The sequence below is a fragment of the Barbus barbus genome (genome assembly GCF_936440315.1).
Source record: "Barbus barbus genome assembly, chromosome: 47".
NCBI classification, from domain to species: domain Eukaryota; kingdom Metazoa; phylum Chordata; class Actinopteri; order Cypriniformes; family Cyprinidae; genus Barbus; species Barbus barbus.
In genome coordinates this window covers 17,382,843-17,498,797 of record NC_136725.1, presented here as the reverse complement: position 1 = coordinate 17,498,797, position 115,955 = coordinate 17,382,843, and the positions used below count along the sequence as shown (strand labels likewise).

Sequence of the window (115,955 nt, the reverse complement as noted above, 5' to 3'; positions counted from 1 at the left end):
GTTTGTTGCGATTACTATATATATATATATTTTTTTTTAACATGAAGCTGCTTGAAACAAGGTACATTGTGAAAAGCCTGTGTAAATGAAATCAACTTTATTTTAAATGAGCAATAAGCCACTAGAGGCTGTGCAATATAGCAGTTTTTCCCCATCTAAGGTTTTTCCCCCATCTGAAGGCATTTTTCTGTATGAACACAAATAGCCATTAACTGTGGTAAAATCACTCTAACACATGTCTTGGTCTGGCCTCTTTAATCAGTGCTGTGTGCTGGAGATATTCTTTGTTTCCATTGTTTCACTCTCTCCCCTGTGCTGGATGCTGGTGAAGGTGAGCTTCTTGAAGTCTGTGCCAGAGCCTCAGGGGTTGTGACCTTTGTCTCTCTCTCTGACATCTTCAGCTCACTCACTGTGGTTGATCTGCAGTTGCCCTGCAGCTGTGACCCCCTTCCTCCTTCCCTCCCATTTCCCAGCAGCCCCCTCTTCAAAGGCCACCAGAAATGTGACAGCTGGCAGAAGAACTTCTCTTTCATTAAGAGAGCTCACTGAGCCCTGTTGTTGATCGCGGGCAACTGGTGGTGTGTTGACCTCGTGCCACAGAGCATAAAAGAGCTTAAAATTGATTCACACTTAACTTATGTTGGAGTTAACGTTTCATGGCTTAATGGCATGATACATGGACTGGTACTTCAAGTTCAGTGCTGGGACAGATGTGTCTTGTGACCTTTCATAATGTAAGGTTTTGTTCATGATATGAGAAAACCTTGAATATGCATGCAAGCTCAGTCAATCAAGTTTTAGTTTTCAGTTTTATCTTTTCATGGAAGATTTTTCAATTTACTTTAATAAATAGAACAATTATTAAGTCTGAGAGTAGATTGGAAATTAAATATTAATGTGAAAGTGGTTATTATATATTCAAATTATAATAATTAAAACTTAAACTAATAAATAAAGGAAGTATGATTTATTATATATCATTTTGTGAAAAATATTATATATTATACATTATTATACAGTATAGTGGTCTCAGTATTTTTTGACCCTGCTTTGTATAATATTAATAAATTAACCAAATAAATTTTTTTTATTCAAATTATAACAATTAAATATTTAATAAACTAATTAGTAAAGATATATTACATATTTCTCTTATTATGACTGCAGACATTGAAGAAACCTTTTTTTTTTAAATAATAATAATAATAAAATTGTAACATGAAAAACACATTTTTAAATTATATATTATACAATGTATAATTAACCCCACTTTGTATAATTTTAACAAATTAGTACAATTAAAATATATGAAAATATACAATATAAGGATATAATATAACATATTTTAGATATAAATTAGATTTTTCTCTTTTTGTGATGTATTTATTTTTATTCAGATTTTTAAGAAACTTTTATTTTTCTTTAAAGATGTTATGTATGACCAGCTCAAATTCAACTTCATGGGTCATGGACTTTCAGTGCAAACATTTCCACAAATCACTTTTAAATGTGAAAGGGTGCTTTAGTGTCAAGCAATCTCACTGAGGCTAGATTGAGATTAGAACTTTTGGTTCTGAGCGCAAAGGTCAGAGAGTGACCGCCGTAACCAAAGCATTTCTACAAAATATTGCAGAAGATTAATTTCCACTTTCAAAGTTGAGGAAATTCCCCAGACTGACCCACGAAACCTTGAATTAGGCTTCATAGACATGTTAAGAGAGCTGAGAGTTGATACAGAGGTGGAGGTCAGACTTATCTGATTTAGTTTGATTAAAAACATGAAGTCTTCACTATGACTTCTTTGTGAGTAGCATGCCAAGTGTACTTACTATGAATGTTATTTTTAATTTAACCTTACAGATTACAGCTGTGACATGAGCTCACTTAACTCACATAATTGCATTATGATTACATTTTAGTGACCTCGGACCTGTAAATAAAAATCGTATGTAACCAAGAGAGAGCTGTGCTTAATTACAGTACAGGAAACAGTTTTGATATTCCTCAGATTATTACTGTAGATACCATAGACTGTATGCAGTGAAATATCCCACACTATAAGGACCACGAGAGACCAAACTCCATATACAAAAATAAATAAATAAAAATCAGGAACAGGGCTACAAATTGACATTCAGTTAAGGTGTTAGTAAAACGATACCTGGTGATGCAGAAACTGCTGTTTAGGTCTTGTTCTCATTTATGTGACAGATTCAGTGCTTTGTGCTTCTCTTGTTCTTAAAGATAAGTGCATAGCTTCCATCAAACAAGGTCTAAAAAGCACAAACATCCCAACCTCTCATTAATGACTTCTCGAGTCTTCTTGGCCTTTACTCTGCTGCCTAGCTGGGTCAAAGCTTATGCAACGTTACATTGACTGAAAACATGTACATGAGCGCCACCTGCTGGCAGGAAATAGAGTTCTATCTATCTATCTATCTATCTATCTATCTATCTATCTATCTATCTATCTATCTATCTATCTATCTATCTATCTGTCTATCTATCTATCTATCTATCTATCTATCTATCTATCTATCATTTCGACATGTTATTAATAATCACATGGCTATATAATATTTCTAAAAATGACCTATTTGAATCCATTTTAAGAGGATTTGTCAGACTGCACGCTAATTAATTAATATTAATAGTCTGTGAAGGGTCATACTTACACTTTAATAATAATTAATACTAATATATACAGAATATATTTATATATTATATATAATTATATATTACACTTTTCTCTTTTGCAGAAGAAAAACTGATAAATGCATGGCTATTTCACATTCCGACCAATATGAAATTAATATTAAGACACATCAAACAGAGCACACACTTTATTTAATTAATTGCTTTAATATTCAGTCTATGAAGGGCTATATTTGCACTTTAAAAATCATAAATACTACTAAATAAAAATTAGTGCTGCGATTAATCGCATCCAAAATAAAAGTTTTTGTTTACACAATATATGTGTGTGTACTGTGTATATTTATTTTGTAGCCTATATATAAAGACACACACATCCAGTATATATTTTGAAAATATTTACATGTATTTACATGTTTACATTTATATTAATATAATTTATATTATATAGGATAAATGTATTTAATATATGAATATAACATATTTTTCTTAAATATATATATGCATGTGTGTGTGTGTGTGTGTGTGTGTGTGTATATATATATATGCATAGAATATATTGTCCTATATAACGTAGCCTATTACACTTTTCTCTTTTTGTGATCGACAGTGCTTTTAAAAAAAACATTATTAACACATCACACATAATTATCATTAACACATTTAATATTAATTTAAGAACCAATATGCATCCGTTTTAGATGTTCTATTGAATTAAACACCGTATTAATTGCTTTAATAGTCAGTCTTGTGAAGGGTCACACAATTTCCCTAAACAGAAACACCCCGTTTCTCCTGAGTGAGAACTTTCACTTTCGTTTCATGAATGTTACAGAACTCACAGTCAGCTGACATTGGCCTGTTTTTATGCAGCAGTGTTTAGCTGGGACAAATATCACATGTAGGCCTAGTAAATGTTTAAAAAGCATTACAATCACTACCATTTAATAATTATAGCCTAATGCTTGTTGGCCAAAGGCAATGTTTTTGGTTTGTTTTGTATATTTACTGTTACAGTTTCGTGAATTATTTTGTGTTTCATAATCGTTTCATAAAACAACTTATAATTTTACGGTTTCCACTGTGAAAATTTACCCCACACAGTGTGACAGTATATATTTGCGTGTAAAGACCATCGAGTTTGTATTGCTTTATGTGTGTAGTGTTTTGTTTATATTGTGCGTGTAGGGTGTGTTTACTCCATCGCTGTGACGTCGGCGCGGGCGCGTGTGGTTCAGACCCAGCTAATGGATGTCAGAGATGTTTGTACTGTTCGACTGTTGCAGCGCGGATGAGTACAGGGTTTTTCTTTTTTTAAACTCCCCCATTTTAAACTCCACTAATTCCTGTATGCTCCGTTTTTACTCTCGAACCTGAGTCCATTTCGTCTGGAACGGAACCGGCCATGACCGTGGAGCAGAATGTCCTGCAGCAGCACTCTCAGAAGGTAACGCGCGCTGTCCTAAAACGCACAGACCCGGTTCGGCCGGTCTCGGCTCGGTTCGGTTGGAGTCATAAGGAGGTTTATGGCGCGTTGAAAGTTCCAGTGGCTCAGTTTGATTGCTGAGGCCTAGCGTTAGCTTCACATTAGCCGCGCCTCACGTTTCTGTGTTTGCTTTTATTTGCTGGACTATTTCTGCTTACACACGTAACGTTATGAGTTTTAAATCACTAAAACAGTTTAAAACAATAAACAACTATACATAAAACCGCATAAGCCCGCTAAACTAAACGTTAACCAGGCGCGTTTGTGCTAACAGGGCTAAAGCTACTAAACTTCCCCTTCAAAACTCTCTTAAATCTCATTAAATACACCACACAGTCTCTGTTTGAGTGTTCAGAAGTGTTAGGATACCTCATGTTGAGTTTGTGTTTGGTAAGCGGGTTTGTTTATGTTCTGACACAAACACTGCTGCTTCGTAAAATAGATTCATACTTTTGCCCTTTTGTTTGTAAACATTAGGCATTTCTTGCTGATATGAGACCTATATTTGTGTCGCTGTCTGTTTTTAAACTTTACATCTGGTTGGTTTGTGGTATATTGATTTCAATTTCATCTGTTTGTAAACAGACTGTTGAGTATTTTTCTTCAGTTTTATTAGTTCATAAATCATTTGTGGCGTTATTTCATTTGTTTGTAAACATTAAGGCTTTCTTGTTCTTTGATTTAAAGTTAATCCCTAAAGATTACATTTAAATATCATATGTTTGTAAATTGGCTGTGGGATGTATATATTTTTTTGTTTATAAAAAAATAGCCTTTTCTTGTTAGTTTGTGTTATGTTTGTGTTTTTGTAGATTGTATGTAAATCTGTATGTAAACACGTCTGTTTTTTGTAGTGGTTGTTTAACATTATACATCTTAAGTGCTCATTGAGGGGTTGTTTTGGCTTTTAATAGTATAATGATCTATTTAGTTAAGTAGGCAGATCATTTATCAGAGTATTATGCAGTAACTGAAGAAGTGATCTTCATGAAACTGAATGAGTTAGAGCAGGTGGTGGGGAATATAAAACTATGTATTTCGCATAAACTGAAAGTGAACAGGCTGTAAGTTTCAGCAGCCCTGATTTGGCTATGAGCTTGTGTTGCTTTATCATGTTACTGTTGTGAAATGCGTGTTACATTGCCCATCTCAGGGAGGGGTGTGCCACCTTCAGAGGGTTGGGACGTGCACGCTCCGCACACACCATGTTTCATGTCATATCTTGAACGTAAAGCATGCAATGCATTACAAGGTCAGTGAAGCATCCGTTAGCAACATTAGCTTGTTATGTAATGTAACTCAGACTCGTGAGGCAAGCAGAAAAGCATTTGTAAAAGATTCGGTAGAGCCCAAATGAGTAGAAACAGATCAGTCATACTGCATTTTGGTCTAGGGAGGAGTACCGCTCCTCCCTCTTTGGCCTGGCACAGTCTGTGTTTGACTCATGCCGTCCCTGATCGCAGCCAGTACAATGTCTTTCCCAGCCAGAGGTGTGAGATGTTGTTTTGTTTGCTCCTGAGTGGTGTTGGTGACAGCAACCAGTTGGATCCTGGTCTTGCAGAGCCGGACTTTTAGTGTTTGATCCATTTGGCAGCATATTCTGCCGAAAACACCCACTTAGACAGGAAGAAACATGTAATATGACCAATACAGTTTGCCTTTTTTAAATATGACATTTAGAAGTGGGTGCATTTGAGAATAAACAGTTGTGCTCATGGATGATATATTTATTTTCCAGGGCTTGATAACACAAAGATCATAAACTTGAATACTTTCATGTTGCGACTGGTAAATAAAATAAAAAAAAGCAATAAAAATGAAATTTAAGCATCACAACATTATGCTGTACAGTGTAAAAAAAATTATATTTTTCTTCAGAGATTTATTACTAATTTATTAGTTACTAGTCTCTAATTTAGTGGTGTTATTGATTAAATTCACAAGCATTAGATAATTTAATGTAAAAAAGAAAATAAACATGTACAAATTATATAAAAAATATCCTTCAATATGGAGAAGTATAGACGGCATGTACAGTCACAGCAAAGTATCAGTTTGTTTTGATTTTGTCTGTTTGTTTAAAAATGTGTTTCTCCTGTGTTTTTTCTTACAGCACCAGCAGACATTATTGAACCAGCTGAGGGAAGTTACTGGAACTACAGATGTTCAGCTGTTACAGCAGGCACTGCAGGTGAACTATCGGTTTCATAAACTCAGTAACTCATATAGTATGGCTCGTATGCTTTATTTGCAACAGATTTGGTAGATGCGAATTTGATATTATTTGCTCCGAGACAAGTAGTTTTATAGTGCATGTAATGACAGGTGTTTGAACATCTGTATTTGTGTCCAGGTCAGTAATGGTGACCTAGCTGAGGCGGCGGCCTTTCTCACCGAGAAGAACGCCAAGGTCCCACAGCAAGATGAAGCCACCTATTACCAAACGGCCCAAATTACCAATGATAGATACATCAGTGTGGGCAGCCAGGCTGACACAAGTACGTATTTAAATCTCAGAACAATGATTGGCCGGAATCCAGGGGAAGGTTACACTGTTCTGTGATGCAGTGCAATCAAATGCCATGACGCAAATGAAAGCTGTAAATGCTCTGTTCCTGACAGCAAAAATTATTTCTTTAGATTTCAATCTGTGCCTGAATTTAAAGAGTGGGATTTACAAAAGTAGGATTGATTCATTAACTCAAAATTCATTAACAGTAAATTAGCACTGCTGTGTCGAACCAGAAAATTAATATTTATTCCACACGGCCTGCTAAAAGGAAAGAGATACTGAAATGAGATATCATGTAACTCATAACAGTGGGAGTTCTGGCAGTGCTCTTATAAATACAAGCACATCATCTCAGAGAGCCAGACCTTTAAAAAGCTAACCTGCCACTCCTCCCAGCTTGCTTCAAATGATGATGAAACAATCTCTAGTCCTACTGCTGAGAAAATGCTGACAGAGGTAATGTTAGTTTGGCATGTTGCCTCATGTTTTTATTTGAGCTCTCAACATGCGCTTAAGTGATATTCAGGTTTTTCTCCATTGCTGTGATAGTGTGTTATAACCTCTTGACCAGCCGTTTAATTGGGTGATATTTAACCATTTTGATGTTCTCGACAAAAGTTTTCAAAATCCAGTATCTGCCTCAATTTTTACAAATATTTCTTAGTGAATTTTGTGTAAATGCTATGTAAAATAAAAGATAATTTAACTGTGAAGCATGTAATATTTTGAATGTATTTTTCCTATCCCAATTTAATATGTGGAGAAAACTTATTCAAATCAAATTTATTTGTAGGCCTATAGCATAGCACTTTATACAATGTACTGTAATAAACAGAAAAAATCAGTGTTGTTTCTTTTTTTAAATGTATTTTTAGATTCAATGTTGTTAAGTTTAATCATTATCAGTGTTGTGGGTAATGCATTTCAAGTAACGCGAGTTACATAATCAGATTACTTTTTTCAAGTAACTAGTAAAGTAACGCATTACTTTTTAATTTACGAAAATAAGAAAATATCTGAGTTACTTTTTCAAATAAGTAACTCGTTACTTTTTTCCCCCATTTATTGATTGACAGCTCTCCTGTCTGTATGTTGAGAGGAATCAAGAGTAAGATGTTACTGTAGTTCTAGAGTAAATATGAACATGCATTAATTCATCTCACTGGCAAAAAAAAAAAAAGATTCAGTATTCCTTAAAATGAATAAAAACAGTGAAATGCAACTCAGAATATGATGCAAACCTGCAATAATTAAATGTTAAATAATACAAATATCCTTTATGTATTTAATCCCATTTTATTAACCAATGTCTTTTCTGCTGACCTTCGATGATCCACCATACTAATAAGCAAAAATTACTCTAGAAAAACATTTGTGCTTCCTTTTTTTTTACTGTTTAAGTGTGTTGAACTTTCTTCTTCTGCAGTCTACTGTACAGACAGTGAATTTACTTTTCCTTCAGGGTGAGGTTTATTGCTTTCACTTTTGGTATGATATGGCTTTTATGTTTGCTAAAAATAGAACTTTTTATATTAAAAACAAACAAGCAAGCCCTGCACCGATTTAAAAAGCAATGCAAACGTAATGTATCACTTTACTTTCCGTAAAAAGTAACTAAGCGACGTAATTAGTTACTTTTTTAGGGAGTAACGCAATATTGTAATGCATTACTTTTAAAAAGTAACTTTCCCCAACACTGATCATTATTAAATTTTATTATACACTAAAATTATAAATATTTGTATATTTTAATATCATATACAAGTATACATATGTTAGATGGGTAGATAAATATAAAAACACACACTCATCGTTTGCTAGTAATCCATTTTTGTTCCCTTTCAATGTTCCTTTGATTGTTTCAGATGTAATAGATCTCACTGGAGATGATAAAGATGACCTTCAGCGGGCCATCGCTCTCAGTCTGGAGGAGTCGAATAGGGCTTTCAGGGAGACGGGCATCACTGATGAAGAGCAGGCTATCAGCAGGTGGCGTTTTAACTGTGCTTTTAACTTTTAGCCTGCTGAATATTTTGTATTACTGTAGATTTTTGTACAAAAAAGTGTACCACATGAGTTATTTTATAACGGTTTTATATGTGGAGTAACCAGACAGGAGTAAAGTTTGGTGTCTTTGTGCTTCAGAGTCCTGGAGGCCAGCATCGCCGAGAACAAGGCGAGCCTGAAGCGCACGCACACAGAAGTTTGGAGTGATTCACCCAACCCTCACGACAGGAAGCGGCAGGACAACTGTCCCGTAGGGCTGAAGAACGTGGGGAACACTTGCTGGTTCAGTGCAGTTATACAGGTCAGTGTCAGCCGCTGTGATAGCTTTACAATTAGAAACACATTTGCTTATTTAATTAACTGAAAAACAACAAATGACAGTTTAATGAATTAATTTTAATTGTGTTTTATTGCTTGCATAATACTCCAGACGATTCAGTCTGAATCATCTCGAGTGGTCATGTATTGCAGTTATTAACGCAGAGATACTGCTGTATCAGTGCAGTTAATTGCATCGGTATATTTAATTAGGAGAAGATGAAATGAAATATGTGCAGATGGTGCTGGATCATGTTTAGAGCACTGGGGTAAATGAAATATTCCAAGAAGCTATATAATAAACAACCCTCGAATGATTGGGGTCAGAAATATATATGTATATTTTAAAGAAAATAAAACTTTGATTTACAAAGGATACATTAAATTGATCAAAAGTGACTATTATGACATTTACATTAACAAAAAAAATCCATTTCAACTTGAACTTTCTGTTCATCAATGAATGGAAAAAAAGAGATGTTAAGCAAATCAGCATATTAGAATGATTTCTGAAGGATCATGTAACACTGAAGACTAAATGAAGTGATGAATAAAAATTCGGCTTTGCATCACAGGAATAAGTTAAAATGTAGAATGTTATTTTAAGTTGTAATGTTATAATAATATTTTCTATGATTAATATCAGAACAATATTTAAATATTTTTAAATTCCTTTTTTTTCTAAAAAAACAAAAGAATCGAACCGACCTCAGAAGTTTGAACTGTATGTATATGGGTGTCTATAAAATATATATATATATATATATATATATATATATATATATATATATATATATATATATATATATATTTAGTATTGCTTATTAGCGTAATTGTAAGTTATTTACTATTTACAAGCATCTTAGCCCATTAATATAGCAATCATTTTTGTGTTTGAATGTCTGCTTTTTAAAACAACTTTGAAGGTGACTTCAGGTCCTACTAAGACCTGATTGTTTGTTATATGATGTCAGAACATGAACCATGTTGATATCGGAGTAATGATCGTTGAGTACTGTCACATGCTGTTTACCTCCTGTGTGTAACCTGACGCCTGAAGAAGCCCCCGCTCATGTTAGAAGCGCAGCCGCTCTGGCGCTCGCAACTCTGTGAATTTATAGGTCTGGACGAGGAGACACTAAATGTGCGAATCTGTCACCAAAAACAATCCATCAGTCATTCACACAATGAAACTGTAGTGACACTTCAACTAAGCCTGAGAAAAATGGCAAATGCGTTTGCGGGAAACACATGCAGTCTTTTTATTTTGTCAAGCCAACCTATCATAACAAGGTTGCGTTGACATTAGAGTTGTTGCACACTGTTATCAAATACTGATATTTATCTTTTTATCTATATATTTCAGTCTCTTTTTAACCTGCTGGAGTTCCAGAGGCTGGTGTTGCATTATTCCCCCCCTGCACGGATGCAGGACTTGCCCTGCAATCTGAAGGTGAGATTGCTGCCCGATAGCCAGCTCGCATGCCATAAGAGCTTCCATTTCTCACCAGCAACTGTGACCTTGCTTGACCTGGTTGGAAAGCTTCAGTTACATGCTATGACATTATCGTACTGTTGCAAGCACTGATTTTCACCTAACTGACTGGCCTGTGACCAGAGGAGCTGAAGTAGAGGAAGTGCTTTTTCAAGGTCCCTGTATTCTCGCTGTTAAACTGTCACGTCAGCTTCTGTGTTCGGCTCAGCAGGCTAGCTGCTGTCTGTGTGATTTCTTTCTTCAGTATGTTCCTCTGGGGCCCCCGAGCTTGTGAACAGGGTCAGCAGACATGGCCGCTAATCTGAGCTTAACCTCATCCACTGATAGAAGACCACAGAGCCCTGGATTCATCCTTTTCTCTCTCTTTATTGCTCGTTCTTTTCATCTGCTGGGTCAGTGGAGAAGCTCTAATTTTCTAGACTTTAATCTATTGTCAATTAAAAGTGTCCTCTGAAGAAAACAATCCAGATGATGTGATCTGGTGTAGGTTTCTGCCCCCTGTATGACATTGAGATTGTTGTAAGGCATAGATATCCTTACTTGAAAGCTGACAGACCTAACTAATCAACTCTAAACATCCAAATCCACTCAACTATTTGCCATCACACCCTATATCAATGTTAAGTTGATACCCATGACCTTGATGTTGCTGGTGCGACGCCTTGCTGTTTGAGCTGCAGGAACACTTCATGTGTTATTATTAAAGTTTTAATTTGTTCTCCATTTGCATTCCCATAGGAGCACAGGAACCTGCCTTTTATGCAGGAGCTGAGGCACCTTTTCTCTTTGTTGGTGGGTTCCAAGAGAAAGTATGTGGACCCATCCAGGGCCGTGGAGATCCTCAAGGATGCCTTTAAGTCCAGTGAATCTCAGCAGGTAGGTCTCTGTCATTTACATTCAGAATATAGTTTTAAAGGTACAGTACACCTTAAAGTCTTAGAGATCTTACAGTAATAACAAAAAGAGTGTTTAATTCCAAAAATCACTGAATGGGTGAAATTGTGAGGTAAAATTTAATTATGACTTTTTTGGTGCAATATAAAAAGTACACTCATAAGTGGGCTTCAGGGAAAAACAAAATGCTGCAAAAATAGGTGTACTTATTGACTTCTCAATCTGTTTTATACACTCTCAGCATCATAAATAAGCCCGACCTTTTGATTAATATGGTACATGTGACCACTTTTATTTTGGACACATTTTAGTGCCACATTTGTACTTAGTGAGAGCACAGACAAGGGCAAAATTGTTCTTTTCCAGGACCAATTGAGACCAGTTAAAACAAGAATACATTTGTTCAGGATTTGAATTGGTGTGTGTGTTTGTTTGTACAGCAGGATGTGAGCGAGTTCACCCATAAACTCTTGGACTGGCTAGAAGATGCGTTTCAGATAAAAGCAGAGGAGGACAGGTAAGACCATATACGTCCCACCAGAATATCTGATGACGCTTTCACAAGCTTTCCGCTGTATTTCTGTGTTCCTCTGTCATATCAGTCAGAATGATGTATGACCGCACCACAAATTCAGCTGGAACAGACATTAATGATGATTAATGTGGTACATTAACCTGTATGACTTCAATTAGCACCATTAAATACCCGCTGAAGACAGTCCTCATGTGACTCCTACAGCCAAAGGACACCGACTCCTCTAGTTCAGAACATTTCCAGCACCATGTGACTCCATGTTTGCTCTTGTTCTACACAGAGAGGGAGAGAAGCCAAAGAACCCGATGGTTGACCTGTTTTATGGACGTTTCCTGGCTGTGGGCGTCCTGGAAGGTGAGTATTCATCACCTGTATGAGTCCTCTCTCCTAGTTAATGAAAAGTGACCTTGCGTTAATGTGATGTGGAGAACCCAAGTTCTAAAACGATGTAATGGTTGTTGATATGTGAGTGGCGTTGGGCTTATTAAACATGACAGCACTGATCATAGCCGGTTACATACAGACAAGTTTAGTCAGTGAACATTTTACCTTGTCAAGATGTTAGAATCTTAAGATTTCCTGCGTGTGCAGACCAAATTGGCATGTTTGTTTGGGTATTTTTTCTTGTGCATGACACATTCACAGTGCCATATCCATATGGTGGCCGGCCGCTAAATAAAGAGATTACACTCGTAAGATTGTCATTATGCAGAGCACATTGCGGAGCATATTTAAAGACAGTGATGTGACCTTGTGTGATTTTACAGGAAAGAAATTTGAGAACACTGAGATGTTTGGGCAGTATCCTCTCCAGGTGAACGGCTTCAAAGATCTGCATGAGTGTTTAGAGGCAGCCATGATAGAGGGAGAGATTGAGTCTTTGCATTCTGCCGAGAACTCCGCCAAATCAGGGCAAGAGGTTTGTAGAGAGGTTGTCTCATTTTTTTCTATCCCAGAGCACCACAATATGCTCAGACATCTTAAACTGTTCCTTTTTCTAAGATATTCCTTCTGTTTGCTGTCCAATCAATCTTTGAGGTGAAGAAAAAGAAAACACGTGACCTCTGACCGAGATGTTACATAATGGCTTTTCAGTCATCACTGCTAATTACTTCAGCTGAGTGCAAATAAAGAAGGAGATTCTCTGGTGTACATTATTCTGGGCACCAACGGGCTGGGATGTTAATGAAAGCCCAGCACACTGTGTCTTTCTCAGGGTTTAGAATGTGATCAGGTCACCAGTGTTCATTCCAGCTGTCAGCATGGGAGGCGGAGCTGGGATGGGTCACATGGATGGGCTTTTCTTGGAACATGCTGGAGTTTTTCTGGTTTTAGTAAATGTCTAGAAAATTCTAGATTCAGAGAAAATGGAGTGTGAAAATTTGTATTAAATGAGTTAAATTCATTTAAAGACTTTAAAGTTATTTTCTCACTCATTGATGAAACATGGGCAAAAAGACATTCAGCTTTAGTATTCTTATATGCTAATTTTTGGTGTGTGTGTTATTTATTTTTTCTTTTTTTTCTTTCCAGCACTGGTTCACAGAACTCCCACCGGTTTTGACCTTTGAACTGTCAAGGTTTGAGTTTAATCAAACCTTAGGCCGACCTGAGAAGATTCACAACAAGCTAGAGTTTCCCCCCATGCTGTACATGGACAGGTTAGTGCTGTCTGTTTTTTAATCTTTATTCATTTTTTTAATTTCTAGATATTTTTAGTTTTTTATATGTATGTAAATGTTTAAAAAAAAAAAATAATAATAATAATAAATCTGTTTTTAAATATTTTGTAAGATGTGAAAAAATCTGACATCGTCTTGAATCATTCCCAGTGGTAAACCAACCAACATCAATGTGTCATTGTAATAGTTGTGTGTGTGTGGGGGGGGGGGGGGGGTTCTTCTATTTATTAGCATGCTGAATTTTGATTGGCCTTTTCATTCTTGCTTTTATTTTATTATTTTATTTTTCTGATAGTTTAACCTTGTCTGGTGCGCTTTGAGAGTCCAGAATTAAGAGCTCCAACTCATTTTCTGTGAACAGAGGAAAAAGTCTTTGCTTGTACCTGTACTTTAAAGGGGACTTGAACGTTTTTGGTTTTGGTCTGTTTCAAGTTGTTTCTTGATTCCTTTATCAAATACTAAGAATTCTGTGTACGCAATGCAAAATACAATGGAGATTTCAGTAAAACTGCATGTCTGCAATTGATTCCAGGTACATGGACAGGAACAGAGACATCACGCGGATAAAACGAGAGGAGATCAGAAGACTAAAGGAGCACCTGACTGTTCTCCAGCAGCGACTGGAGAGGTTTGTTCACTCTATTTAGCCTCTGCCCTGATCTAGAGAAGACTTGCTGTTAAGTTACATAGCAGGAAAATCTCAGCTTTCAACATGAAAGAGCTTTTAGATTAATGAAAATATGAAAGTCCCATGCTGAGTTGTCTGTATTTTTCATGAGTAACAGGATAGAGACAGATTAAATGTTTCATATTTTTCTGCTATCGGTTTATAGAAAACGAACCCTTTTGCTCATCTGTGATCCGTTTTTCTCTCTGTGACAGGTATCTGAGCTATGGCTCAGGGCCCAAGCGGTTTCCTCTGGCCGATGTTCTCCAGTACGCCATGGAGTTTGCGTCCAGCAAGCCTGTGTGTACATCGCCTGTGGAGGACATTGATACAACAGCACCACCTGGTGGCACGACTGCACTGCTGCCACCTCCAGCAAGGCAAGTTTTTTCACCCGTTTCAAAACTGATCTATTGCTTTTTGCTTTTTTTTTTTTTTTTTTTTTGCTAATGCATTTGAGATATTAAGGTGTTTTTGTGCATGGACTACAGCACAGGAGAGCAGCCGGATGCATCTGTCCCACCTGAGGGCTCCGGCTCTGGTCCACAGGCCCAACAGCAACAACAACAGCAAAGAGTTTCAATCCATAAACCGTTCACTCAGTCTCGTGTGCTGCCAGATCTACCCATGCACCCCGCCCCACGACACATCACAGAGGAGGAGCTGCAGGTGCTGGAGGGCTGTCTGCACCGCTGGAGGAGCGAGGTGGAGAACGACACCAGGGGTACAAACACGCATGCATGCAAGCATATGCTTACACTGATAGAGCCTGATTTCTGTTTCCTGTTGCTTTGGGCTTTGTACATTTACATGTTTCTGTCTGGTGTGTCAGATCTGCAGGCCAGTATATCTAGAATCCACAGGACCATTGAGCTTATGTATTCTGACAAGTCCATGATGCAGGTGAGAAGGTTTTTCAGATCATTTTAGAAATGACCCCAAAGCAAGTTCATATTGTTCATGATGATGCGTTTCAGGTGCCATACCGGCTGCATGCCGTTTTGGTCCACGAGGGTCAGGCTAACGCAGGTCACTACTGGGCGTACATCTTCGACCCACATCAACAACGATGGATGAAATACAATGACATTTCGGTGACAAAGTCTTCCTGGGAGGAGCTGGTGCGAGACTCGTTCGGTGGATATCGCAATGCCAGCGCGTACTGCCTCATGTACATCGATGACAAAAAACCCTTCCTTATTGAAGGTAACTTAATCTGCATATGCACATGTACTCATTAATTAGTCTTATGAGTTGTCAACAGCTAATGAGCGGAGTAGTTAAATCTAAAGGCTTCAGTTTCCTATTCAAAGATAAAATGGAATTGGTGATCAATTTATTAATTTAAAAATGAAAATGTAAATAAATTACTTTTCAGATTGCAAAATAAATGTTTGAAACTGTATATTTAATTAATCAACATTAATTTAAAAATTAAATATTAATGCAATTTAAAGCACAAAATGTTTTACAAATATGATTTTAAATATTTTAAGTATGTTTTTATTGGTCAGTTTGCAAAATAATTTGTTGTTTCATTTAACAATATTTTGAACAACTTTAAGGTGTGTATGTTTCTTTGGCAATTTGGCAAATGTATTTACATTTTTATTTTTTAATTAATAAATTGATTCATTATTTTCAAATGATACTCAAAGTGTCTACAGAATTGTCCTGTTGAGCGTGTTTTCAAAGAAGCATTTTTTTTTATTTTATTAAAGTGTCCTTTAATGTGTAGGAATTGGTTTCAAACTGTGTCAAAATAATATTTAGCTTAATTTTAAAAACATAACAGGTAAGATACGTTCTCATTGTGTGTGAAATGCTGACTCCATGCTTCCGTGTATCTCAGAGGAGTTTGATAAAGAGACAGGGCAGATGCTCAGCGGCTTGGACAAGCTCCCTCCTGATCTGAAGGAATATGTAGAGGCAGATAACAAGCTCTTTGAGAGGGAGATGGAGGAGTGGGATGCTCTACAAGCACGCAAACTCCAGCAGGAGAAACTGGCTCTGGCCGCTGCCAGTGTGGCCGCCCAGCCCATGAGCACCGAACCCTGCCCTCCAGACAACACAGGTGAGCCTTTCACATGTCTGAATCTGTGGCCATACCATCTGAAACAACTGTCCTGAACTCATACTCTGCTCCCTCAGCAGCCCCTCAGCATGACCCAGAGTACATGGAGCAGCAGTCACCCACCGGAGACTCCAAACACCTGCAGGAGGACACAGAGAGAGCCATCAGCAAAGCTGCAGCTGAGCATGATGAGAAGAGTCCAGAAGCCCTGCTCAACACAGTAAGTATACATAAATTCAAGATCTGAGTCCTTCAGACGGTTCTGGAGATATTTAGAAAGTTCTGCTGTTCTGTAGTTGGATGTAGGGCCACAATGACTCATGTCTACAAATGAGAAGAAATGCCAGTAGGTTTAAATTGTGTATATTTCTCTTGTAGGATGTGAAATTTGTGTTAGTTTTCATCTCATACTGTTCATGCTTTTTCCATCCGTCTTATAAACACACTGGACTTTGGGTATTTGGTTCTAATCACTCAAATATCCAAAAAAGAAAAAAGCTCTTTATTTACTCTTTATCTCATGTTGTGTTGCATTTGTGCTTTGCTTCATCCATTAGAATAGTGTGGAATTTTTAAAAAATAATTATGCACTCATTTTCTTATTATGCAAATAAGGTTCTTCATTCGTTATATTACTGTAGACAGAGAAGTGTCAGCTTTAGCTGATGAGGTTCTGTGGGTTTTGCTGACGATTAAGATTGCATTGACACCAGCCTCCGATATTTCAGAACTAATATTGATCAAGAAATTATGATCCGCACTCACGAGAACAGCCTTCTTTTTCAGTCAACAATCATCACCAATAGGGAAAGACACAAGCATTTCGGCTACCAAGCCTTCCTTAGTGTGTAAAGCAATTACATCCCTCCACCCACTTTTCAAATCACCAATTTTTCACAACGTTTGTGTCTTTCCCTATTGGTGATGATTGTTGAATTAAACAGAAAAAGAAGACTGTTCTCGTGAGTGCGGATCATAATTTCTTGCACAAAGTGACTTAATCAAGTAACGAAGGATCGTGGTGCAAATGACATTGTAGAACTAATATTGATGAAATGTCAGTGTATATATATAATTCAATGTCAGTAATTTGTAATATATTTTTTGTAGGTCATATACATTTAGTTTTTAAGGAGAAAAGAAATTATAAAATTATGTGTATTGTGTTTGGCAATTCATATGTAATTCTTCAACAATTAAAAGTGTTAATTAAAAAATATTTATATTCTTGTAGGTGACATTTAATTATGTTTAAGGAGAGAAAACATTAGTAATTTGTAAAACAATTTGTATGTGTAGAGTTTTGTAACTAATTTGGAATTAATCAGTAATTATAATAAAATGTTCATTAAAATTTTAATTAAATAGCCTATATTTAATAGTGTTTTTTGGTGAAACAGATTAAATTCTGTTTAAGGAATGAAAGCAAAATAGTATGTTGTACAGTAATTTGTATGTGTTGTGTTTGGCAACTAATTTGTAATTCATCAAAATATTATTTAAAACTTTACTGAAAATGTTTTATTGTTTTTCTTTAGGTGAAACATTCAGTTTTAAAGAGAGAAAACAGTAATTTGTCATAATTTTGTGTTGTGTTCGGCAATTCATTCGTAGTTCATCATCAATAATTATAATTAATATATATTTTAATTAAAAGAGCACATAGACATTTTACTCCCCACATAGTTTCTCCTATCCCAGTTTAATATAAAAAGACTAAGTCATTCATAAGATGTGTCTCAGAGGTTGCATTTGTCATCAGTCATCGAGCTTGTCTCATTTCAGAAAAGTCCAAATGAGAGCAGCAGTAGTTTGATTTCCCTAAAAAAGCAAAAAGGTTTGTTTGTTCAGCCAATCAGAAACATTATCCCAGTTGAAATTGGTGATGCTAGTGGTAGATAACACTTAACACACTTTAGCTTTAAAGTACCAAATATGGTTAATAAAAAACCAGGACAGCTTGTATCCATGTAAACTCATTGAGATTAATAATGGTGGTAAAAATAATAAATAAAAAAGAAACAAAAAAGATTATCACTGGATTAGATGCTCTCTCAGTTCTTCTGGCCCACTTTTTCTTTCGGAGAGCTTTTTTTTCTTCTCTCTTTCTGTCTCTCAGTCTCAGTCATCACATCCCGACAGCGAGGTGACCTCTGACCCCTGTCCTCCCCTTGACCCTGAGCAGGACGACTCTGCCTCCTCTCCGCCCGCACCTCAGCGGGTGGTGGAGGTGGCCATTCCTAATGTAGGAACCTTTGTCATTCAGTCGAAGGAGGGAGGTTATGATGATGAGGTAGAGTCCCAAAAAACGTTCGGTCATGAGCGTGCAGCCCTAAAACTCCCAGCATCCCTTTCACAACCTGCTCTGACATGCCAAACCCATTTCAGATTAACATTATATGCAAGTTACTCCCAGTGGACTCCCAAACTACTAACGTTGCCCCCGGTAAAACGTTACAAAATAGGAAACATCCTGTTTTGCCTGTCTTTTCCTTCATGAAGCATGTAGCGCAAGCTTCAGATCATTGTGTTGTTTATTTTCACTTTAATTTAGCGTCTACACAGCTCACTATGGTGTTCATTACTTTTTTAAAGAAGCAGAAGACACATTAACCTGCATGACGATCCTGTTTTGAATGTTTAATCCTCTTCAGTGCTTGACGTGGAATTAGCTTTTCTGTTCTAAGCCAATTCGTATACTTCAATGGGTTTGCTTGAGTTCGTTCACTGGTGGCTGAGCTGTGGTGTGATTGGCATGCGGACTGGCCAATGAGAGTTTTGGAGGCGTGGCCGGTGTAGTAATATCCTTCCCTCCTTGGGCAGGCAATGATGACCCCAAACATGCAGGGTGTCATAATGGCCATTGGCAAATCCAGGAGTGTTTATGACAAGTGTGGGCCTGAAGCAGCGTTCTTCAAGGTACATGACCTGCTGCATGCCACACCCCCTGTGCATCTCATTAGCTCTTTGATCACACCCCCTCCCCGAGCGTCTCATCTCTGTGAGCTCACTTTTTACACTGCAGGCTATGGAAATACCCTCTCCATCCTGTTTTGTTATGCTGATAGGGTTCTTTATTGATTATGATTATTCATTATCTACTGTGTGTAGGTTATGCTGACACCTAAGATTGGATCGATATCAGCCTCCAGTTCTTTGGTCTCAACAGTGATGAAATGAAATTAGTGCTGTCAATATAAAATTTAATGTCAGTTATTTGTCTTTATTTATTTATTGTCAGTTCTGTTTAAAGTGAAAAAAACGAAATGTGTTGGTAATTAAATTAAATATATTTGTGTAATGTTTCATATATATAATTCCCACTGTGCTGTACAGATCAGGTATTGAAACTGTTTAAAAATGACAATCTTGTAGTACCGCAGTAGTTTTTTAGTATTGGTTTACTTTGTCACCATCTACTGTCAGCTGAATGTAATTGCTCCTGTGTGTTATAAAAGGTTTCTTTATTTCTTTATTTTTTTTAACCAATATTGGTTTGGGTGTCTTTGGCTGTGCAGTATTGTGTACTTCACACAGCATAGCAAACAATGTTGAGTGTTAAATAAAACTTTAAAGACGACTCCATTTAAGACAGCAAGTCGTAAATGAGAATTGTCTGTTGTCTATTGGACAAAGGGTGAATTTTTAAGATTTTATCAAGGGTCTACAGATGAAAAATAGCCTTTTAGCTAATTGTGGCACTTTACGGTCATGTTAATGTACATTGGCCCTGTAAACAAATATATTTCAACTTTAGTTGTTTCATTTGCAGACTTCAATAGGCCTCAGATTTGTGTCTTCTCTTGTTGTCCAGCTGTGTATTTTCACTCTGCGCGCAGGCTGTTATTTCTACAACTAAAGAAGTTTGAGTCACATACATTACAACCACATGCACCAAATCAGTCATTACTTTTTTGTATCTTCTTGTGTAGATGCAAAGTTTATTTTCTTGCTCATGTGCATTGCTAAATAAACACATCCATCTCTGCATATCTCTAACTCTTTATTTCTTTCCCACTGTCTCTCGACTTCTTTCTATCTCTAACAGGCAATGAAAGTAGAGTACACTCGTTTACTGAGGTTCGCGCAGGAGGACACGCCCCCCGAGAGGGACTACCGACTGCAGCACATCATTGTTTACTTCATTCACAACCAGGCGGCCAAAAAAATTGTGGAGAGAACTCTGCTCATGCAGTTTGCTGACAGAAACCTTGGCTTTGATGAGAGGTACGACTCGTATGAATTTTTATTTTATTTCTACAAACTGCAAAGCATCTCTCTAAAAAGCAAGTGCTAGAAGTGCTTTGTAGTGTCTATTTATTTGATCAATATTTAATTTAATTTTTTCTGATCACAAGTTTTTACTTGATTCTACATCAGATCGTAAGGATTCTATACACAACACAGAACTTCAGTTTTCTTTTTTTTTTTTTTTTTTTACATTTTTAATAATTTGAAGACACTTGTATGAATATCATTATATAAGAGCTCAGTTGCATTCATTTTACAGGATTCCCATTATAGAAAGCCTGGAAACATTAGGTAATTAAAAAAAATAAAATAAAATATATATATATATATATTTCTAGGCCTGTAAAATTAATGGAAATAAATTAATTCACATTTTTTAAAAAAATCTTGAGATTTTTCAATGACTTGAGGTTTTTTTTTCTAGTTGTGCTCCACTCTAAAACATTTCATCAGCTAGAAATTGCTCTTCAGTCTTTATAAAATGTGTTTAAAAAGTACAGTAAAACATCTTCAGAAATCATGAAATTCAGTGGTCAAAAGCTGTGGGAACCTTTTTTTTTTTAACATGTATATTGATATTTTTTGTAAAAGATCTATTTTAAGTGTCTTATAATACTTGGAACCACTATGTTTAACAAGCTTTCTTATTCCTTATAAGTTTAACTCTGAAATGCTCTTTAACTGCACTTATGAATGGCAATTGTATTATAGTTAGTTGAGCCTCAAATTGACAAATATTTGACAAAGACAAGCATTAGCCACACACAATGCTGTAGCTTGACAGGACCGCCTCACTGATAACTGATTAATTTTAGAAGTGAACCCTCTTCCAAAGGCTGTTCCGTCTCGAGCCTCCCAGGCTGACACAGACAGTGATTATCAGCTCGTCACAGCAGTCGCTGTTGTTTCTGATCATTGTGTTACCAAACAGCTTCCTGTCTGCGTGCCCGAAAGGCTTTTGTCTCGCTACGCAGTCTCGTGTGTCTCCAGAGCAGACTGCACGCGCCGGTGAGGAACGTGATCCATATTCATAAGCAAATTGATTTCTTTCTCCTCTATTTTGAGCGAGGTAATTAGATTGATGTGTGCACGGCCCCAGATGCGACGCTCTCTTTCCATTTTGTTTTGGGTAATAAAGTATGATTCATGGCCAGAGGACGCAGCTCGTTCCTGAGAGCATCTCATGAGTCATGCCTGAGCTCTAATGTGGCGGCCCTGTTCTTCTCTGCAGGTGTAAGAGCATCATGAAGGTGGCACGTGCTAAACTGGAGCTCATTAAGCCTGATGAGGTGAACATGGAGGAATACGAGGTGAGCGAAGTGTTTCTTACTCAGGTTTGACTGCTGTTTGAAATAGAAGTTCAGAAGCTGATTTTTCATTCACAATTCAAAGATTGGAAACAGGATGCCGAATCCCCATTTGAATTATTTGGGTTTTGTTGCAATATAAGTATGAGTATATTGAATTTTTTTTTCAATTGCAGTTTATGAATACATCTTCCTGTTGTCACAATTAAAATACAGCTTCCACTGGATATATTTTTTTCATAATTGTTAATAAAACTGAAATATGTAAGAAAAATATACATAAATCTTATATAATTTTTTCCCTAGATAATCTGTCCAAAAGATATAAAATTAATATTGCCACCTTTTGCAAGAGATTGTATTTCTTGCGGTGACCTAGATTTCCTAAAATGCGTTACAGCAGGGTTGATGAAATTGAGGATAAGAAAGCAGTTTGCATGTTTTACTTAATTTTTAATAGTACTTTTGTTTTTTTTAAATAATCTTATGATACTTCTTCTGGCACAGATGTGGCATCGGGATTACAGGAGATTCCGTGACACGACAGTTTTCCTGTTGATCGGCCTGGAATTATTCTTAAAGAAAAGGTGAAGTTTTTGTCTTATTTCTTGACTTTGCCATCACCACTAGATGGCAGCATATTCTGTTTTATCAACTCTTAAGTTGCCGCAGTCAAGAAACATTTTATCATGTAACCTTTTACTAATTTCCTCATTTTATTAGGATTGCAAGTGTATCATATGTGTAATTTAAATTAAAATGCTCTTTTCACTTATTTTAAGTTACGTGGAATCATTGATGTACCTGATATACGCCTATCAGTACAACAAAGAGCTCCTGGCAAAAGGGCCGTACAGAGGCCACAATGAGGAGCTGATCGCACATTACCGCAGAGAGTGCCTGCTAGTAAGTGAATCAACCACCTCCTCTTAGCCCAGATCTAGGACCAGCTCAAACTGTGCTCCTGACAGCTCTAAGATCAGTGTTATTTGTGCCAATGCACAAGGTTTCCTGTAAACATTGTTTCTGACACCCTTGACTGGAACAAATCTGGTTAGCATTTCAGTACAGAGTGCATTAAGGGCAGTGGTTTTGCAAATACAATTTGAATAAACATTTTATCTGTCAAGTCCAAAATGCCTTTTTCATTTCCTGTCAAAGTTTTGCTTACGGGGAGAGCGTTTTTCATACTTATGGCATTTGGATTCACTTTTAAAAGCTGAAAGTTGAAGCTTCTATTTGTTGCTGTTGTAAATCAATTGTAATAAACATTTGCTTTGACTTTGCAATTCACTGCCATTCTCCCCATCTGTGTACCCAGTGACCCCCACACGGCCATTGTTTTCATAATATAATCATCAGTCCTGGAATAGGAAACGTACTGGGCTCAGTGCGTAAACACATTAGCGGGAAGCACGTCGTTGTCCTTGTTTCACCTTTTGCGAGTGCTGCAGAGGACTTGACTTCATCTCAAGCTGTGCTGTTTACCCTCTGCTCACTTCAGTTGAAAATACTGCTAACATTGACACAGCTAATGTGCTGCAATGCTTTTTCGCATTCTAGATAGTTGCTCATTCCAGTCGAGTGGCAAAAGGGGTTAGAGAGTTTACCTGCCACATTTGAAGTTTGAGAGTGTTTAATCGCATAGTAAAGAACATCAGCTTTTTGCATCAATAAAAAGAGTCCCGGATGTAGAGGATGTTTCTATGTATTGATTTTTGTGGGCTCTTTTTTGTGTCTCTCGCAGAAGTTGAACGAACACGCGGCTGCCCTCTTTGAGACCGGAGAGGAGACTGAAGTGAACGCTGGTCTGAGCATCATGAACGAGCTGGTGGTGGCGTGTATTCCACTGCTGCTGGTGGATGAGATGGAGGAGAAAGACATGGTGGCTGTCGAAGACATGAGGAACCGATGGTGCTCATACCTGGGCCAGGAAATGGAGCGTAAGTCTTGGGGGTGGGAATTTCAATTATATTCTCAGTCACGATCAATTCTATTCTTCATTTAGAAATCAAATTTTAATTCAGTATTAAATCTTAGTACAAAAATAGCTAATTTTTCTAACTTGATATGCTTGTCAAATTTTTATATTTAATCAGTAAATATAATTGGAGTAATAAGAGATTATAGGGCTGTTACCAATCAAATTAAACCAGTATCGAAATAAGCCATATTTGACAAGGAAACTGCATCTGAAGTGGCATTTAGATTTATTTGACTTTAATGCACCTCAAAGGTGGGATAAATGTATTTACACTGCACTTGCAATCTTAATGCTATAAGATTTTTTATTGAAAATTTTTTTTTTAAATATTCTTTAAATGTGAAACTAAAATTGACAGTAGGTGGTGGCAAGTCCTTTTGTTAATAAGTCAGTGAATCATTCATTCAAATAATTCATTCAAAACCATAGATTCATTAAGAAACACATTCTGCATTTACGCCATGTCATAATTACTGTAATTTCCAGATGATAACATGCGACATTCTACTTGGAGCTGTTCACACACTTGGACTCAGAACTATGGCACTATCAATGCCTGAACATAGCACCTAATGAATATGACGTGGTCAGGTGGTACAAGTTGTAACGCTCAGAAAATTCCCAGTTCACAAGTTGCAATTACGAGTTCTATGAGGACGTGTACGTGTTTTACAAGTTGGTATCTCATAATCACAGTAATTACGATATGGCATGAATGTAGCTAAAGCAAGTCACTAGCTGCGTCTGAAATCGCATACTTCCTTACTATATAGTAGGCAAAAAAGATGTGAAAGATGTCAGAATTCACAGTATTCATAGAAGAGTAGGCAACCCACCTACCCAGATGACTTCTTACACGAGATTTGAATGTGCACATTCAAATGGACACTTTACTATCCCATGAGGCCACGGGAGAGGATTTTGTGTATGGCAGTAAAGCAGCAACTGACTCTAGTAGGTCACATGACATTGACAGCATGAAGAATGCAGTGCATTCATACTATACAGCACTTTCTTTTTTAATGCTTACAAAGTAATTACTTATTCAAAAGAAGTACCTACTGAGAGAATATGCAATTTCTTTATGAATCACTCAAACAAGTCCTTTACGGATTTATTCAGGAATTAAATACTGTTCCGTGTTGCAACGGTTCTGCTGTGGCTTTCTTTGGAACTATTTTCTTTGTCACTGAAAATATTTTCTAAGAGACTACATGTTTTTGTGAGTGAGGTGTGTACTCTGAACTTTCCGGTGGCTGCACTACTCTCGCAATTGACTTCCACCTTATTTGTAGACCACTTTCCAGTTAATAGCTAATACATAGATAAATGTTCCATCTCAAACTTGTCTTTTTCTTCTCCAGCTAATCTCCAGGAGAAGTTGACCGACTTCCTGCCCAAGCTGCTCGATTGCTCAACCGAGATCAAAAGCTTTCATGACCCTCCCAAACTACCTTCATACTCCACGCTGGAGCTGTGCGAGCGTTACGGCCGGGTCATGATGTCACTCACCCTCAGTCGAACCCCTGCAGACGGCAGATGAGCTGCGCAGACTTCATCTCCCCTCAACTAACACATGCCTTCCTTAAAGCAGGGCTTTCCCAAACCTACCAACCTTTCCTTTCTCTTTGCTGCTAGAGATTTTACCTTATTGGTATTATTAATATTATTGAGGATTCTGTTATATTTTAACGCTAATGCAACAGTAAGAATGGTGTGAACTGAGCAGAGATGAAGCAGCAGCATTAGACGGATAGTTCACTCAAAAATAAAAATAAAAGTTTAGTCGTCATTTGTTTACCTCATGTTGTTCCAAACGCACATGAAAAGGAGATGTCTAGCAGAATGTTCAAGCTGCCAGGACCAGGGATAGCTGTGGTTGGAAAGAAGAAAGTCATATGGGCTCTAAACTACTTGAGGATAAAGAAACGAGGCTGAATTTAAGTGAACTGTCCCTTCAAATCAAAGAATGGTATCATGTTGGTGCTTTAGACATTGGCGCATGCAGCTTTAGCTTTGTGAAATGAGGTTGAGGATTCATTTTAATATTTTGTTTTATTTTCCCTCATTGTCCCTTTTCACGTAAGAAGCGGGTAATCCTGCCACGCCACCCTCAGTTACAGTGTTACTGCATTGTTTTGTTTTTTCTAAGGACGGTGAGTCAAAAAGCTGGAGGCTCTCGGATGGGTCTACAGACCTGACGACTGGGACTTTAACAAGTTTTAAGTGCTGTGGTTGGCAGCCATGGGACATACTGTGGCTTATTACATTGAGAGAATAAAGTTTTATTTATGGCTCTTTTAGGCCAGATACATATTTTTTTAAATGTTCCTAATCTTTATTGAACTTCGCATTGAATGAAACTGTGCTGTGCTACTTTGGGTATCTCAAAGTGAACAGAGTGTGTTTGCTTCTGAATCCTTTTTAGACTCTTCCTGAGTTTGGTTTTCCATAAGAAGTTTCGTAGATACAGAAAAAGCCAGATATTGAGTAAAAAGGCTAACTGATAAGAACAGTACTATACTGAATATTTCACAGTCCATCGCTGTGCATTCATAGTACAATCTGCAGAGTGAACTTGCATCGTTGCATTGCTTCAAGGGGGATTTGATGCCAAACATCAACTAGAACTGAAAGTTTAGCATTCACACTGGTGGAAAATTTCTGAATGGATGCACTCAGCATTACCATTGTACATACTTACACCATTATGTTTGTTTATTTTTTATTTTTTTGATCAGAGCAGCTTGTTCAGCGCATATGACTTTAAAGGCTATTAAACGAAGCTGACACAAATAAACAAACCAAAACCCACTGTAATGCATGATTCTCTCTGATTTAATGCACTGATCCATAAGGGGAGGACTTGGGGAGGGGCGTATGGCCGTGACCACGCCTTCACGTTTGACCACACCCACTCTAATTGCACTGCTGTAAATTCCTGTTTGATGCAGTTTTTATCTTTTCGTAGGTCTTCCGGTCATGGTGCAATACACTTGAGCAATTCTAAGAAGCCATCTTTGAAAACTGCAAGCAGGAATAGGCTTTCTAGGAACAGTTTTATTGTATTAGATATCTGTCAGGGCTGTGCACCCAATGACCCACTTTAGAGAGAAATAAGGTCACTGATGGCGAGATGCATAGCAGTCACTTTATCACGAGATTAACCAAAGACTTGTTTGCTAAACAGAAAGGAATGAATGGAATGACTGAAGGCAGTAAATACGATTTCTTCAAATGTGTGGATTAACTGCTTACAGTAATCTATTACCCAGATCCAGCCTAAAAACCTCATTACTGTACGTGTGCATTAGCGAAGATTGAGGGGAAGTCTAAATGTGTTAAGAAAGTTATATTCATTTTTTTTTGTATTTGACAATGCTTTATTCGGGTAAAAACTACAATCAATAACAATAAAAAATACATTAATGCTAAGTAATATTCAGTGCTCATATAATTTCTACTGTGCGAGATAGACGTTGCGCATGAAGTCAGTTTGGCGCGAAACTCTAATCAGCACGTGATTTGAAGCCACAGACTTGTTATTTTGTTGCAACAAAAAGCGGTCATTTATCTTTTCTGGATAATATTAAGGCCACATGAGGGACAGTCCTGCCCTGAGACGTAGGCTACATGAAGATTTTTAAGAAGGTAATGAGTGACTTGTTTCGTTTGTTTGCTTCAGCTAAAACTAGCATCCCAACTGAAACAATCATAACATTCACAAAAATGAATATATAACACAAATAATGTATCATCTCAAGTTTGGATGCTGATGACACTTGAAGAATCAGGAAAAGATTAATATGATACTCAGAGGAAGATGGTTAGTTTGGGGCCAAATGTTGGTTTGTTGTTATTTATAAACGTAGCCTATTGAAATATTTGAGAATTTATTTTCATACTGGTAACAGAATTGGATGAATGCGTTTAATTTTGCACAAATTTGTGTAAAAAAAAAAGTCTCCCGAATTTTCCTCACATTTGTGGAATGAAAAAAAAACATGAATATGAATGTACATGTATTGTATATAGGCCTGGTTTCACAGACAGATTAGGCCATAGTTCAATTAGGGTTACATTACTGGTGTGCATCTTGAGACAAAACAAAGGCACTGATATGTTTTAAGGTCAGTCAGTGCAAGTTTATTTCAGTTGAAACAGCTAAGATTTACATTTTAGTCTAGGACTATGATTAAGCCTTGTCTGTGAACCCGGGGGTTAATGTGAAGCATTATATAATGTAATAATGTTTCTTAATAACGTAGTTTCATTTTTTTCTGAATTGCAATCATACAATAATTCATAAATTGATGTTTTCCCACTTTATAAGTTTTGCTTATTGCCTTTTTAGGAATATATTACTCCAGGGTATCCATATTCCCCCAGTATTCATAATAGTGGTCGACCAATATGGGTTCAACAGTTAATTCTTCAATTATTACATTTGTTCCCTCCTGATCCTGAATATGTGCATTCAGCCTTGGATTACTCCTCAATATGAATTTCCTGCAGAGCTGCTTTACTGGGACCATCTTAATCTGTGAAGGGATTTATCTGCTTATGTCTCATTATCTAACCATGTCCAGACAACCGGAACTGTTGCTTACCTTGTAATTTAGTTTTTTTCACTTCAATGAATCATTGCTTTCTGATGCTTGAGGGGCTTTTTTATTTTATTAGTTTGTCTTCAAAAGGTCAGGCGGTGTATCTGTTAAACATGACTTGTCCCAAATGTTGACTGTCACACTCTGCTGATAACAGCCTGCCCGTTTCCATGGAGATATTTCATTGTCTGATTGTCTAGACGCTCGGTGACACCTGACACGTTGGGCCGGGGGTCGCGGTTGGCCGTGCGAGTCAAAAATCGAAGGCTCAGCTGCCCTCTGCATCTGCTGTGGGTCCACAGAGACATTAGCAAATACGTCGCAAAAGGGGCCTTTTTAAATCACTGCATCTTTTAATAATGTGAGGCCATTTGTCATCATTTTTACTGAATGGCATGTAGAGTTGGGCATTGTTTGAATTTTATCAATTCCAATTGTCAAGTTATGTAGTGTTTCTTCTCGGCCTCAATGTCTGCCCAATCTTGAAAAAGGCTTCAAACGACTTCAGAGGGGGTGCATGGAATAACTCAAAACATCTGATTCTTCATCATCGAAGCAATTTATTATAAATCTTTCAGCAACAACTTGATCTTCCTTTGCTTATTTTCAGAGTTTAATTCAGATGCTTAGCTTAATAACCTATAGGGGAGATCGGGGCACAAAGTAACACTTTTTGACGCTCAAATTGTGTAAATCCAGCTTGTGTTCAGAGTATAATTTTTTTATCCACAGTAATTTCACACTTGTCTAGTACAAATGTTGCTTTGTTTCATAAATAGTGTATACGTTTTTCTTTATTTATCCTCAAAAATTGGAAGTGAAATGTGACAACATGCCCCGTAGGTGGGGTACATTGTAACAGCTGAGGGGCACGTTGTAACATGACCATATGACACCCTAAATGTTATCTGCTCTTATGAAAAAAAATATACAAGATAAACTAAAATATTTTGTCAGTAAAATAAAATTATTATATTAAATAAATTAATGGCGTTTTTTAACCACTTAACGGTCATCCCCATTTTTGAAAATTCATGAAAAAGTGCACTATGCAAACTTAAGGTTGGTCTCTTTTTAAAGAAGACAATTAGCAGATCATTACAGAGGTGAAATCATTTCATAAAATTAAAGTATTAAAAAGTTAGAAGTTTAAATTTACTGTAAAACAAATATATTTTATTGTATTTTATAAAAAATACATATTTTAAAAATAGTTAAAAATTGCTATAAAATTAAAGCCACGTGTACATAAGTTGTGTTCCAAATTTGAAGTTGCTATAAAAAAAAAATTTGAGGTTCATATGCAATTTTGTTTAGGCATTATACCAAAAACAGCCACCGGGTGCCATTCAAACACCATTTAATTTTTTGTTGATGCATTTCTGTCACAAATCTATAAATTTCTCTCTCAATGTTACATCTATAACATACATCTTGAGACTCAGACCTTTCCAACGATATGTATTTTGTCAAGATTCTAAAAGGTTTTGATTCTAAAAGACCGTAATACATTTTGTAATATGACACGCCCGCTAAGGGGGAGGAGACCGCTAAAATATTTTGAAGTACCATTTCTATGGTAACGCAATGTCCGATTTCAAAATGGTTTTCACAGGATGAATTTTTGAGATTTTAAGCTTTCAAACGGTATATAACATATGATGATTGCTAAAACGTGATAGGGAAAAAGGCAAGGAAATAAAGACTTTTTGTGACAAAGGTCAGAACTCCTGTTACGATGTACGTTTATCACAAACTCTTGGTGCACTCTCGTCATAAATGAATCTATTACTATTCCTACATAATTTTTAACAACAAAAAATGGTAAAATATCTATTTAAGAGACTTAGACCTTTCCAATGATATATATTTTGTCATATTTACATTAGAATGTAATTGTAATATAGTGAAGTAAAGTTAGGCGTCCCGTATACGGGACGGTGACAGTTAAGGTTAATAATTAAAAGTAATCTGATTTTTGAGTTTGACATTGAACACATTGCAACCATACCTGGGACGGCCCATATAAATGAGCCAAAATGCTTTCCATGTCTTGAAATAATCATTTCTGAATATTAAACAATGATTGTCCGTCTTTATTCTCCTGTTTCTCGTCGTTTCTCATTAAAATGTATTAAAGTAAATAGTGTAAATTACATTGCTAATGTCATAGAATAGCACGGCAGGACAGATTGTAACAGTGTTACAACTTATCTGCGCAACTTTAATTTAAAACCGGCTAGTGTCTTCTGCTGGCTATGAGGCATTAAAAAAAAACTAAACTGATAAATAACAGATTGGAGATTAAAATATAGCAGATGTGTCTTTTTAAATTAGTAATAAAAACTGAGATGAAAAATTTACTTAAGCCAGAAATATAATTTTACTGTGGTAAAATAAATGTTCAGCGATATCTTCAAAAGACTTTTGAATTTTGGTGCACTTTTTTTCTCTATATAATGTTGATATGGTAACTAGTAAATACTGTAAATGTGGTCATGCTAGCATGTGTAGAAATATTTTAAAAATGTGTGTTACAATTAACCCCGCGTTACTTTGTGCCCCACGCTCCCCTACAGAGAGAATATATAAGTATATGAGTCACTACACACAGTAATGTGGTCATTTAAGGATGTTAAACTCATTTACACTACAACCAATGTTACTAGAATACTCACAAAGTACATAGCGGTTCAACAGCAACACTACATCAAATGCATTTACTACACATGGACAGTTAGCATATTGGATGCTAAACCCGCTAGCTTTAACAAACAACTTGCAAGACATTCACAATTGGTCTTTTAAACAATCTGTAGTTACAAAACAAAGGAGTCTTTATCGTACCAGTAGCATCTCAAAGTTGATGAACACATTGTGGCTTTTCCCAGCTGTCTCTGAACAAACTGAGCATGTGGTTTTCTCCTAACTCAATGGCTACATCCGTGCATGCTTTAACAATCTTTCTCCTTTGGTTTTATAACCAGTATCAACACCAACTTGGGTTGGAGAAGCACATTCCCTTTTCCAACAGAGATCCCTCTGCACACTGATAATCAAACAAGCACACCTGCTTACTTAACATGTGAAGTTTCAATGGCCAATCAGCTTCCTTGTTTCTTCCAGGTTGCTCTATGTGCCCACAACCAATAGTATCCATTCATTTTGATCTCAAATCAAACTCATTTCATCTGATAGATTTTTTTCTTTATTTAACAATGATGAATATTATTATTGTTCTTTTTTCTTTAAACATAATTTCAAGTTTAGCTCAACACCAATTCCGATTCTGCTTATTAATTCCGATTCTCATCGATGCAGTTTCGATTCCAGTGTGGTTAAAACAACGAGGCCAAACATTTAGATATCAAACATATTCATTCTGTGTCTCATTTCGCAAGACATTTCATTGCTGCTGAATATGAACAAAAATCAGTGGACTACATGAAAAACTGGACTTGATTAAGAGCTTTGTGTGCAAAGTAGAGCTGCACGATTCTGGTTAAATTAAGGAATTCTGAAGAAAAAACATTAGACAACTACACAAAATTTCATAGAATTTATGAATGGAATGATTCAATGACTCACTCAAGATTTACTTGTTTCATTACTGGATGAATCAGTGTTTTTGAATGAATCTCTTGACTGAATGATTCAAAGATAAAATACATTTTAACAGCCCCTTTTCACCACCTAAAAAAAAGATGTGCACACAGAAATTGATAGGTGGAATTGAAAGTACCCGATTCTGGAATTGGAATTGATTTTCGATTCCCAACCCTGCATGGATGTTTTTTTATATTTGAATAGAAATTGCTATAAGCTTAAAGGTTTGCCCAAAAATGAAAACTCTGCCATTGTTTACACACCGTCATGTTGTTCTACACCTGTATCAGTGTTATATTTAGTTTTTAGTCATTTTGTTATGTGCTTTTGTAACTTTTTATTAGCTTTTTTGTTTGTTTGTTTAATATTTCTATAAAGCTTTAATTAATTTTGTTCTGTTTTAGTTCTTCAACCAAGGCAACAATTCTCATTTTTACACAATTTTCATTTTATACTGATAACAAAAACTCATTTTTTGACATTGTGAGTTTTTAAGTAAGTTTTTCATTTAATATTTATAAAAAAAATATTTTATTATTTCAGCTTAGTTTCAGTATTAAACCGAAAATTATTTTTAATGGACTTATTCTTAGATAACTGTAACATAAGATTTAGTTTTAGTTAACTCTAACACAACTGGCATGCATGTTGCCATTTTTATGGAACACAAAAGGATCATTTCTATACAAATTTCATTTGTAGGATTTACATGTATGTCTATCATACTACATTTTCTGAAGTCATGTAATAGCTTTGTTTGATGAACAGACTGACACCAAAGTCTTTATTAACTGAAAATCTTCCTCTGTGCTACTGATATTACTAAATCAGTAATATCAGAGATATCATGAGACTTTGAGTTATTTTTAGGGTGTTTTCTGGTGTTTTCTGTACTATTTTGAGCTGGTCATAATGAACTGTTGTTGTAGAGCTGCATAAAAATCATTTAAAAACATCTTTTCTTTTTCTACAGAAAATAATAACAGCATATGGGTTTGAAACAACATGACAATTGAGTAAATTACAAAATAATCTAGTGCTGCAGGGACCTGGTAGTTCACATCACCCTGGTTCCCACTAATAGGATTTTCCATTGGCTTTAGATTATTACAGAAAATAAGCTCTTTGACCAAGACAATGAATGATACTTAAACGTTTTGTTCATCAAGGTATAATCATTGCAACTTTGTAGCCTAAATGCAATTGCCAAAAGCTAGGCTATAAACAAACTTCAACAAGTTCACACAATTTCATCAGCACTGCTTAGCCTCTGACTAATCTTTATCTACAAGTTTGAGATAGAATACTTTGTAAAAGCGTGAATGTGAATACAACAAGGCTTTAAAAGTGGACTTGTAAGTAGAATAGTTTTCCTGTTTGGCGTGGTGACGTTTAATTTTTGTGACAGCCTCTGTAGTCCCATTTATCCACTTATTAGTGGGGTATTACTGATTTATTTTATGCCAAAGTGTGACAATATCTTGAGCTTGTGTCAACCAAAGACCGTATTGCAGGCATTTAATAAAAGATCCATTCAAAAACGTACTGAATTTGAGACAGTGGAACCGGAGGTTCACAAATACTAACTCAATTCCAGTTTTTGGAATCATTTCTGCCTTCTATTTATTAATAATTAAACAATTGATCTTGGTTTTCATCTTTAATTTGAATTTAATCAACTCTCAGTCTTTCTCAGCATGCTGTATTTTGAGAAGTGCCATAGGTGCAGCACAACCCCCAATAGTCTCATTTTGGTCCATTTCTGTAAATCCAGTGTTTTGTCATTAAAAATTCTGCTTAGGTAGAATCCATAAGATTTGCTGAATGATCTGACTCTGAATCAGCAGTTAAAATGAGAACTGAACAAATATGGCCGCTCTGTCTTTTTTGCTGCACTGAGTCCCGTGTGATTGGCCGGCTGGCACAGCACACTGTGTTTGATTTACCGTATATGTTCTTTTACAGTATTATTTTATTTCAGACTGTCCGGAATTGTCTTGTCCGACGAAATTCAGGAACAGGAGTGGATACAGAGCGTAACTGGCTGCTAAAATATCCCCGGTCCCTTGAGGCAGCCAGAGGCTGTTCTCTGAGAACTCGGCAAGAGAGGACATTCTGTTCAAAGCTATTCAATGGAGATATTTTTTTTCCCCCTTCCTGAACTGAATATCAATCAACGGTTGCCTCTTTCAATCATGCCACCTCCAGAATTTAAAAAAATAAAAATAAAAAAAATAATAAAAGCACGAAAGTGTGAGAGAGAGAGAAAAGAGGTGAAATTGCCAGCCATCCCTTCCTTCGCGTTTAATGATGCTCTCTCCGAGCGGCTGGCGTCTGGGTGTCAGAGACTGTGATTTTATCGCAAACACTGCAGCTCAGCGGGGTGCGTGGTTATAACGGGACGGGGGCAGTCAGGTTGAGAGAGTTAGGGGGGCTCGGGGTGGTTTCGGGACCCTCTCAAGGTGCCTCTTCCATGGAAACGCAGCTGGCTGAACAAGATTCCCATCAGTCGACAAATAAGAGACAAGCTGGGCTCTGTCTCCGCACGGGTCGCACTGTTACCAGGAGCCTACAGCCAATCACGTCCCCCCAGTGGCCCATTTCGACAAATGGGCCTTTTCTGCAACCAATCACAGGTGAGCAGCCTTGCTGTGACATCATACGATAATGAATTAGACTCATCGTAAAGCTTTTCTAAGGCCGATTGGCTCTCCAAGTGAATGATTCTGCCTCAGGAGCCGGAGCAGCATCGCTGATGGAAGGCCATCTCTCTTCACTATCTTTGTCCTGGTTACGGGATTGCACGGTTGGAGCCTTTTGATCAGTCCCCATGTTTCCCAGCTCTGCATTTGGTTTTATTGTGCATTAGCGCTGACCCTGACCAATCGCTTTCAATCACCATAATTCTCTGATTACAGGAAATATGCCGTGAGATGGATGAATAGCTCTTAGGTCATTTCAACCCTGGGACGGGTTACCTCTGACGTGCCGTCAATCTCTCTTTCTCTTTCTGTATCCCTCTCTTTTCAAATGGCAATCGATCCTTACCAAATGACACTGGAGAATTTAGAGACACACTTTTAGATATATTTGTCCATTTTGAGAATATTGGCATCACTGATATCCATGCCTGTTTGGCAGCTTAACAGAAGTGGTAGTTTCCCCTTGAGTTGGTTTCAAATCTTTCATCTCCCGAGTGAATGATATGCAGACTGCTGCCCTGGAGACTGCAGTCTGAATCAAACGCAGCAGAAAGTAAATCTGGCTCTTAATTTTCTACAGAGGGTTTGAAATTAATGTATATAGTCTTGTTAGGGATGCACCGAAATGAAAATTCTTGGCCGAAGCCGAACAAAATGAAACACTGGGCCGAAGGCCGAATACTGAATACGTTTTTCACATTTTTCTCCCATGTAGGCCTATTTTGCCATTTTTTTTTCACTATTGCATAAATTAAATAGCCAAAATGTTCTTTCAAATAAAAAAATCAATTACAAAACAACAATTTCAAAATATTTACACTGAACATTTTTTAACATTCTATGAGACATTATACCAACAATGCACAGTTTAACTTCAAATTAATAAGTTACTGAATTAATATTTTTTGGCCATTTTTGGGACCCCCTTCTTGAATCAGGCATGTATTTTTTACTGTACAAATAAATGCAGCCTTGCTGAGCAGAAGAGACTTCTTTTAAGTAAAAAGTCGTGACGAATTGTCAAGTATGGTAACCCATACTCGAAATTGGTGCTCTGCGTTTAACCCATCCAAGTGCACACACACAGCAGTGAGTAGTGAACACACACACACACACACACACACCGTGAACACACACCCGGAGCAGTGGGCAGCCATTTATGCTGCGGCGCCCGGGGAGCAGTTGGGGGTTCGGTGCCTTGCTCAAGGGCACCTCAGTCGTGGTATTGAGGGTGGAGAGGGCGCTGGACATTCACTCCCCCCACCTACAATCCCTGCCGGCTGGGGACTCGAACCCGCAACCTTTCGATTACGAGTCCGACTCTCTAACCATTAGGCCACGACTTCCCAAACATTAGAATATATTACAAATCCCAATTTGAATACTATGTGTGAATGTTATAATAAACCTCTATTTGATCGCGTCACATCATTGTTCGGTACAATTTATTCGGTCATTTAGCTAATTTCAGTTGCCAAACATTCGGTGCATCCCTAAGTCTTGTAGTTTAGACAAGTGTAACTTGAAAATATGTACAGTTTGCCCTTAAATATAGTTTATTTAGGTCTGTTTTATGTTCATTTTGGTACATATGGTTTTGTATTTAAAATTACGCTGTGGTTTAAGGAGTCTCATTTGTTTGTTGGCTTTAGATTGTGTTGACTCAGACTTTTTTTTCCTCCATAAGAAAATTTAATAGTCTCCAAGCTGAGCATGTGTATAGGTAAAGGTTTAAAGTAGGGGTGGGCGATATGGGAAAAATATCATATCACAATTTTTTTTAGAAATATCACGATTCACGATTTTATCACGATTCTTTGTCATGTTAGTTTTACTATTTTGGTTTTACAAGTTGTCTGAGCATTACAGCCAAACTAGAAAGACAAAGATGCATGGCAGATATTTAGGCCAAAGTGGGCGAAGATAAAAAAATCTTTGTCATTATTTTATTTTTCTTATTAAAAAATAAGAACAAAGATACACATTACAAATACACATAACATACAAATAAAACAAACAGTGCTTTATCTCCAGGTACAATAGGTGTATTTAGCAGAGCATTCAATGAAATTGAATGAACAAATATAAAAATAAAACACTACATAGACTGATTCCTAAGGCAACTGTATTAAAGTTTTTCAGTCAAGAATAGTGGGTGATTTTTCTCTTTGCGTTTTGTTGTTTTGTTAACGTTAAATGAATAGTTCCCCCAAAAATAAATATTCTGTCATCTGTCTGTCAATTCTGTCATAATGTTTTATTTTTATACCATCATTTACTCAAAAGTTGTTTTAAACCTGATTGAGTTTCTTTCTTCTGCTGAACATAAATGCTATTTTGAAGAAGGTGGAAAACCAAACAGTTGCTGGTCCTCAGTGACTTCCATAGGATTTTTCTTTCCTGCCATCAAAGTCAATGTAGACCAGCAACTGTTTGGTTACCCTCATTCTTCAAAATATCTTCTTTTGGGTTCAGCACAAGAAATTAATAGAGGTTTGGGACAACATGTGAGTGAGTAAATAATGACAGAAATTAAATTTTAGGGTGAACTATCCCTTTAATGACAGTCGACAGCATGTTTAGTGTCCTGTCCCTTTAAGACCTGCACGCGTCTAATATACAGGCACGCATCCGTTTCTCTCTTAACTATTTACTTTCATTTTAGAGATAACCAACTGAGTCTGTATGTAAACCTTGTGTGTTTTGACAGTATTAGCGCAAAAAATAAGTTAGTTGAGTAATCAGGCGCTGTTAGACAGGCTTTTTAGTGCGCGTGCTTCAGGTGTATGCGCTCAGAAAAAGCGCACGTCCATAGACGTCAGACCAGCGCGCGAATTAAACATTTAACCAGCAAGGCTTGTGTGCAAATAATATACTTTTGCGATCGCGAATAAGTGCAGTGTCCTGTCAGAGTAACTCTACTGCTGTATGTCGTGTTGTACAGTATATAGAGACGGAGACCAGAACTGTATTTGATTATGTGTGCTGTAGCACGATACTACCATATTTCTTAAAAAGCAGATCGTGGAGACATTTTTATCATCCACGATCAAAAATCGTCATATCGCACACCCCTAGTTTAAAGTGATTTAAAATGTTTATAATATGATATTTGGTTTTAAAATTTCCTTTATTTACATCACTCTTTTAAGTTACTCCAAATGTTTAAAAATGAGTTCAAATCCCAGTTTGAATTATTTGCTATTTAAGTATTAATCTGACATGAACAACTTTTTTTTTTGGCTGCAGACACTTGAAATGGTGATGTGATTGAAAAGGCCCACAGCCTCATTAAACATGATTTGTATTCTCCACATTCTTCACTCGCCTCTCCTCCAGTGACCCAGCCAGAGCAGCAGCTGATATCTGGAGCTTAACAGCCTCTGGAGAAGGTGACAAAAAAAACATTGAACACATTTCCTCTACTGTTACATTTTTACTAGTTCTGTTATTTACATAGTTAACATGAAATGACAGCCCATCTTACTTCGTAATGTGTTGTTAAACGGGAAAAAGTGTAGGGCAGAACTTTTATCCATTGGAAAATTGATTGTTTTTTGGAAGATCTCTGTGGCTGTGTTCAGAATCAAATGCTAGCATACTGAATACAACACGGTATATATTACATACAGCCTACTTTTTTTTTTTTTAATAGTTCATGAAACAGTAAGCATAATTCCTCTATAAACATTTCAAACAGTGGTATGGTACAATGTAATAACATGACCTCATCTAAATACAGTAGAGCAGAGGTCTTCAACCCTGCTCCTGGGCACCCACTGTCCTATTTTCAAGCAATCTTGAGGAGTTTGATTAGCTGTTTCAGGTGTGTTTGATTAGGGTTGTAGCTAAACTCTGCAGGACAGTGGGTCCCCAGGAACAGGGTTGAAGACCTATGCCGTGTTCCAGTATCTCAAATAGTAAAGGCTGGATGTATATATATTTTTTGCCTTTCTAATCCAGTTTGGTGTTAAAATGCCCTACCTTTTTGACAGTCTGTTAATAAAATAATATCAAGAAAGAGTTTAAAATCACAACTGATATTACTTGCAGTTGGCATCCGTCATTTTGGGATGGAGTATTGTGGGATACAATATTCTGTGTTGTATAAAGAACATTTAAACACTTTGCAAGAGTAAGCAATAGTAGGAGTAGTATGGTAGTATGCTATTCTAATGGATGGTTAAAGGGGCGGAGTTAAAAAATAAGAGGGCTTGATGATGTCAGCTGAAAAGGAAAGTTGTTTCAGAGGTGGAGCAAGTTGATCTGCCGATTGATTAGGATGACAAACTTTCACGAAAAGAATGTATTAAGAAAGTAAATAAGACCAATTTTGTGGTTTTTATTTTCTTAAATGTTATCAAAAAGAGTAAATCAAATTTTTATTATCCAAAACTCTCTTGAAGGTTGATATTAATACACTAATGAAAAGTGAAAAATCTCAAATGATTGTCTCGCTTCTCTTGTTTCAGCAGTGCTGTACTTTCTCTAGACACGTCTGTTTAGCGGTTACGCCTGCTTAAGCACACACACACACACAGGCTCTCTTACACACACTTGCCATGTCTGACCCGCAGGTCATGCTGAAGTGACTTTGTGCCCCGTTTGTAACTGGGCCTCTTTGAAAGCGGGCCTCACATTCCTGCTCCGTCAGACGGGGGATGTCCTGCTTATTGCCAGCGAGTAGGAAGTTTCTGCCGTTAGGGATTATGTGCCGTTTCCTCGCCGAGAAGCTTTCGGCTTGTCCCCTCCCACTCTTGAAAAAGCAGCGACTCCACAAACTAGAAAACGGTGCGAACTAAATACCTGCCTCTCTGACCACCAGCCTCAGCCTTTCAGCCCTGCTCGTCTGCGCTTGTGCGATTGCTGGGAGGAGGCAGCCGCGTTCCGTCCGCTTTTGTGTGGTTGTACAGAAGTGCTGCGGTTGGGAGGAGGAGGAGGATGTGGAGGGGAACAGCTGCTCCCCACACAGAAGCCGGTTTCCCAGCCTGACAGGCAGCGAGAGGCAGCCAGTGCCGGGGCTGTTTTCCCGGGGGCCCTCGGGTTGGTTCGCCAGCCTCCACAGCTCCGGCTAGGAGGGAGATTTTTATGGTGGCGGCGAAACACGAAATGGACCAGAATAAGTAGGATTCTTTCCTTCACAAGGCCAGGCGCTCGTGTTCTCCGTGAGTACTCTGCCTTTTTTTTTTTTTTTGCTAAAGTTGCATGGACACAAAGGATCGTACAGTCCTCATTGTTCTTTTTGTGTTGTTTTGTTTGACTTCTCTCTGCTTCTCTAAACCGTCTAGAACTCAGTTTCCTGTGAGAAACAACTCGGGCAGTTTATCATTTGCGTTGAACTGCAGGTTTTGTGAAAAGGGAGCTTTGTGCTTTTGAATTGCAGCTGGGCTAAAGGGTCACGGCCAGAGGCATCGGTGCTGTGTGTGTATGTTCAAACCAAATACGGACTACGATCTGATAAAGACCGTTTATGAATGTTTGTGAATCCTTTGGCATTGTTTTCGGAAGTTATGGGACGCGACAGCATGCTTTAAACTTGGCAGAAAGTGAGAAACTTTGCGTAAACTGTTAGAAGGACAGTACAGATACTTGCTCGCACTGTTACATACTCATGGCTGCCGGGTTTTGAATCAGTGTAGCTTTCATGCAGTATTTAAGGAAATATCTGAACTTATTCTTTTTTTTTCCAGAATACTTTTTAAGGGAGTAGCATTAACCTTAAAGAAATTAAATATATTTTTATTTAAATATATATTGTGTCTAAATCATGTATTGAGGATCTTTTGTTAAATTTTATAAGCTATGACTTCATTGAGAGGTTGAATTAATATGCAATATTTAGCTCAAATTAACAATTTGAGTTATTATTTCTCAAAGTTTAGTGTCAAGTTTGTTAATTTATTCAGGAACTTTGACAATAGATCAGAACTGCTTGTGTTGTAATATACAATACGTATTTGTAGTAAATAGTTGCTGCTATATAATTTGAGGCATTTTTAAGTCTAATTGGCTTGTTGGTGCAGTCATTTCTTAGTCCAACTACATTTATTATGTCAAAAGGATTTTATCAGTCTGATGTTTGCCTTTATTCACATGATTTGGTTTTTAGACAATCTGTCTGTCTGATGCTGTGGCACTTCACCTGTTCTTCCAGAGCCTGAGTCTTGTAAAATGTCTTTTTCTTTAGGAGAAGCCTTGCTTCACCTTTTTCTGTTGCCCCCTCAGATGACCTTGTGTCACAGGAATGAGATGTTTGGACAGGCATTATCGCACGGCTTTCTCTTCTAGAGTGCTGTTTCAAAGCACGGCCAGAGGCATGGAAAAGAGGGAATGCATGAAAAGAAGGCGGAGGACAAAAAGGCAAAGGAGTCGAGTAGTTTTAGCTTAGCTTTCAGTTTCCAGGCCATTTTTTGTGGAAGGTGGGATATTGCAGTTTAGTTGTCAACAGAGCACAGAGAAAGAGAGGGAGAGCGAGTGAGCGAGGGGCCACCGCTGAATCTAGTTCTCTATTTTAGGTATGTAGGTCACTATCCTCTGAAGTAGCATATCTGCACACCTTCTTAATGAGGGCTTCTGAAGTCTTTGTGGCAGATGGTTTATTTTTGGCTCTTTGCTGTTCTATATTAAAGTTTCTTCAGGGCACATCAAGTTGATGGCCAGGCTTTTAAAAAAAAAACACAAAGATCTCTTCTCTGATCTCCTCTCCAGTCCTCAGTTTAGACCAATGTTACATCTAATTTGAGGTTCATGCTGAGGAAAACCTATTTCTATTGGGAAAACACATCAGTCACCTGAGAAGAAACACTTCTGAAACACTGTATTAGACCTGTACAGTAACAAAAAACCTAGGAAAATATAATATAATATAAATATTTAACATATACTGTATATAGACTTTCTCTGTCATTCTGTATTTGCACATACAATTTCTAATTACTGCATTCTCATCTGTAGTTACCACATTATTTTTGAACAATGTTTTAGGAAAAAATTATGATTATATGACATAAAGTTTCTCATCTAGCATGACATAATTGAAGCTCCATGCAAAATAATTAGGCAATTGTTGTTAAAGAAATTTGAGTTATTTTATATCATGTCACACCCTAGGAAATGTTAGTTTTCCTCACAGTTTGTGTCTTTTATATCTATATTTTTATATAGGCTAACTATGGCAGGATGATGGTATTTGATAGATACAAATTGGTTATACTGTATAGAGGCTTAACTGTTTTCAACTTCTCAGTTGAGATGATCTGAAAAACAAAAAAGAAATATAATAGTGCATGACCTTTGTGGGCTTCCGTATGTTTACTTTAGCAACCGCTATGAACTTGAACTGCTTATACTGTTATAGGATGCCATCCTTGTCTCTCGAATTTACCAGTGTTTCCACAAGATTTGTCATTTCTTTAATTAGGCTGTAGAAACACTATTGTTTTAGGATTTTTGAGTCTGCATTTGTTCTGGTCTGCGCTGGAGCAGCTCAGAGAGAACATTGGTTCAGTCCCTAATGAGCAGTGCTGCTCTTAACTTAGTGATTTTGACAGGAAGGAAAGGAACATTGTTATTTTGAGAGTGTGTGTTCTCGTTGCTCTGCTGCGGTTCTAACGGGCTAAAAGGTGGATGCGTACTTGCTCTCGGTTGACAGGCAGAACGCCGAGTGCCGAATGTGTTTAACTGCCTCGCAGGCTGTAAATTTGTCACACTGTCATTTGCCGGGAGGAGAGTGAAAACCGCAGTTTGCCACAGAGCTTTATGAGCTGTGAGTTTCCAGGTGCTGTGTGGTCAGACGGTGCTGGTGATGTTTTTCTAGGTATTAGGTTTCTGCAGAAGCTCATGCTAGAAAAGATCATAACTGGAAAGTTCAGGATTGAAAAACTTTTTACATTATTTGTTTTAATACGTTTTGCTCATATTATAATTTGATCACGTTTTTACTTGACATTTGGATTATTATTCCATTCTAATGAGTAATAATTTTATCTTAATTAAATTAAAATAATTTTAGGCAGCTTCTCCAGGGTTGGTTCTATCACCAGGGTTTTTAAGAACTACCTTTAATATATAATAGCCATTATTTATTTATTTTTATCAGTTCTGAACTGTTTTAAATGTTAAGCAGTATAATTGTTTTTTAATCCAGAAATTTCTTTGTTTAGCTAAAATAAAATAAGTCAATTTATAAAACATAAATCTTCCTTGCATTCCTTCAAGCTTTAGTTCATTAGATTAGCCAGATTCTGACCCTCCACAAATTATTAGTTTGACTACAGTTGTCAGTGTAAATGTTTCAAATCCCTGGTTTAATGTGATTTATAGAGGGAAACACACACACACACAGGTTTTGTTATTGAAAAAAGGCACTAAGAAGCTTTCTCTCTCTCTCTCTCTTACACACACACGCACACACACACACACACGCACACACACAATTCGTGTCCTGGAGAGCCATAAAAGAGATGATGTCATGTCTGAACTGGAGACTGTGTGTATTTGCACTGATCCGTTTCTCATTCAGAACCATTGAATGGGCCAGATCGCTCTGAAAGAAGACCAAAAAAAGCTCTGAAATCCCCAGCAGACGGCCTGAAAGTTGCCTATTCTAGTCAAATTTAATTTAACTCAATCTTCTATAAAAATGTAGACCAGTTTTTTGTACATTTTAAGGTTTTATACCTATTCCAGGAGGGATTTATGATGATTGTAAAACTGAAAATAAAAGAATTTGACTGATTTTGGTGATAATAATCCTTCAAAAAGCCTGCTGCAGTGTTTTTTTTTTTTTTTTCACTCTTCAGCTTGCTTTTGACAGGTCACTTTTTTTCAACATATTGAAAGGCAAAATTTGACTTTAGTATGCTATATATACAATGAAAGCTTTAACAATAAAAGTATTTTATTGTATTATTTTATTCATGCAGGTATTTGTTTTAGATGCAGGCTTTAAAAAATCCACAAGTTAATATGATAAATGATAATAATGATATTTAGAAAAGCAGTGGAGGACTATTGTGTATGTTAAATTTCACATGCATTTTCTACAAACAATTTTGACAAACTGTCTGTGCAGGTGTGATGTTTGAAACTTTTACGGGTATTTTTAGTGACCTTTCAGAGTGTGTGCATATTACAGAACAAAAGAAACATGTTTAGTGAATGTTCACTACAACTCATGTGACATCATTTCCTATTCAAAGGCAGGTGCACAGTGACAGGGCTCTTGGGGTGAAACACATCTCTTTGCTTTTACGGCTACTCAAAGTCCTTGTTTTGTCCTTGTTTACTTGTTAAATGTCCAGCAGTCTTTCATTCTTGGCTTTCTGATGTCCTGAAGGGATGGGGTGGGACTGCATTGAGAGCTGCTGTTCATCAAGGGCTTTTGACTGCTGTCTGAAGAGAGGGGAGTATTTCAGACACAAAAGGCAAACATACATATTTAGTGTGAGACAAAGGCTGTCCAGGGCAGCTCAGCAAGGGGTTAAACTCTCCTTTTGTTTGCATGCAATTAGAAGATCACTAGCTTGTCTTGTCCTGTCATCAAGACTTTAGGGTTGAACACTCAAGAAACCTGTCAAGAATGCATTTGGGTCATTTGACCACAATTAATTTAAAATAAATTATTGTGTATATTTAAATAGAATCTTAAAATTATTTATGTGAGAGTTAAGTACATTTCACCACCAAATAAACAACAATCTCATTACAATAATGTAAATAATACTGCCATATTTTATTTGTTGAATATTTGTACTGCTTAATTTTGATTTAGATAAAATCTTTAGTAATTTTATTTAAATAAAAATGGATCCATTAGATTTCCTTTTGTAAAAAAAAAAAAGCATAATTACTATAATGGTATGCATAATTACTATAATGAGAATCACACAAATGATGGGAATTGCAAACAAAATTATGTAGTAGCATAAGAAGTTTGCCTAATTTACATTAAATTAATGTCACAATACAAATTATTATTATTATTATTATTCTTTAGATTTTCTGCTGAAATGTGACTTATGTTTTTATACAATTCACAAAGCTATTGTATTTCTATTTTTACATTTTTTATACATTTTACATTTTATATTTATACAACTACTGTGTATATTTAGTTCTTAGGCTATCTAACCTTTAATTTTCTTTATTTTTTTACCTTCTCTAACTACAAAAGCTACTTTATGTTGTGAAACGAGCATGCAACAATTATTTAACATCCTTAAAATGTCAAGTATATTTTAGATTTTTTATTTGAGTATAAAATTCCTCAAAATACAGGGGTCCTCCAGTTTTGGGGCAGACACAGGGGAATGCATTGGCGTTCCGTACATTGTGTGTGTATGTGTTGGACTAAAGCGCTCTTGAGAGGCAGGTTTAGAGGCAATAAAGGGAGATCTGGGAAGTGGAAACTCAATAGCGGCAGGGGCTTGTGTTGCTATTGTGCTCATGAAGTCTCCAGCATCTGTAGACAGCAGCCCGTGAAGTAATGAGTCGTCTAGGTTTATATTGACCGGTCTGGTGCGGTGGCCATGGGGACGATTACATTTGCTATTGAGAGTGAAAGGATTACACATCTAAAATAATTGAAATGCAGGGAATGAATAGATGGAGGTTGAAAATGAGGCTGTCGCTCTGCTAACCAGCCTCCCTCCGTCTCCTTTTCTGATTTTTTTTCCACCTTTATGTGACATCTCAAGAGCAGGACCGTGGAGATTATAGCCCCACCCACATTTTCAAAAGTGCAGGTGTTTTACAAAAACTGAATTGACTATATTGACATAATTTTTAATGAATTAAATATAAACATTATAGTATATTATATTAATAAATTTCAAGTTTAATCATGTCATTTATTAGAAGAAATAGGTTCTTTTAATCATGATTATTATTTTGATTAATAGAACAGTTTTTTCTTATAATGACCATGTTCTAGTTTTGGCATTGAAGCTTAACTCATGTATTATTATATATAATAATATATATTGTATTATTATATATTATATTATTTTAATAAATTAAGTTATTTGTGTCATTTAAGGCTGTACAATTCTGTTATTTTAATCATGATTAAAACGGATTATTTTCATTAAAAAAATTAATTGATAGAACATGCATTTTTTATTATTATAATTACCATGTTCTAGTTATTGGATGTTAAACCATCTACATTGCAAGACTGTGATTGTTTGCAATACTCAGCTGCTATTTATAATACTCAAATATTTTTATGTAACAGGGCATAAATAGACATAAATGCACTGCTGTAATTGTCGCTTTTAATGATTCCATCTGTAATCTTAATATTAATTATTTATTTGATTAATTGTGCAGCCCAAATATCCTTTGATTCATTTTAAATTGCATGTCAGATTTGTGGATTTGGTGAATGTTCCAGTTGAACATTTTCTCTTTAATTGTTTTCTGGTTTTATGATTTAAAATTTGATTGCTGTTAAAAGCTCTCCACTAGGACGATACACTAAGGCTTTTTCTCTGTGAGCGGGAACCCGATCTGGGCCGGGACCGGCCTTCAGGGAGCGGCTTTGGGTCTCTGTTTACAGCCTCCGTGATTGGTTTCACTTACGGCCGGCCGGAGAGGCAAACATATGCGTGCGCTCATGAGACCGAAAGCTCTTGAGGGGTTCGCCAGAGCAGAGGGCGAGCGTAACACAGCTGACGGATTCAGAAGTCTGAACCGGAGCCGTCTGCCAGCAGCCGAGCGCGGTGAACTCTGTGCCCTGGTGTTGGGGGGGAAGAGGGGGGTGGGATACGTTGGTTGAAATCCCCAGACCACGCTGTAATAAGATCAGACCTTAATGGTGGTCAGGGTATATTTGAGATCGGGTCCATATTGGCTCTGTCTGGAGTGTCAGTTGCATAAGTCTGGGCTTTTGGGCAGCAGAGGTTTGAGTGTATCTTTGGAATAACCGAGAGCTGATGTCATGATGTTATTTTGCGTTTGTGTGCAATGTCGGACCTGTTCCACACCAAGGTCAGCAGAAGACTGATGTGGACAGAAACACAATATCAAGCCTTTTTTTTCTTTTGGAATGGCGTCTTTGGTTCAATCCACAAATGTTATTAATGTTCCCTAGACCACAGAGCTGCCTTTGGGATCCTTTACTGTGATTCAATTAGACATGCTTTGTGTTTTGGAATTCTTGATTGTATCTCATGTTGATTCGTTTGGTCTGCTGGTTACTTTCAGAATTTCAATTCAAATGAAATAATTCTAAACATTCTAAATAGAATTATTTTTTAGTTACCTTGTTACTGTTCAGAAAGAGAACGAGGTAATTAGATATATTTTACAATCAGCATGGTTACAATCTTCAATCTGATTGGTATGTCAGTTGCAAAGGTGTTTTTTTGTTTGTGTTTTATTAAACTGCATACTTCGGAAGCAGTTCCAGATTTGTGTATATTAAAGTTACACATTTTTTCACTCTTCTCTCCGATCTGTTAATTTGAATGAAAAAGACCAGAAAAAAACGGTTGTGCAAATATGGTAAAATAACTTGTAATATCTAATTCAATAAGCATGACAATTTCAGCTAGGCAACAAACTGAATGGAGCTACTATTATATTATGTAATAATATGACTAGATCAGTTATTCCTTGCTTCTGTCTCTCTCTCACACACACACACACACACACACACAAGGTGAATCTGAACACTTTTGACTGTTAGTTCAATTTAAACAATTGCCTCAATTTAACTGAATTCATCCTTACTATATGGATAGCTTGGTATATTTTCTTCTCACTGTATAAACATAATAAGTCCTTTGTGTGGCTGCATTTTTCTAGAGAGAATCAAAATTAGTTAAAGGGAGTCAAAGACAATGTTGAGAAAGAGTGAGTAAATATACAGCATTAAATATTGAGATTTATTATACTGTCACTGTATAACAGACAGAACTATTTATGTATATGAATATGTCAGTAAAAGAAAACCTCAGATTTACAGAATAGAACTTTGTTGTTTGTTGTATAGTTGCTATCCTCTTACATTACATTTACATTTAGTCATTTGGCAGTCAATTATGAAAATGATGTGGCTTAGGTCAGTAAATCAGAAAACTAAATCAAAGCAAAATGTAAATTAGCTACACATAAATGAGGAGATATCATAAAATTCTACTGTTTTTACATAAAACTAATTATAGATTTGGTCACACTTTATTTAAAGGTCCAATTCTCACTATTAACAAACCATTAACTAAGGGTTTTCCTTCAGTAAACTAATTTGCTACTAGTTGTTAAGTTTAGGTAATGGGTAGGATTAGGGATGTAGAAAATGGTCATGCAGAATATGTGCTTTATAAGCACTTATAAACAGCCAATATGTTAATAATTTGCATGCTAATAAGCAACTAGTTAATAGTGAGATCTGGCCACTATACTAAAATGTTACCATAGTTTCTAAATGTTTTTTGTAGGCTTTTTTACATACTTAAATTCTGATTCCTTGCTCTGGTGTTTGAATTCTGTTGTATGAGCTGTGTGTGTGTGTGTGTGTCAGGTGTAAATTCTCATTGTAACTGCATTCGCGCAGCTTGTCGTCTCTGTGGAAGGGATCTCATTTTTCAGTACCACCTATTTTTTCTCAGTATCCTGCTCCGTTCTGTCCCCGTCCCGCTCTGGATGACCTCCTCTCCATGGGTCCACCACTTTTTCTTTTTTTTCTTTTTATTTATTTATCTCTACATCCCCGTGTTTCCGGGTCTAGGAACGTTGACATGGCGTCACAGGAAATGAGGTGTGTTTCGTAACCCGGATGAGCCCACCAGATCTGTGATGGTACAGCCTGGGTGGAATATTAATGGTGTGTGTTTGCAGATGCGTGTGTGTGCTCATATGTGCACACGTGTGTGTTTGGGTTGCCAAGCCGCTCTGCTTGACATTGGGGTTGGCCCGTGTGTGTCAGGCTTACATATGGCGGAGGTGTTGTATAAGAGAGGGGGGTTCGGGGGCTCTATTCTATATGAAGAGACACAAGACAAAGAGGAATTTTTTGTTTCTTTTTTTCACTCTCGGTCCCTCTGTTGACTTCCACTCTGACAGGATCTTGCACTTTCAGGCGCTGATGTTATGAAGCATTCAGATGGTAATGAGGGCTGAGAGAGGGGGGCAGATTCTCACATAAACTTGATTTGTCCATGAATAGCAGCTTGTGTTTGTCCTGACCTCTCCACTGCCCGGAGACACCAACCACCCCGACCCGTTCAGATTCCTGACACACACACATTCTCTCTTTCTCTCCCTCACACGCACATACAGCTTAGCATTGTCAAAGAGAGACCACGATTCTCCTCTTTTAATATATTGTTTGTTTCTTTTTTATGGTTTGTGGGATCTGATCAGGATTCATATGTTTAGGCTTTGTTTGTTTGTAGATTATTCTGCCGTCACTCTTGTGGTCTTAATTAATTGGTTGCTTCTTTTTTAAATTGTTCCCTTATGCTGAGAGACAGTGGGACATTAAAATTAAATTATACAAATCTTTATATCATTAATTATTAATTGAGTTAATAAATAATTTTCTAAAAACAGTAATACATTTTTACTTTTTTTATTTACATATTTTATTTAGTTTTTATTGACGGTGAGACTTTTTATTTTAAACAATGCATTTTTTTATGTATATATTTTATATAATGTATGAAATAATCATTATATTTGATCTCTAATTAATTTTTTTTTTATAAAACTTATTTTAGAATATTTACAATAAAGGAATAATAAATAACAATAAATAAAATGTGTTTTGGGGTTCACTGTTAACTCATTATGTTTTGTTGTTATAATATTCTATTTATTTATACTATTCCAAACATATCCGGTATAGAAAACACTAATTTAATTTCATTGGCAGTTCTTCTGTTTCTGCCTTAGGCACAAAAAGTGTTTCAGAATATATAATGTTCCCTCAGGCTTTTTTTTCTTTCTGAATAATAACATTTTTCCTGGTAGAAATCTTCCTCCGATCGGCTCACATTACATTTCCTCATTTCCTGATTATGTGTTTATCAGAGTCCTCTCACATGCATGCACAGTTACAGGATTTATTGTTTTACTTTGGTTTTTCCTTTCTAATGGTTCTCATTATCACTGTTAACTGTCTGTTAAACTCGTGATGATCTGTTTAGTGCATCAGTTGTCTCCTCCACAGCTTTTGTGCATCTCTTACATTTTGAAAATCATCTGAATTTCTTTTTATAGCTTTTATATTTTAGCTAAAGCAACAATATTGGTCATTACAAAATTAATTTTTATATATTTTGTAGATTTAGATTGTATTTGTAAAAACTACATTCTTTTAAAATCCGTCATTTTTAGCAAAACAACAATACTAATGTATTTTGTGATGCAAGAAATTTTGGTCTTATCATTTTGGTTATAAGTCATTTATAATCAGCATTTTTTTTGTACTAAACGAACACATTTGGCTTGAAAAAATATTAAGAAGCATTTGTAATATATTTGTGGTTTTGTTTTTAAGTATGTAATTTCTCAGCGATGCTCAGACTCGTTGGATTTGCTAAGGGCTGAACCAGACATTATTCTGTAGGTCAGGACTGCAAGTGACCTCAAACGCCTAGCTCACTGTTTTTGGCTACAGAGAAACGTCTGACCTATATCCTGAGACACCCTGTATATAGTGAAATCACCGGAATTTCCCTTTAAATATCACCGTGACATCATGTGTGTCTTTTGGCAGAGGATATCTGGGTTGCGTCACTGTGATATTTGGGTTTTTAAAAAAAAAAAAAAGCATTAAATGAGTCAGAAAAGCAGACGTCATAACATGAGCACTTTTTCTGTGTGTGTTTCTCAAGGGAGAGACTTGTGCTAGAGCGTTACTTCGTCCTTAAAATGTGGGTGTTTGGACACTCCAGGAGCTTGAGCATCCCGCTGTCTTACAGACGAGCATTTACTGCTCTGCACATAATTAAAAGCTCTTTGTCCTGTAATGATAGGGCTGCTCTTTTGTTCCTGTTAAGCTGATATGAGATCAGGAATGAGGGACTTTATCTTCTCAGCTTTAGATTTGCTTGCACTTTCCTGTCAATATGATTGAGGAATCTAATATGTGTGTATTTGCATGTAAATCTTTTAATTAGAAAATGCTTGATGGTTAAAACACTTGCAAAACTTGACAGCAGTAATGGGTAATAAAGCTGTTAATTAGCTAGTGTGTGCCGTTAAGTTAACAATAGGGTCATTTTACAATGCATTAAAGAACAATGAGTCTGCTGCAGCAACGTCTGAAAGCAGGTGAGTGTATGTTTGACCTGTAGGGGGTAGAAGGGCTTATAAATGTCAAAGAAGAAAGCTTTATAAAGTGAAGGAGATGCCGAGGGGCTCTCAGTGTTGCCCCTTTCCAGCCCTTTCAGTTGTTCTTATGGATGCCATAAGCATCCTTTATTTATGGCCAATGCATTTTTATATTAAAATGAACATTAAAATGCAAAAATATCAACATAAATGGCCAAATACATTTGATATTTTTGTATTTTAACATTTTAATATAATTTAATATTTTATATTGTATTTAACGTTAATATTTTATTAAATTATTGTTTTATAATTTCTTTACAGTTGAATTTATTTTTTAATTTTAGGAAATAATTAATAGCTCTTTTTTGTTGTTGTTGTCGAGACTTTAAGATGTGTGCCTACACTGAATTTGACTTTCAAAAATAAATCTAACTTAAATATTTAGTGGAGTAAAGATTTTGACTAGCCCTGGTCTCTGTTGTTTATTATTTGTCAGGGTTGATTATTTCAGCAGGTAGTTAACAATCCAAATTGTGAACTAACATAAAAGCATAGACTCTCACTGTTCGTAGCAGTTTATGGCGCCATTTAAAATGTCTCACTTTGACAGTCTGTCTCTCCTCTCGCCGCACCATTTAATCAGTTTTGTCCTGTTACGGCACAGACGTGATGGATGAATGACAGCTCGTATAAAGATGTAGATCAGAATTCGGGCTGGGGATTATTTTGGTCTGATTGATTGTAAGAAAAGCTGCTGGATTTAGCTGTATTTTTTAATTCTCATCGTATATTTTGTTTAATTCACAGCAATTTTTCTGCCAAATAGACTCTTTGCAGAGTTCAACTTGAATGTGTTTCTGCTCTGAATGGTTGTGGTTGTGTCGGCGTGTGCTCATGTGGGTTCAGTGGCTCTCTGGAAGATATTAAACTCTGCCGGAGTGTGTTTTCTGCTGTCTTTCCCACCCAGGTGGATCTCTGCATGTGGTCTTCCTGAACGCCCCATTTATTTCTCACAAACTAGCAGGAGAATTCAGCTTTACATCTCGCTTTTTGTATTTTAAGCTTGACCTTCACTGTATGCAACATCATTTCCATACTGTGAATGATTTAATATTTTAAAATAGTAAATAGATGTCCATATAAAAAAAATCTATAATATTCATTAAGATGATGCTGGTATTTATTTCAGATTTGCCCTAGACTGGCTTGTTCAGAAAACAGAAAAGAATGTGTTTTTATTGTGTTTTAAATGCCTGTATGAGTGACATTTTAAATAATGAGATCCCTTAGGGTTTGCTGTATATTTTTGTTATTATAATTCAATAATATTTCAAATAGAAATAATTTTCCTCCCTACAATTTACTTAAATATGCACACAGATTCTTTTTTGCATTAACTTGCTGTTGAGCATACATAGCTGATTTAATCATTAAACATAGAATATTTGATATTATCATTGTAAATACTATTTATAATTGCTCTTTAAAATTAATAATCAGCATAATTGTTGTTACTATTATTTATGTATAATTTATTAGAATAGTATATTGTTATACTATATGTTGAAATGGTATTATAAATTATGTGTTCAAATGTTACATAAATTACTGTGAAGTAAAATTTAAGCTGTCTGAAATGCATATTTGTAATTGTTATATATATATATACTATATAATCTAACCTTTTTTGTAGCCGGTTCTGTTAACAATATTTGCAAACCTGAATCAAATAATTGGGTTACTGCATTTAGAAACTATAAAGGTTTGCAATGCTTAGTAATAACATCCACAGTATGTCTACAAGGCAAAACCATTTCAGTTATCTTATAAATCACCTTTCAGAAACATTGAGCTGCAGATTTGATGTAAAACATGCAGTTCTGCTGTCTGCTTATCTGAGGGAGCTGCGGTAAAATTGCCCTGCTCTTTATTCGTAGTGTCTCTTCCTATAGCAGGTCTCATTTTTTTCCTTTCTGCTTTTATGCCATTGATTTTCTGCATTCTGACAACAATGACATTGTCTTCTCACTTGGCTGATCTCTTTCCTTCCTTTGCCTTTGAATTTGCTCACTTTCTGCTGTGGTTTTGTCCATCTTCCACGTCTCTGCGTCAGATGGACAGCGAGTCTTTCGTCTCTGTGTGTCTAAATCATTTGAATAAGAAGAGAGAGAGATACGTGGATCTTTCAAAGTGCATTTTACTGCTGACTTTTACTGCTGAAATTTATTTCAAAATATATCTTAGAAAGCTTAAAATAATTTGATTATATTATTTCTTCAAATAATCAATGATTATATAATGTTATTAAATAATATATGATAAATTGAAAATATAGTAAAATATCTTTTTTTATGTTTAAAATGTTTTATTTGAAAAGGCTGTTTGTTTAAGAAAATATTAGAATTTGTGAAAATCAATGTAGTGTCATTAATAATTAAAATGTCATTCTTGTTTCTAGATTTGGATATTGAAATCCTGTGGTTAAAAACCTGAAAAAAAGAAAACATTAATACATTTTAAATACAAAATAAAAAAATGTAATTTGTTCTGTTCATTTTTAAGCTTTTGCATGCTGCATTTCATATTAACGAGGATTTTTAATATTGGATTGAATGGTAGTTTATTTTTTAAATAGATTTACACTGTGTGTGTGTGTGTGTGTGTGTGTGTGTGTGTGTCAAGGACAGCAGAGAAAAGTTGAAAAAGGAATCATTTAAGACCTACTACCTAAATACACAGTTTTCCTATTTAGTATAAAAATGTATTCATTAATTTTGGCATTAGTTAATGAAGTATTAGTTCAAATTTATCTGTCAGGTTAATCTGGATGTAAAATTTCCTCTTTTTTATGTCAGTTAAATTTACAGATGAATATTGTGGCAACATGTTCATATGGACTTTAAATCTCATTACTTTAGCAATTTTATTTTTTGTCATTCTTATCTCATTTTATTAATTGCCTTTTTACCTTAACGTGAAAGCCGAGGAGAAGTAGTAGTATAGACAATAAGATAGAAAAATACAATTAAAAAAGATTTTTAACACATTAAAAAAAGAAGAATGATTTCTAATACATTGGGGAAAAAAATAATTTTAACTCTGTAGAAAATGAGTGATCATTAAATGAAATCAGAAATGAGGAAGGAGCAGTCGAGTCTTGACCAGAAGGAAAAAAATGCTGGCTAAGCTAACCATTTCACACATGCACCGACAGAAGGTTCGATATGCATTCGATCGATGAATGAAAAGGCACAATGGCAAAATCGGACAGGCTTCTTTTCAAATCCACATCACCAGCGTTCCCCGCAGTCTGCAGTTCCACGGCAGGCAGAGAGCAAGGGTTACATCAAGGCTGCTCTGTGGACCGTGCAAACAAGTCTAGACCAATGACCTGCTGAATAGCTCCCTTTGAAGAGCACGCAAGTTCGGTCGGGATGAAGAGAAATTGAGGCGGACCCTCTTTTGAGTGTGGAGCAGCCCGTGGCCGCTGGGAGGTAAGGGGCAGGGGAGAGCGACAGCATCTGCTTCCATGGTTACTGGCCGGGCATGGAGACCTCGCTATTGTGGAGAATCGGTTCTCATGCTCCCACCAAGGAAATGTCACGCATTTTAAGAGCGGCCAGTCCGGGACGCTCTCTTCATCGGCCAGGCACTTTTTCTTCCCGACTGTAATCAAACTATAGCGCATGGCAGCTTAGAAGTCGCGAGAAACGGAGGGAGGGGTGGGAGCGGAGAGGAAGAGATTTTGTCACATGATCGCAAATCAAAATCTTATTTTGGAGTAAGATATTCGGAGTGGGATTTCTGTCCCGGGCTGATCCGGACGGGGTGGGGGTCTGCCTCATATTGTGATGATGGATTGCCGTAGAAAGGGCCAAAGGTCAAGGTTTATATTGTGAAGTCGGGGGTCTTTTGTTGTGTGGGGGTCATATTTATGTAATTCGATTTCATTGCGGTTCATTTGATTATTAAGAAAGAAAGTTTTGTGATCTATTTCCGTCTTTAAAACCTGTTTGGATCTATCTAGTTTTAATAGTTGTTTTTTCTATAATGTTACTTCTGAAGCATTTGTTTGTGTACTGCGGAAAGACAGGCGAGTGTATTTCACGTTGGTGGATGTGGGGTGTATGTGGATGGTTTGCTGTTTGTCTTTCTGTGGGGGTTGTGGTGGAACGCTGAATTTGGCCGTGCAGCTGACGCCTGCCCTCCCAGTGAGAACACAGAGGGGCCAGATGGCAGCGGTCTACCGAGGGTTCAGAGCAGAGGATTTGCCGGGGGATCGTGGGAAAGTCTTAGGCTGAGTTCACCTGCTCAAAGAGCAGCATCAGGATTAACACCAGCCCAGATTTAACCAGCAGTCCTAACACATATAGATAATCAGAACCCTGTCTCATTTACTCTCTATTTGAAATTGGGGTACCTGGATTTTTTTTTATATATCTCATTTAAAATACATCTGATGAACAGATTGCTTTGACTCACATTGATGTTGGAAAGAATTAAGTTTTTGCAGTGAGATCAAAATAATAATTATTATTATTATTATTAACAGTAATTATAAGTATTATTACATATACAGTACTATAAATACTGTGTAATGCATGTCTTACAGAAAAATGTTTTTTTATCTATTTTAGGTCTTGAAATCTTATGGTTGAATTCTAAATACAGTATACATATAAAATACATAAAATAAATAGGTATATCTACACACAGGTTTTGTATAGTGTGTATTTCATTTTCAGACATTTTTGAGGATGTTTAAAGTACTCTGATGTTTGAATTGTATTAGATTGCTTGCTTTATCTAGATTTTGTGTGTGTGCACAGAATGCAGCAGACAAATGGTGACACATCATTGTAATCATGCCTGCTTTCCATGTTTATACATACAGACTGTTTGCGTTTCAAGAATTTTGGCAATAATTGAACTTTTGTAAATGCATTTGCAAGGTTAATCTGGAAGCATATTATTTATATATGTCCCCCAAACAAATAAATATTTTTTTAGTCAGAATCTATGATGACGTTTATGAACTATGATGACATGACTGTCATTTGTTGTTTTTATGATTTATATTATCTACAATGTAGATAGAAATGATAGAATATCACAGCCATTTGTTGGATTGTTAAAGGGATTGTTCACCCAAAAATGACAATTCAGTCATCATTTACACACCCTAATGTCATTCAAGTTTTTTTGTAGTACACAAAAAGATATCTAATATGTCCAAGCTGCTCTTCCATGCAATAAAAGAGAATTGACTGTTCAGCAAGACTTTTATTGCTATTATTTTTTTATTGAATAATGACTTAAATTTCAGTCTATTTCTCACATTACGCTATCATGTGGTTTCAGACGGCTTGGAATATAGCAGAGTACTGCTTTTGTCAAGCTTTTACAATCCTACAGTGTCACTTTAATTGTATGGAAAAGAGCAGCTCAGACGTTTTGCTGAACATCTTCTTTTATGTTCCACATAGGAAGAAAGCCTTACGCTAGGGTGAGTAAATGATGACAAAATGTTCATGTTTGATTAAACTACCCTTTTAAAAGCCAGACGAGCTGTTTTGCTGACCCATCTCAACCCTGAAATTAAGCGTCTGTTTGATTGCACCATAAAACCTAAATGAGAGTTGAGGTATTGTCAGAAGCATGGTTCAATATTCAATTACAATCACATTTTCAATATTTAAACAGATGAGAAAATCTAACATGTTGTTAAATGTTTGCATAAAATGTCTGGCAGCAGGTCCATTAGCTGTATGTGTTGTGATCAGCGATGGCAGTACTTGAAAACACAATTCCCGAATAAGCCGTCTGTCATGGGACTGAAGAGATACAAGGACACGTCTAGTGTTCGGTCTCATGCTGAAGCCGATTTCTTCAGCCGTTCCTCCTGGTTCTCCGTCGTTCTTCAGTGTGAGAGGTGGATCTTGGCGTGCAGTCAGGAATTTGGGCCAAAAGGGATTTGAGGTGAAGACAGAGAGCGCTCTGTTAGCAGAACCACGTGAGGACATTCATCTTTGTGTGTTTGGTCCAAGTCCCTCATGTTTCATAAAAGCAGCTGAACGCAGGAGCCGTGACGGGGCGTTTGCCTGCTGACAGCACTGGGGCATCGTGGGTCAGATTCGAGAGCTCTCCAGCAGCTGAGAGATCAAACACTTCCACATGATGCTGAGTAATGATGTACTGCTCGACTTGCACTTTGAACTCTGGGAATGTTTAAGAAGCCTCTCTTGAGTTGTGGCATACAGGCGTTAGGTTTGTTTGACTGCTGTTGTAGTTGATGATTCCGTTTGCGTTCTAGTTTTCACTGTCGAGAAAGTTTGTTGACACAAATCAGTGTGGAAAGGGTTTTTTTTTTCCTTTGAAATATTAACATTTTTATTTGTTCTCTTTGAAACTGTATTCCTCTTGTTGGAGTTGAGCCTGAGTTTGTCTCAAGTGTTTGAGCGAGCACCGCTAGAGTGTTAGAACCAGGCAAATCGTGGCAAGTTTCCAGCGTTAAGCAATTTGTCTGTCCGCACGGCAAGGTTATGTAAAACTCAGAATTGAAGAATTGGCTGTATTTCAATTGATATACATTGGAATTGGCCACACATCACAGGAAGTTGAATTGGAATCTATCAGTCTTTCATTCTATCTATATGTCATTCTGTCCATCATTCTATCGTTCTATCATTCTACTGTTCTGTCAGTTTGTCTGTCTATCTGTTTATTGTTCTATCATTCTATCTGTTGTTCAAACATTTGTTCTATTGCTTTCTGTTTTCTTAGCTATCATTCTGTCTCCCTATTATTCGTTCTGTTGTTCCATATATCGTTCTGTCATTTGTTCTATAGTTCTATCTACCTATTGTTCTGTTGGTCTTTCTATCTACCTATTATTCCATCGTTCATTATATCAGTCCTTTCTATTGTCCATTCTGTGTTTATTCTCTTTTGGTCTATCTGTCATTCTATTTAACTGTACTACCTGTAAACCTTCAAACCTCAAAACTTTTGAAAGAATTTTTCAAGCCAGCATTCAAACACAAAGTTTGTCTTGGCATACTTCGGGTTTCTACAGCTCTATGAATTTCAGTTTATTTCAGTTCAGTTTATTTTACTGTCACTTTAACAGACTGATAAGCTCTTCTTGCACTACACATATATCTGCACAGTTTTGTTTTATTTAACTGGTTTGCACTATCTATTCTGCCATGTGCCTTATGCCACTTTATCCATCTCTCTCTTTATTTTTCTACAATGCCCTCATTTGTATATCTGTATAGTTGTATGTACATATGTTTAAACTGTATTTATCTGTATTTGAACATCTACTGTCAGTGTCTTAAATGTTAACTGTGTGCACCAAGGGTCTGAGAGTAACGCAATTTCAATTCTCTGTATGTATGTGCCGTACATGTGGAAGAATTGACAATAAAGCAGACTTGACTTGATTTTAATTCTTTCTTGCATTAAAACTTAATTTGCAATTCTGGATTCTGTTTGCTACCTGAGTTCAAGTTCAGTTTAAATGAGAATTTATGAAGAATTTAAAAGTCTTTCTCATTTCAATTCTAAGTGGTGCAATCCAATCAGAACATATTTCATATTTTCCTCATATGGAGAGAGATCAGATAAGGCTCTAACTTGCTTAGACCTTGTTTTCTTTAATCCGACACAACCAAATATATAAATATACACCATGCATGTGTCACGGTGGCTTTGTTGACCTGTTTGTATTTTTAACAGTCATTTCCCGCCGGTGTCTGAGCTCAGGATCATCCATCACACAGGTGCAGCTCTGCTGTGATTTACAGTTGTGCGGTTACCTTTGGCTGCCTTGGCTAAAAAAAGTCAGCATTAAGCGCCGACAACTAAGCTCATATAAATGCAGATAAAGCAAACTCCAGATTTGATTTGACAAACTAAAGGGCTTGCTCTTGACAGCTCCAATTTATTGCTTAAGGTGAATGGTTGTCTGTGTTGATCTGTCAAAGTTTTTGATGCTGAAGCCAGAGCTTCCTCGCACGTGAATGGATTACCTCTGTTTTGTTTTAGAGCATAAGTGTCTCAGCCTTTGGGAAGGGGACTATTGCAATGGTGTGTAACTCCTTTAGGATCATTGTTCTCAACAAAATGGCCCCCCGGGGTATGTGACACTTTTCTCAAAGGCCTATCATGAGGGGTTTAATGGGTTAACGGCAAACAAAAGAAACTGAGAACATGTAACTCAGCAGGGGGCCCTGTGGAAACTCCAGGCAGCCATAATCTGGACCCAGTCGCTTCCTGTTTGCTTTACCCAGAATCAGGAGTCTGTCACAGGGCTGAATTCGAGTTGGCAGCCACAAGTTGATTTCCAAGCATATTGATGTGCTCTATTATGAGGATTTGACTTGATTGAACTACTTAATTACTTTTTCGGTCATTATTTTTTTCTTTTTTGTATGCTTAGAAGAGTTTGTTGTTCTACAAAAACACTAAAGCAGATATGTTTCACAAAAGATGAATGCTAATTGATTTTTATGCCATTTAATTTCAAGGAATAGGTCACCCAAAATGTAAAACGTCTGTCAAATCTCATGTTGTTTCTTTCCTCAATTTAACATAAAAGAAGATATTTAGCAGAATTTGGGCATGAGGGCTGTCAAGTTAAGAAATATGAGAGAAAAAAATACCATAAAAGTAGTACTGAAGCTTGCATTATATTCTAAAGTCTCCTGAAGCCATATGATAGGTCGGCACAAAGATGCACACTGAAACATGAATCATCTCATGAAACAATTTTCACTAGTAAACTTATCATTAGTAAGTAAAAATATCATTTAAGCATGACATTTTTCTTGTAAAACACTTCAATAATCAGTGGTTCCACTTGCAACTTTTGAAAAATATGTTTTTACAGTGTATTTCATGTTTGTCTAAATTAATGTATCTTGAAATGCCATATTCGAATGTATTCACAGAATAACAGTTTAACATTTCAGTCTCCTCACACAAAGCTGTTGTGGCTTCAAAAGACTTATGGGTCACTTTTATGGTGTTTTGTTGACATATTTGAAGCTTGACATACTCCATTTACATGCACTGTGAAAAGAGCAGCTTTATTGTATATTGTAAAATATTTCCTGTGTTCTTTGGAAGAAAATGTGGATTTGAAACAACACCCTTTTGTGCATAAAATGGCAATAAACGACTTTAAATAAAGATTGTTATGTAGAAGTAATGCTGATTGGCTTGTATGTTTGACCATCTCATTGACTTATTGTGAAAGTGCCACTAAGAATTCCTGATTTCCTATACACAAGCTTCTCTCACCTTCATAGGGCCTATTCAATGATTGGCAATGCTCTGTCAGTCTAATAATCAATAATCATACCATTTAGAGTGTCATGTTTGCAAATTCTGTTATTTATTAAAGAACTTAGTTTACTCTTTGTATGCAAATGAGCACTTAGTCTTACTGTCTTTGTTCAGTCAGAGGTGGCGGTTTGTGTGTTGCACAAAAATGCAAAACAATTTTGCTTCAGCAATTTCCTGCACGGTGCAGGGGTGAATGATAATTACGCCTTTCCATATCATTCCTGCTGTGCCCTTCCAGCGTTCTGCTGAATCAGCAATGGATCAGGCAGAGGAAAATGCCGTGATTTTCATGCTTAATGCTTTTTTTCATGGCTGCAGAGAAATGAGCTTAAGAACAGGACAGGCTGTGCGTGTGTGAGTCTGTATTGCACTGCAGTCCATATAATTGTATAAATTTCACCCAGTTAAGTTTGTTTGTCAGGCTGCAGCTGATCATCTAGAGCTAGAGCTTTATTCTCTCGGTTTGTGAAAGCCTGAGATGATGTTAGAGATGTCCGGGAGCAAGACTCAATAAAACATCCTTTTCATGGTGATTTTAGAAGCATAGAATTTAATATATTCCACTTGATTGTGAAGTCTAGCTTTTTGCCGGCCTCTGTAATTGTAGATGATTGCCTCAAATGAGCCTTAAATGTGTATTTTAAGTGTGTCATTTTTTCTAAAAGCTTGAACACATTTGAGCAGTGTCTGAGATCTCATGTCCATGTCTGCAGTGTGTTTTCTAAGACAACAAAAACCAGACCAAAAGAGAAATCAGAAGGAACGCGCCCAGAAAAGACAGGAAGCAGAAAGGCAGGTTAAAATGACCGCCTAACTCCCCAACGCTGTCACATTATGGAGTTGGAAACATTTATTAAGACACAAGAAAATATTTTGTCATGATGTCATGATAACAAACATGAACAGAATGCCACATTTGTTCAGAAGATTCAAGTGCATTATTTATAGGGATGGAAATAATAATAAAAAAAATGCTGGAACGGAATGATTTTCAGGACATTTTGTTCTGTTATTGCTTCATAAACGATTGCATTCTTCTGAACAATGTGGACAAACACCATACTGATATAATCAGAATGTGTTTTCCATTCTGCTGATTATGAGTTAAAGCTTTGAATCATTCTAATGACTCACTCACTGATTCAGTCACAGTGCTTCTTGATTTATTCACATACTTTCATTACGTCCATCCAGAAATGAACCAAAAACTTTTACAGTGTGTTGTGTGTTAAAGTCAACATGAAATTAAAATCGACCCTATTTACTTTCTAAATGTATGCCTTAATAACTAGTTATTTCTCTAAAACATCGTTCCTTTTCTGCTGATGTCACTTAGGATGTGCAGTCTATTGGATAATATTAACCGAAAGCCAAATAGGTTTTTAAGCATTGCAATTATTTTATCTATTCAATTCTGTTTTACTCTAAAATGCACTATATTGCAAATGCAAATGCAAAAATATAGCAATTCCTGTTGACTTTTAAGGTTTATGAATCTATAAGTTGCTCTTTGAGAATGTGAAAAAATGCAGATTAAATTTGGCAAATAAAAATAGGACTTTGATAATATAATTATTGTAAAATGCATTATTGTTTTTATATTTGTCAGGAAAAAATGTTATGTACAATATCGTAATTTTTCAAGTACAGTCAGAAGAGTGGGCAAAAACTCTCAAAGGTACAACTTTGTGCCTAATCTACCCCTAAATGGTCCTTATTTGTATGTTAAGGTACTGATATCCATCCTTGGGTAGGAAAGGTACACTGGTGTCATTTTTTAGGATACTGCTCCTGGGACATGCTAAAAGTACAGTTTTTGCACATTTTGTCAGAGAATGTGGAGTTAATTAAGAAACGGACCCATTAATGGAATCAGAAACTGAAGCAGAATAATTAAATTCCTTACAGTTCTCATACTTAAAGAAAAGTTGTTCTCAGGACGTGCCTGATTAGCCAATTCATCCTGACAGCCTCCTTTGTGTAAAAATCTCCATCTCTGGAGTTATAATGAACATGAAATCCTATTTGTGTCCAGTCCGGTGAGTTTCAGAAGAGTTGATGAGCTATGCTGAGATTCGTTTTCCCCCCTGGTTCGTTACCTGGGGGTCCTGACAGTAAGCAAGACTAATTAAGCCTGAAGTCATTTGAATTAATTTTAATAGTCTTGGTCAATTAATATGCTGCTTTCTCAAGTCTTATTTAATTTTAATGCCATTTTTATTGATCGCCTCCTGCGTTGTCACATATGGAATACTTTTCACTCTGCCCAAGTTTAATATTCAGAAGTCTCGATGTATTGATTGATTGTTTGTGATGGTAAACAAGATCTATGTCTGCTTGTCGCTCGCGGTTAGTGGGGTTTCGGTAATCGATGTGCACTGTTCACGCATTACGTCATTTAATTAAAAGCCCTCTTAAGGTTTCTGAACAGCTCTGAGACAAAGATTTTGTTATTGACCATAATTTAATAGAGAGCTCGGCCAAACCCTATCAGTATTTATTATATTTGATTTTTGAGTTCTACTGTACCTTGTGCACTGATGTCTCAAAATGAGTAGCCTTTGCATCTCACTTTTAGATTTCAAGGTGATGAATTGTCATTCAGAGGGGAGTGGGAAAACTTTTAATGCGTCTCGCGTGATCTCTTCATTTTGCAAATCAGCAAATTAGAATTTGCGTTGTGATTGGATAACCTGTCTGATTGTTATAAATGCTGCCTAGCAACAGACAACTGTTATGATTTCTTACTCTATGTAAAGACATTATATTATGATTATTGATTCAAGTTTAAGCTTATATCCATAAATAAATTCATGAAATGACTTTTAGTTTAATCAATTTACTTGAACTGTTTTTCTATGTGTTAGAATGCTCTGCTCCCATTGGCTGTCGGTGTGCTCTGCACCAGCTCCCTGCTTTCCTTTTCCCCGTCAACAGCCTTGTTTCTCAACCTGTCTCCGCCCACCGGAGGCAGCTGCAGCCAATGAGCTTGACAGAAAAGGTGTCGGCGTTTAATACGGACCCACCCAGCCGAACTGATTGGCAATTGGGTCAAACAAAGTCATTTTCTTGGCTCGTTGCCTGGCAAACTCTGTAAGCTTTTAAGGGAAAGCAGAAGGCATTGGCTTCTCCGCGCAGGGAAACCTCAAATCTCGCTGCACAAAACCTATTTGTGCCTTCAACTTTGTTATTTTTTGTGTTGGCTCGATCTCCTGAGGGTCTAAAGCAAACTACTAACTGCATTGAGAGCAGCAGATCTGTTTGTCGTGTTTGGTTTAATCAGCCTTTGTGCCTGCAGATGCATTTCATTACATTCACACAAATCTGTTTGCATATGCATTTCCCCTGGTGTTTTATCACATTACATTGAAAAAAAATTGGTGTAGGATTTAGTATTCACTTATAAATTGTAAGAGATTTGACAAATAATTACAAAGGAATCATGACATTTTTAAGTAAAAAGACTGAAATAGTATTTTCTTGTAAAATATACACCAACAATCCTTTACAGATTGATCAAATAATTTTTTATGGTATGCTTTATTTTAAAACTCATGCTCTTAGAGAACTTATATGTGCACACATCTGTTTTAACATGCAGCGACTGCTTTTGGAGCTTGATAATGATGGCGATAAAAAGCAGCTGCACTTGTTCTTGTCTTTAAAATGAGCTATTTGCCTCTTGAACTCTTAAGCAGTGATGCACATTTGCGATGGAGATTAACAATGCATGTAGAAATAATATTTGATATTTTACTTTCGGCAGTAATGACTCTGTTCGTATATATGGGGAGGTCATTGGTTTGAGGAAGGGTGTGCAGTGCAGATGAACGCCGTTCGGGTTTCTCGTCTCATATGTGGAAGATTAAAGTCAGACTATTCCCTCACCTTCACTGACATTGTTTATAGACTTGATGAATAATTGCCATTAAGAAGAAGAGCACCCAGTGTTGATTTTCCATAGCCATCTGGTTCCTTCACCCCTGCGATCAGCGCATGCAGATGGTTCGCCCCGCTGAAGGGACCGCATTACGACTGTTTCACATTACTGCGACGTCTGTCTGATTTTCCCCCTGTCTGGTTTTCAGTGGTTCGATCTGTCTTGCGGGAAAACCTCTCTTTGCTCTGTTTTTTTTTTTTTTTGCCGGTCTCAGTTGAACTTTAACCTCAACGTCCTGCTTCTCCGGATATGAAATGCCATTCTGTGAGGTGTCGAGATGGCGCTGATGTCTGGAAAAACTGTTTATAGATATAGTTCATCCAAAACTTTACCGTCATTCCAGACCTGTATGACTTTCCTTTTTCTGTAGAATACAAAAGGAGAAATTTATCAGAATGTCCGAGCTGCATTTAATTGCATATAATGAAAGTAGATGGGGGCCAGGAGCAGCTGTGGTCACCATTCATTTTCATCATGGTATTTTGGGCATGTATCATGGCAATACTGTGTTTTTTGTCATTCTTTGATGTACCAGTTCAAGCATTATTTAATTCATTAGGTATAATGAACTAACAATAAACAATACATGTACAGCATTTATTAATCTTAATTAAGGTCAATTAAATATGCTAATAAATGTATCTTTTTATGTATAAATTAAAATAGTTATTGGCTTATGAACAAATGAACACTAAAACTTTAAATGTGTTAACAGAAAAATATATGAATTCACATCCTGGCTTAATAAATGCTGTAAAAACTAATGCTAACAATGAATACATTTGTTGTATTCATGTACCATGATATTTACATGATATTGTTAAGTGTTACTTAGAGTATCATGTAAATATCATGGTACATGAATACAAAAAACCTTTGGTACCATGCTATATATAACTATACTGCCACAATCAGCGTCTAAATGACATGCGTCAGAAACGCCCTCCTCATGTGTTTTTTTCAATCATGCATGGAGCTGACACAGCCTGGCTAAATGATGTGAGGAGAACACGCGTTTCGCTGCATAAATTCAATTCCTTCCCCTGTTGAATGGGGGCTGTGTTTGAGTGCTATGGTGTGTCTGTCTGACTCAGGATGAGGGGAGCGTCTCACACCCAGAAGAATTTATTGGTCCTGGAAGTTCAGAGTGACGTGAAAATAGTTTATCCTCGCAGGCCTGCGTCTTCAGGGCATATATCAGCCTGCTGTGCACCATCAGGAAACACACATGCACAAACAGACCAGCCAGTGTGTTATATAGTTTATGACACAGATTCTCTCTGTAGGTTAGTACGAGGAAGAAGCACAGACTCACGGATGTTCTGTGCATATTGATCGCTGTACAGAGGTTTGTTTAACAGATCAAGCTTGCATTGGCAGTGTTGTTGAAAGTGGTTCACAGTTCTTTTTGCGTTTAAAAGATTCAGCATGTTTACCTTTATCCTTGAAGTCTCTTTACTGTCTTTAAATAATGCAATGGTGTTATTTATAACCAATTGCAATAGCAGCTTTTATTAATAAAATCAGTTAAATTATCGTGTAAAATACAAAAACGTAAAAACAACTGTTTATTACTGTTTAAAGCTGGCATAGAAAAAGCCCCGAATTTATCTTCTGGCAAGGCTAATCAGCCTATTCAGAAGCATAGTAATGATAAAAGAACATTAATATTCTGTGGTACTGATATGCATCTCCATATATTGTACATCACTAGATTTTACATATATATATATATATATACGTATATATATATATATATATATATATATATATATATATATATATATATATATATATATGTATATATATATATATATATATATATATATATATATATATATGTGTGTGTGTGTGTGTGTGTGTGTGTGTGTGTGTGTGTGTGTGTGTGTGTGTGTATTAATATACACTTATAATTTATATGTGACCCTGAACTGCAACAACTCATTTTATGTACAAAAAATAATTACATTCTGCTTTTAGCTTATTCTATAAATTGAGATTCAATTTGCAGATGAGGACAAGATTTAGATATAATCTTTTCCCCAGTTCATTCTTCCTGTGTGCTCAGCGCCACACCAATATATACTCACATGCATCAACTTGAACAGATCATCTCTTGTGGTTTGATGCAGATCTGCTGACTGTTTGTCTGCTGTCAGAGTATATTGGGAAATTCATCCATCCAGGAACAAGGGTGGATGAGTTCAGGGTGATCAAATCCAAACATCTAGTGTTATGAGCGGGACTGTAGGCGACTCTGGGTCGTGTGTAATTATGTGTGGGAATTTTTGTCTTGGTCGCATTGCTGCTCTGGACAGAGAGATCATCAGGATGTCATGACATATTTTGTGTTCAGTTCAGCGAGATGCTTCTCTTAAGTACGCTTGTGTGTTCTAGAAAAGATTCAAAAGAGCCGTGACATGGCCTGTAACCGAATTAGTTCCAGCAGGTCCGGTTTCTAATCTAGAGTTCTTGACGTTTATGGTGAAGCTTAAAGTGGCCCCATAAAGTATTCAGGCATTTAAGCCACACAAAATGTCTGAATGTCATTCCATTACATACGCATTCTCAAGCCAAGTTGCATTTGCAAACAATTGATGGAAAAACCATTTCACATTTTGCTCCATCAGTTACAGTATTTAGAGTTTTTGCCACTATTGTTTTAGAATTTAAAACCTGTCTTTCTTTAAAATAAACATTAGGCTAGTTGGTTTATTAAAATTTTTGTGAATTTTTTTTTATTAAAAGTGCTCAACTACTTTTGGAAACTCAAGCAACATTGTACAAAATTCAGAACTGAAGAATTTTCTCCATTTCAATTCATGAGTGTGAATTTGAATTGAATTAGCCACACCCAACAGGAAGTTGAATTGTAATGAAAGTGGCATCCATTCATCCATCCATCCATCGTTCGTCTGGCTAGCTGTTGTTCTATTGATTGATTTGTTCTATTTTTCTTTCTGTTTGTAAGGTCTATAAACTTCAAACTTTTAAAACAAGACTTTGTCAAGCTAACCATGTTTTTTGGTTGTCTTGACAAACTTTGCATTTCTAGTTAAAAATTGGTAACACTTTAGTATAAGGACCAATTCTCACTATTAACTAGTTGCTCATTAGCGTGCCTATTAATAACATATCGCCTGTTTATCAGTACTTATAAAGCACATATTCTGGATGACCATATTCTACATCCCTAATCCTATCCAATACCTAAACTTAACAACCACCTTACTAACTATTAATAAGCAGAAAATTAGTAGTTTATTGAGGCAAAAGTTGTAGTTAATGGTTTGCGAATGGCAAGAATTGGACCTTAAATAAAGTGTGACCTAAAAATTAGTTATATAATTAAAATTTTGAACTTTTAAATTCAAATTTGAAATTGAATTGCAATTCTGCATCCTGCCTCAATTGAAATACAGGAATCCTAATTTAATTCAAATCCAGTTATCTTGATCTTATTCTGTAGTAAAATTATAGTTACATTTCCCCTGTTAACTGTAGTTACTTCCTCTTGTTGTTTGACTCTCACCTCATTTTAACTCTGAGGCTGTAGAAATTCTATACAGAGGTCATTTGTGATCTCATGTGCTCAGCTTTAACAAGATGCAGGAAACGCCCACATGTGCGCCCCGTTGTCTGCTATCACACTTTATAAAGCCCTATAGTGGGAAACTTCATCAGCCCACTACAATCTACAAACTACAATCATGACTCACGGATTGATGATGAATCTCTTGTCTGTGTGTTTGAAATAAAGCTTCATTGAGTCACTCCATTCACACGCACAGGCAACAGGGGACACGTAGTCCGACGGGGCGTTTTTTCTCAACTACCGTCTGCAAGCGAGTGTGCTCTTCGCTGCATTCCAGTACAGCTTCGCTCGTGAATTACTCCAAAAGCATCGTTAAATGATGTTTCCTCTTCTCTTCTCTTCTGAGTGACTTAGCATCATTGTTTGAATTCAGCTGATTTCTGTGTCCTGTTGTCCTTACGATGGGCATCGTGCCAGGTAGAGGTTGCCATGACTCCCAACGCCACCCCTTTTCAGCCCCCCTGGAAGGTGGCATTTTATTCGTGGAATGCTCGGCGAAAGGGTTGTATTTTAGACAAAAGATGTCTACTCAACATCAGCTGAACGCTTCTGGGCTCGAGCAGCATCATGTGACCCACTGGTGAAGGTGCCAGAACAGAAAAGGAGAAACTTGGAAAGCGATGCTAGTGAGAGTTCTTTCTCTTTTTTTTCCCTCTCTTGTCTTTTGCTTGCTGAGAAAATGGCGGACTACGTAGACTTTCCTATTTAGCTAAAGTATTTTAGTGGCACTTATATGTCAGTCCCCTGTGTTCATTTTGAATCTCACAGGTTGTTTTCGTAGGCATAAAATCTTTGCTCATACTGTTTCCAAAACAGTAAAACAAGTCATGATTCTGTGAACGAGTGGGTGCAAAAACCGCCACCCACTTTGAAATGGCTCAGTTGTACCGTGAGTTGAACATTTACGTCCGATGAACATCTTCAAGCAGAGAGGACAGTGAGAGGACAGCAGCTGTTTGTGAAATGCTCACTTTTCCCGCATCGACAGCTTGTGTGTTTCTTTTAAAACCGTTGTGTTCTTGTCTAAGCTCACCTTGTTCTCACAGACAGTCACGCATGGTGTTCTCTGGCAGGGATGTGTTCAAACAAGCTGTTTCCGCCAAACTTTTCAGTATTTCCCAGCTAGAGTGTTTGTGTAGCCTTATAATAATTTACCATTTGATTCAAGTGAAGCATTTTTTTCCATTTATTTAAGTTCCTTTGTGTTGAACTTTTGTTCAATTGGTGTATCTATCCTTATTTACTTTCATAACACATGGCCCTGGTCTTATTCTACTTGATTTACACCAACTACACATTATTCTAAGGAAGAATGTTTGCCTTTGTAATCATTTATCAAAATATAATAAATTGCTCCGCCTCTGAAACGACTTTCCATTTCAGATGACATCATCAAGCCCTCTTATTTTTCAGCTCTTCCCCTGCAACCACCTGTCATGTAGAAACACTTTTCTTCATCCAGTCCATTCTTGCTGGATTAAATAAAGTCCCTGTGTATCTTTTTTCTCATTTAATATCCTATTTGACTCAATATGTTATATTATGGAAGCAAAATTAACTGTGAATAGCATTTAATTTAATTTTTCCACACAAAACTGAATTGCATTACTCTATGAACTTGCTATAGACTTTTAACTGTGAACGTGTTTCCTGATGTTGTGGTTTCTTTCTCTTCACAGCACAGAAGTCATACATGGATACATCTGGATACATCTCCACTGAAACTCGACCAGGTCAGTGGAGGATGTTTTTGTCTTTCTCCTCCTTTCTATATTTACAGTGACTCCATGACTTTTTGTTCATGTAGGGAGGAATGTTTTTGTGGTGTATCTAATCTGATAGCTCATCCACAAAGACTCGGAGACATGAGTATGACCTGGGATTGGGTTTCATATGAAGCTCTGACCACTTGTCACAAACCCGTAGATCCGATCTTGTGGCGTAATCTGCAACCCAAGCTCGATTCTGTGGGTCTCTGTCACTGTGGTGAACTCAACGCACTCTTTGAACTCGCTACAGCAGTGGTTCTCAAACTTTTTTTAGGTGGTGGTGGGCCACAACATAAAAAATCCATAAGCCACCAGCTACCTTATAACAATTGCCAGGTTTAGTAGTGCCCAAATTACCTTTTCATTTAAATAAATTTGACTTTGTTTGCTAAAAATTTCTGTGCATTTGCATACTTTACTAAATGAGACAACACATACATCATTATCCAGGTTGATTAAGCAGTCAATAAATTCAGTGTTGGTGCTTTTTATCAATTATGATCATGTCTTATCTATTTTATTTGTTTAATGAGCCAATCAAATGATGGGTCATTTGGAATCCTTCAAGGTTTGAGAACTGCTGCTGTAAATAGATGATCTGTTGAGAATTTGCAAATGCATCAAATCACTGATGCAAAATAGGTTCTTCTCTGGAGGGGCAGAAGTTGTTTTTGCTCCAGGAGGTCCAGAGGAATGGCAGTGTGGACGTGTGCATCCAGGCTGAGGTAGTAGGTTGTATGGTTTCGAATGACACCATGGGAGTTAACTGTACAACCTTCTAGCTTTCCTTGGAGTACACTCATTTCATCTAGCAAGACTTCAAAATGGCATCCACTGGCTCCCTAATTACAGAATATGCTTGCTTTTCCCACTTTTAAACACATAAAGTCAAGAGATAGATATAGGCTTGTAGGCTTTCGGTGCAGTATCACTCAGATGAGTCTGAGTAATACAGATAATTAATGTTTCCTGTTCCTTCAGGATGGACAGGCTGCCAGTTTCATTGTCATTTACTGTGTTGTGCATATCTGCTGTTGGACAGAATATTTTTAGTAATATAATACACATCACTAAAACAACAGCAGGAACCACCACAGAAATCACCCAGGATCCCTTTCAGCTGACAGAGTGTGATGTCAAATTGTCTAATGTTTTGTCATCACTGCTGCATATCAGTCTGTTTTCCCCTGAGACGTTTGTGATGGCTGTTTATAATTTTGTTTTTTTTTTTTTTAATATTTTTTATCTTTGATATTTTTAGCAGCTCTGCTTTAATTAGTGTGTTGACAGCATGCTGTGCTGTAGCTCTTGAATTGAAACACCCTCTTTGAAAAGTTGCCTGTCTAATTCTTTCTCTTTGAAGAATTAGACATGAATTGTTCTGACAGCACAATAACTAGTTGATTTTGAAAGTGTTGTTCTGAACATCTCTAAAAAGCAGTAAACCTGCACATATGAATCAAACAACATTAAGAGAACAAATATTTTCTCATTTCTAGTTCTTTGAGTGATATATAACATGATATTTCAGTTGTTAGCATCCAAAAATAATTTCCCATGATCTGTCTGTCATCGGTTTCCCAGTCTGTCAGCTTCTAGATGTATTTCTGTGGCCCTGCTAAAGACCTTGACATCCAAGTTTTATTTTTCCCCCTGAATGATTGAGGATTAAAGGGATTTTCAGAGCCCCAGGCCATAAACAGAGTGTGAAATGGAATCTCTTAACTGTAGCATATAGCACCAGTGTTGTTAGCTTCTGGATCCAGTGCTGTTTCTAATAATCAGCACTGACGTCACTTCCCATGAGAGTTGGTGAAGTAATTGATGTGGGTTGATATTTGTAATGCTAGCTCACTACTTCTTGAATGCTTCACAGTATACTGTATAATGGGCTTTCCTGTAGCTCCAATAGTAGAGCATGGTGCTAGCAACGCCAAGGTCATGGGTTCGATTCCCAGGGAAAGCAAGAGCTGATAAAATGTAAAAACTGTATTCTCATTTGAAAACTCCTTGAATTCCTTGTTTGGGAATGTTACCAAGCTAAAAGTAGTGCTTTTAAATCAATTGTTGAGTATCTGGCAGCAGGCACTTCTTTGGCATTCAAACTCAAGGTTTTCTTCTGCAGTATGCTTCCAAAATGTAGGTTTATAAGCTTTTGTTCTAATTTTTCAGTGGTGTGTTGAAGCTATGCACTTAAAAGCCTCATATGTCTGCCCGGCGTCTTGTGTTGGTGGGTCTCCAGCATGAATGCCTGCAGTCTGTGAGGTCCAGTGTTCATGAAGTATTTTAGTCTGGCCTGAAAGCGTCTGTAAGCACACATAGGCCCCACAGCAACACAGCCAACATGGTGAAAGGGACTTAACTGCTATCAATTAAGCACAGACAAATGAGCAGTGAAATAAATGAGGATTCAATGGGCAAGCGTAAGAGTCTCCGTCATTGATTTCCCTCTCTCACGACGACAGGGTTGGAAAGGGCTTAGCGCGGCCCCTCTAAAGCTTGAAAAGACGCGACTCCTCTACCCAAGGCTTAAGTCCACTTCAGTCCCCTTTAGCCGGGCGTCAGCTGTCTTTCTCTGTCAGCCAAACCTTCATGCAGCTTGCATCTGAATTCTGTTTATGCTCTTAGGATTTAATTTATAGAACACAGCAGTCAAAACTCTTAAAGGGATAGTTCACACAGAAATAAAAACTCATGTGCTCACCCTCATGTCATGCTCTTTTAATATAACAAAAGTGAATGAGGACAGAGACTGCCAAACTTCAAAAAATATTATCAAACTCGTCAATGTGTCTCTATATGATGCTATATTCTGAGTCTTTAGTGCTATATGTAATAAACTGACTGTTATTTACTTAAAATGTTCAATGTTGTGACTGGATCATTGAGTCAGTTGAATTTAAGAACTGGTTTGTGAATGAATCATTCAAAACAGTTTTGTGAACTAGATTAGCTGATTCATTGAAAAGATCTGACTCAAGTGAACAATCACAAGAAGATGTAGGACACATATTGAGATTTTCAGCTGTTAAGGATTTTACTTTCAGTCTGTTCTTCAAACAAAGCTATCATTTGACTATCAACCACTTGACAGCCCTGGTCCTCATTCATTTTCATTATTTTCAAAAAAGTAGCCTGGATTTTCTTAAAAAAAAATGATATTTAGTGTTCCACAGACAAAAGAAAGTCAATCAGGATGGATCGACATGAGAGAGGGTAAATAGTTTTCTTTTTTGGGTGAACTAGCCACAGTATGTTGAATCGAAGGCAAAGGCCGTCATTTTGTATTCCATCGTTTCCTGTTTAAACTGACAGAGGGAGTCAAGCTGCTTTTATTTTAGGAGGGATTTTTCCGCCTTCACCTCTGCTCTCGGATGACTCTTCCAGATGTAGCGGAGCAAACCCGGCTTGAAATCGTGCTGGTTCAGCAAAACCAAGTCCAGCTGGCAGCTGAGTCGAGCTGCAACTCGTTGGTTACAGCTGTGCTTAGATTTATGTGATGGCTAAACAAATAAATTAGTGAATTTGATCGGGAGAAAGCTGAAGCTTTTGTTTCAGTGAGCAGTGGGTCCACAAAAAGGCAAAGAACATCAGTGTCCTGAAGGGTTTTCTTCAGTCAAGTCAACCGCTAAAGTATTGTTTTGACATTTTCATTTGAAGTTTTGACAAATATCCATAAGCAAACTGTTTACATGAACAGTCTTGCACTGATTACGCTGTCTTACGCTGCTCAATAATAAAATGTTAAAATGTTCTTTTATCAGAAAAAACAAAACAAACGCAGATGGATCACTACACCTATATTTCTGTTTCTCCTATTTTGATGTACAGGCATTTATTTATTTATTCAAAGTGCATGTCTGTTTACATTATGGTGTCAAGAATGAGGAGAAACTGGCAATTTATTGCAGAAGATCTTGTATAAACACGGTTTTCTTGCTTTGTTGGGTTTCTATAATGAGTCATTTTTTCATCACTGTCAGTGTTTTGCTGTGCAAACACACTAATCGTAAAACTTTATGCTCAAATCACTTCTGAAGTGAACAAATGTGTACAAAATTAACTGCTTTGTTTGCAAACAGGTATTGAAATATGTAATTCACAGATTGCCTTAAAACAGCATGAAGTGACATTTGCGATCCATTTAACTATGTAATTTTCAGTGGGGGAAAAATCAGTGGCAGAATTTGATTTTCTTAATCAATTTGATTGTATCATGATTTTTTTTAGGCTGTGATGTTATTAGCTAGTATTAATTTCTCAGTCTTATCTAGGTTAAGTGTGCAAGAAAAGAAAAGTCCAATTTTAATGCGTTTTGGTAAAACATTTTGATCAAACACAATGAAGATAAATTGGTTAAAGTTGTCTTTAAATTCACTGTAGTGTGGTTAACTAAGACAGTATGTCTTTTGTCATCCAGTTCTGTCTGATTCTTCAAGACGTGTGACCAAACCCTACTTATTGATTCTTATTACAAGGTCTGTGATTGGCCGTCTAGCCTTTTGCACCCTGTACACGAGAGCGGAGCACTGATGAACATGACCTACTGGTCCCAGACCGCTGTCGACCTTAACAGGGCCACAGCTGCCTCAGGAGCCACCAGACGTTAGCGTGGTGATGAGGTGCTGAGATTTATGACAGATGAATAAGAGTAATCTAAGCGTAGCAGACAGAGGTGCTATTGATCTGTCTGGAGTCAGGGCCACGCTGCTGCTGATGACACTTTTTCCAGTCGATACGCATTTGACCTCTGACCCTGCATGAGAGATCAATGAGTTCGATTTGGATGGGCGGGGCCTGTGTGCTGGGCCGCCAGCCAGTCAGACAAGATGTTATAGTAGTTAAAGACCTGCGTTCAGCAGACCTAAACGCTGCGTGCCTGTGCACTCAGATGGTCTCTCTAAGATGTTGATGGAACTAAAACCTATGAAATTATTCTGAATTTGATAAATAGTGTTTAGATGTTTGATAAGGTAGCATCACTACTATTTGAGCAAACTGCTAATGTTAAAGGGATAGTTCACCCAAAAATGAAACTTCTGTCATTAATTACTCAACCTCATGTCATTTCCAAATCCGTAAGAACTTTGTTTATGTTCAGTACACAAATTAAGACATTTTTGAGGAAAGCTTTCTGACCCTGCATAGACAGCAAGGCAACTGAAACATTCAAGGCCATTGAAGGTAGTAAGGACATTGTTAAAATAGTCCATGTGACAAATGTATTATCAAGCTATGATAATACATTTTGTGCGCAAAGACAACACGTGACAAGAGTGATGCGAGACACTATGATCCAAAAGTGCAACTTTTGTTAATAAACGTTTCATTTATTTATTTGATATAAGCAAGTTTGTCTTTTATTTTTGTGGTTTTCATTAAAAAAATTATAATAATAAAAAAAAAAAGACTGTGTACAATGCAGGCTATATCCGTCTTATTCATTTATTCATAGTACAAAATTTTAATTTATTTATTTTTATACCGCACCCCCAGTACCCCCATTTTTTCTTGGGCTACACCCCAGACGGTGCTGCAGCACCCTCAGCACCCCTACTTCCCACGGTAATGGTGCTGTGTGCCTTTTCTAAGCAATCAGATATACTATTTTCAACTTGTGGACAATTAAAGTGCTTGAAAAACCATAGATGTGTGGCAAAAAAGGGACCTTCCTGCCTTCCTGTTGCTCAAACTGTAGATCATGGCACTAGCAAGGTCATAGGTTTCATTCCCAGGAAAAGCAATAAGATTGATAATATGTATACCAAAGTTGCTTTGGATAAATGTAAATATAGACTTCAGTTTGGTTTTTTGACTTCAGCTCGTGTTTTCTTCACAAAATGTAAAAAGTTATAGTTAAAAAATGTTTGGATGTGATTAAAGAGATCCACATCTTCAGGGTCTCATTTTTGTATGTGATTGTTAATGAGTCATTGTGTTTTGATATGACTAGAATTGTGTTCCAGGATATGAGAAATAAGAGATTTCTGAGTGGGTCTGAAGGCTTGTAAAGTCGCAGTTTAATTAGAGACGGACGTCAAACTCAATGTGTTTCTCTTTGTGTAGTGGTTTATGGTGTTTTCCCTTCTGGTGTTTTAGTGTTCATTGTCTTGTTGTGCGTATGTGTGTGTGCTGTCTGGTACTGTGTGGTGACAGCGCTCTGCTGATGGCCTCTGTGTGTGTGTGTGTGTGTGTGTGTGTGTGTGTGTGTGTGTGTTGATTGATCACCATCATTCCCTTTCGGTCCCTGCTGATCCCACCAACCTTCCCCACACACACACACACACACACACACACACACACACACTTCTCCATCCTACAGTGTGATAGGCTTGAACCTGTATGCTGCTCACTTGTATCGACAAACCTGTGTTCAGACGCTGCCCAAGACGGCATGAGTTTAAACACTGAATCTATGTGGGTTTGTGAGCTCTCTCGCTTTATGTGTGTGTGTGTGTGTGTGTGTGTGTGTGTTTGGAGCTCTGCATTGCAGTAGAACAGACGTGGCGAGTTTGTGCATTAAGCTCATAATCAATGATGTGTGCGGTGGGCAGTCAGCACCCAGCACCCCTCTATGATGGGGTCACGACTCTCACACACCCCCCAATGCAAGCAGAGGGGTCAGAGGTCATTCAGGGCCACTGCCAGACAGATAAAGATGCGTCTGGTTCTTGGAGAACCACACAGGGTATAAATGTTGTCTTTTATTTTTGTTTAATATTTATCAGTTTTAGCAGTGTGTATATTATCACTAATGCATGTTTTATATACTGTATATGTGCATATATACATTGGACCTGATTCATGAAAACAACAATTAATTCAGTCCAATTTATGTGAAAATGAACTAATAAACCGAACTGTTTATGCAGAAATTTGTTGTGCTAATGTCTCATGAGACCTATTATTTTTGATTCACAATCAGCTGCATGATTATGATTGTTTGCATTGTTTTTCACTCAGTTATTTAACATCTTATCGTTTGTTTATATTGCTGTTTTTGTTGATCTGCTTAGTTTGTTCATATTACAATAGTTTGGTCTCCATTTTGTTTAATTGGCTGTTATTTTCAACATGTTTCTCCATGTTTTCTTTTAGTTGCTTTTAATTTGCTTTGTTGTTTCTTTCCTCATTTTTTTACATTTTAATTTGTTTCTTTGATTCGTCTCTTTGTTTAAATTGCCACGGTTTCATTATTTTTTTCATATCCTTGTTTTTTTTTCAACTTGCCATTGTTTTTTATTGTTTGTTGTTTCTTTCCTTGTTTAAATTTTCATTTTTTTTATGGTTTTTGTTGTATAATGATACAACAAACTAGAAACAAATGAAAATTCTCTCTCTGTTATTGCTTCTCACTGTTTTCTTTATTTTGCTGTTTCTCCTCCTCGTTTTGTTTAAATAGCTTTTTATTATTCAATTTTTGATGTTTCATCTCCTTGTTTTGTTTAAATGGCCTTTTCTCCCATTTCTTTGTTTCGTCAGCTTGTTCTCCTTTAATTGTCATTGTTTCCTTATGTTGTTTCATCTCCTTATTTTATTTCTGTATTTTTAAAGATGATCTATAGATATTCTGTAATTTTACAAAAATGACTACGAATTGCTTTACTGTGGCGGTCAAACACTTTTCCGCAGCTTTGGCGGAGGGGTGGTGGATGACCCTCCTCAATCAGTTGTGGAAATGTTGTCACAATATTATGACAGACAGATTGTCGTGTGGCTGCACGGAGCGCTGCGGAGAGAGAGAGAGAGACGCCATTTCTGGCTGCTGGCTGGCTGCATTTTTTTGAGCCTTCGGAGAAAGTGAGGGATTGATCAGTGCAGAGGGGAAGTGGAGCTGAGAGGGAGGGAGGGAGGGAGAGAGACGGGGAGGGCGGGTGGGGGGGGGGGGGGGGGGGGGGGTGTAGCGCTCTCGCCGCAGAATCTGCCGTTCGCTGGCACTCAGTCACACCGAGAGAGTGAGAGCGGGTCTCACAGACGGCCCAGGTACAGGTACAGAGATGCCCGGGACAGGTGTCCAGACTGGAGGCGGATGAGCGGGTGAGTGTGTGTCGCCAGCGTAAAGGTTCGTGTCAGACAGGCGAGTGTGAGGAGGGTGACAGTGACGAGAGCATGTGCAGTGGTCCTGATGAAGATGATGCTGTTCTCACGAGTTTCTTCTTCTGGTGACATCTAACTGTCTGAGGATGCTTTTCCTTCCTCCCTCTTTTTCTCTCACTCTCTCTCTCTTTTTCTTTTCCCTTGAAGATAACAAAGTCGGCACATGTTTGAAGGTAGACGGTGTGTGTGCGTGCGTGTGTGTGTGTGTGTGTGTGTGTGTGTGTGTGTGTGTGAGGCACGTGGCGGCCGCTCTCATTTCCGGGAGTGTCCACACCGTCTGGTCCCTGAGGATGAACGATGCTTCTTGTTTGTGGGGGGAGGAGGAGTCTTCAAGGTGTGTATGTGTGCATCAGATGTGCATTTGCAGTGTAAATGACATGCATGTTTTGGCTCCCGTGTGCATGATTGGATTTGCTTGCAGTTAGTGTTGTGGGGTTGCATGATCTCGTCTTCACTCATAAAGTCACAAAAAAGACAACTTATTTCAAAAGCAGTGAGGGGGAATCGCAGGCGCTGCTTGTCTGGGTGGGTGTGGGGTGGTCTTGCGGGGAGCTGTGTAAGCTGATTTTTAGCTAATTTTGCCCAAACGGCGGTTTACCGGCTCTTGAACGTGGCTGATCAATTGCCGCTACACAGTTTTTCGGTGTAATGGAGTCAATGGCGGGAGACGAGACACAGACAGACAGACACACACACACACACACACACACACACGTACACATACAGACGTTCATGACTGAAGCTGCAGTCAGAGGCCAGCGGTTCTGCTCATCAGAGATCCTGAGGATGAAAAACACAGGACAAAGAGAAAGACAGACAGAGAGACTGACCATCTGACTAGAGGCTTTTCTCGACCAACAAAGGCTATGTCTGCTTCCTCGATGGACAACTTCAAATCCAACCGCTCGTCCTGGTTTCCTCTCACCTGATATTTTTTTGGGGGGTTTGTCTGCTTTTGTGTGCATGTCATTTGGTGCATGATATACCTGTGCGCTGCGCGTCTGTGACTCTAAACTCTGCAATGAATAAGGCACATTTTATTTTCATAAGCCGAACATTATTAGGAATAATCTTCGTTATGCTGGACGAAAGAAGACGTGAGCGTGCAATACTTGTGTGTGTGTGTGTGTGTATGTGTGTATGTCACTAACCTGTGCGGACACCGCTGCACTCCTCCTGGTCCCTGAGACCCTAACTTGTGAGCTTTGTGTGCTGAAAATCACAGGTTAAGCTCTTGGGACCTGGGCAGAGGGCAAAAGCACTCAATCCCCTGGCCGTGTCCTGACTGAGACGGATGTGGGACGGATGTCTGTGAGAGATAAGAGAACAGTGGACGAGAGAGAGAATGCGGCGCTGGCGTGTCTGAGAGATTGAATGTTCAATAAGTTCACATGCCTATGATGATGATGATGGTTTCTTCTGGTTTTTAAATAAAACTCGATCCTGTATGTCTGCTGAGGTGTTTTTTCTTTGGGGTGAGGGGTGCAGGAGAGGGTCGTCATGCTAATCGCTCTGTCTGGCTGTCTGGTCGCCACTGCAGCTCATCTATAAATGACCTTTATCGCATCGGCAGCAGGAGGAAGGGCCAGGATTATCAGTTATTCCCACACAAGTTTCTTTTGGTATGCGATTAACAATTGATTCATTCTTGATTTTAAGATTTGGTAATCTTTTTTTATTTATTTTTTCCAAAGATTATCTCTTAAATGAAGGTAAAACGTACAGCCATTTTTTCTAGTGCCGCCCTTCGTAGAAGATCCCAGCACCTGCACTACTATGAAACAAATCTGCTTGGCTTTATCCTCATGTATCCACCAGATGTAATGTAATTTTTTGTTTAATCCAATAACGTAAAATCTGTCTGATGCATAGCCAAACAAGTCTGTGCAAAAAAACGAGCGACATATTGAACCAACATATGCCGACACCTTCATTTACACAAAAACGATTTCTATGAATAGACCTCATTACCTCTTGAACACCAGACTTCTTAGAAGAAAACGCGGCTTGCAGTTTATTGCGTTTAAAGGCGTCCATGTTTATGTGTCGTCATGTTGTTTTTGAGCAGAAATGACATTGAACTTCAGACGGATGGTAGTTTTAGGGAGTCCGGTTGGCACGAAGCTGTGGGCTCATTCCTGTTTTAAAGATGTGAACTCATTAAGTCTAACGCCTGGCTTTGTTCTTTATCTCCCTGGAGTGTTTAACGTTAAAACCTAATTTTGCTAAATTACCCACATTAGAAATGTAGTTTCAAAACAATTGATTTCCCCCTATTGCTCTCTCTCTCTGTCTCTCTGTCTCTCTCTCTAATTATATTTTTCCCCTGCTTGGTTTCACTCTGAACAATGGTGGATGCCAACTAATCAGGCTGGGTCTGTGCCACAAAGCTCCCAGCAACAGCTGAAGCTCTGCCATGCTCTGTGCATACCAAGCAGTCAGCCACGACCGGCGAGCGCCAGCCTGGTGCCCAACGCGGGGTCAGACAGTTTTATTAGGATTCGTCTGACACTCGGTACAGGCTGGCAGTGCCAACGCACAGATAAAATCTTGTGTGCTGCTGCTCACACTATTCATCTGAGCTAGCACATAAATACTCCCTCATCCCACACATTCACACACACAAACGGACCATTTCATCAGCTAGATGAGAAAAGGAACAAAGACTTGGATCCAGCCAGGAGCGAAGATTTTGTTATTTAATAAACGGCCCGACTTCTGAATGCTCCAGCAAGCATCAGGGGTCTTATGTCTCAGCCTCATTGCCATGGTTCCATATTTACATTTTTGGCTGACAGCACATCAGACTGTGTTTCATTTGTGTGTATCAGAGCAAAAAATAGTTTGTTTTCTGGCTGATAAATCTGGCCAGCATTTTCAGACGGACACGGGCATCCAGAAAGATAGCCAGACATGCAAACATTGAATGAATGAATGTGAAATAGTTTAATATTTTATTAATTTTTATAAACATTTATTAATAGTTTAATAAATTGTCTGGCTGCCAGATTTGCTAAAAGAAAAGTTTTTTTTTTCTTTTTCTTTTTTGCTGAGAAAAGTCTATTCATGGACTGATAAAATAACTTTATGAATAATGAAATATATAATTCCTATAATTCTCATAAATTATGCATAAATCTTGCTTAATTGACTTGGATTTGTGCTTAAAAAGAAAAGTACATTAACTTTTTAAGTAAAATTATTTTGTTTTATTTTTAATGGACAACAAGACAGAAATGTTGACAAAGAAATTGTTTGCAGTTTAAATTGAATAAAAAATGCTTGTACTTATAACATGAAATGTGTACTATATCAATGTACACAGAGAGCAGTAAATAAAATATTTTGAAATATGAAACATACCTAACCTGATATCGAATTGTTTAGTTCACCCAAGAATCACGGAGTCGCCCTTGTTATAGACCGCAAGAAAGATTCCCTTGATAAATGTCAGGAGATAAAGACCGGCCACTGAGGAATTAAAAGAGCCCGCTGATGGTGTGTGAGTGTGTGTGTTCTCGCTAACCGCATGCGGTTTAAATAAACTTAACATTTGTCTGGGATAAAGGTACTGAAAGTAGATTAAGCACTGAGAGCTCAGGCAGGAGAAGCTGCAGGAGCCGGGTGAATTTACAGGATTACAGGAATCTTTCTTCCTTTGGTTGTCTGGGATTGTTGTGGTGCATGTTATCAGTGCAGGTCAGAGGAAACAGTGGGTCCTTCTCACTGCTCACTGCAGGTTCAAATGACAGGTGCAGAACGTCTCTGTACATCCAGATGCTGCCACTGACACAGAATGCACTTGTTCATAGTGAAAAATATATTGATGAGCATAATGATGACGAACATTCATTTTCCAGTATACTCAAATTCTAGTTTAGTGCTCAAAAGTACTGAACAGGTATTGATAATCTGTGCTGTACGTTACATTTTGATTCCGAATTTCACATTTCAAATATAAAATTTGAAATTTGAGATTCTATTGTAAATGCTGTTCCAGTTATCATATCGGTTATAACAAAAATATTTCAGTAAAACTGATCAAGTCTCAAATATGTTTCACATTGTAAGTCATATTACTTGCGTTACACATATTACTTCCACAAAATTTGTTCATTCCGATTATTACTGTGTGTTAATCAAAGCTTGTTTCATCATTATTAGTTGTCACCCTTTTATTAAAGCAATAAGCCACTGGAGGCCATGTATTAGTCATTTTATTATAGTCATCTCATATTGAGCCTATTAAGAAATCATCATACCCACTGTTAAACCTAGTGAGAAATAAATATACTGAAATGTATTTGAACTACATTTATTTCATGCTATAAGTATACTACAAATATATTTACCTATTAATGTACTTCATACAATTACCCTGCAATTGTACTTTTACTATACTATACTGGTATATTTAAAACTCTGCTAAATTGGAACAACTTAATTTTGTGCTTAATGCACTTTAATATTGCGGAAGTAGTGCTAAAGATATACTGAAGCATATTTGATTGTGTTAAAGTGGAACTAGTGCATGTATACTTCAGCTACACTTTAAAAATCTCGCATTTAAAGACTGATATTATTCAAAGATCATACAATCCTCATCAATAGTGACATTAAAACATATTTTAAGCTTAATATTAAGCAGTTTGCATTGCACAAGTTCTCTAAATAAAGTTTAATTATCATTTTTATATCAGTAAGTCTCAAGCGATACATCAGTAAATATGTTAATAGATTTGAACTATACTTGGTATGAAATAAATATATAACTTTTTTATTAGGAAAATCATTGTTTCACACACTTTGTGTTTCTTTTAACTTTCACTGGCTATTGGTATGAAGAAGATACTTTCCATTATATACTGGTTTCCAACATACACTCTTAAAAATAAAGGTTCCAAAGGGAACGGAAAGGTTTCAAGGAGGTTTTTCATGAATGTGCTTCATGAAACCATCAATACCGATAAAGAATCTTTATTTGTTAGAGCCAGCTTTTTTTTCTTTTTTTCTTTTTTATGATTGTGTTGTTTTGATGGTTAAACCAGCTTCAGCTAGGAAGAGCTCAAAATCTCAAAATGTGCTTTGATGTGTCAGATTGGTACTTCCTTTTTAGTAATTGGATGAAAACTAATTCTAGACTTGATAACGTACATCAAACATCAAGATTGGATGGTATTCACACAATGGTTTTCAGAGGTACGAATGATTGTGTGTGTTTTTGTCAGGTGTCCCTTTAGTTGATATCAATCATATTTCAAAAACGTGTGTCTACTTTGTGGTCCAACAATTAAAGCTTTGATAAAATCTGTCTGCTGGGGGTTTGATTAGGTCAGACAGAGATATTACAAGAATTTGAACAGAAAACCAAAGTAATTTTGAAAATGCCATTATTTTATACATACAGTACGTTATTGGGACCCCAAATGTAAAGAAAGCAGATCAATCTCAGCCGAATGTAATGGCCTGTAATTGCCCTGCATCAGTCTAGAGGACGGCCCGTCACTCATAAAGTCTTTCCTCCCCGATTCATCCTGCCCTGTGTACCCTGTGACCGCCTGCCTTTCTCTGTGATGCCTGCAGTACTGCTGTGGAGGCGTTGCCAAGGAAACGCAGTATCTGGCTGGCAGCGTGCTGGAGTTATTGAACCACAACTGGCTTTTTGCTTTAGAGGATAATTAGCTTCTGTCTCACAGGTTTCTCTCAGCCGATGGGACTCCAGTGGACCCCGCGTCTCCTCTGAGCGTCTTCCTCCAGTCAGAGCTTTTAACCCATCGGATGGCAGTTAGCGGTGGCCGCAGGTGCTCCCGTTACCTGCACGAAAAGCTGCATGAGCACCCCAGCAATCCTCAAACACTCACACACACACAACCCAGACATCTTTTTGTTCTTCAACATACAGTGAGCTCTGGCAGAGATATAAACTTGTCTGTATCACTGTCTCTCTTTCACAACCCCCCCCCAAATAAACAAAACATTCCCTGTTGTGAATGAGTGTCCAAAATAATACAGATTTAATTAATATCATTTCATATATTACTATAATATAATTTACAGATATAATTAATGGTTTTAATTGCATTCATTTTCTTCTTTTTAGGTGCAGATGTTATTTTCAGCTTGCAGGTAACTTGCAGATTAACTTGATATTGTTAAACGCATTCTTACTATTTATTAGGATATGCCATAAAATAATACCATTATTCAAAACACGCTCAATGCACAGCAAAAAAATTTTTTTTTTTTTATATTTGCCTTATTTTACCTTTAAAAAAATCAAAACAAGATCAATTTACTTAAAAGCAGACATTTCAGCAAAGTTATCTTTAAGTTGTTGGCCATTTTCAATATAATTAAATGTTTTATTTTATATGTGTGTGTGTGTGTGAGTATTTATTTCTTGTCAGTTTTTTGCAGTAAGTTTATATTTTTACTGGAAAACATGATGAATGTACCGATTAAAAATAAATATTTTTCTATTCTTTTTTTTCTCAATCTCAAACCCTTAATATTTTCCCACAGTGTGTACTGCAGAAATGAAGCAGTACATGTGTATAAGTTTGCAGTAGCAGTTTCAGCAGGTGAGTCTGACACACAAATACACTCCTGCATTAAAGGAAGTGGAGAAGAGACAGATCCTTTGACCTTCTGCTTTCACACACTGTCCAATGACAGACACTCACACGCTCTGACCACAGCTGCCCATTAGTCTGTTAATCTCTTCTATATTTGTATTTTAAAATGCTGTAAATGTTTAAGACTGTCTAATAAATCGTTTATATTACTGTATTAATTGTTGTTTCTCTTTTAACACATGAAATGATTATTTTCACAAATGAAGAAAACAATAAAAGAAAGCTGGATGCAGCATTGCTGTTCTGTGTAACATGTTAAAGGTTGTAGCAGCAGCATCACAGCATTAGTTACATGTGTGTGCGTACAACCTTGCTGGCTTTGGGAAGTGTGTGTGTGTGTGTGTGTGTGTGTGCGCGACCCTGTGTGCTTGCAGACGTGTGTGTGTGTGTGTGTCTTCACCCGTAGAGCGGCCGGCCAGGCTGCAGATATCATCCATCTCCTTGTCACAAAGCACCAGGGTTGCTGGGTAGGCAGCAGACAGCCGCTCGGCGCTGAAGATGGGAGCTGAATCCTAATTCCGCCGCTGCTCTCCCCCGCCTCCCACGACGGAAAATCGTTAACCTCAGGATTGGAGAACAAAGCAGAGAGCTTTAGCCAGCTAGCTGCTGTTAACGCAAAACGCCTCAACCACATAGCCTATTAAACAAGTCTCAGAGAGAAGGTGAAATCATGCAAAGTACTGAATGTTCAGATTTAAACCCTTCAGACCTTCTGTGGTTATTGAAGTGAGCTGCCTAGTCAGCTGCCTTTTAAAACAACAGTGGAACCTCATAAGTGACTGATTCGGATCATTCTACATATGACATGTTCAAGTCCTCCTGGGAAGTTCATATTTACGATTTGGGAAGTCGTAATTTCAATGTTATGTGCATTCAAGTCATTTGGTCAGTGCATTGAAAACTCTTCTACAACATGATGAATACAGAATGTGCATCAGTGTGTTTTTGCTATTTTATGTTTTTATTTCATTTATAAAGTGCTGTGAATTGAATTAAAATATGTTAAATATTATATCACAATTATAAAATACTGTTGCAATTTAGGCATGCAACTGAAAAAATAATCATTTGTTTCAGGCAATCCACCGACAATACAGATGCTGCATCCATTGCATCTGACACGTCCCCAACTTGGAAACTCTGGGCTTAAAGGAATAGTCCACCGAAAAATTGGATCCTTTGCAGTGAATGGGTGCCATCAGAATGAGAGTCCAAACAACTGATAAAAACATCAAAATAATACACAAGTAATCAACATGACTCCAGTCCATCAATTAACATCTTGTGAAGAGAAAAGATGTGTTTTGTATAAAACAATTCCATCAACATTTTTAACATTAATATTAAATACATATAGTTTCCTTCTGTGAAAAAAATCACCTAAATAAGGAGAGAAAGATGCATAGATCAAGCACAGTTTACAAAGATATGTAAGGGAACAACAGGGAATGGACTTTTCCACTGGAGGAAGTGTTATCATGGATTACGGAGTATTAGGGATTACGTATTTTGTCCACAAGCAACAGTTTAAAGTTAAAACATTTTAATAATGTATTTGTTCCTTACAAACATGAAGCTTTTCACTTCACAAGACATTAATTGATGTACTGCTGAATTAAAACAAACTCAGATACATCTTGTGTGGCCTGAGGGTGAGTAAATGTTCAGAAAATTTACATTTTTGGATTAATTGTTGATTCCCACTCATAATTATGACTTTCTGGTAAACGTGACGTGAACACAGCACTGTGAGCACCTCACAAATCACACTACAGACGTGTTGCAGTACAGGGCTTCTTCTCTGTGAAGGACACATGTAGTGCTGCCATATAATTGTGCTATAATGAGGTGTCTTAAGATGGAAAAGTATTTTGAAATACTTCTGGATAATGAGCTTAACTTCAGCCTTCAAATGCTGCCTTAAAATGTGTTTAACAGGTAGCAATGAAAAATTGTGCTTGGATATGGTATTATTGCTGCTTTTGTACAGTATGTTTGTTCTAAACATGCAAAATAAAACTTTCACTACAAATTACTCAGATGTCTTATCGAAGACCTTTAAAGAGTTTTTAGTTTATATTTACCTAGACATCGGGGAAAGAGTGTAAACCCATGTTTAGGTTACCTGACCTCACCTGGGTAAGTTACTGATCGGTTAGAAACACTTCCTCTCTATCTGATCTTGTAAACCATGGGAATGTCCAAAATTGCAAATTACAATACTATTTATGCCGTTTTTGCAGTATGCAATGCATATACTGTGCAAATATGCACATATTTGTTTGTATAGAATACCCAGATGGCCAAATAATGCAGCATACAGGCATAGTATACTGTGCAGAGTCCTCAACTTGACCTGCCATTACTAGTATGCAAGGATGATCTTTAAAACCTACTTGACTTCTTTAACTGATCAGAAAATTACACAAAATTGGATTTAAAAAAAGCTAAATAACCATCATGGCAGAGTACAATATTAAATTATAGATCCAGAGATGTGTTTACTCAGGCTGTTGCCCATCTATCCGCCTGTATTTGTGTGCACAAGGAAATGCGATTCTGTTCTAGCTCTTGGAAGTCAGTGGAGACGCAGGCCTCTTTGTTGTTTTGAACTCAAAGGACCCTCCTGAGTCTGCAGGCCTGGGAAACAGATCCGGTCCCACACACAAAGGAAACTTTGATTCAAGGGTGAGTAAAACAAATGCTCTGCTTGTACGTTATCAAAATCTACTGGCCTTCCTTCTGAAGTTCAGCCTCGAGGGATCTCCCATGAAAAACAAGGAAAGAAAAACTGAATTATCTTTTATGCAAACTAAACAATCATTCTCTTAGATTAACAAACCCAGTGCATGAATCCTGGAGTCCAAAGTAAACATCGGCGAGCAGGAGGAAGATGTGCTCAGAAACAGAGCCCAGCATTAGAGACTCTTCATGTCTTATCTGCAAGTTTGAGGACGTTGACATAGTAAACTCTTTAACCTGTGTCCAAATCCTTACCACATGTCAGATGAACAGGCCTCACTGTAAAAATTCAGCATACTCCCAATCAATCAGACTTTTGTGTTAAACTGTGTTAAAATTAAGTTATTTAAAGCAGAAACTTAATTTTTGCTTTATTGTTATTTACTTTACATCTCATGTATCTCAAATTTTACCAAAAAATTGATTTTTTTTACTCCTAACTTTTTTTATTATAAAATTATTTATTTAATAATTATTACAAATTTATTATAAATGAATAAAATATTATTTTTAAATATTTATATATAGACAAAAATATTTCATTTTTGAATTCTATTATTTAGTTGTCACAATGTTATGTATAATATGAAAATGATTTACACACATACATACACTGCAGGCAAAAGTTTTTGAACAGTAAGATTTTTATTTAAAGAAGTCTCTTCTGCTCACCAAGCAGTGCTTTCAAAGCATCCTTGCTAAATAAAAGTATTAATTTCTATAATTTATTTCCCAAAATTTTATATTTTTGAATGGTATAGTCATAGTGTATAATGTCACAAAGCTTTTTATTTCAGATAATCACTGATCTTTGAATCTTTCTATTCGTCAAAGAATCCTGAAAAAAAATGACTCAACTTTGAAATATTGATAAATAATAATATTTCTTGAACAGCAAATCAGCATATTAGGATGATTTCCGAAGGATCATGTGACACTGAAGACTGGAGTAATGATGCTTAAAGTTTAGCTTTGATCACAGGAATAAATTACATTTTTAAATATATTCAAATAGAGAGCAGTTATTTTAAATAGTAAAAATATTTCACAATAGTACTGCTTTTGCTGTATTTTGGATCAAATAACTGCAGGCTTGGTGAGCAGAAGAGAATATTTTGTACAGTAAGAATTCTAAAAATCAAAAAACGTTTGACTGTTAGTGTATACAGTATATATTAATCTTGTCATGTGACGACTACTGTTTTTTTTTTTTTTTGATTGCTTAATATGAGGAACATTCCACATACCACAAATATTTTGCCATCCTTAATTGTTGGGCTACTAGTCAAAAATAGCCAGATTTATATTTTTACCTTGTCATTACATAATTTGATTGGACATTCCAGCACAGTGTTGGCAAGCCTTTTTACCACACCAGTCTCACGCCGGCACGTGTAAAGTGTCACAATTCTCCTTTCAAAAGAGTGTGATGTTGATGATAATAATGGCTGGCTGGAGGAGGGCAGAGGAGAAGATCCGCTCCGAGGCCACGTGTCTCCTGTCACTCGGCTGCTCAGCGATGCCTGTTCTTCTGCTGGAGCTCGAACACAAACACTCATACAGCTGTGTGTTAGACATGAGCGCGCACGTCTGACAGCCAGAACACGAGGAGGAGAACTTTTATAGCGCATAAACAGATGGAGCAACCCATCAGACGGACACGAGACTTGTCCCGTCCACTGAACAGATGTGAGAGTTCAATGGTCTGTGAGATGAAGTCCATCATCGTGTTGACTCGCACCTTCGCGTTGAGCAACAGAAGCTCACATAATGCAAAAGCATGATGAGGTAGGCGATATTAAAAAAAAATCTGGCCAATACTTGTAAGTCAGTAATTATTATCACATTATGGCCGAATTTAGTCATCACAACATTATGTAGGCAACCGTAAGAAGAAAAAAAAACTATTTATTTTGAGATTTGCTTAAGATCAGAATTAAGTGTTAAAAAAAAAACAATGTTTTTAAATTTCTTTAAATTAGCTTCAGAACTGATGTAAACAGATGCGAAGTTAAATCAGAGAGAAATAATAATGCTGGAGTCTGGCTTATAAGACGATAAAATTATCGAAATAAATTAATTTAAATAAATTATCTAAATAAATGTAAAAAAATAGAATGCTACAAGTGAATTTAGGCATCACAGCATTATAATGTAGACTACAAAAATATTTATTTAAAAATTTGCTAAAGATTTGTTTAAAATATTGCTTTTAGAGCCACAAATATACAAAAATAGTGATATACTGAAGCATTATTTCTGGTCAATACCAATAAGCTGATCATTATTTTTTATTATTGATAGTTATTTTGATTATTCCGAAAAAGATAGTTGACCAATATTTCAAAATGTTATTGTAATTTTTAAAAATAATAAAAATACAAAAAAATACAGCGAATTTAGGCATCACAACATTAAATGAAAAGTGGATATTTATTTTGAGATTTGCTAAAAATGACATTGAACTGTGTTAATAAATTATGAATGTCTTTATCTTGTTAGATGATGGAAAAGGTATTGGAGTCCTAGGAATACAAGACATGGGTTATTGTAGCCTGAAGACTGCTGGCTTATGCTTCCACTTTTCCAGAATTTTTATTATGAAGTTTGCGTTGCCATGGCAGCAGAACTGCTGCAGCTGTGATGGTCAGCAGAGGTGAGTTATCTGACCACAGGCTCTGTTTGACCACTCATACTGATGAGAAATCAGCTCTTCAAACTCTAACCTCTGACCAGCACTAACACAGCAGATCAGCACTTATATGGAATTACAGCCCAATCATTCTCCTGTTTAGTGGAGGGACATTTAATACACATCAGTATTAAAGACACCCATCATCTCTTAATCTAATATCTAGCGTACATTAAATCTGTTTTCTGGAGGATTCCTCACAGATGCCCCTGGTATTTGAGAAGGATCTGCTGGACAGGTGTGACACACTGTTTATGGAACTCTACCTGCATATGGCTCTCTGAAAGAAGGCAGCAATCACCTTTAAAAGACATGCTGATTGTGTTCTAGAAACCTGATGGTTATCAATATGTCACAACAGAACTGTGGTAAAGCAGTCTGTGCAGTGGTCTGGCTGTCATATGGTAGTGCTGTGTTTACTTAAAGTCACAGATGTTAAAAGAAAAACGTAGGAAAAATCCATGCAGTTACTGCTGAAGTAGTTCAAACTGTGTATGCTATGTCTATGAATGGGACATAACAAATAGAAAAGAAAGTTTTCGCTTGGCCTGTTAAAGTTATTACTCATGGTTCAAGGGGAAATCAGTGAGTGTAGAGCCCAACTAATATCCAGTGGGTACTAACTCTCTTATGGCTTGTTCAGGGCACTCGAGAGTTGGTCTTCTATTAAAAAGAAACACTGGGGACATCTAGTGGAAAAACGTAAAAATGCATAATGCACTAAGCAATTTCTTTTAGATCAGATAAAGATTTTCCAATGAGTCACGTGTAGAATCACTGGCCTGTGATCTTAGTTATTAATTGGGTAAATTAATTTAAACTTGTCTACATCTCTACAGCAAACCGTGTCAACCTGAATCCGCTCGATATATTTATTACATAGGCCTAAACTTGAGGGGTATCTTACATAAAAACGGTCAGCTGTGTTTATTTATTTTTTGTATTAAAATGGTATTATAAAATTAATTTGATGGTTTTATCAAGTAAATAATAATATGACCCTCTCTGAAGTCGTACTGCCCAAACTTCAACAAAGAAAATAAATTAATGGGTTGGTAAAAATTTCATAACGTTAAATAACTTTACTTAAGTAATTAACATGAAAGCAATTAAAAATATTTATGACATTAAATTATGCTTAATTACCACTTATGTTAAGTATGCCTAATTATGCGTATTAATATTAAGTGATGAAATATGAAATATTACTTTCACCAGACTTCCATCTCTTCAATCAAAACCCCGCCCTCCAGTGAGTTCCGAGTGTTCTGATTGGCTAATACGCGCAGGCTGCAGTCTCAGCGCTTTCTGGCAGGTGATGGTGATTTTTTTTTTAACTCTCCGACCTGTTTTGATTTGTTGTTGCACACACTCCCGCTGTCCAGAAGGGGGCAGCAGCGCGTCAGTCTTCAGTAATTAATATATAATGTAGAATAATGTCTAATCTAAGAAACCTGGCAAGAAAAACATGTTCCTCGTTGCCCATCGTCGATAATGTGACACTAATGTTAAAGGATGCTTTGATAAAACAGAATCTCTGCATGGATGAGACATTTAAATTGTAAAATTGAAACTGCTGATGAATGGCCAGCAGCAAGCCTTCACACACAGACACTTGCAGTTCAGATGCCACACATACTGTCTCATCATTTCATCAAACATATTGCTCAAATTTTAGCCGTTTATGTATTGCATGAGGCCCCTGGCTGCATGAGAAATGCTAAACTAATAGGAATTGATTAGATCCGGATCTCGCAGGCTGTTCGTTCCCAGCAGTTGTGCTGATTTATGCGGCCTGTCAGTCTGTCTGATGAAGACTGATGCACTCAGAATAACTGCTGCACAACTTCACTTCAGTTTTCTGCATTTTAATGGCTCTAATTCAAAGAGGAAATTATTATTATACAGGCTGATTGAAGTGGCGGCAGATGGAGAACACAAGCTTGTGTGTGTGTGTATGTGTGTGTGTGTGTGTGTGTGTGTGAGTGTGTTGGTTTGGTCCTGTTTCCAGATTTCAAACACACATAGGTGACACACCGCAGCCAATAATATCCTTTATTTGAGGAAATATAGCAAATATGTGAGGAAAAATGGACATGACTGAACATGACTTTTTATTCTGTCCACGTTTTTGATCAGACTTGCATATAACGATACAGTGTTTACTTTCTTTGAAGAGTACATGAGCAATGTGTATGAGAAATTTCAGCAAAAAGATCACATATTTGAAAATTAGTCTGGAATAACGAGAACAAGATCTTGTAATATGAAGAGTTCTTAATTCAGAGTGATTTCAGAAACCTGCTTTAGGTTTGATTCTGATCGGTCAATTATGCCATTCAACATTTACTACTGCCCATAGCAACGCTCATCTGGGTAACTGAAATCAGTGATGCTTTGATGTCTCTCACATATGGAAGCCCATTTCCATCATGGAATAAACATTTTAAAATAAATAGGCTAAATAAATAAAAACAGGTCATTGTGATTTTTCTCACAATTCAGACTTTATATCTCACAGTTCTGACTTTTTAAATGTGTGAAACCAGTCTTAAGTAGCATGAGTATATTTGTTGCAATAGCATTACTAACCCATACATTGTATGGGTCAAAATTATCGATTTTTCTTTTATGCCAAATATCATTAGGATATTAAGTAAAGATCGTGTTCCATGAAGATATTTTGTAAATTTCCTACCGTAAATATATCAAAACTTAATTTTTGATTAGTAATATGCATTGCTAAGCACTTCATTTGGACAACTTTAAAGGCGATTTTCTCAATATTTTGATTTATTTGCACCCTCAGATTCCAGATTTTTAAATAGTTTTATCTCGATCAAATATTGTACTGTCCTAACAAACCATACACCAATGAAAAGCTTATTTATTCAGCTTTCAGATTATGTATAAATAAAAAGAATTTGGCCCTTATGACTTTTTATTTTGTGGTCCAGGGTCACATATATAAACAGATACAAAAAACCCACAATTCTGTCAAAATTGAGAGTTACAATAACTCTTTTTTTTTATTCTATAGCAAAACAAAAAACAAAATTGTGTAATATTTGCAAGTTATTCTGAGTAAAAAAGCTAAAATTGTAAAATTTGTACATATTATAAATATATTGTGAGGTGTAAATTCAGAATTGTGTGGGGAAAAGTCACAATTCATAATTTTTTATCGGGTAATATCAGAAGAAAAAAAATACTAAGGCTTCCCAGAATTGTCAGAAAAAAAGTTCATTTAAGATAAAAAGTCACAATTACCTTTTTTATTATAATTTTTTTATTTTGTGATGGAAAAGGGCTTTTATTGTCCTGTATGAATCTTTTTTTTAAATTATAAGGTAAATTATGTTTGATTGTTTATAGAATAGATACACATATTCACACAACATTTATGTTAGGAAACTCAGAATTTTGTATGTGAATCACCATTTATATTTCCTAAACATTTCAGGCAGAACATATATATCATCTTTTTTTCAATACTATATCTTATCCTTAGGGTTTGAGTGATGTATATGCGGTTTGATCACAGACTTAGCTAAAAGAGACATTATTTTCAGGTTGGGATGATCATGTGACAGGTCAGGTGTCGGAGTATGAATGTTTAGGGCAGCAAACAGCATCCAATTTCTACCAGAAGTCCAAAGTATGTGGACAAGCTTATGTCACCATAATTTTTTTATGCTTTATTCGACTATTTTGTTGAGTGGTTCTAGTTTAAAAGACTTTTAGTTAAATTTTCTCCTCTATCCCAGCACAAATGCATTGTCGTCTTAAAGTATTCTGCTTTATTTTATTCTCTGCTATGAAAGAGTGGATTTGTGCACTGTTTTGCTGCCTTTCTCCATAAGTAACACATATTTGAAGTCTAGACAGGTAGAAAGACAGGTGATAACCTGTATGGATCAGTGTTTCAAGCAATCATCTGACTTTAGAATGGCCTGTCCTTTCACTTGCCATCAAAACATCTGCCAGTTGTATTTAGAGAGAAAGAGTCCTCATTAATAAACCTATCAAAAATCCTTCTTCTGATTCTCAGTCATAGCAGCAGCACTGGATGTGTTTTCTAATGAGCAAAGTGTTAATACAGGCTTCCCTTCCTGCGATGGCTGTGTTTGACGGTGGGCTGCATGCGCGCTTCCCAGCTTTCATTGGGGGGTTGTCATGGTGATCAAACAGCCGTTGTGGTGGTTTCTGACAGAAGAACAGAGCAGGCAGCTTGACATGACTGAAGCATGACTGAGCTCTCGCAGTTGCAGGCGAGACACATGCTCTGGTCTAAATTACAAGCTGACAGATGTTCTTTTCATTTTTCCCCCCACAGTTTTGTCTTCTAAACCCTTCTGTTTCCTCTTTTAATGACTTGTGTGGTCCCTGTGTTGGGATTTTAGATTGAATTTAGGTGGTTTGTTCTGCTGTGCTCTGAGAGTTTGTGTAGCTTTAGAGCTGGCGTCTGCTGGTTACCTCTCCATCTCTCCTCAACTTTTCAAAACTGGATATGTGATTTGTCTAGCTTGTAAAAGTTTGGACATGATATATTTTTGCCATATATCTGCGTTTCTTGCTCAGAGTTAAGATAAGCATTTGATATCACCTCAGAAAAATAGCGAATGAGATAAACTCTTGATAAACAGCCTCTTTAAACAGTCATTTTTCTCATTTTTAATAGCTTAGACTCTTAGCGTGCTCAATTCTTCTACAGTGTCTTAGTGTCAGGATCTTTCAGCCATGTTTGGGATGCCCTTGATCCTTTTATAAGACCCGTTGGAGGACTTGCTTTAATCTTTAGCTGGTTTGTAGGTGGCTTTTTTGTTCATGTGTCTCCAACCATTTCTTGCCGTCACATCTTCTGCAGATTAGAGGAATATTCATTTCCTTATACAGTATCTGTATGCTCACAGAGAAACCAATACCTGCACCTAAAGATTGTGTAGGTGACTTGGGACACATGGATGTTTGGATTTCCAGTTACATGATTTTATTATATATGCAGAGAATTCATTTTTTTTACAGGTTTGTAAATTTAAATTTTCTGAATTAATTGCCTGATTAAATGCTTATATTTTTGGGTGGAATGGTGTTTGTTTAGAGATTGTGGAAAAGGTCACATATATTTCCGAAGGGAGTTCAGGACGAACCTATCGTGCAGTTTAATAAACCCCAGGCCTTTGAGAAGCACAACGCTCGATTCCTGGACTGTGTTTACTTCACCGATATTCCAGACGTCAATAACATTCTTACAGGAGACATGATAAAAAGCAACAATAGTGATGGATTCTCTCTTGTTGTAAAATGACTACTGCCAGAGTGACTGGAACAGTATAAATAATGCATGCTCTCTCTCTCTCTCTCTTTAATAATAGTTGTGACTAAAAGTCACATACAGAAGGTCAATAATGATTCTGAGTTGGATTGCATCTGCTCTCATCTGAGATGCGTTTGGCACCTTTGATCTGAGCAGATGACCTTAGTGGACCGAAAAACAATTATCTCCACTGAATCTGTCTCTCGGTGCATGAAATGGCTGTTTGATATTGGCTCTGAGAAGGAATGAGCCACATCAAACTAGTAGATGTTTCTTCAAAAAACAGGTTTTTAAAGATGCCCATAAAAATCCAGTTGCTTATAGTGAAGTAGAAGTGAAAACAACAGTAAAGGCAAGCACCACCATTAACATTTTCAATCATCCATCTCTTATGTAAGTTTATTCAATACATACTGTTGCACTTCAGTGCCCCACCATCTGTTTGTTATATTTGTAAATAAATAAATTAGTATTCATTAATATGGATTGGATGAATCTCGCGCCTCACCTGCTACGTTGTCTCAAACGCTGCAGCTCATCCCTCTGCAGCTTTCCTCTGATAAGATCTGATCTGTTATCTGAAAAATTATTTACTTGCTCAAGTGAACCTAACAAACACAAACAAAATCCATCATTATTTTTGATGGTGTTTTCAAGTTTTGAGGTACCATTCATGTCTAGCACAAATAGCACAGACTGAGGCATCAATGATGATCTAAACAAAGAGTGCAAAAAACAAGCCATTTCATTATCAGTGCATGAAAGATGTGTGTAATTTCTGTGTTATTTGTGGTGTAATTTCCATAAATGTTAGTATACTTGGTTACCAAGGAGACAAGTGTGAGTAAAGAGCATGCTTGAGATAAAATATGAAACGTATGATTGGAAGACAATGGAAAATTAAGAGACGTATCACAGCATTGTCAAATTATATAATTGTTATTTAAATCAGATTAGCTTCCAAAATGTTTAATATACTTATTTTTTTTTAACATTTATTAAATATTTATTTTTCACATTTATGAAATTATGTGTTTATTTATATATTTATGTATTATTTAATAGCAATGTTTTTGTGGTATTTAAAGTGAGTGAAAGCATATATGTTTCTGAGGACAGTCTAGCCGAGAGCAGAATAAAACATTGAGCTGACGGGAATCTTAATGAAGACTTCCTCATGTCATCTAGTGCCCTTGATCAAGGTGACTTCAAGCGTAGCCCCTCTCAGGCTCTCATCACAGTCCTCAGAGGTTTATAAGCCTTACTCGGTATAAAGTGTTGGAGTCTTGTGTTAATGAATGTCAGTTCCTCTCATTCACGTGCTGTGGGATGTTTGTTTCAGCAGATCTGAACGCTGCCAGTTGCAGGCTATGACGCACTTGTTTGGACAGATGTGTTGTTTGCTTCTGTCTGAGGAGACTATATTAGACTAAAAGGTGCTGGAGCTTTATTAGCCTTATTAGGATTGATTGATCCTGTAAGGATGGGATACTGGAGGACAGAGGGGAGTGATAAGAGACACAGAATCTTGCTGCTTTTCACTTAAAGACACTAAAAGCATCTGAATCATAACGTTGCATTGTGCTTACCATCTTCATTTCCAACAACCAAATGACTGATGCTTATGTCGTTTTTACATAATTAAAAATGATTTGCATACATCAATGATTTTATATTAAAATGTGACCCTGGTCCACAATTGGTCCATTGATGTATGGTTTGATAGGACAATATTTGGCTGAGATACAACTATTTAAAAATCTTGAATCTAAGGGTGCAAAAAATTCGAAATATTGAGAAAATCCCTCAAAAATGTCCAAATTAAGTCCTTAGCAATGCATATTACTAATCAAAAATAAAAGTTGGATTTGTTTACGGTAGGAAATTTACTAAATATCTTCATGAAACATGATTTTTAAAAGATAATTTTGACCCATACAATGTATTGTTGGCTATTGCTATAAATGACTGGTTTTGTGGTCCAGGGTCACAAATATGTTGGCTAAATTACTGTAGCTAACTTATAAATATGTGAATGAACAAAACGTGATCTAAGCAAAACATGTAATTAGCTACTAATGCATTTTAATATTGATGATTAAAAACAGTAAATACAATAAAAATATATTCTTTAATCTTTACCATAATATTCTAAATAAATATTTTAAGTTAATTGGAAGACTGTCGTAGAACATTAGTAGTTAGCAATATTACCGATTTTTATTCATTTGCATTATGCCTTGTTCATGATTATTTCTGTGTATCTTTTTTATATTTAATGCACAGAAGATGAAGCAGACCTGAATTACATTTCTTTGCAGGTTGAATTCTATATATAACTGCATGTAAAAAACATCTTGAATCCTGATGCAAATTAATCATTGCACATGATGCAATCAAATCTCATTTTACTTCATTTTTATGACGACCCCCCTCAATCTTTGCCACTGTTCCTTTGTTTACAACAATTTGAACTTCACAGATCTGTTTCTGTAGTCCTGGACCCCACTGCTGCTCTGCAAGGGGAAACTACAGCAGGACATTATCAAATCATTGAATTGTGTCACATGGTGATGGATTGTTCTAGCAGGTTTACCGTCACACAATATTTAACAGATGGATGGACTGCTTGACGCGTTAGTGTGTCTTGGATGTGTTTGGCAGAGACCAAACAGAGCAGCCGTATGACAAAGTTATTTAAATCAGTCTCTCAGATTCATATAAGCACCCCGCAGGACAGAGTCGAGGAACGTGCTCGTATTTTAATGGCGGAATCCTCTGAAGTCATTTGTTTGCACTGAAAACCAGAAAAAGCTCCAGTGTAACTTTTGTTTATCATATGCAACTTTAATATGCAAATCTCAAGGGCTCAAGGTTTGACTCAGTTAGCCCCTGCTGGTAGATGTCATAACTACACCATCTGGCTGCAAAAAAACACCTTATTGACTGAGTGCCTTTCAAAGTAGCTTTGGACCATTTACATTGACTTATATTCTGATTTGTTTGTTTGTTTTTCCTAGAACGTTAAATCACAAATATATTACATTTTATTCACAGGTTGAATATAATATAATATATTTTGAAATAATTTAATTAATTATTGAGTCTGCTAGAGTTTAAATGACTGCTGTTCTCTTATGTATTGAACTGTTGAGCTGCTAATAGAGAGCAAAGACAAAGTAATTCAACTCAATGAACCTCAGGTTCATTCTGACCATTTAATTTCCTTTTCATGGAGTTGTTTTTCTCTGTATGACTCGGATCCAGAAGCTAAAATAAGATGTTCCATTAGTTCGTCAGTGCCATTAAAGTTGCTTTCTAATCTGTTTTTAAAATGGGTTGCACATTTAATCATTCTGTTTGTGATTTTCAGTTTTCCAATGTGTGAGTTACATTTTAAATGTACAACGTTTCATAAAGATTTTTGAATAATTATGGTAATTATTATTCTATTTAATGGATTATTACATTTCTATAGCTTAATCAAAATAGCAAGTTTGCAACATAACATCTGACATGTTTACAAAGAAAAAAGCATGCCAGTCCTCTGAACAGTATTTTAGGCTTCCCTGTAAGCGTAACTAGTGGTTACTGCCTGCGATGCGAGAAAACCTGTCATTCACCGAGTAATTCTGCAGGAACAGCATTTTTCTTTCAGGCTGCAGTGACATTAAGCACTAATTATACTTTTTGAAGCACTCAAATCTAAAGGACTAATGTATCAACTAATTATGTAAAAATTTTGAAACATCACAGCATGCTACCATCCTTTAGTAGCCTGCAAAATTAAACATTTGAGTCTTCCTAATTGCCACTTTGGAGACAAAAGAAAGTAGTACATCAGCAGATACATTTATCCAGTCAAACTCCTGCTGAAAATTGTATTTTCTCTTTTTATGACTGTGGTTTTGTGTACAAATAAATCTCCAGCACTTATGTATTGGTCTCAGGCAAAGCCAGGGTTGCTCTTCTTTGGTCGTCTTATCTGTCCATTTGAAGTTCTCTAAATAAGCTCATGCAAGTGCCGTAACCTTTCAGATATATGCTTTTGATTCATTGTAGTAATAAAATAACCGAAGGACACAAACTGTTCATCAAACAAGAGCAAGATGTCTCGTCTTTGTTCACGAGGGAATATTTTTCCCTGATGCATCTTTCTCTCTGGAATGAATGCATCTGTGTCCACTGAAGATGCTTTTACAGAGATCCCAAATGCACATCAGAAACACAGTTTCAAATAAATACACTTTGGATTTTAAGTATAAAGGCACCTGAAATGTCTTAGGATAGTGTAATCTGTTTGAGGATAATATAAAAATACACTGAAACGATACTATGAGAATTGATCGGTTTAATGATAAAACATACTAACTAGACACAGTCTTCACAACGCCATCAAACTGGTGACAGCACAACCACAAACATAAAGCACAAATAAAACGACAGTTTTTACTCAGGCACTTTGTGTTTCTGTGTCCTCCCTCCAGCAGAGGGCAGCAGCTGTGTTCATGAATCCTCACCTGGGCATGTACTCCTGTGGTAGGCCGTCGAGGTGTCTGCCTTTGAGAGCTTTATCTACTGTGTGGATGTATTCATCTATACGAGCTCTCATTTCGGGGGTGAAGGGGTCAAAGTTTAAGCTACGTGATCCAGAGCGTTTAAAATGGCCGTCTCTGTTGCTCTCTGTGCACAGATGTCTTTCCTCAGGAATGCTGGTGTTCAGGAAAGTGGTGATGGTCTTTAACTGAGGGACTAGATCTTTCTGTAGATTTTCAAAGTGTATCACCAGCAGGCGGTGGGCAAACTGCAGCCAGGCCAGAGCATGAGACACCCACCAGGATGAATAGCTGTCCACAAACTCAGACCACTCTGTGAAGAACAAAAAAAAAAGCAGCACTGTTAAAACTAAACTAGCATCTCCCACAAGCTTAAACCTAGCTTGGGGGAAAAACTGAATTGGGATTTTTCTGATTAAAAAAATGCAATTGCGATTTAAAAAAAAAAAAAATTGCACAATTTTGTGATTATATATTAACATGGCTAAATAATAATAATAATGCATAAAAACCTAAAGATTAATAAATAGAAACTAGTTTACATCATTTAGGATTGCAATTCTATTATTGAAGATATTATTCTTCAAGAACCAATGGATATTAATTCCATTCTTTTAAACCAATACATTTACATGTTCTTTTTAAAGTCATTTGAAAAAAAAAAAAAAAAAAAAAAAAAAAATTATATATATATACACACACACACACACACACACGCACACACAATTTTTGGTATTTTATAACAATAACATATTACATCTATGCCTACAGAGTTTTAAGACCTTTTCCAGGTCTAGAAACCACACATTAACACAAACTAGGCTTCCTCATTTATCCCAGTTTTACAAGTTTTTACAGTCTTGTTTTTTTCAAAGACAAAAAGTTGTTGAGTGGTAGAAATTCTTTTAGCTTATTGTAATGCTTTTTTATCTTATCATAAATCATCTACCTACTTAGTTTGCTGAAGTCATATGATACTATTTTAAAGATCATTATTTTGTGTATTTGGTGTAACAGAATATGTTGACATGCTTTAATGTCCAAAAAACACATTATTTTTCAAATACTGTACATTATTGTAGTTCCTCTTTTGTTTTCTAATAAGCCCCTCCTTCCAACAAGTGCAGTCTGCTCTGATTGGCCAGCTGACACAGTGCATTGTAATTGGCCAAACACCACAAGCACGCATCGGAAATGTAACGCCCCTTACCATAATCGCAAGCTTCAGCTTTCAAGTTAGTTTTATCAGGCCAAGCCCGAGAGGGGAACAGAGTCGCATGACAGACCCAGTCTGATGATGCTCATATGTATTTGCAGTACACAAGCTGCGGTTAAGACGATTTCTGACAGACTGTACACTCCGCTAGGCCCTGTTCCCCTCACACACACACACAATGCAAATGCATTTCGCATTTGAACAGTCAATATCAAATACTTGAACTAATAACAAAACATACTTACAGTCGCTGATTCAGAAGCACCAGATTGTCGTAGCAAAGTCGGAATTGACCTTTTTTTTTTTTTTTGAAATAGCCTTCGTGCACAGCCAGCCTTGTACTCTACTAGATTCACGAAACTGTCGTCCATAAAATGCATTGCACAAATTGTTGTGCTGTTGTGTTGTAAACAAATCTTAACCAATGATTCCTAAATGCATCTGCTTTTGCTTTCGCACAGAAATACACAGCGTCTCCCTGAGACAGCTGCATCAACACTACTGCAGTTACTGAAACCACGGCAACATTTGGGCGTCATTACGCAAATATTTCCACATCGTGACGAAGACATGTGAGGGCGTGTTTGAATGAGCCGTTTTAGGGGGGCGTGGACGAGTCTTAACTTTTATAAAGAATATCTCTTTGGGTTTGAGACTTTAGTCTTTGCAACTTTAGGGATCTCATCTATGCACGAACAGCTTGTAACACTCCAAAGAGAAAGGAAAACTTGAAATCGCATTATATGACCCCTTTAAGACCCATTGCTCTAAACTCTTTGAATACTGTAAGGCTGAAACTAATGGTGTTTCTATCATTAGCACCTTTGCTCCTCCAGTGAACATCTGACGCGTAGCCCAAGTGTCCAGCACACTTGCGGTTGAACTCCGCCATTAGAGAACGATAGGGGTTCCGCATCAGCAGGATGGCCGAGTCGAACATTTCAATCTCTCGCTGGCCGCTTTCATGAGTCTTGACGCAGATGACTCTCCCGCTCTGCCAGTAATCTTTCTCTCCTTTAAAACCTGCAGAGATGTGAGAGAACCACTATTTCTGAAGAGAAACATATGAGCTGAGTCTCTATCTTTTGGGCAAGATCTAAAAGTGTTTGTGTTTCTGATGAGTTCATTTTCTTACTCCTGCAGACTCATAATAAATCTCACAGCTGAAAGTGATGAGTGTTTAAGTGTTATTAGTGGACTTTCACCTTTGTTGTATAGAGATCCATCAAAGTAATAGCTGCCGGTGTAGAATCCAGTGGCGAGTTCAATCAGGTGACGTAACCAGGTATTTCCTGCCCCTGGAAAGCTGGACAGGGCCACAAGAGTGCTGGACTTCTGGGGCAGAAATGTCCTTTCTTTGCACGTTACATCTGAAAGAACAGATCTTTTCTGTTGCAGCATTAGTTCATTAGCCGTAAAGTTTGAGTTACATGCTGTAGGTTACCTAGCACAGGAGTACTGTACACCCAGTAGTAGTCAAGGTCATAAGGAGAGGTGTGGTTTGTTTGGTTGCTCCTCTCACACATGTATTCATGTTCACTCATCTGGATTGTGAAGAGAAATGGGACATGGCTGCAGAAACAGTCCTGCCCTCTCAAAAGGGCCAATGGCAGATCCTGATAAGGTCACACACAATTTACAGGTGAAGGAATGGAAATAAAAGATATCATGTGTAATGAGTAGTCATGGTCAGGCAAATGTTCTTCTAGACAAAAAAAATACAGTGGACCTTTGATGCTTAATTGGCCCCAAAATAATGATTTTTATTAGTAGTAGTAACAAAATAATCATAATGTATTATTTATTTTAATAACATTTTTAATTTTATTATTCATTGTGTAATTAGTGATAATACATAATAATAATCATATACAGTATTTTATCAATATTTAAATTGTATTATATTTGTATTGAATAGTAGAACTAGTAGTACAAGTATTATTCATAATGCACATTATTTTTCTAGTCTAATGATCACCCTAAAGAAAACACATTGGATGAATACAAGCATTTGTGAACTGAACCTGATCTGTACAGGTCTCGATACACTGCTGAGGAGTGTGTGTCTGGCCAGTCTGGATCAGGAAGTCAGCCGTAGAGTTCTGTGGCTTCTTGTAACAGCCGTGGTAGTGCACAGTTCTGTCTGAGAAACACTTTCTGTTAAATTGTGAATCTAAGCTAAACACATATGAATAATCCAATCATGTGCTATTATAGTAGCCTAAGCACAGTAACCTACACTCTTAAAAATAAAGGTGCTTATAAGGTTCTTCACAGCAATGCCATAGAAGAACCATCTCTTTCTTACCTTTTTATAATCTGAAAAACCTTCTTTCACCACAAAGAACCTTTTGTGAAATAGAAAGGTTCTTCAGATGTTAAAGGTTCTTTATGGAACCATTTAGACAAAAAAGGTTCTTCTATGGCATTGCGAAGCACCTTTATTTTTAAGAGTGTACAGGGTTTTATTTAATACATTTCTACTGTATTTTTCATGAAAATCCAAATAGAACTTAGTGATAGTATAAAAATCCACTAAGATCTTATGTAAAGCAATCATAGCACACTTCTAAGCAATACAATTATAAAACACTTCTGGTACTTTATCTGACTACTTCCAATCAATTGAAGTGTTAGTGCTAATTAGTGTATTTATATAGGATACTTATAGCTATTACATTACTAATATACTTTAAATAAAATCTATTTAAACTTAGGATAACTATATAAAAGTATACTAACATTAAACTAATCATTAAATCATTCAAAGCACACTTTTAAGAAATACTCTATATTTTTGCAGTATAGTATACTTTGTTTCAATTTAAATATCAGTGGTATTTAGTATACTTTTGCAATTGCAATGAAGTACTACTGAAGTACAAATGTACTTTTAAATTAATGTATTTATAGTGTATAACTTCTACCATTTTTTTGCACAAAAAATAAGAATGTACTACAAATGTACTTGCTTGTATTTAGGTTTGTATTTTATTTTATTTTTTTACCTGGGTCACGCTTTTCTGTCTTATCTAATGATACTCCATCCAGGCTCAGTTTAGTCCTGAGTTCTGGCCTTTAAATTAGTTCTTCTCTAATCCATTACTCACAAAAAATCCCATTATACATGTCACATGTGTGTGTGGCCTGTTCAAGCAGAATCGCACTCATGTTCGTAATACTTCTGTTTTAATGTGACTCACATCTCCTCTGTCCTGGAAGTCGATCCTCAACTCTGTAAACAGACATGCGTCCCATCCCTCCACAGCGGGATTCCTTCTCTCCACGGCAATCCATATTACAGTCCTCACCCCGAGCCCGGCGGGCACAGACCCGATTTCCACAGTGACACTCCGCTCCATACTCCAGCCCAGCATACCGGAACCCACTGCAAAGAGGACACGGCCTTCAAGGCACAGTTCACTCGAAAGTAAAAAACAAGTTGTCATTTACTCTCAAAAGCCCTCATTTACCCTCAAGTTGTATGAGTTTCTTTCTTTCTGATAAATGTTTTAAACCGAACAGCTGATGGTCCCCTTTCACTTCCATTGTATTTTTGTCCTTCCTACGGAAGTCAAAGGGAATCTTCAACTGTTCAGTTATCCACATTCTTCAAAATATCTTATTTTTGTGTGTTCAGCAGAAGAAAGAATACAGGTTTGGAGTAAATGATGAATTCAAATGATGAATTTTGGGTGAACTATTAAAGGAATTTACATAGACATGCACATGCCATTCTATTATATTCTGTTCTATTTTACTTTGTTATGTTCTATTCTGCTTTATCTCATCAGAAATACATCTGCGTTGAAGAATAAGGTGGATAAATGTTGACATTTCCTAAAGGAAGCAGCAAGTAATATTTTGAGCAGTGAACACAATTTTTTTTTTACTTTGAATATTCCAAGTTGATTATTTTAAAATGGCATTTCTGTATTTGAGATGGCTTTAGTATTTATGTATTTTTAACACACTTTCTCTTCCTGACTGTGACTCTCTGGATGAACTCCAGGTCAGTCACTTCAGCCACCTGCTTGTGTGGATAAACACTGAACGCATTCTTCTAAAAGAACAGGCTTTATTTCATTTACTCTGTGTACGTTCTTTAAGACGTTACCTCTCAGAGCAGGTGTCCTGACACAAGGCGCTGGTCATTTTGCGGAAATCATAAAGAATGGTCCTGCCGAGTGCGTGGTCCGTTTCATTGTTTATAAAACATCCGATGTAGGTCCCTTGTTGAAAATGATTCAGAAACAATTTAGCATAACTGTAAAAAATCTCCAATTTAAGATGGTTATTTTATAAAACATTACCTTTATGTCTGGCTTTCTTGTGTGACAGATTATGTTCAGAAGAGTTTTTCTGTTCAGCATTATCATGGAACCAGTGGCGTCTCAAATGCCTGATCTCCAGATTACGAGATATGAAATGCTTTTGGTCCTTTCTGCTGTCTGTCTGATCAAGAGGTTGGTTCTCCATCACTTGGATGACATTCCTTCTGTACAACCACCTGGCAGCAGGTAGCTCCAGGGATCTAGGTGGTGCTGGTAGTAAAGGTAGTGCCGCGGTATCTGTTTCTCTCTGAAATGTTAGCACACTGGTGCGCTGAAGCAGTAACACGCTTCCTGCCATGATGTAAGCCACACCCAGAAAAAACAGAAGCAGCTGAGCCCGCCTTAAAAAGTGTGGTAGTCTGTAGAAGGGTTTGGCCATCCTCGTTCAGATCATTCAAGTGGATGCCAAACAATTCTTTTACCTATACAGGGCAAAGGAATACAACATTGCATTCCTGATCTTCATCCTTTAGAGATTTAGCTGCTGGTGTCTACAGCATCATGAGTTCACAGGACCTAAAATAAATAGAAACGCCTGTTAGGATGAATCAGACAATCAAATAAACCAGTGTTTGTCTTTAGACTCTAGCCATTTACTCAGATCTAAACAGTTAATATGATAAAAAATAAGTGAACCACTTTTTCTGTAGATGCTGAGAAGGCTTGTTGTGACCCAGAAGGGGCTTCAGCCCTTTGGGGCTAATGAGCTGTTTGTGATGAATCGATTAGAGTCAAATTATCATTTTTCCTTTTGATTTATTAAACATGTTTGGAAAAAACAAGAAGACTGTAGAGAACCTGCTATAGCAGAAACACAAAGTGTTTCTTGAAAACATCTACAGAAGGAATCGCTGAATTGTCTGTGTGGCTTGTTCTTCATCGTGCCTGGTGGTTTATGGGATGCGAGTTGTCTGTCCGTTGGAGTGATGGGTTGGAAGAAATTTCTGCCCATGGGAGAGAAGAGCTGTCCATCCTGCTGAACTTCATGTCACAGATCACAGAGCTCATTCATATTGCAGACAGAGAGAAGATGTGCAGATTCATCAGTGTATAGCAAAGCTTATAAAATAATGTGTCGGAGGAAATCATTTGTTTTGCCAGAGTATTAGTAGCCATAAACTTTGCAACTGACATGATCTGAAATCTGATTCTACCGATGTTTGATTAGTTTAACCCCAAGGTCAATACAAGCTCATTGTTTATTAGCAGAAAAAATTATTTTCTACTTAGGAAAGAATATCAGTGTTACAGCGAGGCACTTATAATGGAAGTGAATAACATACTGTAAATATTAACTCTAATGTAAGTGCTAATACTAAATGTTGCAATAGCCAAAAGATGTAAACAATACATATTTTTTAGCTTGAGTTTAGTGTAAAAATCACTTATAAACTTTTTCTTTTTAAAGTAAACAATTTAGAATGACAATGCCATAAACACCAAACCCTAAAATAAGAGTAAAAATTGCTATTTAAAAGCTGCAAATGAATTAGTTTTATAACATTGTAAACATGAATTTCCCAGAAATGTGCCCCATTCACTTCCATTTTAAGTGTCTTGCTTTTTTATTTTTATTTTTTTGAGGGAAACCAATATTATGCCACAAATGCTGTCAATTGGGCTTAACTTGTATTAAACCCAAAATATTCCTTTAAATTCATAAAGGATGTAATAACTTCAAGAGAATCAATCATTTTGACAGCATTATCTCCTAATATTTCCCAGATTTCCATCAGGATTTATTTCCATCCAACAACATATGGCATTGCTCTGAAATGTTTGACAGTTTCTCATGTAGAATCCGTGGAAAACGGTCTTTGTGCCAAGAGGATTCTCCTTGTTTCTAGACTAGTGTTACATTTCTTCAGTCAATTTTGCAGCCTAACATAGAAACTGAAGTCGTTTACATGCTGATTGAAAAACCTTTCTCTTCTTGATGGGAATCTTATGATCAACATCAAAACATGTTGTTTTTATATCATTATATGACAGGTCTTCTTTTAGCTCAAAAAAGTAGCATTCTCTATCATTTAAAATGCACTTAAATATTAAAAAGAAGCAGGAGTTATGCCCACAAAACCGAGCCAATATTCATTTATTCATCTAGCTATAGAACTTTCCAAGCGCAAACTGTCAATCATTTGACAAGAAATTAGCCTCACTGTAGTTTAAACCTCTCTTATATTGAGTTTTGTTCATTTATTAGGCTGCTCCCGTTTGAGATAATTAACCTGACGTTATTCTTATGAGCAAAACACAACGTTAACGGTTAAGACAAAATGAACTTTTTTATGAATATAGTAAGATATTTGCCTGTAAATTATGCATAAGGCTGCGTTCAGACACACATCAGAGATTATTAGAGTATGTAGGCTTCTAAAACAAGACTCGCGTACCTTTAGTGTGTTTCCTGAGATCAGGTGCGGTTCTGACGGGCTCGGATCTCCGACACGAGACTCCGGTGCTTCCTCTCCGGCTCTTCCCCGCTGCTTAACTCTATCCGTCGATTAGGCTACAAAAGAATGTTTTAACTGTTTCTAAATCGTCTGCAGTTCTTGGACGACTTTATGTGGCTGCATGTCCTTTTGAAGTCGTTGGGGAGAAATGAGAGAGTCGTGAAGAATATTCACCGAATTAAATCGGCGTTGTTATTTTCTGGCAATGTGTAAAACACGGACTGAAGCGATGCGTTAGATGAGCTCGTTACTGAGCAGCCGCTGAGCTCTGAACCAGACTCTCTGCCACCAAGCACCAAATTAGGCTAGGCTACTATAAAAAGCCAACTTGCTTGAGTACACTTTATACTAATATCTAATAAGACCATTAACTATAAGATTATAATGGTTCAAGATTATTTGAAACATTAATTTGTATTATGCTGTTTTTTTCCTGCACTGTAGCAAATGATTCGAGTTTGAATCTCCCAAAACTTGTTGAAAACATGTTATATTTCACCCCAACCCCAAATTATATTTTATAATATAAATGTAAAATGGAAATGTGTTTAGTTTGTGGTATTTCCCTTAATTAATCATGATTTTAATGAATAAAAAATGTATTTGGACACGGTGATTCTCAGTTCTGTATAAGAATATAATGGTGTCAAAAATATGTTTTTCTTCTCTTTCTGTATTTTTCCTTCCACTCAAACACTTCAAGCTCTCAAACGTCTCTTTCTACAGCATTACACAGTTTGATTAATGGTGATTTAATCACAGGTTTTCAAAATCATATCTAACCCTGTTCTCAGACAAACAGGGAATACATTAGGTTTTTATTTGGACATTAGTTATTTGGCATGGAGATCTGTAGGCTAATATACATCAGCAGTGGCGGACTGGCCATATAGGCCGCTGTACAATATGATATACATATATATATATAAAAATGAATTGTAGTAAATGTACGTATAGGCTATCCTTCCATTTACGTTATTCGTCACAATGTAGCCTACTTAATATAGCAGTTTTCAGCAGACATGAGATAAGAGTTAATGTAATATCTCTATATAGGCTTTCTTCCATGATTTCACGTGTCTAAGAAAATGTTTAAAGATCTATAAAAATCATTCTCAATCTAAAACATTGTAAATCTGAAGACTTTTGCTTTCAAGTGTACATTGGAAAGTGATTTATATTATAGGCCTAATAAAAATATAATTTGCTAATTAATTCACATGCATTATTTTATATGGTTAAAAGTTTGAAATTATTAAGGCTTTTTATTTATTTATTTGAAAGAATATTGCATTTATTAGATCAAAAATACAGTAAAAACAATAATATTATGAAATATTAAACTTAAAATTGTGGTTTTCTATTTAGGATATTTTAAAATATCATTTATTCCTGTGATCAAAGCTGAATTGTCAGCATCATTACTCCAGTCTTCAGTGTCCCTTCAGAAATCATTTTAATGCTGCCTAATTTGCTGCTTAATTATTATCAGTTATTATTTGTGATCAATTCTTAATAATGTTTTCTATTATTGGTATAATAAAATACCAATATTCAATAATTGTATTAATGGTTCTCAGTTAAAGAACAGCATTTATTTGAAATATAAGTACTTTGTAATAAGTGTAAATATATTTACTGTCACTTAAAATCAATTTAATGCAACCTTGTTGAAGAAAAATATATATTTATATTTTTTTAATCTTACAAGACTGAATGGTATCACATTTTCCACAAAAAACTATGAAGCCACACAATAGTTTTCAACATTCATAATAATCAGAAATGTTTCTTGAGCAGCAAATCAGCATATTAGATATCATATTGATTTCATATTGAGCATATTGATTTCTGAAGGACCATGTGACACTGAAGACTGCAGTAATGATGATGAAAATTCAGCTTTGATCAGTAATAAATTATTTTACTATATTCTCATAAAAGACAGCTATTTTAAATTGTAACATTATATATTTCAAGTCTTTTTGCCATATACACCAGGAAAGACAAATTATAATGTCAAGAATATGCCACTCATTTATGGTGTGATGCGGTGTGTTGCGGACCGGGTTTGGTGGGCCGCTCTGTGCCAAAAAGTCCAGGGCCACTTTTTGGCCCCAGTCCGCCCCTGTACATCAGAGAGGGAGACTGTGGCTCACTTTTGGGTTCTAGAGTTCCTTTGGCTCCAGAGATCTGGCACTATCTGAGCTGCCACTGAGCAGGACAGAGGCTGAGACAGGAGAGGAGCACATTCATCTGGCAAAGATACACATGGACAGACAGACAAACACACACACTCAGAAAGAGCCTCTAAAAAGAAAGAGAGAGACATAAGCACACTCGTATACAGCTCATTAAGATGAATTTTCTTGACGCCATCATTCCTCAGAACAAAAAGAAGATAAACTCTACTGTATAAACTGTATTAGATCATTTTTAAATAACTGAGCATGTTAAGAATCCCTTGCAGTTATGTAACATCACAACTAAGAATCTGTGTCCGCAACATATTTATATTTGCTCATCACTGTTATAGTATGCCAAATTTTGTACATTCCATAAAACTGTCCTTGAATTTCTGAGATATTTAGAGTCATTTTCAGCAACCGTCATCTGTCTGAGTCACTCATGTCCACTAGGGGCTTGTGTGCCATGCACTCGCTTTGTTAATCTGTTTTTGAGGTTTGTCCCTCAGGAACACTGACTGCAGAACAGTGTGCGATGTTTTCAAGTAATTATATTGCACTTATGTTCAAGGTCAGGGACCAATCGACCAATTGATTCCATTTGGTCCTGGCAGCTTGGTCCAATGGGGAAAAACAGATTAAAATCTCTTGATGACCGCACATTTAAGGGCTCTAGGCACAAACCACAGACACAATCTGCCCTGCACATCTCTCTGATGAGAGCCATATACACCCTAACTGTCTGTCTTTCCCTCCCTGTCTGACTGTCACACTCTCTTTTCTTGTGACTGTTGTATTTTCTGGGGCTGTTTGGAAAACAGCAGCTAATGTGACTTTCACAATCCGTCAAACAGAATTAGTATTCAGACATGCGAGAAATATGCAGATCTTTTTCTGTGCACTTCTCATGGCTTCTGGTTTGAAAACGATTAAGCTTGAATTTTAAACATCAGAAATAATGAATTTTTCTTGTTGACTCAGCATGGCAAATTTGCTGATTCATGTGTTAACCCTATTCCAGATGTCATAATTAAAGTGAACTGATTCATACACAATTCTTTTTTTATTGTATAATACAGATAGTTCCCATCCTGAATGCTGATTGGCCAATAAAGCCTTCCAGTCTACATAAATGCACAATAGAGTGCTTTAGTCTTATAAACCACGGACCAAACCAGTCAGCTATGATGTGAATAACCACTTTACAAATCTTTATTTAATGCTAAAAGTATTTGAGAATTGGACAAAGTGACAAAGGTACCAGACAGCTTAAGTGAGGAAAAGAACTACAATCCCATGAAGGATTGCAAAGGACATAATCAAGTTTAAAAATGATGAAACAATATAAAACTATTCATTAAAAGTTGTTGATTATATCTGTAAAAAACGATGTGAGTTTACAGCATCAATTCAGCTGTTAAACACAATTACATTAAAAATATGTTTAAATAATGTGAACACTTGGCTTCAACAAAAGCAAAAGCTCTAAATGATAAAGCTCCACTTTAGAACTGTTGCATTTATCTCAAAAACACTAAACAAAATTTACTCTAATTTGTCCAAAGACCTGAAGTGACACATGGGAATACAGAGATTTAATGATTTTCTGTTGCTTTATTCCACCCAGCGACCCTGAGAAAAAAGCTTTTATTAGGCTGGAGCTTTTATTGGGCCAGAGATTTCCATGGACTATTATTAAATGTACTTTTCAATCTTTTTCTTTTTGTGTCAGTTTTTATGCGTAAATCCTGCCATGTTGGCGTTTTGTCAGAATGAACCTTCTTTTTGTGTGCTGAAGTCTGTCTGCAAATGAAGTAAAGAAAAGTGTGAATAAACCAAGTGGAGGTGTTTCTTTCTCTGACCTTTTCATTCTTTAATGAGGGTCTGCTGTCTGGAAGCACCAACCATGCTAATGAACAGACCAGCAGTGAAGAAAATGATATTAAATCACAGCACTAAATTACTCATCAGAGTGCTGTCATAATGTACCAACACATTCAAAAGCAGAATGCTTGAACTGGTTTGGGAATCACCATAGTGAAATACTCTGATTTTCCACAACCAGCAGTGTACTACTGAATCTACAAGCTGTATTTGTTCACAAAATGTGACAATGCGACTTGCACGATTCAGTGCAACATGTAGTTTGATTCCTTTCAACTCTTATGAGTTGGTTCTTTTTACAATCATATGCGTAACCGGTGTAGTCCGATTCCCAAACACATGACTGTGCTAAACTGTAACAACATGGATGTAGTACATCTGAATTTCATTCATTCTACCCATATTCATATGATATAAAACATACTTTTTTTAACAATTATATGTCAAACCAAATGTAGTACCTACTAGTCAGTATGCAAATTCAAACACAGCTTATGAGCCTTGTCTTTTTTAGTGAATCACAAGCCTACAATACAACCAGTGTAATGTGATTCCCAAACGACTGACTCTTTTTAGTGAATCAAATATGCACAGCATAGCCAGTAAAATCTTACTCCTCATTGAATGACTTCTCTGAGCGAGCTGTTTTTACAGCTGTTTTTTTTTTAAATTATATAATAAATAAAAAGAAAACAATAGAAAACAATAAAGCAAGCTAGTGTTAGAGGCCTTTTTTGCTTTTGTTAACTGTATAATTAATAAGAGGAAACAAATAGAATTAGAAAAGTGTTAGTTTTTTTTAAAGCAGTTAATTAATAGAGTGCAAGTATAAAAAGGACATTTTTTTTTTAAGAATATAATTAGAATAGAAAAGTGCTAGAGTTAGAGGGTAAAATAATAAAGATGGAAGAGATGTGTTTTTATCCGATTCTTGAAGATAAGGACTCAGCTGCTCAGATTGAGTTGGGCAAGTCATTCCACCAGGAGGGAACATTTCATTTAAAAGTCTGTGACAGTGATTTTGTGCCTCTTTGGGATGGTACAATAAAGCAACGTTCACTTGCAGAATGCAAGCTTTTAGAGGGCACATAAATCTGAAGTAATGAATTTAGGTAAAGGGGTGCAGAGCCAGTGGTAGTTTTGTAGGAAAACATTAATGCCTTGAATTTCATGCATGCAGCTATTGTTTTTAGTGAATCAGAAGTATGTTACTCAGTCAAATGGCTCTTACGAGTTGACTCTTTTTAGTGTTTCAGAAGCACACAACTAACAAATGAGTGATGCATATCATACATTAATGAAATATGTGTATGGCCAGTTATTAGACTGTGCTTATTGCATTGTAGTCTGATCATCTGCTTGTGTTTTAGATTTCAGTTTTTTATTAGTGGTTTTCTATTGTTTTTGTTATATTTAGGGTCAGGTGTCTGTTTAAACCTGCAGCCAGACAAAAGATTCTTAGAAAGAGATAAAGGGATTTATCTTCGCCGATTCAGAGATGTTCACTGGAGCTCAAACCAATGGAGAGAAGAGAGAGCGCTGACCTTTGCCCTCATGAATTCAGGTGAAAGAATGACTGCCAAAGTGCAGGTTATGTTGCATTGTAGAGCTCATCATCTGTGTTTTGGACTGGCTTTTTTGACAGACTGCCTTATGCATGAGAAAGGTCCCTCTTTGTGCGCTGAGGGGTCCTGCTGTATGTGTCTCTGTCTCATCTGGATGGCAGTCATGCTCAGACTGCGTTTCATGCTCCTGAGGAGAAGCCTTAGGTTCTTCTATACACAAACACACACACACACAGAGGCTTGTTGAAAATAGTGGCCTGGAATTCAAATGAACGTACAATAGAGCAGGCTGAGGCCTTTGGCCACTTCTAGTTGAATCCAATGCAAGCAGTCCTTTATCTCTGCGGCATTTTTAAAAAATCAAACCTGACATTTCATGTGGGCTCCTGGGAAATATGGGCATACAAACAAAATATGTGATTTAAAGTCAAGCAAGTAAACAAAACACCCCGAGCCAAGGTGATTTCTAATATCTGTGGGCATCAGCTTCCTTTTTCAAATGACTTGAGGACTTTCATTAGCATTTCTAATTTTGTGAATATGAATTTCTTAAAGGAATACTCGTCTAAAAATGGAATGTCCTGTCATTTATTTGTTCGACTTCATGCTGTGCCAAATCCATAAGCTGTTTTCTGTGGAACGAAATGAAATACATTGTTGACAATGTGTTTAACACCCGATCAAGCCCTCCATTTGAGATTAGCGGTATGAAAACAGTAAGCTTCATTGTGCTGGTGGCAAACTCTTGGCTGGAGAGATAAAAGGCTCAAGTGTTTTCCAGACGATTCTGTCTAGAGACAGTGGAAATTTTCAGTTTCAATTTTTTATCCCCTTGTCTTTGTTTTGATGCTTTATTTTTCCTATCTTCAGGCCAACAGAAATGGTGAATTTATTTTAGACTAAGAGTACCTATGTTAGGGTTGTCTGGTGTGTATAAAACAAAGAGGTCGATGAAGGAGTACAAAAGGAGTTCTTTAATTATCCACTGACTGAGACGGGCACAACCAAACATAAATCCAAAATAATAGCAGACAAAGGAATGTGGGAGAACACAGGCTTTAAATGCTAAACGTAATCATCGGGAAACAGAAACAGGTGAGGAGCTAATTAGCTAATCAGGAAAACTAGGTCAACAGAAGACATGGCAAAACACAACTAAAACAGAACAACATGTAACAACCTACAGATGGAAATTAAATAAAGCATCTAATGCAAAAATATGTAGGAAAAAAATCTGTGGTCTGAGGTTTTTTATCGAAATTAAACTATAATTAATTCTATATGAGACGATGTCTGAATGTACAGACAGTTCATCAGTTATTCTTGGTGACGATTACATACCAGTCTCATGTGTGAAAATATGGACCTCTTGTGGCAGTCGGACAAAAGAGCACGAACCGGATTCGTGACAGGGAGAGCATGTCAAAGTAATGGAGACCCAAAACAGAATCAACCAATTTCTTTACATCAGAGAATTCTTCAACAAAAAGGATGTTTTTTCCATGGTTAAAATATGTTTTAATAGCAGCATAAGTTCACTGGAAAAAGCAAATTTTACTGTTACTTCTTGCATGTTTTGCAGCACTTTCAAAATATCCAGTGAACAACAATAAAAGCGTCTTCAGTTTTCCTAAAGACAGATTAACGTAATCGTAATGTATTATTACACAGGTTGTTGTACGTATTGCGGCAATTCTGAAATGAAATGTTCGATGACTGGTGCTTAAAGGTTAATACTCTATCCCATTCGAAAACAATGTTCTTCTTATACCATTGCATCTCAGTTTGCATCTGCAAGCTTTTTAGCTCTTTTATCTAGTGTTGTGACTCATTTTCATAGGAATTGTACCAGAGTGTTTAACATTGCAATGCACCGCCATACCAGGTGAGCTACCGAGCAAGTTTACTTCAACAGAAAAGCCGTACATGGCACTAGTTTTGTGATTCAAATGATAAAATGTATTATTTTACAAATCATGCAATATGGTAAAAGTGTTATGAGGTCATAACATATCAGATCATTTGTGTGAAAAGATTATAAAAGTTGTTTTACTGCCACTAGTGTTAGCTGAAAACTTCAGTGTATGTTTTTGGAGTTTTGCACAATGTAGGTAGAGGCACGTTTTCACCATAATTTTTTGCCCATAATTCTTTTTGATGCCATTGATGATAAAATTGCCTCAGTCTTGACTTTAACCCAGATAAGGCTGACACAGGGTGTTTTTGGGAGCTGAGACAGTAATGAGAGAACGCACGACTGGTTTACAATTGTGCTGGGTAGATTGTAATTGTTTGCTCCTGCCTTTCTGAGTTTAATTGGCTTAGTTCAATAATGAAGTGACATGAGAACAGCTCTGCGCATGAGTGCGCTTCATTCTCTAATTGAGACATTTGTTTGACGGCGTGAGATCCCCAGGCGTGTGGCATTCGTACTGTCTCACTTTAGTGAAAGACAAATGATTGGCAGTGATGTCACTGGGTGCCATGGGCCGCTGCCGAGCTGCTTATGCAAGTCATTACTGACGTGTAATACTCAAAAGTTATGAACGTT

The 115,955-nt window shown here is 36.7% G+C and overlaps 3 protein-coding genes across 10 annotated transcripts; 2 read left to right on the top strand and 1 right to left on the bottom strand.

Moving 5' to 3' along the window:
• Positions 1–3,852: 3,852 nt before the first annotated feature.
• LOC306866069 (ubiquitin carboxyl-terminal hydrolase 25-like) lies at positions 3,853–27,298 on the top strand. Of its 5 annotated transcripts, none has more exons than XM_079411061.1 (26): positions 3,853–4,102; positions 6,255–6,332; positions 6,495–6,639; positions 8,519–8,642; positions 8,799–8,961; positions 10,345–10,431; positions 11,212–11,349; positions 11,808–11,884; positions 12,183–12,256; positions 12,670–12,821; positions 13,436–13,563; positions 14,117–14,212; positions 14,467–14,631; positions 14,743–14,975; positions 15,084–15,154; positions 15,229–15,457; positions 16,104–16,325; positions 16,406–16,545; positions 18,445–18,618; positions 19,149–19,244; positions 20,374–20,552; positions 21,808–21,886; positions 22,391–22,470; positions 22,666–22,789; positions 23,631–23,826; positions 25,232–26,685. In XM_079411061.1, the coding sequence occupies exons 1-26, from the start codon at positions 4,061–4,063 to the stop codon at positions 25,408–25,410; spliced, it is 3,471 nt and encodes a 1,156-aa protein (XP_079267187.1). In that variant the 5' UTR covers positions 3,853–4,060; the 3' UTR covers positions 25,411–26,685. The 5 variants fall into 5 exon arrangements, with proteins under 5 accessions (XP_079267187.1, XP_079267186.1, XP_079267189.1 ...); XM_079411060.1 differs by having other exon boundaries at positions 16,403–16,545; XM_079411063.1 differs by lacking the exons at positions 18,445–18,618; positions 19,149–19,244 and having other exon boundaries at positions 25,232–27,298.
• A 7,255-nt stretch (positions 27,299–34,553) lies between these two features.
• LOC306865882 (uncharacterized protein) lies at positions 34,554–83,691 on the top strand (the record flags this gene model as incomplete). Its single annotated transcript, XM_079410704.1, has 4 exons — positions 34,554–34,716; positions 39,516–39,947; positions 69,635–69,688; positions 83,518–83,691. The coding sequence occupies 4 exons, from the start codon at positions 34,554–34,556 to the stop codon at positions 83,562–83,564; spliced, it is 696 nt and encodes a 231-aa protein (XP_079266830.1). The 3' UTR covers positions 83,565–83,691.
• Positions 83,692–99,540: 15,849 nt separating this feature from the next.
• LOC306865579 (sialate:O-sulfotransferase 1-like) lies at positions 99,541–107,992 on the bottom strand. Of its 4 annotated transcripts, XM_079410280.1 has the most exons (10): positions 107,710–107,992; positions 106,112–106,294; positions 105,293–105,829; positions 105,097–105,211; positions 104,183–104,367; positions 103,004–103,122; positions 102,424–102,595; positions 102,185–102,349; positions 101,802–102,002; positions 99,541–100,076 (listed from the first exon to the last, which is right to left on the bottom strand). In XM_079410280.1, the coding sequence occupies exons 3-10, from the start codon at positions 105,690–105,692 to the stop codon at positions 99,724–99,726; spliced, it is 1,710 nt and encodes a 569-aa protein (XP_079266406.1). In that variant the 5' UTR covers positions 105,693–105,829; positions 106,112–106,294; positions 107,710–107,992; the 3' UTR covers positions 99,541–99,723. The 4 variants fall into 4 exon arrangements, with proteins under 4 accessions (XP_079266406.1, XP_079266404.1, XP_079266405.1 ...); XM_079410278.1 differs by lacking the exon at positions 106,112–106,294 and having other exon boundaries at positions 107,710–107,957; XM_079410279.1 differs by lacking the exon at positions 107,710–107,992 and having other exon boundaries at positions 106,112–106,501.
• Between the last annotated feature and the right edge of the window lie 7,963 nt (positions 107,993–115,955).

Excerpts from the sequence above, each read along its gene's own strand:
- LOC306866069 (XM_079411060.1), top strand. The coding sequence starts at position 4,061 with ATGACCGTGGAGCAGAATGTCCTGCAGCAGCACTCTCAGAAG. Across the intron at positions 4,103-6,254 it reads TGCAGCAGCACTCTCAGAAG|CACCAGCAGACATTATTGAA; the intron begins GTAACGCGCGCT and ends TTTTTCTTACAG. Across the intron at positions 22,471-22,665 it reads GAATTATTCTTAAAGAAAAG|TTACGTGGAATCATTGATGT; the intron begins GTGAAGTTTTTG and ends ACTTATTTTAAG.
- LOC306865579 (XM_079410280.1), bottom strand. The coding sequence starts at position 105,692 with ATGGCCAAACCCTTCTACAGACTACCACACTTTTTAAGGCGGGCTCAG. Across the intron at positions 102,003-102,184 it reads TGGATCTCTATACAACAAAG|GTTTTAAAGGAGAGAAAGAT; the intron begins GTGAAAGTCCAC and ends ACATCTCTGCAG. Across the intron at positions 100,077-101,801 it reads TGTTCACTGGAGGAGCAAAG|AGTGGTCTGAGTTTGTGGAC; the intron begins GTGCTAATGATA and ends TGTTCTTCACAG.